This window comes from Canis lupus, chromosome 2 (genome assembly GCF_011100685.1).
Source record: "Canis lupus familiaris isolate Mischka breed German Shepherd chromosome 2, alternate assembly UU_Cfam_GSD_1.0, whole genome shotgun sequence".
Lineage (NCBI taxonomy): Eukaryota > Metazoa > Chordata > Mammalia > Carnivora > Canidae > Canis > Canis lupus.
The window spans coordinates 53,985,588-54,129,766 of record NC_049223.1 but is presented as its reverse complement, the minus strand read 5'-3'; the positions used below and the strand labels follow the sequence as shown (position 1 = coordinate 54,129,766).

The 144,179-nt window shown below is 43.6% G+C and overlaps 2 protein-coding genes and 1 pseudogene across 2 annotated transcripts; all 3 read right to left on the bottom strand.

The window, feature by feature from the left end:
* Positions 1-27,933: 27,933 nt before the first annotated feature.
* CARTPT (CART prepropeptide) lies at positions 27,934-30,092 on the bottom strand. The gene is made up of 3 exons (XM_038530802.1): positions 29,889-30,092; positions 29,377-29,460; positions 27,934-28,467 (listed from the first exon to the last, which is right to left on the bottom strand). The coding sequence occupies exons 1-3, from the start codon at positions 30,045-30,047 to the stop codon at positions 28,360-28,362; spliced, it is 351 nt and encodes a 116-aa protein (XP_038386730.1). The 5' UTR covers positions 30,048-30,092; the 3' UTR covers positions 27,934-28,359.
* Positions 30,093-70,196: 40,104 nt separating this feature from the next.
* On the bottom strand, positions 70,197-143,644 carry MCCC2 (methylcrotonoyl-CoA carboxylase 2). Its single transcript, XM_038530801.1, has 17 exons — positions 143,359-143,644; positions 133,787-133,853; positions 127,196-127,280; positions 125,216-125,317; positions 118,808-118,935; positions 116,930-117,042; positions 104,629-104,742; positions 96,205-96,269; positions 90,171-90,270; positions 89,964-90,059; positions 85,631-85,703; positions 81,994-82,070; positions 81,260-81,326; positions 78,941-79,097; positions 77,939-78,053; positions 75,220-75,305; positions 70,197-72,299 (listed from the first exon to the last, which is right to left on the bottom strand). The coding sequence occupies exons 1-17, from the start codon at positions 143,485-143,487 to the stop codon at positions 72,182-72,184; spliced, it is 1,692 nt and encodes a 563-aa protein (XP_038386729.1). The 5' UTR covers positions 143,488-143,644; the 3' UTR covers positions 70,197-72,181.
* LOC102153993 lies at positions 118,998-119,627 on the bottom strand (annotated as a pseudogene).
* Positions 143,645-144,179: the final 535 nt, after the last annotated feature.

The following is a 144,179-nucleotide window of genomic DNA, read 5'->3' as shown; positions in this document are numbered from 1 at the left end:
TTGAGAATCGTGAAGAGTGGCCGTGCAGGCCATGAAGAGTGGTCACAGCTTAGCATAGCTCAGATCTCAATTATCTTTTGTTTGAATTACTTGGTGGTTGACTGACAGGCACAGATATTACGTCCTCCAAATCTCTCTTCATGTTGCAGGTATAGCAATTGTCCAAAATGGCAAATCTGGTCATGTAATTCTCCTTGATGCAGATGCCAAAGCCAGAGGTCAAGTAGCTCTATGACCATATGGTGGGGTAGCAAGATAGAAGTCCAGGTCATACTAACTGACATATTAACTCAGAAGAGCAGGGTGCTACCTACAGCAGATGGCCACAAAGATACTGAGCCCTGGGCCAAGATTGAGGTGGGGCAATGGCGCCTGAAACTGCTGTCTATTGAGCACAGATACTTGGGGAAGTGCAAAGTTATGCCAACTGTGATGTTTAAGCCAACTGTGAGGTCAGAGGACAGTGGGACTGTCTGACATCACAGTGCCCACAGAAGACTACCCTCACTTCTGATTCCAATGGCAAGGACTCAGGGTTTCCAAAACTAACCTGGATTTCAATAATTCCCCAGAAAGACTGAGAGAACTTACTGAAAACTGTTATATTCAGTTATGTTTTATTAAAGGAAAAGGATTCCAGTTATAATAAGCCAAGGGAAAAAGCCCACAGGGCAGAGCCCAGGAAAGGTACCAGTTGTGGAGCTTCCATGGTGTGCTCCCCATCGGAGTCATGGATGCACTAGTTCCTGGCATTAATGTGCAGCATTACCTACTGAGTATTGCCATCCAGGAAAGTCCATCTAAGATTTTAGCATCTGGAGTTTTTCTTTGGTCTCAAGCACAGATAGCCCATGTGGCTACCTTTAGTCTCCATTGCGTCTCAGAGGTCAGGCTGATATTTTTAGTCTCCGTCCCTTCAAGAGGCAACAATGATACCATGTGGCCCAAAGCTCCCATTATACATCACACTGTTAGACCACCTGCTGGCCGAAGCCCGAGGCAAACACACACACTCCTATCCAGCAGGACATTACAAAGGCCCAGAGGTCGCTGCCAGTAGCTGATAGAAAAGGCCAGCTGTCTCTTTAGGTTAATTCTTCACTACACAGGAAGGTTAAAGGAGTCCCATTTCAGTGGCAGCCCTTGGCCCCCAGCATCTTCAATTTAGGGCAGCAAATTAAGGTCAAGCAATAAGCTCGCAATTAAAGTTAGCCAAGCACTCGAGAAATTAAGCAACCATGTGTGAGAGCCAATAGAAACAAGTAATAGATTTAGATCTGTAAAGCCTACAAGTACTGGCACTGTCAAAATAAGAATACACACACAGAAAATATGTAAATAAACATAAGAATGCATGAATGAACTCAAACTAGAAACAAGGAACAAGACACTATTAACACTAGCAGGCACAGTTGAAAAAGAACTAGTAAAAATAAAAAGGGAATTGGTAAACCGGAAAGCAGACGTGAAGAATTTGTCCAGACCGCAGCACAGAGAGGGGAGTGTATGAAAATATGAATGAGACGAGGAGAGCTGCGCAGGATAGATTAGGAAGATCCAGGGGTTCTAAAATACACCTGGGACCTGTTTTAATCAGGTATGGTACGAATGCAGGCTCAGAAATGCACGTCACGAAGGAGGAAGTTGTTGATCTCACAGGTCCCTAGAAACTGGAGGCTCAGCACACCGCTCAGGACCAGGGGTGGTCTGGAAGCAGAGGGAGCGAGGGGAAAACATGGGCTAGAGCCTCCCCTGTAGTTACATGGAAAGAAACCCACAAGGCAGGGTAAGCAGGTGTAGCACTGGCCACTTTGAATGATGCCATTGGGCTCTGGAGGTAGGTAGGTAGGTGCTGACTCTCATCTGGGACCTAATCCTGGGGTGATGAGGGCAGGGCGGGGTTTGTTCCTGAGTATAAGGCGCAGAAGGGTGTGGGCTCTGGATTGGCTGGTTTGCTCATGAACGGTAAACTGCAGGTGAGTCACTTACTATCTCTGGGAATCAACTGAGCCCTCTCTAGAGTCAGTGTCAGCCCCACAATGTCAAAGCATCGGGAAATTAGAAAACAAAACAAGGCAAACCATGATCAATACACTCACCTATGTCTAACAGGAGTCTGAAGAAAAAGAGTAGAGAAGATCCAGGGGCGCCTGCGTGGCTCCATCGGTTGTGTCCAAGCCTTGTCATCAGCTCAAGCTGTGACCCCAGGGTCATGAGATCAGGCCCTGCACCAGGCTCCACACTTAACACAGTCTGCTTCTCCCTCTCCCCCTCCTTGTGTATGTGTCTCTCTAATAAATAAATCTTTAAAAAAAGAAAAAAGAATAGACTGAAAAGAGGTATTTGAAGAGGTAATGACTGAAAACTTTCCCAAACTAGTAATAATCAGGAATCCACAACTCCAACATAGCATATCCCAAAAAGGACAAAGAAAAAAGAAATCCACACTGAAATACATTATGGTAATTAATAGATAGATAGATAGATAGATAGATGATAGATAGAAGCCGGAGAACTGATACATCACTTTCATGGTCTGAGAGCCAACTCCTCAATCGTGACAGTGCGTAGTTAAAGGACAGAGACAAGTGACAACCAGCTTAGAGCTGGACTCCCAGCAAAACTGTTTGCGGATGAGTGGGGTCCAGGCTCCAGACAAGAGAGAGTAACATATCTGCTCCGTTGCTCTCACCGGGGCAAGTCTGAGCCACGTGAGAGGGCGGGCACAGAGAGTCTGAGAACCTAAAAAGTAGCGGGGGGCTTACGGGGGCTCCGGGGGGAGGTCAGGATGTTAAGAACCAGATGGTAGTGAGTTTCCCATCCCTCTGCTCTCTCCCAGCACCTGGCCTGCACCCAACAGCGGCACCCTCTCCCGCTGGCTTGAGGACAGGGGAAGGGGAACTCTCAAAGTCAGAGAGGATGGGGGAGTCACAGGCTTCAGGCCTCCTTGCCATGCTTTCTCCTCCCAGCCCTCGGGGGTGCTGGGGACACGCACCCCATCGCACGCCGTGGGGCCCCAGGAGCGGGTCACCTGCTCTGTGAAGGTATCCCAGGTACGGCTTTTGTTGTGAACAGTAAGTCGGGTTTGTGTCTCACCCGGCAGACAGGGGGCGCCTGTCACCGTGTGTGTGTGTGTGTGTGTGTGTGTGTGTGTGTGTGTGTGTGTGTCTGTGTAGGCCTCCCAGCTTCTCATTTAACAATGATCTTCAATGTTTCTACTAGAAGATTAAAAGATAAAAAGGCTAACAATCTATAAGCTAAGCATTTAATGTAAAAAAATAGAAAATAGCAAAATGAACCCAAATAGAACAAAGGACATAACATATTTCCCTTGGTTTAGGATGCTACTATGTACGCATTGCTGTTTTGTACACCAGTTAGGAAGAGAAAAATTACCCTTAGACTCACTTAGTCACATGTCATTCAATTATTTTCCCATATGTCACTCAACTCCTGGTCATCAACGTCTGTGATGTTCCCACGTGGTATTGTTTTCCGTGAGATCAAGAATACGAGCAACACAGCCATTTGTTAAGAGAGGGGCCAGCATTGCCTTGGGGACACCGTGCAGGCCTCCAAGTCCTGATGCACACGAAGAGGAATGACAAGTGTGGTGTAACGGCTCCCTGTCCCACAACAACTAGAAGCCACACCCATGTGTCAGTTATGTTGAAATAAGAAAAACTATGTATCTCAGAGTCAATAAAACATGGAAGTAAAGAGAAAATCAGAAAAGGACACAGGCACTTGGGTGGCTCAGTCTAAGTGTCTGACTTTTGGTTTCAGCTCAGGTCAGGATCTCAAGGCTGTGGGAGCCCCATGTCGGGCTTTGTGCTCAGTAAGGAGTCTGCTTGGGATTTTCTCTCCTTTTCTCTCTTTCTCTTTCAAATAAATAAATAAATCTCTTTTTTAAAAAAGATTTTATTTATTTATTTATGAGAGACAGAGAGAGGTAGAGACACAGGCAGAGGGAGAAGCAGGCTCCATGTGGGGAGCCCCATGCGGGACTTGATCCCGGGACCCCAGGACTGTGCCCTGAGCCGAAGGCAGACGCTCAACCATTGAGCCACCCAGGCATCCCAAATAAATAAATCTTTAATAAAAAAATAAATATTAAAAAATGGAGAAGAAGAGACCGCATAAGCAAAGCTAAAAATGAATTCTTTGAAAGGATTAGTAACAAACCCCTGGAGAAACTGATCTAAAACAAAATTGAAGTTCAGCATTAGTAACAAGAAAGTGAACATAACTGCACATGTGGCAGAGAGAACACAGTGAAAAGCTGCATGGTAATATGTTTTGGATTTTAGAGGAAGCAAACAACACATAAAAAAGAAAATTACTACCCTCGAATCGACAAGAAATTTAAACCCTGAATATTTCCATAAATGTTAAAGCTTTTAAATCAGCAATTAAACGTCTTCCCACAGAGAAGTCCCCAAGTCAGGTCACTTATGAGAAAGTCCTATCAAATCTCCAGGAAACAGATCATTATTATATCTCAAGCTCTTCTAGATCGTAGAGAGAGCGAGCGAACACTCCTCCATTTCAATTGGCAGGCCCAGTTATAATATGAAAACCAGGTAAGACTGGTACAAGAAAGAAAAATTATAAGCCGATCATCTTCATGAACATTTGTACAAACATGCCAAACAAAATGTTAGCAAGTGAAGTCTAGAATTAAAGAAATAAAACATTAAACCTAAGCTGGACATGTGCGGGGGACGCAAGAGTGTATTCATGCTAAGAAGATCTAAAACCATGATTCATCTTTTATGAGATTTTTTTAAATTCCAGGATAATGAACAGACGATATTAGTCTGAGGCATTCAATAAAAATCATCCAACAATTATATACAATTACTCAGTGCTTGTCCTGATGAGCGTATTTGTAATTCCCCTCACCTATTTCACCCACGCCCCACTCCCCTCCCCAGTTTGTTCTCTGTAGTTAAGAAGCTGGGGGGGGGGTCTTTTTCTTTCTTACATTCCATGACTCAACTCCATGACTGATTTCACCCAGTGTGATACTCTCTAGCTCCATTCACGTTGATGTAAATGGTAAGATTTCATTCTTTTTATGGCTGAGTAATATCCCAAGCCTATTCATCTGCGGATGCACAGGTGGGCTGCTTCCGTATCTCGGCTATTATAAATAATGCTGAGACAAACTTAGGGGTGTGTGTATCTTTTTAGATTAGTGTTTTCCTTTTCTTTGGGTAAACACCCAGTAGGGGAATCACTGGTAATTCCATGCGGTACCCTGGAATTATACATGGCATTTCTGTTTTCAGTTTTTTGAGGAACGTCCACACTGTTTTCTGGAGCGGCTGAACCAGGTTGCATTCCCACCAACAACGGTGCACAAGGGTTTTTCTCCACATCCTCACCGACACTTGTTTCTTGTGGATTTTAGTCATTCTGATAGGTGTGAGGTGATATCACATTGCAGTTTTGATTTGCATTTCCCTTATGATGAATAACGTGAGACATCTCTTAATGTGTCTGTTGGCCGCCTGTACGTCTTCTTTGGGAAAATGTCTATCCAGTCTATTTTTTTTTATTGAATTATTTGGTTGTTTGGTGTTGACTTGTGCAAGTCCCTTACATATTTTCAATATCAACTCCATGTCAGATGTACGATTTGCAAATATCTTCTCTCATTAAATTGTTTTTTAGTTTGTTGATGGTTTCCTTTTCCCATGCAAAAGCTTTTTACTTTGATGTAGTCTCAGTAGTTTAATTTTGATTTTATTTCCTTTGCCAAAGGAGGTAGATCTAGAAAAATGTTTGTATGGCATATGTCTGTTTTCTTTTAGGAATTTTATGGTTCCAGATCCCACAGTTTGGTCTTTAACCCATTTTGAGTTCATTTTGTATATAGTGTAAGAAAGAGGTCCCGTTTGTCTGGTCTTCCCAAAACCATTTGTTGAAGAGACTGTCTTTTTCCCATTATATGTTCTTGCCTTCTTTGTCCTGGATTAACTGACCACCTACTCATGGGCTTATTTCTGGACTCTAATCTGTTCCATTGATCTCTGTGGCTATTTTTGTGCCAGTATCATACTGCTTTTGGTTACTATATCTTTGTAGAGCTATACCTTTGTAGGGTTCTTGAAATATGGGACTGTGATACCTTCAGTTCAGTTCTTCTTTTTCTAGAGTGCATGGCTATATGGGGCCTTTGGTGGTTCCATACAAATCTTAGGATTATTTGTTCTAGTTCTGTGAAAAATGCTATTGGTATTTTTATAGGAATCACATTAAATCTATAGATTGTTTTGGGTAGTATGGATGCTGTAACAATATTTTTTTCTTCCAATCCGTGAGCATGCGATATCTTTTCATTTGTTTGGTGACATCTTCAATTTCTTACATCAGTGTTTTTGGTGTACAGGACTTTCATCTCCTTGGTTAAGTTTATTCCTAGGTATTTTATTATTTTTTGGTAAAATTGTAAATGAGATTGTTTCCTTCATTTCTCTTTCTGCTACTTCTGATTAATCATATTAACAGATTGAATTAAAAAGAAACCATTTCAGTAGGTTCAGGAAAAGCATTTGACAAAAGTCCATATGTATTTACAACCTATGTATGTATTCATTTATTTATTGAGAGAGCGCAAACACACATGGCATATGTGCACGTGCATAAGCCGGGGTGGGGGTGGGGGAACAGAGGGAAAAGGAGAGAGGGAATCTTAAGTAGGCTCCACACTCAGCATAGAGCCCTGGTCGGAATTCAATCTCATGACCCGGAGATGATGATCTAAGCAGAAATCAAGAGTTAGATGCTCAACTGACTGAGCCACCTAAGGACCCCATCAATGCTAAAATTTACATAGAAAAAACAAAGATTTAAGAATAACCAAGACACTCCTGAAGACAATAAGGTTGGGGAGAACTGACCCAGTAGATACCAAGGGTTTACTAAAAACGTTAGCTACTAAGACCAGTTTAGGGGCCCCTGGGTGGTCAGTCAGTCATCTGCCTTCAGCTCAGGTCATGATCCCAGGGTTCTGGGATCCAGCTCCACGTCAGGCTCCCTGTTCAGCAGGGAGTCTGCTTATCTCTCTCCCTCTTCCTCTGCTTGTGCTCATTTTCTCGCTCTGTGTGTCAAATCAATCAATCTTTAAAAAAAAAAGATCAGTTTGGCATCAGCGCAGAAACATAACCAATAAAATGAAACAGAGACCCTAGAGACAGATCTGTGAATATGTGGAATCTCTAGTATATTACAAAGATGGCATTGTAGGTCATGAGAAATAGATTCCTTTTGTCTAAATTAGAGTAAAACAGTTGCTTAGTCATGGCAGAGCATGTGCAGGTGGGGGTGAAACAGGATTTCTACCTCTGTAATCCACCAATTTCACATAGATTAAGGACTTGCATCTGAAAGGTCAAACTTGGGGGCAGCCCTGTGGCTCAGCAGTTTAGCACCGCCTTCAGCCCAAGGCCTGATCCTGGAGACCCAGGATCCAGTCCCATGTCGGGCTCCCTGCATGGAGCCTACTTCTCCCTCTGCCTGTGTCTCTGCCTCTCTCTCTCTCTCTCTCTCTCTCTCTGTCTCTCATGCATAAATAAGAGTCTTTAAAAAAAAAAAAAATGAAAGGTCGAACTTTAAAACTATTGGAAAAAAGTCAGGAACATATCTTCCCAACCTTGAGATATAAAAACTTTTTCAAACAAGACATAAAAAGTAGTAACAAAGAAAAGAGACCTGGCTACATTAAAATCAAGAGTTTCTTTTCATTAAAAGAAACATTAAAAGATGAAAAGACGGGCCACAAACTCGAAGAGCATATTTTGAACACATATTTTGAGGCAAAGATTGTATTTGGAATGTGTTTTTTAATTTCTTCAATAAAAGACAAGAATCTAATTTTTAAAAATGGACAAATAGCACAAATAGGTATTTCACAAAAGAGAAAATACAAACACACATATGAATGGACATATGAAAAACATTCTAGCTAATAACTAAAGAAATGCAGATTAAAACCACAATGATCATTTTACACCTTTTGGATTAGCAAAAAGTATGAAGTTTAGCAACTCCCAGTGTGAGGAGAGGAGTATAAATCCACGAGAACTCTCATACACTAGAAGTGGAAGAGTAGATTGATGTAAAGATTTTGAAAAACATTCTGTCGTTATTTTATACATCAGTATTTAAATTTTCTAGTAGTCATGTTTAAAAGGTAAAAAGAAAAAATAAAGTAACTACTGATAGTCCATTGCCAAAAAAAAAAAAGTACTTATAGTCTATTGCCAAAAATAAAAAATAAAAACAAATGAAAGGAAATGAAAGGAAAGGAAAGGAAAGGAAAGGAAAGGAAAGGAAAGGAAAGGAAAGGAAAGGAAAGGAAAGGAAAGGAAAGGAAAGGAAAGGAAAGGAAAAAAGAAACAAGGATGCCTGGCTGGCTTAGTTGGTAGAGCATGTAACTCTTGATCTCAAGGTTATGAGTTCAAGCCCCAGGTTGGGTTTAGAGCCTACTTTAAAAGAAAAAGGTGGGGGGAGGAGGTAAAAAGAAACAAATAAAACTAATTTTAATAATATATTGTATTTTACTCACTATATCCAAAATATTATCATTTCAACATGGAATCACTATAGAAAGAATTATTAACAAGACATCTTATATTCTTTTTTCATTATGAAGGAGATCAGAATATACCACTCTAGGAGCACCTGGCTGGCTCAGCTGGTGAAGCAAGCAACTTGTGACCTTGGGGTTATGAGTTCGAGCCCATCTTGGATGTAGAGATTACTTTAAAAGAATATATATACCACTCTAAAACATGCCACTTGGGCAAAGAATTATTTTTTAGCTGAAGAGAAGTAAGAAACAGTAGACTAAAAGAAAGTTCTCTTCTCTCCCCATTTCTGCTTAAAAGTAGGGCATAAATTTCCCTGTGTAAAGGTTACATAAAGTTCTGTTTGTATAGGAGCCTACCTCCCCACGTCCTGCACCACAAAAAGGAGAGCCATTCTTATCTCAGGAGACATCTTAAGATTGCATAACAAATATGACTCAACAACCCTTCTCTAGGATGTATTTTCTAGTCATCTTTCCACAATTTACCACCCCTCGTAGCCCAAACTCCTTTTGCCTTTATCTGGTCATTTCACCATAATTTTTCACCCTTTGTTACAAAGTTATACAAGCCCCTGGGTCTAACTATCACTTTGGGGTTTTGCTTCTTTCCCATGCATGTAAAAATATTAACATCAGAAAACTTTTATGTGTTTCCTCTTGTAAATCTGTCTTGTGAATTTAATTCACAGGTCTCAAATCATACACTTTAGGAGGTAGAAGTATTTTTCCTCCTCTACTGTAAGTCTTCAAAATTCATTAGGTATTGTACACACAGCGCATTTCAATCCAGAAGCTGAACTTGGAAATATTTGATCTCTATTTATATTTCATAAAGTTAATAGTTGAAAAGGGAGATTCACAGACCAAAATTGTTCCAATCGTATTTAAAAGCCATCCAATAACTCCATTGATTTTCATGTTTACATTAAATGTTTTAGTTCCTCATTCATGCTAGCTGCATTTCAAGTGCTCAGTCGCTACATGTGGGTATAGTATTGAATAATCATAGTCTTACAAAATAGAACATTCATAGACCCCTTGACTCAGTAAGCCTACTCCTAAATAAATTCCCCTGAGTAGTGGTTCTCAAACTGCAAGCAACAGAATGCTTGGAGGGCTGGTTAAAATACAGACTTCTGGGGCCCATCCCAGAGTCTCTGATTCAGCAGGTCTGGAATGAGGTTCAAGAATTTGCATTTCAGTAAATTGAACACCAATAAAAAATAAATTAAAAAAAAAAAAAAGAATTTGCATTTCCAACCATTTCCCAGGGAATAACTGACACCACCCTGTGTGATGTACACCAGAAAGTCCCCTGCAACTCTGTCTTAGCAAAAACTAGAAACAAATGGGATGCCTGGGTGGCTCAGCGGTTGACCATCTACCTTCAGCTCAGGGCGTGATCCTGGAGTTGAGGGATCAAGTCCCACATTGGGCTCCCTGCATGGAGCCTGCTTCTCTCTCTGCCTGTGTCTCTGCCTCTGTGTGTGTGTGTGTGTGTGTGTGTGTGTGTGTGTGTGTGTCTCATGAATAAATAAATAAGATCTTAAAAAAAAAAAAAAAAGAAACAACCTAGGTATCCATCAATGGAAAAATGGATTTCTGTAAAGTATGGTATAAGCCCATAATAGAATACTATACAAAACTGAAAATGATGTGTTATTGTCAAATGAAACAATAGGGATCAAACTATATCCATCTATAGAAATAGAATGTTGATCTTTTTAATAAAGCAATTTTAAGAACCCCACAGACATGCGAAACACTATTTTTATAAAACTCAGAACAAACAATATATTATTAGGACATAATTAATAGAACCATTCTTATTTTAAAAGCAAGGAAATGGGGATCCCTGGGTGGCTCAGCGGTTTAAATCTTTTTTTTTTTTTTTAAACATTTTTATTTATTTATGATAGTCAGAGAGAGAGAGAGAGAGAGAGGCAGAGACACAGGCAGAGGGAGAAGCAGGCTCCATGCACCGGGAGCCCGACGTGGGATTCGATCCCGGGTCTCCAGGATCGCGCCCTGGGCCAAAGGCAGGCACTAAACCGCTGCGCCACCCAGGGATCCCGGCTCAGCAGTTTAGAGCCACCTTCAGCCCAGGGCGTGATCTTGGAGACACAGGATGGAGTCCCACGTTGGGCTCCCTGCATGGAGCCTGCTTCTCCCTCTGCCTGTGTCTCTGCCTCTCTCTCTCTCTCTGTGTGACTATCATAAATAAATAAAAATTTAAAAATAAATAAATAAATAAATAAAAATAAAAGCAAGGAAATGAAAAACAAAATTTGGGATAGTGGTTACTTCAGGGGCTAGAGAGGAGGCATAAGAAAATATTCACAAGTGTTCATATTATTATGTCTTATTAATTAAATACATGTCTTATTTTTTTTAAAGATTTTATTTATTCATTCATGACAGACACAGAGAAAGAGAGATGCAGAGACACAGGCAGAGGGAGAAGCAGGCTCCATGCAGGGAGCCTGACATGGGACTCGATCCCTGGTCCCCAGGATCACACCCCGGGCTGAAGGCAGCACTAAACCACTGGGCCACTGGGGCTGCCCAAATACATGTCTTATTATGCCATTTTCATGTATAATATATATATATATATATATATTTTTTTTTTTTTTTTTTAAGATTGTATTTATCTATTCATGAGAGACACAGAGAGAGGCAAAGACACAGGCAGAGGGAGAAGCAGGCTCCATGCAGGTAGCCTGATGGAGGACTCCATCCCTGGTCTCCAGGATCAGGCCCCAGGCTGAAGGCGGCGCTAAACCACTGAGCCACCTGAGCTGCCCCATATATTTTAAAACATTATAAAAAAAAAGATAATTAAAAAAAAAAGATAATTTAAATAACACTGTATAGCACATAATCCCAAAAATGTTTACAAAAATACATGTATTTATAGATGCAAGGGAAGAAAAGTCTGGAAGAAAAAAAATGTCACAATGTTAATAATGGCTATTTCTGGGTTGTAGAGTTTGGATATGTTTTTTCCTTTTGTATAATTGTATGTTCTCTACAATGAACATGCAATGATTTATAATTAAACAAGTTTCTTTGTATCTTCAACACATAAGGGATTCAACTTGCTGTACTCAGTTACTCTCCAAACCCTCCGTTCACTTCTGCACTAGCAGTACAAACCTGAAGAAGGACCCATTTCTGTTTGCTATAATAAATATCTCAGATGCCTTTACATGCTCTTATTAATAATAGTAGCAATGATAGCTGACGTGGATTAAGCACCTGCCATGTGCTCTCATGTTCTAAATATTAAATAAACTTTGGCTGAGCCTTACAAAAATTCAAGACCTAGGTGCAATTGGTTTTCTCATTTTACAAACGTACAAAAGGAGGTAAAGTGCTTACTTCAGTAGCTTGGATAAATCGCCCAAATCTGCGTAGCGCAGAAGGCGGTTTTCCATCAATATCAGCAAAGAGGAAAGCAAAAGTTGGCATTTCATAACTAAGTTCCGTTGTAGGACTCATTTTCTCAGAAGTAACTTGGTGAGATTTGTCTACGTATCAACAAAAAGTGGGGAGAGGACTCATGGAAAGTGTATTAGATTTCCTGATCTAATAAATTTGAGAAAGCAATTGTAATTACTGCTGATGACAGAACTTCCTGGCCAAAATCACTATCTGTCTCAATGAGCAGAGCTTGGCTATTCTTAGTCTAATCAAAACAAGCAGAAACCTGGATGACATCAGCAGTGGTCTGAATCAAAAGAGCCCTCAGTCTCCTCGGGCCTTGGGACTCCTGCCATTGGACTCACCTTCCAAAGAACCCAGAGAGCATCTGCCATGCATGTTATCGAGTGCTAGACAAAGTCTCAGTGACTAGTTCCCTCGCTCTCCATGTCAGACATATTTCATCTTTCACGCTGAGATTATCAATCATCATACTTGCCAAATACAATAGAAAATAGGTGCTATTAAAAAAAAAAGAAAATAGGTACTATTGATTTCTCTTGACATCATGCTGGGATTCTGAGACCATATTAGTCCAAAAATATTGCTTTTAACCAAAAGTGTCCTGAATCATCACCAATGAGCTTGTTTAATTTTATTCTAAAAAACAAAAAAAAAAAAACAAAAAAAAAAATTCTTCACTTCCTTTACCAAACCCACTGTGAAGGCCTCTTGGGAGCTTTCTATTTCTGTCTTCTTTTCTCTCTTTCCACCTTCCTCATACCTCAAGGATAACTTAGAATGTTTAAAAGCCCCAACTTCTGTCCTAAATAGGCAAAAAATTCTATTCAGTTTCATTTTAAGTTTTACCTTATTGGAAAGCCCAAGATCTTAAACCCACAATGGCAGCAAAAGTTGGGTGTATTTGTAGAGGCAGGACTAGGCAACCCAAACTGGGGTCTGACCAGGCCTAGAGTGACCATGGAAGCTGACAGCTTGAGCCAGCTGCCAGGAGGGACAGAGCCACACCACAGTCCAGAAGCTGAGGACAGAGGATAGCCTAGGCAGAGAAACAACACCCAATGGGTTCAATGTTATCACAAGGGCCCTTAAAAGTGGAAGTCAAGGGATCCCTGGGTGGCGCAGCGGTTTGGCGCCTGCCTTTGGCCCGGGGCGCGATCCTGGAGACCCGGGATCGAATCCCACGTCGGGCTCCCGGTGCATGGAGCCTGCTTCTCCCTCTGCCTGTGTCTCTGCCTCTCTCTCTCTCTGTGACTATCATGAATAAATAAATAAAATCTTAAAAAAAAAAAAAAAAAAAAAAAAAAGTGGAAGTCAAGGAGCTCCTGGGTGATGCAGTCAGTTAAATAACCAATTCTTGGTTTTGGCTCACATCGTGATCTCAGGGTTGTGAGATCAAGCCCCAGGTCAGGCCCTGCATTCAGTGTGGAGATTCTCTTGGGATTCTATTTGGGATTCTTTCTCCCTTACCCTTTGCCCCTCACCGTGCTCTCTTTCTGTCTGTCTCTCTCTCTAATAAATAAATCTTTTTTTAAAAGTGGAAGACCAAATTGGAAGAGGAAACAAAAGGATGGCAGCATAATATTGGCCTTACAGATAGAGGAAAGGAGCTATAAGCCAAAGAAAGTGAGTGGTCTCTAGAAGCTGGAAAAGGTAACAAAATTGATTTAATTGACCATTAAACTCTACCTACATACATTATCCGCACTGTCTTGTGAGTCGTGTACACGGCCCCTTATAACAAGCATTTCCCATAATCCCATTTCCTGTTCTTAGCATGTACTGATAGCCAGACCAACAAAAAGGTCTTGGTCTAGCTGTTGGTACATGCTAAGCCTGTCCCCAAGGAACAGAGAAGCACAACATATCCTTGGCCACGTGCTGGACTCCAAAATGCTACAGTTCCTCAACTACCTTATTTCTCTGACTTTGAAGAACCATTTTAAAGTATCCTCCCTTATAACAAACCAATGGCATTTCTCTTTATGCTCTGGACTTTGTGCCTATCTCTGGGCATCCAATGATGAGCAAAGTAGACGTTGTTCTTGTCCTTAGGAAGCTAATGAAAGAAATAGTAAATTATCATGTAAAAAAATAAAATAAAATACTTAGGCACTGTTTTAAGTACTTAACACACACTAACATTTTAGTTTCCCAATGATCCTGGACACTGTGATTATGTTCTATTCAAAAATGATAAAAATGAAGTTCACAGAAGTTAACCAGCTTGGCCAAGACTATCCATCTAAATAGAAATGCAGCTAGGATTCAATCCTAGGCCATCAGTGTCCAGATTTTGTGTTCTCGGCCTTTCTAATATATCACCTCTTCTTAATTCTAAGAATACAAATATTGCCTGTACTACCCATTTTTCTTTTACAGCAAGAACCATTTTATCTAGAGTGATAGACCAGAAATAAGATCACTAAGAGCAGAACAAGGGGAAAAAAATAAAAATCAGCATCAAATGCTTAACACCAAACCTAGAAGCCCAGTCTTGTTTCAGAAGAATCTGTTGTACCAGAAATGAACACCAGTGTTGTATCATCAAAACTCTGTACCATTTGCCTTACCCCAGAGAAGTATGAATCCTTTGCAGGTAACAGTGCTGGATATGCCTGCTGTAACCCAAAAGGGATCCCTGACCAGATTCCATATATCACATTTTCTCCTAGTGCAAAAGCTTGGATCTATACTATAGACTTAACTCACAAGAAAATGCATCTGCATTTACAGTATGAGATCATTAAGAAACCTGCTTTCAGCCAAAGACTATTTCCTCTCCTCTCAAAACCCAAATATGACCAGCACTGTGGTGGACATTGCCCAAGAGCATCAGCTGCACGTGAGGTTTTAAGTATCACTGTGAGGGGGCTCTTCCAGTGTAGAAGCCCTACTCTGTGGAGGACTTCTCCCCTGAGAACATACTCAGCTCTGTCTCCAGAATACACCAGAGTGTGACTCAGGAGGAAAGCAATAGAAAAAAAGTGTATAAGACCCTTAAATTCTCCAGCATCTGCCTGCCAAGGCCCGAGAAACCTCCACCTAGTCTCCTGTAAAACAAAGAAACATACAGGATAAAGCTAAGGCAGGATTACCAGATAGAGCTTTGACCCCAACCTCCTCTGAGAAACCCTGGTTGGACAGACTGGGCATATTTCAGAGGGTCTTGCTTCGACTGGTCTACATTGGCCTAAGCAGCCAGAATCAAAACCCTTTTGAGTGGCTTCCTTGTTCCATTGCTGTTAGATATGCTCTTTTAGTCTTAAAGAGCTCATCAGGGGTAAGAAGAGACAAGGAAAGAAAGACCTGCAGAAAACACATGCTAAAGGGGAGTCTTTCCCCTCAAGTCCCCAGGATTGGCCTCAAGCTACCTACACTGAGATCTTCCTAGAGCAGAGAGGAAGAGGAGAGACCTCCTAAGAGACAGAAGGCTCTACCTTCCATATTTAGAAAGGGAGCATTCCAAAGCATTCCAAAGCAGACATTCCAGCTGGAATAGGGAAAGTTCAGGAAGGAAAAAAAAAAAAAAAATCAAAGACTTGAACAATAATCAGAAGTGGTAACTTTCTTCCCATTTTCTCCTTTACTCCATTTTTGTGAAAAATACTAATAAAGTTAGAAACAAAAATCTTTTTAAAAAGGAAAGAAAATTTCAGCACCCAGGACACAGCTCACAGAACAATTTGTTGATTGAATGCAGGCTCACTTCTCCCCCACACAAGATAAGTGGCCAGGCTTCCAGAACAGATTCAGGATCCTATGCCTACACTGGATCAAACAAAAAGCTAGTAAAACTTTGGGTGCATTTAGCGTTAAACGCCTTCTTTGTTTTAATAGGGGGCACCGTATGTGAGACTCTACTTCCAGACACTTGATCCTTTTTGCTAAGGGGACAGGAGCAATCTGACAGTCGCTCAGCTGTAATAATGATGCTCCTTTGTTATTTCCCACAATGTCTGGAAACAAATCCTATAGAGACAAGTCACAAACACACAGAGCCTAGGAAATAATGCAGACTTTTCTTTATTCTCTGTCTTGTCTAACCTTTATTGAATACTTATTGGGTTCAGGTACTGTTCATACAATTTGTCTCATTTAGTCCTCGGGTCAACAAGACAGATCAAATCGGAAAAAAACTGCCCTCGTAGTTACCAAGAGTCATGATCTGAACAGGTAATCCATGGCTATAGGAGACAATTTCATTTGAGAGGATGTCCAGTTCTTGGTGTCACATTTTAAGAAAGTCTCCACCTGTACTAAGAACACATCTCAGTAAAAGTGACCCCATCTCCTGGCTGAAAGAATAGACCGGCTAAATCAGAGCCACATTAGCAGCACATTGATTCTAATATTCAAACAGAATTTTTACCTGCCTTATTTTATCTGATTATGCCTACTTCTACCTCCACTATCTCTGCAAAAGAAGAGTTCAAAAACATTCAAGACAAAACGCCCACCCCCGGTTTATTTATGAAATATGGTCTGTCTCCACTGAGCCTGTATTGGAGGAGGAATTACTTTTCCCTTTTCCTGAGGGACGTCATTAGCATAGTGATAATTAATGAAAGGCAGCAGCCAGAGTTTGGTAAATTATTAATGGTTTCAATCATCCGAAGAGCAGACAGCCTCTGTGTGCAGTTGTCCTTGGTGATAGCACGAGAGTACTCTGGGGAAACAGGGACAATGGACAGAAAACCAGAGCCGCGTGTTGTGTAGCTCTGCATGTATAGGTTCAGACTTTTTCATCCAAATGGAATGGGTTTTCATGCAAAAGTATTCATAGATTAAAACTGGGGGCAGATCCCTTTGGCACATGAATATTATTAGATTCTCCTTATAGAAGAGCTAAACAGAAATTAGGTCTGGACCCAAGGAGCTGTTGAAAACTTCAGAGGAAGAAAGTAGTGGGTTTTTACAGCAACCACAGAGCTTGCAGATTAGAGGGTAAAATTGAGAATTCATTAAGAGATCAATGACAAAGCGTAGTTGGAGAACGTATGCCAAAATAGGTTATTAGAGCCAAAGTGTTGGAAACAAATGTTAGAAGCTAAGATACACAAACAAAAGGAATCATAGGCAACCTGGAAAAATGAGTGATGATGCTCTTCACAGATTTCCAGGGAAGGGAGATTCAAAGCCAGTGTAGGAATCTTTCCCTTTCTGTAAGTTTACTTAAGATCCCACTTAAACAAAGCCTTCTTGTCACCTAAGATCATAAGCTCCTTGAGGGTGGCAGTTTTGACTGTTTTCTTCTCTGATGTATCACTAGAGCCTAGGACAATGCTAGACATAGAGTTAGTACTCAGAAATATTTGTTGAGTAATGAATAAGGGGATGAATAAGTGGATACAGCTATTTTACCATGCTAGATATTGGATAAAAAAGAAGTATTGAGGCCATTTCTTTCATCTTCAGTCTCTGCACCTTTTGCAGAACTTCCAACAGCACTATGTGGGGACTGAACACAATCCCCACAGGAGGTTCACAATCTTGGTGGGCCATAGGAGCTACTGCAAGAAGGCCTGGGGAAGAATGTGCCATTTTCAGTGGAAAACAAGTGGCAGTTACTAGTTATGATGACTATGTACTTGGATCTAGATTTGCTATACCTTTATTTTTTTTATAGTAAAACACCAACTCCTTGAGAAATAAGGATGTTTTCATTAATCCATTAAACAGATGTGAAAAGCAGCATTGCAAGAGAGGTGCAATCTCTTTGAAAAGTGGATCAAACTCTTGAATTCAACATACTCGATATGTCTGTAAATAAACTTATGGCATGAAAAAAAAATACTGATAAGCATTTTTCCAAAAAACCACATCAATCGTTACTTTGAGTAACAAAGAATGTACTGCCCAATTCAATGGAGATCAGAAAGAGAGTAGGAAAACATACAGTGGATTTATAAATGTGAATTCGGTCGGTGGTCATGATAAAAAGTAGTTTTAACAGAGGGTTAAGAATATAAGTCAAACTGTGGTAAGTTTAAGAATGAATGGGGGTGTGTACTTTCAGGACAACTGGTGCCTTAAGTTCATACTAGTAAGTAATCCCACAAGAAGGACAGAGAAAATGGAAAAAGAAAAAAAATTAAACGATAAAGCCAGCCTCAAAAAGGAAGCTAAATGTCCCAATGGAGCAAAATGCAATGTCATAAAAAGACCAACGCTGAGAAGTTGCTTGACTCAGGGTTCAGAAGCTGGCAGGGGCAGCTAAGAGTTTGGTTCCTATCGGGTTAAAGGACTAAAACTGTTCCAAAGCAGGGTTTGAAGCAGAGCTCTTCCAATCATGAAAACAAGCTAAATTTGTTTTAATTGCTGCTGATGACTGCTGGGTCTATAGCTGATAGAAAGTCATAAATTCAGGGAAGGAGAACAGGTCTATGGCCTTGGAAACAGGAATTAGACACACCACTGGCTGAACCCGAATCATTGCTTGGAAAAGAAGTACCAAGAAAGTTGCCCAACCGTCTGACTCTCTCTGATCCCCACGGGTCAGGAGACCCAAACCAACACTGTAAAACCTGGTTCTGGACTACAAGCCCAAGGCACTCAGGGGAGACAACACAAAAGATTACCCAAGTGCTACTTTGATTTTTAAATTTAGCCTTTAATTAATTAAAATTACAAATTCAAAAACTTAGCTGGGGACGCCTGGGTGGGTCAGTGGTTGAGCGTCTGCCTTTGGCTCAGGGGGTGACCCCGAGGTCCTGGCATCAAGTCCGTGGGGAGCCCACTTCACCCTCTGCCTATGTCTCTGCCTCTCTCTCTGTGTCTCTCATAAACAAATAAATTTTTAAAATCTATTTTTAAAAAGCAACTTAGCTCTTCCTTGTCCTATTCTTAGATCTTTTTTTTATCCTTCCTACCTAGATTTACAGTAAGCCCAACCAGGGGTGCCAGAGTGGTTCAGTCGTTTAAGCATCTGACTCTTGGTTTGGGCTCAGGTGATGATCTCAGGGTTGTGAGACTGAGATGGGGCTCAAAGGAACCCCATGTCAGGCTCCACACTCTGCGGAGTCTGCATGAGATTCTTTCACCCTCTGCCCCTCCGACTCATGCACTCTCTCTCAAATAAATAAATAATCTTTAATTAATTAAGCCCAACTGGAATCTTTCATGTCTCATCTTTCTCCAGTCACAGTTCTGAGGTCATTTAAAAATCATTAAAGAAATTGAGTTAATAATAAAAATTTCCCACTGATGAAAGAGTTGACCAGACGTCCACAGATAATCCTTCCTTACGAACTGTTTCAAAGGACCAGGAAAGTAGAGGGGAAGCAAATTCTTTAATGTACTTTTTGAGGGGACTTAGCCAAAATCAGACCAACAAGACAAGAAAACAAAATTACAAACCAATCTCTCTTAGAAATACATAAAAGACATAAAAGTTTTAGTTTTCTATGTTAACAAATCAAAGCCAAAATGTGTTACAAAATATGTCATAACTAAGTAGAGTTTATTCCATAATAGGGAAAACACCATTAGAAAATCTATCAATAAATTTGTTATGTCAAGCAGACAGGGCAAATGACCAAGTAGCACGAACAGTGTTTGGGGAGTAACTTGTAGTGGGAAGAGGAGCTGGAGCAGGTGTGTTCTCCACTGCATGCCCAGGGTAGAGAAGGATCAGATGTTAGGTCCTTGAGCTATGGGAAGGGTCAGCCAGCCACACACTTGGTGGTGCAGAGGCTACAGATGTAGGACATGGTGAAAGCTTGGACTCCAGCCCTGACCTTCCACTTCAGCACTCCACCAAGACTGATTTCTCAACCACTAGCATGTATCCATAGTGCTCTGTAGGAGGGTGACTACTTCTCCAGGATGTGCATTAAGTCAGATTATTAATAGATGAAGGAAGAAAAATAGAATTATTACCTATGAACGCAAAAAAAAGTTCTACAAAATTCAACACTCATGTTTGCAAAAAAATAAAAAGCTTATCAAGCCAACAATAAAAGGAAAATTCTTCAACCTAAGAAAGAGCATGTATTTTTAAAATTTACCAAACAAAAATAAATTTCTATGAAACTTCAGAAGCATTGTCACTGAAGTCAGGAATATGAATGTCTGCCTTCACCCCTATACCACTGACATACTGACAGACCTATTCAAAGTAATAAAATATGTTAAAGTATAAGAATTTGAAAGGAAGAGAAAACTATCCTTATTTTCAGATAACACAATTGTCTACGTGGAAAATCCCAAAGAATATGTCAGAATATTTAGAACAAATAAGAAAACTACTTGGAACACTACAGAATATCAATATATAAACACGGTATATAGCATTCCTATCTATCAAAAAACCAATTATAAAATATAATAGAATTAAAAAGCATACATACCATCAGCAACAAAAAATTGGAATCCAAATAACAAATCTAAAACTTAAAAAAAGTCTAAAAATGATACTAAGGTAAAAAGTCACACATTAGGAGATATTTGCAACACTATCCAGCCAATAAGGAAGTAGTATTCGAGATACATATGAAGAACTTCTACAAGTTGATTAGGAAAAGGCAACCCAACTGAAAAATAGGCAGAGTACATGAAAAGACAATTCACAAAAGATATAAATATATGCTCATCCTTAGTAGTCAAAGGAATACAAATTAAAATAACCATGAGATACCATTGGTAAAAATGGTATCAGATTGGCCAAAAAAAATTTAAGATTTTTTTTTTCATAAATAATCTCTACACACAATGGGAGGCCCAAACTCACAACCCCAAGATCAAGAGTCACATGCTCTTCTGACTGAGCCAGCCAGGTGTACCAGGCTGGCCAACATTTTAAAGATAACCACTCTAAGCATAGATGAGGCTCTGGAATACACCACTAGTAGGAACATAAATGGGTAAAATCATTCTAGAGAGCAAACTGGCATTATCTGGTAAAGTTGAAAATAAGCATATTGTATAACTTACCCCACAATTCCACTACTAGACCCTAGATAAACCTATACAATGCAATAAAGAGAGAGAAACCTGTGCAGGTAAGGAAGTAAGGAGAGAGAACGGGAAAAAAAGAACAAGACAGAGGAAATGATTCCTACGAGCTCTGGGCATCTGCTTCCTTACTGCACATCTATATTTCCTGCCCTCTGATCACCTTATAATAAATTCCCCCTTTAGACATAAATTCATTAGGATTGGCTTATCTATTTTTTATCACTAAATGACATCTCAGATAACTTGAGTCAAAAAGGAAATCAGATTTTAAAATTGAGTAAAAGGAGATCGGAAGATAAATAAAATGTAATCAAGGAGGGTTCAACTTCCACCCGGAACACGTGTCAAGGCAGTCTCCCCAGTGAAGGCAGCTTGTGTTAAGAGGGATTCTATTGGATAAATGTCCTCTGACTTACCAAATCTATATTGATTGCTTCGCTGAATTTTCACTTGGCCAGAGGAATGGACAAGTCACTTTACCATTAAGGCTTCTATTTCTTCATTTATAAAATGAGATTTAGGGATCCCTGGGTGGCGCAGCGGTTTAGCGCCTGCCTTTGGCCCAGGGCGCGATCCTGGAGACCCGGGATCGAATCCCACATCGGGCTCCTGGTGCATGGAGCCTGCTTCTCCCTCTGCCTATGTCTCTGCCTCTCTCTCTCTCTGTGTGTGACTATCATAAATAAATAAAAAATAATAATAATAATAATAAAATAAAATGAGATTTAATTAAGTGACCTCAAAGTTTCCTTTCAATTCTGAAATTCTGTGACCAACTCCCAAATTTTTATTTATTTGTTTGTTTGTTTGTTTATTTATTTATTTATTTATTTTATTTATTTATTTATTTATTTATTTATGACAGACGTAGAGAAAGAGAGAGAGGCAGAGACACAGGAGGAGGGAGAAGCAGGCTCCATGCCAGGAGCCCGACATGGGACTCGATCCCGGGACTCCAGGATCACGCCCGGGCCAAAGGCAAGCGCTAAACCACTGAGCCACCCAAGGATCCCCAACCCCAAAATTATGACAATGGATAAAGTAGGACACTGTGAGAATCTCAGCAAACTCCTAATAAACCCACAAAACCCAACTGCTCTAGAACCTTAAGGTTGATGTTATAAATCATGAAAGGCGATGGAATGCATAAAGTAGCAGCTCAGCTGAGGCATGGGAGCTCAATCCATTGGAAGTGTGGCTTCAAAACTTTACAGCCTTCAAAGTATTTGCCGTCATAAAGCTCTTAAGGGATGCTGAGTGGCTCAGTTGTTAAGCATCTGACTTCCACTCAGGATATGATCCTGGGGTCCTGGGATCGAGCCCTGCATTGGGCTCCCTGCTCAGCTAGAAGTCTGCTTGTCGCTCTGCCCCTCCTTGCCATTCATGCTCACTCGCTCTCTCTCTCAATAAATAAATAGATAAATAAATAAAAACTTAAAAAAAAAAGAAAACAATTAGAAACTGAATATATTTAGCTCTGGTCTCTATCCTCCCATGCCATTTTAACCATAGTTGAGGGAAAACACCATCACACATCAGGAGAGTTTGGGAAAACTACTGCTTCAGACTCTTCCTGGACAATGTCTCTAGCATCCTTCTTGTCCATCCACACCGCCCTTATCCATCCAGGCTTTCCTCACTTCTTTTCTGGCTCACGCAGTATATTCCTGCCTATGCTTTCTGTGTCCCCCTCTCTGATGCCTCCTTTGATGTGGTGTCAGAATGACCTTCCTATAACACAGCCCCGGTCATGCCCTATGAAGCCTTGGCCCTTTCACCCACAGTCATATCTGCACTTAACTTCTTGTTCACCATTTTGCACCCCACAGACTCAGTCCTCAGGCTCTTTCTAACTGCATTTTTTACACACTTTTTAAAAATATTTTATTTTTAAGTAATCTCTACACCTAACATGGGGCTCTAACACACAACCCTGAGAACAAGAGTTGCCTGCTCTACCAACTAGCCAAGCAGGTGTCCCTCCTTGCACACTTTCATTCACACTATTTCCCACATCTTAAACAAAATTTCCCCAATCTTCACATTTTGAAATATTACACATTCTTCAAAGAATACTCAAATACCACTTCCGTCTATAAGCCTTGATAATTCACCTCTGTGCCCTCTAAATTTATCCTACTCTGTCTAGTACCTAACATATCATGTCTTAAAATAAATCTGCCACATTATAGTAGAGATTAGGCTATCATCAGTTTCTATACTGCATATATATACAATTATTAAATAGATAATTTGCTTCACTTTCTTCTCAGCAGATAAGTTCATATCCTACTTCCCTTAGAAAACAGAAATAAAATAACTACCCACAACCTCTGCCAACACACATATTAAAGTCCCTTATATCTTTACATACCATACGCTCTCCTTTCTTCCCAAAGCTGTCTTTTTCCTAGCTCTGAATCCCATTCCCCCATTCCTGACAAGAGCTTCACTTCATCAATTACCTCCTCTTCCTTCTAAATGTTTGATCTCTTTCTTTTTTGCTGATTCCTCTTCTCAGTAGTTCAGGGAACATCAGTTAGAAATATCTGCATAAACTATTCTCAAGCCAAAACAGTTGTGCCGATAGACCCTCTAGACTAGAGATCCTGAACAGAGCACCTACATCTACAAAGGCAAAGGAAACAAATTAGAAACACGCATTAGCCAGGCAAGAGAGAATTATATTTAGCCAACCATCCATCAGTGAAATAAAGGACACTGAAAGCTGATGCCAGAATCACCACCCTCCCTACTCTCAGCCTTGCTTTCCCTTGAGATATTCCCGATCTATAAACATCTGCAGATTCCACTTGGTCAAGGCAAAAATGTACCTGATGGGGCCCAAAGGCGTATTTACAGAGAAAGCCACTTGACCATTCTTTATCTGGTATTCATTTTTTTCTTTTTTCTTTTTTTTAAGATTTTATTTATTTATTTGAGAAAGAGCACAAACAGGGGAAGCAGCAGAGGTAAAAGGAGAAGCAGACTCCCCACTGAGTAGGGACCCCCTGATGTGGGGCTCCTTTCCAGGACCCCGGGATCATGATCTGAGCCAAAGGCGGACACTTAACTGACTGAGCCACCCAGGCACCTCTGGTATTCATTTTCTAAGAGCCCATGGCCTCATCATGTCAACATAAATTCATAGAATTCATAAGTAGATAAAGTCATAGAATTTATTATGGCTTATATTTTTTGTTTCTTATTTATTCTCACCAAAAGACTATAAATCATTTGATTGTAAACTCAAGAACGAGGATTATGTCTGTCTTATCATTATGTTCTCAATACCCAGCACATGGAAGGCACTCAAAAAAGTGTAGAATGAATAAGACTAGCCAAAAACAAGTTCAGTAGTTCCTGTTCAGTAGTTCCTAGTAGTTCTAGGGTAGGAAGCTTCACAAAACAGTCTGAGGATATTATTTAAACTACACAATCCCAGGCAGCCTGGGTGGCTCAGCGGTTTAGGGCTCCCTTCAGCCCAGGGCCTGATCCCAGAGACCTGGGATCGAGTCCCACATCAGGCTCCCTGCAAGGAGCCTGCTTCTCCCTCTGCCTGTGTCTCTGCCTCTCTCTCTGTGTCTCTATGAATAAATAAATAAAAAATCTTTACTAAAAAATAAAAAAATAAATAAACTACACAATCCCAAATAGTCTTACCTAGTTGTCAAAGAAAAACCAGAGCTGGACCGTCATTATAACCATAGAAATAGATTTTGTTCAAGTCTACTGCAATATGGGAAAAGAGACTTCAGTACAGAACAAGGCTCAGTTCCTAATTTAGCATGGGCAAGTAAGAATTTATAGCCAAGAATTAGATGGGAAATTACTAATGGGATACATCAGGGGTCAAGGAAATTCCAGAGAAACCAACCTGACAGGATCTTTGCTAAAGACAGGCTAAAGTGCTCAGATGTCACCTGGGTGATGGTGGGAGACGAGAAGGATGGGGGGACTGTTAATAAATTGATTCAGCAGGGTGCTTGCTTCGATAGCACATATAATAAATTGATTTAGCAGTGTTCTTGCTAAAACTGGATTTTGTAAGGGAGTGCACAGAAGGAGGTCCAAGAGCCTGACTCAAGTCTGGTCAAGAAAGAATATTTTTCAATAACCAGAGTCAGATGAACCATCATCAAGCTTGTGAAGGGCATCTGGGTACCTCACTACAGCATGTGTCCCTCACAGGCCTCTGGATTCTAGCAGAGAGTGAGGGGTGAAACACCAGCAATTACCGCAGGGAAGGCAGTGGGTGCGTGTCGTTGAGAAAAGTCCTCTGGTAACTTCCACCCATCACCTCTAGACCCTGTGAGAAGCATTGCTCTAGAAACATCATTCCTATGCCTGTAATGTTCTTCAGATCTTTAGATGTAGACACTTGGTCAACTCTCAGAGCCCTGATCCTTCAGCCAATCTCAGAAGATCTCTGGGGCTCTTACACAACTGACCGCTCATGGATAACTACTCTTTTTTTTTTTTTTTTTTTAACATTTAACATTCCTATCCTCTACCACAGAGACCTTCAGTCATTAAACATAGTAAGGCATTCTATTTGAAGAGGAAGTCTAACTGATAAAATGAGAAGGCAAAGTTACGTCCCCCAAACCACTTCAGATGAAATGTTGCTATCATTAGTACAGACTGTCATTACCACCGTGAACTTGAAATTTGGATCTCCAGACAAAACTTTTGGAAAAAGCCCGCACACTGATTCCTCATTACCAGTGCCCCATAAGTCCATATCCTTCAGTCAAATGAAACAGAGAATGGGGTGACATAGAAGTAGGGGTGAAAGAGTTAAAGGGGTTCAGAACAGAATTATTTTTTGTATTAACCATTTTTTTTAAATTTTAATTAAATTCACCAACATATAGTATAATACCCAGTGCTCATCTCATCATGTGCCCTCCTCAGTGCCCGTCACCCAAAACAGATTCTTATTCCTGTCTTTTGAACCTCAAAGTCCTCCAGGAAGAGGGTCTTTTCCTCTTTGGGGAAATATTCCAGGCTGCAATAGGAAGCACCTCTCAGTGTTATCCCTCAGGGTCCTGCCTGTACACTAATCAATGATTAAAGCAATTTCCTGATCTTATTTATTTAGGACTGTCGTGAACGAGAACAGTTAAAGGACTCAAGATGAAGATTAGGATTTTAAATATTTTCTGGAAAAGTAGCAGACAATGAAACCATTAAAGAACTATTGGCAGTTTCTCAGGATTAAAATGTAAACCCATTTCAATCATAACTAAGCCTGTCAAAGAGGAATTCAAATAGCAACATGACCCCCCAAAATACATCGGCACCCGAGTGAGCTAATTTCTATTAAAGAAAGAAATGCTGGGATCCCTGGGTGGCGCAGCGGTTTAGCGCCTGCCTTTGGCCCAGGGCGCGATCCTGGAGACCCGGGATCGAATCCCACGTCGGGCTCCCGGTGCATGGAGCCTGCTTCTCCCTCTGCCTGTGTCTCTGCCTCTCTCTGTCTGTGACTATCATAAATAAATAAAAATTTAAAAAAAATACTAAAAAAAAAAAAGAAAGAAAGAAGTGCTTTCTGGGGAATTTGGGAGTCCAAACAACCTGTTCAACTGCCCAGAGTGATAGGGAAGCAAAAGGCAAATAAATCTTGGGAGGCAGAGGGATTAGAGCTGAAATCATGATTTAGGATTATGTGACCTGACCAAGATGATTTCCATCATCTCTCTTGGCCTCTGCTTCCTTCTCTGAAAAATAGTAAGAATATGTATCTTGGAAGACTATTAAGGGAATGAGCCATGCTAATAACAACAATAAGAATATTGCAGATAGCAATTATGTGTGAGAATATTTTCTCTTAGCATACTCTATTTCCCCAGGAAGCAGGGGAGGGATTTTTCTTTTTTAATGCTAATATTATGCAAGTGCCTCTTGAGTTTGCATTGTGAAGCCAGAAGCACCTGTTTGTCTCACGGTGCTGCTTCTTACATGTTATTTACTCTGACTTAAACTTAGAAATGTGACCTCAGGCAAACATTCAAAAACATTTAAAGGCTACTAACCTTTACATTTAAGATTTCTATATTTCTTGAGTTGCATCTACCACCTATCATTTGTTTCCCACCCCCCCCCCCTCGAAACTATTCACTAAAATGACTATTTTTCCTTTGAAGGGATAAATTTTCCAAGATTATCTATCAAGTAGTGGGAATGATTGGGACTCATACCCTTAAAGCACCTAATACAGCCATTTCTCTTCCTTTGGACATACAATAAGCCCCAAAGAATCCATTTTCTATCAATGAATATTTTCTAATAAAAGAGTAGCCAAAACAAAAATCCCCTTTTTTTTTCAAACTGCTTTCTTTTTTTTTTCTTTTTTTTTTTTTAAGTTTTTATTTATTTATGATAGTCACAGAGAGAGAGAGAGAGAGGCAGAGACACAGGCAGAGGGAGAAGCAGGCTCCATGCACCGGGAGCCCGACGTGGGATTCGATCCCCGATCTCCAGGATTGCGCCCTGGGCCAAAGGCAGGCACCAAACCGCTGCGCCACCCAGGGATCCCTCAAACTGCTTTCAAAGGGGCTATAGTTTGAAACAATTCATCTTTTATTATTCTCACTGTGAAAATTAAGGATTCTACTAGAGATTTTAATAAACGATATCACATCAGCTCAACTCCAACCATCTCCAATTAACACACACACACACACACACACACCTCCCCACTACCATCACCACCCCACACACCACTGCAATAAAAAAAAAAAAAAATAGAGTACACCAAAGCCTGTGTGGCAAACTCCCAATTAATGATGAAAACTCCTTGGAGCCAAGGTGCTGTTCTCCCAATAGACTGTTATTTTTAAAATATTTCTCTTTGAAAACAAAAGCATGATTAATTCTACCGTTCTTACTGAAATTACTTATGACATAGAAACAACAACACAGAATGAGCAATTATTAAAAACACTTTATTATGTATAATTTGTACATGCTGCAATTTGTGTCATTGAGGGTCATCTTCCAGGTTGTGACATCACCTACCAAGATTAACTAAGTCTAATTTTTATCCTGCCACACCACATACAAAAATACAATTTTCAAAGTGAAGTTCCCCTTCTTTACACAAAGATACGTAAGAGTTTGTCAGGTGGACGAGGAAAGAATACTTTGCACATGTATCAACACCATAAAAGGCATTATCTTTCACACAGTAACATCTAATGTGTTCTTTTATTTGTGAACAGCAGGAAAAGGGCCTCTTAACCCTCAGAGGGAAATGCAAACTTTGTTGCTACAGCTGAACCCCAGGGATGAAGGTGTGGTCCTCTCGGGGAAGTAGGGGTAGTGGGGATTTATGTAGGCGGGTGGACACCTCACAAACACTTCAAAAGGAAAGAATTGCAGGTGGTTCCTCTGGGACAGTCGCACAGCTTCCCAATCCTCGCTCCTTTTCTCACCGCACACCGTTCCCCAGCGTGGCACTGCAAATGATACAGTGTGTGGTCTCCCCAAATAAGCAAACCCAGGCTCCCAACAGGCCCACCTCCCCATCAACACAACGTCTGCCTCTTGGGTGAGATAGATGGAACCTATCACCATCACCAGAGGTGTAAGTACAGTCAGACCTGAAACACAGAGAGCTTTAACATTTCAGTGAGAGAACATAAAAAGGAAAAAAAAAAAAAGTGATTATTGAGCCCCTCCTATTTTATTCCACTCTTTATTTTTTCAGGGATATGGTACATTATTCTGGCTCTCTGAGCTGTTTATCAAAAAGACAAATAATCAACCGGACATTTTTCTAAGAAATAAACAATAGACCTGTATTTTCTCACAACCTCTGCTCCCTGCTTTCAAGTCTCCTCATACCAATGAAGGTGTGTGTGTGTGTGTGTGTCTGTGTGTGACAGAGAGAGAGAGAGAGAGAGAGAGAAAAAACACAAGTGTGCATGTGTGTAGTTCCCCAAGGAAAGTGACAAGCCAGAAACCAATAATTTTGACCTTAAAACATAGATCAGAAAAACTGGCAGTGCTCTAGCTGGCAAGAAGAAAACTGGAGGAACAAGCACCGAGTAGATTTAAGGGCTCCTCCAATTCAGAGAATTTTTCATGAGATGAGGAAAAGCTCATCCACAAGAAATGCTCCTTTTCACACAGACCCAAGAGCTGGTTCCTGGCACCAGCTCTTGGATCTCCCGAATGGCCCTTCCGCTCTCTGTCCTTAGAGACCAAGGGGCATGGTCTGGCGGCAGAAAACACAAGGCAGCCCGCAGAACTCTGTCAACCCATTACCTGATTTACCCACATCCTAGGGCGAAGGTCATATATCAGACTCAAGCTGGCATATCTCCTCTTGGGAAAACAGGAAGAGGGTGACCCCAAACCCTTACCATGGGGACTTGGCCGTACTTCTTCTCATAGATCGGAATACTTTTAGTCTTGAGCTTCTTCAGGACTTCCTGGAGCGCTTCGATCTGCAACACATTGCCCCCCCCGCCCCGGAGCCCGAAGCTGCCGCACTGGCCGCAAGCCCAGCCCAGGTGCTCACCCCCAGCCCTAGCTACGAAGCTCCCCGCACCACACTCGGCCCGGGACTCCAAGGACGGCTTGGGTGGGTGTTCACCCAACCAGCACTGCTTCCCACACTGACCGCAACTCCCTCAGCTGCTGCGGCTCCTGTTGCTCCGAGGGCCCGGGACAAGGGATTCACTATACAAACTGCCTGAAGCAGTGGGCTCCAGACGATTTCCAGATGCAAACCAGGGCTTTACTGGTTTTTTATCTGCCTGCACCCCGGCTCTGGCAACAGGGGTGGGGAGGGAAGGAGGGAGAGAGGGAGGACGGCCACAAAGGAAAGGACCAGGCGCAGACAGTCCGGGAGGGGGGTCCGGGGGATACCCACCAGCTCCTTCTCATGGGAGGCGTCGTCCACGGCGGAGTAGATGTCCAGGGCTCGGGGCTGGAGCTCAGCATCGTCCTGGGCGCGGGCACCCAGCAGAGGCAGCAGCAAGAGCAGGGCGGCACCCAGGAGGGTCAGCGGCCGGAGGCGGGGGCTCTCCATGGTGCTGAAGTCGGTGCCGCCGAGGCACCCTGCGCTCTCGCCTTTTATAGAGAGCCCGAGCCGAGGGGGGGCGGGCGCCGAAGGAAGTGGGTGTGGAGGAGGGTCCAGGTCAGCCGTCGGTAGGCAGTGCCCCGCCACCGCTTGACATCAGTGCCCGCTGGACACCGGGCGCCCGCGAACCAAGCTCTGCGCACAGAGCCAGAGCGCGGAGAACAGAGACCCGCTCCCAGGGCTGTCAGCCCCGCAGCAAGGGATGCTCCCCCAAAGGGGCCAGAGCTGAAACGGGGGGGGGGGGGGGGGCGACAGCTGAGGGATGGAGGAGGAGGAAGAGGGGGGCGGCTAGGAAATGGAAAATGCCTTCGAGCCAAGGCACAGCAGAGCCAAGGCACAGCAGCCGAGTCGCTCCTCATTCCCGAGCAGCAGGAGCAGCAGCAGCAGCAGCAGCAAAGCAATCCACCCCGCCAGTCCTGTCACCCCAGCCCCTTAGGCGGCAGCAAGTACCGAGTGTCGCCTCTGGGCAGGCACGTTTGGTGAACGTTTTACCAGGGCACTATGTGGGGTGGGGGTGGGGAAACATAGTAAATATAACAAAGAGGAAATCATGGCCTTCCCCAGGATGAGCTCTTGATGGAACCTATGTGGTGATGAGAAAAGCAGGAAAACAGACCAACTCCAATTCGGGGGCAATGTGGCCAGCACAGAGAGCCCCATTCTGATTCCAGTCCTGGCTTCACCACTTACAAGCTGTGTGACTTTGAGCAAAATAAAGAACCTACGTGAGTGTGTGTGTCTCCTGTAAAATTGGTATTTAAATATGTGCCTCACAAGGAGGGAATGAGTTTTAAGGTGTAAAACTTCCAGCCTGTAGCACAATAAGCGCTAAGCCTCCCTGCCTCTCCTTTTTGGACTATGAGGCTGCCCAGGTAAGGGGCTGTATGCAGTATCTCAGCTTTTCCTTAGGGCAAATTCACCAGCCTTAGAAGCCCTGTTACCCACCACCCACTCCTGATATCCAAGAAGCCTGTATAGAAAGAAAGCAAAGGGAGCAAAAAATCCAAGCCCCTGATTATAGAAATATCTCTAGAGTTCAGAAGTCACTGATGGACCAGATGCTCAGTGACTTGGGAAGACTGGTTTTTAAAAGGTGGGCGTCTTTTATATTCCCCAAATGACTGGGTGACGGGCACTGAGGGGGGCACTTGATGGGAGGAGCACTGGGTATTATTCTATATGTTGGCAAATTGAACATCAATAAAAAATAAATTTATTAAAAAGAAAGAAAAAATCTAATAGTAAAAATAAAAAAATAAAAAAATAAAAGGTGGGCATCCTTATGGCCTGAATGCAAACCAAAGTTCCTGTAGGAGAGGTGTTGTTTTCTCCACTTAGACCTTCTTAATTGCCTGCCCATGGTTTCCTTCACCACATTTTTTTTCAACTCCTCCTAACCCCATTCACTTTTCTCTGTCCCAATTACTACTACCTGTTCTGGACAGTTGCCCCAACCTATATCTTGCCTACCTCCAGCTCCATCCCATCTTCTCTTGCCTTCTTCTAATCCATAATTTAGGACCAACCAGAGTATTTTTACTCTTAAAATACACGGATGGGGCAGCCCGGGTGGCTCCCCGGTTTAGCATCGCCTTCAGCCCAGGGCCGGATCCTGGAGATCCAGGATCAAGTCCCACTTCAGGCTCCCTGCATGGAGTCTGCTTCTCCCTCTGCCTGTGTGTGTGTGTGTGTGTGTGTGTGTGTGTGTGTGTGTGTCTCATGAATAAATAAATAAAATCCTAAAAAATAAATTAAAAAAATACACAGATGGCTTCCCATCTTACTAAGTACAGAACCTAAATTCCTTATCCTGACTCACAAAGTACTACATGATCTGTACCTCTCTCCAGCTTCATGTCCTACCATTCTGTCCCAGATCCCTCCATTCCAGCTTTAGTGGCCTTCTTTTTGGTCCCCTGACAGGCCAAGCTCATTCTCACTTTGAAGCTTTTGCCCTTACCATACCTGGAAAGGTCACCTGCATTTCTAAATAGTTGACTGCTCCTTATCATTTAGATCTCAATTTAAATGTTATTGACCACCCAATCTAAAATATCCACCTATTTATTGTCCCACAGGTTTATTGCTTGGTAGGTAATATGGGTCACATAATATGTGTCTGTTTACTTTGTTTTGTTTATCAAGCGTTTAATTGTTACTCAAATGCACACTGGGAAGTAATTCAAGAAGTAATATCTCTCCTGATGAGTAGCACACATATTAACAGCATCAAAATATTTTTCATTGAGTTCAATCTAACTTGAAAATTAAACTAATACCTCCCTCAGGTCTGCCATTTACACATACCTTTAGATTCTATACAACAAAACTTTAGTGATAGCACATTTTGCTGTTTAAACCTTACAGAGACATATTGGCACTTATTGTAAAAATGATCTCCAGTGATATAAGTATTCTGAACTTCAGAAGGAAAATTGCCCTAAATAGGCATTAGCCCATCCTCCTGCAAAGATGGGGATATGCCCAATGCAATAATTTTTCTCATAGAGTGTTCTGCCCAGAACACCCAAATAATAAGCTTCCTTTTGTGCTACTTCTATTGAAAAATATTCAAAAGTTCAGATCTTAATGATGTTAGGTTGGTGCTCATCTTCGTGTAAGGAGGATACCATGTTTAGTAGATGGGTTTGGAAAGGGATCCTTAGACAATCCTGTGAAGCAAGTCAGGTGTATCTTGATCATTCACATATCACAATGCTTTTTTCATCTTGGAACAGAATTATTTGATAAACTGGTTTTAGGAAGCACGTGACATAGTAACACAAAGTCCATTGTCTTCCTGAGACAACTTACCTAAGTTCAAACAGGGAGGACACAAAAGTGTGAGCTATTCTACAGTTCTAACACATGCACTATCAGGAAAATTTGTATATTCTTGCTAATTAATAATGACTCCAGAAAAAAAAAAAAAGCCTACCTTTGATGCCCCCAAGCAAGTTAAGAAAAGTTATAATTGAATCTAGTCACTATTTCTAATCTCAGATATAGAAAAGGGAAGCAGATCACCTCACAAAAGATAAGCAATGACCAGTTTGTATCCACGGAGATTTACTGCTGACAAACATCTCTGAACTACTCCTCTTAAGATAAAGTAGTCTTCCAGTACTTTTCTCTCCCTCCCTTCTTCAAATTTTGAGTCATTTCTTTTCCTGTATGACCCAAAATAACCCTTGATTTTTGGATTGTCATACTACTCAAACACCAAATTACTCTGTTATCCATTAAACCCATTTCCATCATTCTGCCAACCAAGTCTTGTTCAACAGTAACAGTTCCTCAGTTTTGGTCAGGAAAACAAGAGCAAAAATAAACAAGTGGGACTGCATCAAAATAAAAAACTTCTGCACAACAAAGGAAACAATCTACAAAACTAAAAGACAGTCTATGGAATGAGAGAAGATAGTTGTTGCAAATGACATATCTGATGACGGGGTTACTATCCAAAATATACATGGAAGTGATACAACTCAACATCTAAAAAACAAATAATCCAACTTAAAAATGAGAAGACATAAACAGGTATTTCTCCAAAGAAGACATCCAGATGGCCAACAGATACACAAAAAGTTGTTTGACATCACTTATCTTCAGGGAAATGCAAATCAAAACCACAATGAAGTATTACTTCATCCCTGTCAGAATGGCTAAAATAAAAAAACACAGGAAACAACAAAAGTAGGCAAGAATGTGGAGAAAGAGGAATCCTCTTGCACTGTTGGTAGGAATGCAAACTGACACAGCCACCATGGAAAACTGTAAGGAGGCTCCTCAAAAAGCTAACACTTTCCGTTATCAATGTGGCTGTAGCCATAAGTATGCTTAGACTTCAGAAAAGGCCTGCCTCCAGAGTCCTACCCTGTGGCAAGAAGGAGGTCTGGGTGGACCCCAATGCTATCAGCAATACCAACTCTCATCAGCAGGTTGAAAAACCGATCAGGGATGGGGTGATCATCCAGAAGCCTGTGACTGTCCATTCTCAGGCTCAGTGTCGGAAAAACACCTTGGCCACCAGAAAGGCAGGCATATGAGCATCAGTAAGAGAAAAGGTACTGCCAAGGTTCGAATGCCTGAGAAGGGGACTGGGCAAGGAGGATGAGAATCTCATGCTGGCTGTTTAGATGGTACCTTGTATCTAAGATTTACCGCCACATATATCACAGCCTGTACCTGGAAGTGAAGGGTGTAGCCTGTTAAAAAACAGGTGTATTTTCACCAAAAATCCCATCCACCAGCTGAGGCAGACAAAGCGCACAAGAAGCTTCTGGCTGACCAGGCTGAGGCCCACAGATCTAAGACCAAGGAAGCATACCAGTGCCGTGAAGAGCTGCTCCAGGCCAAAAAGGAGGAAATCACCACGCCTCTGTCCAAGGAGGAAGAGACCACTCTTTTGTCTGTACATAGTGGCCTCAGCAATTACACAGATCAGTTATTCAATAAAATAAGCCTTTATATGCCTCAAAAAAAATTAAATACCACATGACCCAGTAATTTCACTACTAGGAATTTACACAGAGAATACAAAAACACCATTCAAAAAGATATATGAGCCCCTATGTTTATTGCAGCATTATTTATAATTGCCAACATATGGGAGCAGTCCAAGTGTCCATCCGTAGATAATGTATAAAGAAGATGTGATACAAACACACAGAATATCACTCAGCCATAAAACAGAATGACATTTTGTCATTTGTAACCATACGGCTTTGTACTCTAGATCCATCTAAGTACAATAGATGAGTCAAAGTCAAATACCCTACGATTGGGGATCCCTGGGTGGCACAGTGGTTTAGCGCCTGTCTTTGGCCCAGGGCGTGATCCTGGAGACCCGGGATCGAGTCCCACGTTGGGCTCCCGGTGCATGGAGCCTGCTTCTCCCTCTGCCTGTGTCTCTGCCTCTTTCTCTCTCTCTGTATGACTATCATAAATTTTTAAAAAAAATTTAAAAAAAAGAAAGATATAAATAAAAAAAAATACCCTACGATTCCACTTACATGTGGAATTTAAGAAACAAAACAAACAAAAGAAAAAAGAGACAAACCAAAAAATAGACTCTTAACTATAGAGAACAAACTGATTGTTACCAGAGGGGAGTGGGGGGGGGGTGCCTACAATAGGTGAAGGGGATTGAAAGTACACTTACCATGATAAGCACTGAGCGATGTATGGAACTGTGCATTTATTGCATTGTACACCTAAAACTAATATCATGCTCTATATCAACTATACTGGAATTAAAAAATTTTTAAACTTGCTCAGTTCTATTGACTTCTTAAATATTTTTATTTTAAAGTATTTCTCTTGGGGTGCCTGGGTGCCTCGGTCAGTTAAGCATCTGCCTTTGGCTAAGGTCATGATCCTGGAGTCCTGGGATTGAGCCCCATGTCCAGACTCCCTGATCAGCAGGGAGTCTTCTTCTCCCTCTCCCCTCTGCTCCTCCCCACCCCACTCCCTCCTCCTCTTGCTCTCTGTGTCTTATCTCTTTCAAATAAATGAAATCTTTTTTTTAATGTATTTCTCTTTACTTGTATTCACTGCACTTTCCTCCAGGTTTAAACATTTTATTCTCTTTGATACACATTAATCTCTTAGGTGGCACACTTTTCATTTCTACATTGTCTGCTCCCCATCCTCCCTGTCTCCAAAAGAGTAATGACTGACATTCATCTTCTATTTACTGACTTTCAATCCATGTCCTTCCAAAGGAATGGATGCTCCCTCTTCTCTAACCAAACAACTTTATCACTATTTGGAAGAAAATAATCTGCAAATCAAGACACTTGAAGTTGATGCTATACTGGGAGGTGCTAGAGGCATAGGAAAGACTACGTGCTTCACAGACAGCCCCTGAAGGAACAAAGCAGAGAAATGAGACAAAGCTTTCCATTAATTTTTTTAAGATTTCAATTTAAAAACTTTCAATTTCAGGGTGCCGGGGTGGGTCAGTTGGTTATGCATCTGCCTCTTGATCTCAGCTCAAGTCTTGATCTTGGGGTCATGAATTCAAGCCCCATGTTGGGCTCCACTTTGGAGTGGAGCCTTCTTAAGACACAAAAACAAAAAACACACAACTTTCGATTTCAAGGCTTTTCATTAAAAAAAAAAAAAAAGTCTCAATGCTCAGTAGGTTCACAGCACTGCTAAGTACTATGAGGGCTGCAAAGATAAAGACAGAGTTCTTGCCCTTGATCTTTGAGTCTGGTCATCCTTATAAATACCCAGAATATAACACCTCAGTGATGTGAGGGTCCTAATAGAGATAGGGAAGCCCCAAGAAGTCAGAGACTAATTCCCACTAGAAAGAGGAAACTTCATGAAAAAATAGAATATGAGCTGCTGGGTCTTAGAGGGTGAGTAGAATTTCAACAATAACAAACATCCCACTCTGGAGTCTTGGGGGCAAATAGGCAATGTATGCAGAGTCATGGAGGCAAGGACATCTGAGGAAACTGAGTGGCCTGGGATGCTGGAGGGTAGGGGTACACAGGGAATGTAAAAGGTGGGGAAACAAGACTGCAAAGGAACAGAACAGAAAAGGAAAATTCAGAGCAGCAACAGATCATTCCAATTTGGATCCAATGAACAAGACAGAAGCATAGTTGAATCCAAAGGATCCCATTTTTAAAATATTAACACTAAAAGCAAAATTTTTTACTTAAAAGGTCTAGCCTAATAGAAGTAGCCCATGTCAGATATGGGGAGGTGTCAGTAATGAAGAGATACTTGCCCCAGGACAAAGAAATGTTTCTCTGATTTCTTTTGCACAGCATCCCTGCAAAGCAGCAGAAGGAATGGCACACCTAACCCAGACTTCCTGTGCCACAGGTATCCCATCTTCTCCTCTAACTTTTCTGGATCCAGAGTTCCTAAGGTTGTAGGAAGTGTGGCATCAGCACTAAAGCAGCAGACTAGGATGCCTGAAGAAATGAACTACATGACTTAACAGACGGCAATTTGAATCCTTCAACGGCTGCCCATTGCCTACAATGTCAAGTTAACTTCTCAGCATGGCGTCAAAGTTTCTCATAGTTTGATCTTGGCCCACATTTCCAATCTCCTCTTCTTCCACTCCCAACCAGTCCTAGCACACATCTTCTATTTTAGTTGGCAGATATACCATGCTTATTTCTTACCTTTGCACTGATGAGAGGACTAAATTAGGTTATGCTACTATAACAAACAACCCCCAAATCTTAGTGACCTAAGGAAAAACCTCTGTTTCTCACTCATCTCACACATATATCAGGGTTAATGCAGTACTGTGTTCATCATGGTCATTCAGGGACCAAAAATGACAGGATAATCACCAGGTCTGACATTGCTGGTTGTGTTCTGGGGGTGGGTAGAGGGGGGGCACAGAAAGAACTCTGGAAAGTCTTGAACAGGCTATTAAAAGCTTTGGCCCAGAAGGATATTTCAGTTGTTTCCAACTCATCAGCCTGAAGAACTAGTCAAATGGCTCCACCAAAGTAAAGGGAGTGCAGCGTTACCGGGCCTAGACTGCAGTGACTACCACGTGCACTCTCCGTGTTCCTACTTCTGACTTTGTCCATGACCTTCTCTATGCCTGGATCCCTCCCACACCTTGAACATCTAAAAAGCTCACGTTTTAAGACCTATCTTATCTGACCCCTTCCTCATCCACTGGCCATCATACCACCAGGTTTACCTTGTCCTTTCCATAAACCTTAATACATGCACTTATTAAAACATCCAACATGCATAATATTATCATATGTCTATCTCACTTGCTAGACAAAGAAACCCTCAATGGCAAAGAATACATCTAATCACCTTGGTATTCCCAGTATTTAGCACTGTGTCCGATGAGGAGGAGAAAGTTGGGTGCTAGGAGATGAAAGATAACACTCACTTAACTGGGTGACCACGTAATCAATTAAACAATTTATTACAGAATAGATTCTTCGGGCCATGTAAAAGCACTGCCAATTTACTATCTAGAAGCCCCACTACCATCCTCTTATCAGGGAAAAAAGTGCGCCAGAGAGGGATACTTTTGTTTTACAGGTGGTCAACCTCAGAAGTAGGATTTCTGGGGTACAGACTCTGGCCTCTCTCAACATTTCCTCCAACAATTAGAGGCATATCAGTTGCAAAACGGAAAATTTTTTGCCAGGTACACAATGCGCTCTGTCACTAGGAAGAAGGGTAGAGTCTCCACACCCTTTTTATGGACTCCTTCAGTGCTCTTCCCATACACTCCATGTGGTGCGACATGGAAAGAGAACTAGGATAGGATCAAATCCTAAAGAATCTTGAGAAGTTTACAACCTGTTTCTGTTCAGTAGCATCCAGACCATAGACATGAGAAAGTGACTCCTGTGCTGGGCAGGGTTTGGCTTTTATGGCATTTAAGGTCACTTTTACAATCATGATTCTGGGACTCTTCTATGCCTCCTTGAGGACTCATTGAAGCAAAATCTATTTCTTTTGACATAAACTATAACCTCAGGAGAAAAAGAATACCATCTGGCATGATCCAAAGAGGCAGGGCCCGAGGGCAAAAGTATACTTTATAGGAAAAAGGATCCTGAACAAGTTCCTCCTTTATTCTTTAGGTAATCTGTGGCCCTGACATTTCTCTGCTGTGCATCAAAAGAAGTTTAATCTGGTTCTGGTTTTAACAAAAGATCCATCATGTTGGCCTGGCTTACCAGCTAAGTCAGGCCTAACTTTTCCCACACTGCAAGCTAGATATATTGACACTCAGATCTGTGCACTTCCCGTCAAACTGCCTCTATAAAGCCCGCCTGGCAAGACCTCTGAGACGCATGGGCTAGCAAGCATTCCTTAAGCTCCCCTGATATCTTTAGAAAGCCCATAGTGACTCTGGTTATTACTCAGAAAGGTGAGATTAGAGTAGAACTTTGAGAAGAGTGAAGCCCAGAGAACAGCAGGCTTGCCCAAGGTCATGTGTCAAGCTTTCCTCTCCTATGAATTGACTACAGGAAGACTGGTATTTGGAAATCCAGTTTAACTTTATGAATGGGATTAGAGACAAGTGAAGCTCTTATATTTCTATACGGAAGAAGCTTAGAGATCTTAAGGAAAGCAATCTCACCAGAAGACAGGTACAGAGTGGGGGATGTCCTAAAGCTGCAACTGCCACAGAGAGTTCACTGATTTATGGGGATCTTAGGGAGATGACAATGGCGATTATGGGGATATTTTTTAAAAAATCCTCCAATTTTCCTCAGTGCCTAACACTCCCTTAATTTTCTACCCTTCTCTAGGAAACACAGCTCTTCAATCATCCTCTCCTCTCAGGGTCCAGGGCCTCTATGCCCACTTGTCTGAGGGTGTCTGCACCCCCTTAACCACTGTTCAGTGGTAAATGTTATAATGTGTAACTACTCACAAGTATTTAGTGGCCCTCCCTGCAGGAGTATTATACTTTGTTTGTTTGTTTGTTTGTTTGTTTGTTTGTTTGTTTTTGTGAGAATTATACTTTGGACTCCTACAAAAGTAGATCCTTTTCAACATCTGTATGGCCATGTGACTCACTTCGGCCAATGAAATACAAGCAGAAGTATGAGGCACTGTTCTCATAGGGAAGCTTTAAAAACCAGTGCACACTTTGCCCTGACTTCCCCCCTCTTCCATGCAGATTGGCAATGTTCCAGATAGAGGCAGCTCTGTCAGCCAGTGTTATGGAGGGTTTTGGAGGGAAGAAAATGTCAAGCAGAGCTACAATCAGCCTTCATGGACATATAGGGTGAGTAAATTCAAAAATTTTGTGAATTTAAGCCACAGAGCTTTTTGGGTCGTGTGTTTCTGCAGCATAATTTAGTTTAATCAGGCCAACTCAGGTAGACAGATTACCATACCCATTAACCCATCTCATAGATAGTACTAGTTTTCTATGCTGCATTACACATTATCCCAGCATTTGGTGGCTGAAGACAATACATCTTTATTATCTCACCATTTCTGTGGGTCAAGAATCAGGCATGGCTTAGCTAAATCACCTCTTTCAGCATCAGCACAAGGCCGTAACCATAAGGTTTAACCGTCACGTGTAAGATGACTGGGGCTGCAGTCATCTCAAGGTTCAACTGGGGCAAAATCTACATCCAAGACAACTCAGTGGTTGTTGGCAAGATATCAGTGGAGGGACCTCTCATCACTTTTGCCATATTCGATTCACTGAGTCCTGCCCACACTAAAGGGCAGGAAATGACATAAGGCATGAATATCAAGAGGCAGAGATTAATGGGAACCGTATTAGAAACCATCTATCACAATGATTGTCAAAAAGAAAGTAAAAGTAAATGAACAAGAATTGTGCAAGAATCTAGGTTTGAGCGGTGAGACAAGAAAGAGAGCTGTGGAATTTTATAACTGAGGCTCTGAAGCCCAGAAAGGTTAAATATCTCGCCTAGGATATGCTGTTAGAAGTAAAGCCTGAACAAAAATTCAGATCAGCACTCTTTCCACTAGACAGTGATAAGTGAAAAATTAAATAGCAATATAAGACAAATTGCATTCAACCGAAACAGAAGCTAGGCCATCAGTTGCTAATTGAATTGTCACATAAATCATCCAGACAATGAGTGAATTAAAAGTGCAGAAAGATAGACTCTTTAGGCTAGGGGCAATCAAAGGTAGGTCATCAAATGAGCTAGACTGGGAGGGTAAAATTATTTGAGCGGAAAAGAAGGGAAAAGTGTTCTGGGCAAAGAGGCCAACCTGGGACTTCCTCAGGGGGACCCTCAGGCATCACACAGAAATGCTGATGTTTCTACTCTTCTGTCCTCAATCTTAATTCATCAAGTGGCAGACATTTTTCCAAACAGACTATCTCTGGAACATTGCACGTCAGAGGTAAGGCCACATAGAGAGACCCTTTGATTTACCCTTAGGTGAGTGGCAATTGACCTGAGGAGAAAGGATCAGAATCAACTAGAGGGGTGCCTGGGTGGCTCAGTTGGCTGGGAGTCTGCTTTCAGCTCAGGTCATGATCTCAGGGTCCTGGGACCAGGCCCCACATTGGGCTCTCTGCTCAGGGGCAAGTCAGCCTCGCCCCCTCCCTCTGCGATTTCTCTCACGAATGAACACATATTTTTAAAATTCAACTAGAAATTTTTGTTTGCAAAACTACCTATGCTCACATCCCACCTCCAAAACCTGAGGTATCAGAATGTCTGTAGAGGAGAGCAGTGGAGCTCAGGTAGCTTGAAAAGGTCACCCCAAGTGATTCTGATAGAACTCCCTGGCTAAGGAGCACTGCCATGGGGCTCTTTGCACCATCTGGCGAGGTCTCAGGGTACACACTTCGCCCTACAAAGAATCCAAGGCCAGGTTTTTTTAGGATGCCAATACCCTCCTTTATAAAACACAAACACCTTGATAGCTGATAGCCAGGCTGGATCGATGTCCTCTCCATCCAGGGGTCATGAACATACCCCAAGGGGCTTTCCAAGAGAGCTTGATGTGCAGAGATGAGCTCCCAAAATAGTAACAAGAGTAATTAAACTTTGGTGAAAGACTCATTTTTACCCACCATAGACAGATATTGTGTTCCTCATTCTATAGGTGATAAAATTGACCATTTAAGGAACTGGATCCAGGTCTGCAGGCCAGTGGGAAGGAAGTTGGACTAGATCATTTACTTTTTCAATTTTATCATCGTTTCAAAAAAGGTGGTGAGAAGGGACGCCTGGTTGGCTCAGCGGTTAAGTGCCTGCCTTTGGCTCAGGTCATGACCCTGGGTTTCTGGGATCAACTGCTGCATTGGGAACCCCGCAGGGAGCCTGCTTCTCCCTCTGCCTGTGTCTCTGCCTCTCTCTGGGTCTCTCATGAATAAGTAAAATCTTAAAAAAAAAAAAAAGAGGTGAGAAACGAGGGAACAAAAGAGAGAGAGAAAATAAAACAAGATCTAAAATATTTTCAAATATCATAAAAAGATATTTTGTGATATCAAGATCCCCATGGTCCCCTGACAAACCACATCGTTTTTGATGGGAAACTGCAAAAACGTCAGGCTGAGTCTCCAAGTGCAAGCTCTGACTCTCCTGGTGGGAACGGGACTCTGCTTCGCGACGCTGGCCACCAGCTGTGGACCGAGGCCTTGTGTATGCACCACTGAAGATCTCCCAGGAAACCCACGAGGCCTATGGGGGAGCTTTAGCTACTGGAAGAGCAAAGATCTCACCCTGAGCAGACGCAAACCTCCCACGCCTCACTGACAGGGAGAGAGACCCTGACAAGGCACAGCCATTAGCATTTATAAGGCTTTTCGCCCAGATGCAAATGTCATTTTGTGCCATTTGCACTGCTGACTGGGGTAGCCCACCCCCCAGAAGGCTTTGCTGCTGGACCAGCCTCCACCCAGGGCCCGCAGGAGGGTCCGAATGGACTATAAACCATAGCTTTGCCCACGGCAGCCGTCAGATACCCACGGAGACCGATCCCTCCCGGTGCTTGCTAATGAAATTTCTCCTTGGGGGATGAAAAAGTCTTCAAAGGGACCTGTCAAGTTTGTTTTATTTTTATTATTATTTTTTTAATCATTACATTTCCTTTCCAAAGCAAGGGTGCACGAAAAAGAGCAAGCAGCCTCCAGATGCCAGGACCTGTTTCCTAGGAACCTGAAGATAGTCTGGGCGCCCAAGCATTTCAAAGGGAGGCTGAAACCATGCCTGGCTCCTTTCTGCTCTGTGCTCTTGCCCCGGGATCCTGCAGAAACACGCCAGCAAAAGCCCGGTTGCACACACGGAAACCGGGGTAAGTGAAGGGGCTGCCCAGGAGCTGGGAAACCGGTGAAAACCAATTCTGCACGCAGGACTTCAAAAGCCCATTTCTCCCACGGAGGCCCCCCGCGGGAGTGTCGTCTATGCGGAAACCCTAAACCGAGTTTGACACTAGGCCGCAAATTAGAACCACCTTGGGAGATTTTCAAAGGACACCCGCCCTCAGAGATTCTGATTCAGTTGGCGGTGGGTGGCCCGCCAGGCGGCCTTTAAATCTCGCCCAGTGGAAGCCGGACTATGGCCCTCCCTGAGCACTCGGGCCCTCCTGGTGTCTGGTGCTCATTCGGGTCGGCGCCTCCACTCCGGCCTAGGGCTGCAGATCCTGGTGTCTGGGAGGCAAGATACCAGATGACAGGGAAAGTAGATCTTCTAGCTTGTCAAAAGGAGATAGAAATTTGGACGTTTACATGAAACATCCTGATTATAGAATGCTGACAACTCTTTTAAAATCAAACTCTTTGGGGCACCCAGGTGGCTCAGTGGTTGAGCATCTGCCTTTGGCTCAGGGCGTGATCCCTGGGTTCTAGGATCAAGTCCCGCATCAGGCTCCCCAAGGTGGGCCTGCCTCTCTCTCTCTCTCTCTCTCTCTCTCTCTCTCTGTCTCTCTTAAAATCTTTAAAAAGATTTTTAAAACCTTTAAAAAAATAAATAAAAATAATATTGAACTCTCTGAAGGTATGTGAGGCAGCCTTGGTTTCCACCCATGGCATCTCCAACTCTGGGTCCTCAGATTACCTACATATCTCTTTCTCTCTGAGATAAACTTGCAAAACTGAAAAAAGCAAGCACATCTGCAGAGCCTGACTGCACGTCCTGGTAAGCGCTGGCCTCCTGGCAGTCAGCCCTCATCGTCGTTTACACAGATGTGTCTTTAGCTGACAGACTCGGGTTGCGGGGAGGGCACAGTAATGTCCCTATAACGAAAGATGGGCAACCCTGAGCCGGGGTCGGTTCACTAGGCCGTCACTAGACAAGAGTGTGTCACTGGGTGTTGAGCCTTTGTGTGACGATCACCGATCAGAAAGTGGTGTACTGGAAAACAGCAAAGGCGCAAAAGCCAGACGCTTACCTGCTCTGCGGGTGGACCCCCCTGTACCGGGAAGCCAAGCCATCCTCCAAGCCTCAGGCTCTACACCCGTCAAGTGCACGTGAAAATACCTTCCCCATAAAACACACTATGGAGTTTCCTCAAAAAATTAAAAATAAGACCATTGTGATCCAGTAATTGCCCTACTGGGTTTTTACCCAAAGAACACAAAAACACTAATTCAAAAAGATACATGCAGCCCTCTGCTTATTGCAGCCTTACCTACAATAGCCCAGGTGTGGAAGCAGCCCGAGGGCCACCTGTAAATAAATAAAGATGTGGGGTGTGTGCGTGTGTGTGTATGATGGAATCTTACTCAGCCATAAAAAAAGAATGAAATCTTGCCATTTGCCAGAAAACACGGATACTAGGTAAGTCAGTCAGAGAAGGACAAGTACAGTATGATTTCGCTCGTTATGTGGAATTTAAGAAACAAAGGGAAAAGAGAAACCAAGAAACAGCCTCCTAATGCTAGAGGACAAACTGACGGTCACCCAAAGAGCTGAAGGGGGTCAAGAGTATACACTTAGCTCGATGAGCCCTGGGTAAGCACTGAATTGTTAAATGACTAAATTGTACCCCTGCAACTAGTACCATACTGTATGTTAAGTATACAGGAATTAAAATTTAAAACTTAGTTAAAATTTTAACAGTGAGACAGACAGGAGGCTTCCGGCCCGCGTGACACCTGGAACACGCTGGATAAATCCCCAACGGCGAAGGCATCCGGACTTCATGGCTCGACAAGCTCATCAGAGCATCCCCGAGGCCCCACTGTTGAAAAGTTCTTCCCGACATACGACCTAATTCTAAGGTCCTGTCATTTACGTGCCACCACAGCAGGCACGCACTCCTCTATCTGTGCAAACACGGGGCCGGTCGCCTCCTTGCCCGCCCCCCAAAACACGTCAGGTGTTCCAGGGTCTGAGCGGAGCAGCTGCGCCGGGACGCGGGGACGCCAGGAGGGCGCGGCCGGGGGACACCGAGACACCGCGTGCCGTGCACCTCCCCGGCTCCCTCAGGTACGGCCAGGTCACCCAGGAGACCAAAGGTCACCCGCGGCACTTTCCCGGCCTCTCCCCGCCCAGCCACCTTGCCTCCGGCACCTGCCACCAGCTCTGGAGTCCCCTCCCCGCTCCGTGGGCTCCGCACTCGAAACAGCAGCCGCACTTGGGGCACCGTCCTCCCCGCCCCAGCGCCATCTCCATTCGACTTAATTCCACAAACATGGGGCCCGGAGCGTCTGCCTTGGGCCCAGGGCGTGACCCCGGGGTCCCGGGATCGAGTCCCGCGTCGGGCTCTCCAGGCACGGAGCCTGCTTCTCCCTCAGCCTGGGTCTCTGCCTCTCTCTGAGTCTCTCGTGAATAAATAAAGTCTTAAAAACTTGGGATCCCTGGGTGGCGCAGCGGTTTGGCGCCTGCCTTTGGCCCAGGGCGCGATCCTGGAGACCCGGGATCGAGTCCCACGTCGGGCTCCCGGTGCATGGAGCCTGCTTCTCCCTCTGCTTGTGTCTCTGCCTCTGTCTCTCTCTCTGTGTGACTATCATAAATAAATTAAAAAAAAAATTAAAAACTAATAACAACATAGCCCTCATCTCCCATTAGCTTCCCCCATGTACCTCCCAGTCCCTTCTTCACCATTTATCATGCCTTGGAGCCCACACCCTCTATCTTTTGGTAAGGGGGGTAGACAAGCCCCCGAGGCCAACTGATCGAGGTTCACTTGCTTTGTGAACCCCCACGCAGGTAAATACTCAAAACAGTTGCGTGACATTTGTCCTGTGGACGTGCCTGTTGTCAGCTACATTTGCAGGCCCCCGGTCACTGAACCTAAGAGTCACAGAGAAGCTCTCCCCACCTTACATTCCTCCTCAGAGCAGGTTCTCGGGGACGCTGTACCAATATCCGAAACCTGAGGACCCGGAACCCTCCCTTGGAAGGTGAGAAAAGGGGGGGCGCCGGGGGGACTGTGTCTGCCTTCAGCTCGGGTCAGGATCCCAGAGGCCTGGGGTGGAGCCTGGCTGGGGGGTCCCTGCTGGGAGAGAGTCTGCTGCTCCCTCTGCCCCCGCCCCCCGCATGTGCACTCGCTCGCTCCCTAATAAATAAGTAAAATTATTTGAAAGATTTAGAATAAAGAAAAGCAAAGCTCACTGCGGTTTCGGCGACCGGGACTGACGAGGGGCCCCTCCTGTGCAGGGCGGTGGGCGGTCGCTGCACCTGCCCCTGAGCCAGGACGCCGCGGGGAGCGCGCTGTGGAGCGTCAGGCACCCATGGGACAGGTGAGCTGAGCCGGGGGAGGGGGGGCGGGGGGGACCCAGTTCCCCCGCTTAGACCCTAGAAGCGCTGCCGTTGCGCTGGGCCTGATTCCGGACCCCATCGTGGCCCACAAGATGCAGTGTGGCCTGGCCTTGCCCGCCCCTTGTGCGATGAGCGTCTCCTAGGCTGCAGGGCCCCCCACCCCGGCCGCACTGCGTGGTTCTCCTCACTCCCCAGACCCCGGCTCTAAGGCCCCTCAGCCTGTCCCTCACCGGCTGCTATTCCTTATCACAGCATCTGCTTCTACGAATTCCCAGGACCCATGGCTCCCCGCTCCTGCCGCCGCCACCCCCACCCCCCGACTCCGTGCACGACATGGGCCGAGGAGAGCAGCCGTGGGCAGGGGGCACCGGGGCCTGGACCGTGCTGCGGCGGAGGGCGGGCGCCCCTCGGCAGGTGCACACAGCAGGTGCGCAGGGCAGGTGTGCAGGGCAGGTGCACACGGCAGGTGCGCACGGCAGGTGCACACGGCCCGCACCCTGGGCCGCCCTCGCAGCTGCGCCCCCTGGTCCCTGCCTCCCAGGCGAGCCCGCACCAAGCCTGCCGGACGCAAGTGCAAATGCCAGCCTCCCCCACCCCGTTCACCCCCGCAGCGACACCCCCACCCCCACCCGCACCCGCACCCACCGAGGCTCCACACACTCCGACTGCCCGAGGCATCTCCTGCGAGGCATAGTTTACCCCCCGGTGCCCAAGGAGCCCGTGCCAGGCCTCGGCCCCCAGGAGGTGGGGTGCAGGAGGACTCACCCCCAGAGCCGCTGCAGCGCCCGTGGCGGGGGGGGCCCTAGGGACCTGGCACTGGACTCGCCACGCAGCGCGCGCTCCATCGGATCCGGGAAACACGCCGTGGGGATCTCCCTCCCCAGGGATCCGACGGGCGGGGCCGCGTGGGGGTCCCCCCCAGTCAAGGCCGGGCGGAGCCCACCCCAGGGCCGCACCCACCGCGCATGGTCCACAGCCCTGGGCGAGGACAGTCCCCGGGACCCGAGGGTCGCAGAAGCCGCTTGGACAGTGGCGCCCGGATGAATGGCCCTCTGCTGCGGGGAAAGGGGGCAAGTGGCTGATGGCGCTTCCTGCGCAGAGCGGGGGTCGTGGGGTCGCCGGGGGGCTCAGCTGGAGCAGAGCCAGCCTTTGGCTCAGGCCAGGATCTCAGGGTCCCGGGATCCAGTCCCACAGTGGGGCGCCCTGCGTGGAGCCTGCTTCCCCCTCTGCCTGGGTCTCTGCCTCTCTCTGTGTGTGTGTTCTCATGAATAAATGGACAAAATCTTTTAAAAAAATTATTCTCCTATTTTTTACATAAGGGAACTAAGGTGCAGGGAGGTCAGGCAGTCACACAGCCTGTCACTGTGTGACATTTCCTGATCATTTCCCAGATGGCATTTCCCAGATGGGGCTCTTTGCCACGTGGCCCCATGGGTCCCTGCTGCCATCACTAGGAACTAAGGGATCAGCGAGAAACGAGAAACGCAGGGAAGGCCGTAGGCTTAAAAGCCACCATCCAGCAACCGCGGCCCATGCAGGTCGCCTTCACTCCAGCAGCCGCAGCAAGCAGCTCCCGGGTCTGCTGCCTCAAAACAAGATTTGCAGGAGCAGCGAGGGAAGTAAAGGGCAGGAAGGCACAAGCCTCAGGACCCTCACCTCCTATCTGCTTTTCGACCATCACACCGGCCGCCCAGACCTTGACCTCGAAACACTGACAGCACCAGCACTCGTCACATTTTTTCTTACTGAACCAGAAAACAACATACTTTTTAAAAGCTGCTCTCTTTCGAAGTTCTAGGCAGAGAAAGGAATGTAAAGGTGCCCTTGGGTATAACCTAGCCCCGGTTCATTTTGTGATAGAATAAAGACGAATGGGGGATCCCTGGGTGGCGCAGCGGTTTGGCGCCTGCCTTTGGCCCAGGGCACGATCCTGGAGACCCGGGATCGAATCCCACATCGGGCTCCCGGTGCATGGAGCCTGCTTCTCTCTCTGCCTGTGTCTCTGCCTCTCTCTCTCTCTGTCTGTGACTTAAATAAATAATAAATAAAATATTAAAAAAAAAAAAAGAATAAAGACGAATGGCTACTGCTCACTGAGGATCTACTCTGCGCCAGATGTTTTTTTTTTTTTTTTAAGATTTTATTTATTCATGAGAGACACAGAGAGGGAGGCAGAGACACAAGCAGAGGGAGAAACAGGTTCCACACAGGGAGCCCGATGTGGGACTCGATCCCCGGCCTCCAGGATCAAGCCCCAGACTGAAGGCGGCGCTAAACCGCTGAGCCACCAGGGCTGCCCTGCGCCAGATGTTCTACACGCATATTCCTCTTACAAGTTCTATCACAATCATGCACACTATACCCATATTTTAATCACCATCAATTTAATAGTTAATAATCTTACTAGTTTTGAATACACCATTAAAGTGTCTTATTCATCCCTTTTAAATTATTAGCAAAATCAACAATTCAATTCTTCAACCTTTATAACAATTATAGCTTAGAACGGGGCCGGGTCCTACCAGGATGAACTCATTGAGTTCTAACAATGTTATGCTATTATCTCGTGGGGTTTGGTGGAGGGGTTGTTTGTTTGTTTTGCAGATGAGGAAACTAAGGCCCAGAGAGCTTATGTAATTTGTTTAAGGTCACGCAGCACATAAGAAGCAGAGCTGAGATTTGAACCCGAGCAATCGGATTTCAGAGGCCAAGCTTATGGCGTTCACGGTCTGTTGCTTCAAGTCCTTCACAATCCTAAAGGCTCTTAAGAGAGTAAATGATAACTGCACAAAACCAGTAATTGCAAAAAAAAAAGAATAGCATATTCAGGGAAGAGTCCACTCTGGTGACAGAATCAAAATCATATGCAATTCAGAGAAACATACACTGCATTAAGATCAGAATTGACGATATGTGCTCAATGTCACATATTACAGAGATCCTAATTTTTTAAGATAAAGCAAAGACTTGGAAATGTTCACAACACAAGCATATCTCTCTGTAATTCGATAGCACTGACATTTATAAATCAACATCTATGATGCTCGTGACGCGTATGTGGGCAGTAGCCAGTCACCTGAAACCCACACGTAGGTGAGTCTTGGGGGGAACAGGCCACAGCAAAATAATCGTGGGTGTGAGACAGACACAGGCAAAATGGGCACCAGAACACGTGGTGCAGCCTGCAGGGTTTGCAGGGTCCCCACAGGTGGTGGGACACTGAGGTAGAGCACAGGGCGCCTGCGGTCCCACGGTTAGACGGGCGCCAGAGCTAGCATGTGAGTCAGAGCTGATCCAAAGCCCACCTGCTCTCTGCCCCCTGACCCACCTCTCTAGAAGAATGGGTGAGGGAGACTTCATTCAGTTAGGTTTTCCTATAAAATCTTGAATTTATGTTGACATCTATCTAATCGGGAAGGGTGACACAGCCCTCACACTCAGGAAGTAGAATTTACCCGCCATTCTTGGATTAATTCTCCATCCTTTCTCAGACTGGCTATTCCCAGGGGCTCTCATTTATCACACGGGCTACTATTAAAAGGATTCTTTAACTGGTTGTTTTTAGTGTAAAATTCTGTGAAGTGTGCTCTGAGTTATTTGGAATCTACATCCTACATTATCTCTGTTTATCATAAACAAACTGCTCCATGCTCCCCTTTTTCTGGTCTTAAACCAAATGTAGAGTAAAAGAAGCCAATGGGTTTTGTGGGAAACACACCCGTAGATCTCACTAGGAACGCATTGCCCATCCTTGCCACGGTGGTGATGAACCGGACAATTCTGGGTAAGCGTGCTCTACAGAGGAGGCAAGATTAGAGAGGGAGGAGGGAGGAGGAAATGGTTAGACTTCCTTGCACCCGGGTCATACAAGCAGAAAAAATGCCCGTAAGCTGTGTGTCACATTCTGCTTTTCTTTGCCTTTAGCCACATCCTCAAGGCAGGTGTCTGCCCTCTGCTCTGTGTCAGGGGGCTGGCCAGCCCTGAGGTCCATCGAAATCATTTCCCAGATGGCAGGCGCATGTGGGACACGATACTGGCGGTCAGGGCAGCGACTGGGCTGTGCCCGCCCCGACCGGTCCCGCCTGCGGTGGGGCCGCCCCCCACCCCCACGAAGGAGCAAGGGCCCCACTTAGTGGGCATGTCTGCTCTACTCTCTGTTGTCTGTGACTGTATCGATTTCAAGCTCCTTCAGAGACTGAGGTCAAGGCTGGGGTCAAGGCTGGGGTCGGGGTCAGGAATAGGGATGAGCCCAAACAATGCCCTGACTTTTCCTAACCCAGAGCGACTCGCCTCTTGCTCTGCATACTCAAGTGTTCCTCAGGCGGATGTCCCAGGAAGCCACGAGGGGCGGCCTATGCCAGACACCCTCTGAGACTCCCACACAGTACCGGGCGATTGGACGCAGGGAACCGTGTCGTTCGCACCTTTGCCCACATGAGAGCATGAGGAGCAGGCTGGGCCTGCACAAGCAGGCAGGCAGGCTGCACAGCCCACTACCAAGGACACAAGTCGGTCAGGTGAGCCCCCAGCACCCCTGCAGGCGTCTCGGTACAGTTGGTAGAAGCACGAAGACTAAGGGGCCAGGGATCTGGGGAGAGAAGCCCAAGCAGGGGACTGAGTGCCAAGGACAAGGTCATCACTGTCTGGACCATCCTCTCCACCCTGCGGGCCCTCAGATGTAAACAGAAGCTTCCAGAACTACCTCCGGGGACGCCAGCTGGGTCCTCAGAAACCTGAAGAGGGTGAAGAGGGGCTAGAGCTGAATTTCCCAATGTCTTCTTGAGTCCACAGAAAGCTAAGAAGGGTCTGCTTGGGAGAGATGACTGAGTGGGCCCTGGAAGCGGACCCTGAAGACGGAACAGGCGGTCCTGTCTCCAGGCCACTGGACTTTCCACCAAAGCAGGATGACGGCCCCTGCCCTGACCACCCACACCAGAGAGGTCCTCTCCTTCCCCTCCTGCCCCTGCCTTTCCCCCCTTTCTCGACAATTCTTCACTAACGCGACATTGTGCAATGCTCCACCACTCGTCTAACCCTCAGGCCCGCCGGCCCGAAAGTCCTCGAGCTCTCTGACATACGGACGATTAACTGCCCCCTGGCTGGGGGAGAAGACTTACTGTGTCAGAATGAAAAAGAAATAATGTTTCAAAGCTTCTTGTCCCCACAAATCACCACACTTTCAAGTCTGCAGCAAACGTCTACAACCAAATGTCCATTAAACACATACAATCTTGAAAGCTTTTTTCTAATGGACCCTAATTCTTGCAGCAATAAAACCTGTCTGTGTGGCCAATATCCTTGTAAAAGTCCTTTCTTTGCCCTGTTGGTCTTCACATGCATCACATCCGACTCCATGCTCCATGTGGATGCATTTGTGGAGCTAGAAGACTTTTCACGTCTCCTCTGCCCGAAGTCCCTCTGGATGGCTACTAGCCACGTCCAGGGATTTTTTCCTTTTTTTTTTTTAAAAGATTTTATTTATTTATGATAGACATAGAGAGAGAGAGAGAGAGAGAGGCAGAGACACAGGCAGAGGGAGAAGCAGGCTCCACGCAGGGAGCCCGACGTGGGACTCAATCCCGGGTCTCCAGGATCGCGCCCTGGGCCAAAGGCCGGCACCAAACCGCTGAGCCACCCAGGGATCCCCTTTTTTTCCATTAGCCACAGGTTATGGCCACTCTCAAAATTCATCAAGTTTATTACGTCCGTACGTCCGTACATAATGCAGTGCTTTGCATGGAACAGACTTGAGTTCAATCCCAACCCAGCAATTCTTTTTTTTTTTTTTAAGATTTTATTTATTTATTCATGAGAGACACAGAGAGAGAGGGAGAGGCAGAGACACAGGCAGAAGAAGAGGCAGGCTCCATGCAGGAAGCCCAATGTGGGACCCCATCCTGGGTCTCCAGGATCATGCCCTGGGCTGAAGGCGGCGCTAAACCGCTGAGCCACCGGGGCTGCCCCCAACCCAGCAATTCTATTCTTCCTCACATGCATGAAGAGCCACATACACAGATGAATATTGCAGTCGTATTTTTAATGGAAAAACATACGAAATAACCTAAATATCCACCCCAAAAGGCATGCATTGATATGGTAAAATATTACACAATATCTCTGTTCTATGGTTAATGATTTCTTTCTTTTTTTTTTTTTTAAGATTTCATTTACTTGAGAAAGAGAGAGAGCACTAGCAGTGGGGAGGGGGGAGACGCAGAGCAGGGAGCCCAACACGGAGCTCGATCCCAGGACCCCAGGATCACAACTGGAGCTGAAGGCAGATGCTTCGTTGACTGAGTGACCCAAGTGCCCCTAGTTAATGATCTCAGGTGGACATCCCCACACCCCCCCACCCCCCGCAATGTTGGTAAGATCTGCTGGACAACACAAGAGGGATTCAGGGGAAGTTCTGTGTTACCCATCAAGAGCTCCACCCCTTTGTCCTAGCCATGGATGGTCAGGGGCCTCTTCAGTACAGCAGCACCAAAACTGGCTGCTATCCAGCACTTTCCAACGACTTTCTATGGACTGTATGTGTTTCAGCCCAATGTAGCCTACCAACAACCCAATAACTTGGGTTGAGACTTTTAGGACCCACATTTCACAGATAAAGAAATTAAGGCATCACAGCCCCGGTGGCGCAGCGGTTTAGCGCCGCCTGCAGCCCAGGGTGTGATCCTGGAGACCTGGGATCGAGTCCCACATCAGGCTCCCTGCATGGAGCCTGCTTCTCCCTTTGCCTGTGTCTCTGCCTCTCTCTCTCTCTCTCTCTCTCTCTCTCTCTCTCTCATAAATAAATAAATAAATCTTTAAAAAAAAAAAAAAAAGAAATTAAGGCATCAAGGAGACAGGAAATTTGCCCCAGGTCACACAACTAGTAATGGGGGCACTGGAATTTAACCCAGCCAGTCCAATTCTAGATGCTGCGATCCTCCTACCCTTGTGCTGTTTCTCTATTGGAATAAAAACGAACAAGTGCCAAAATAAAATGTGAGCAGGAAAGGAGGAGGATGCAATACTTTATGTAAGACCTCATTTATGGAAACTTCAAAAACACATATATATCATAATACCTACTGTTGACTACTGATACACAAATGTATTATGTGAAACTATTTTTAAGTGGACTGTAACTCCCCAAGGTGGTTCATTAGGGAAAGAGGGGGCAACCAAGACATGGGGAGGCATCAATGAGAACAGAGGTTGAAGTCAGTCTCTAGCATTTTTTTTTTTAAAGATTTTATTTATTTATTCATGAGAGACAAGAAAGGCAGAGACAGAGGCAGAGGGAGAAGCAGGCTCCCTGCGGGGAGCCTGATGTGGGACTTGATCCCAGGACCCCGGGGTCACAACCTGGGCCGAAGGCAGACACCCAACTGCTGAGCCACCCAGGCGTCCCTCTAAGTATTTTTTTTTCTTTAAAAAGATCTTAACTTTGATGAGTATATGAAGTTAATTCACTGCCCTTTCAGTTTTCCCAGGAGTCCAACCAAAGGTACTTATTTCCTCCCATCATTCATATTTGCAAAGTCCAGAAACCACAAACATGCTTTAATCTTATCTATTAGCATTTGCATTATTAAGATACAGCTTAAATGACATTTACTTAAATTTTATTAAGCTGCGCATTTTAATGGTGTGAGACTATTAGAAGGAAGAAGCCAAATAAGGTTAAAACAAATATATTTTATTCTCTTCTGGTAAAAGTAATGCAGGTTATTTTTGCAACTTCAGAAAATTCCAATATCCTCAAGAAGACGACACTCTGCTGCTACATCACTGTTTGTGTTCCTAGGTCTGTTGTTCCAGGGTCTCTTATGATTAAATATACATAGAATTTGGATGCAAAATGACATTATAAGGTATCTCTCTCCATAAACTGCTATTTTCCACTAATACAGACCCAATGTCTTTACATTTTTTTCTGCATTTTAAACAGTTGTGTCCATTTTATTCTCTCGATGCACATCTTTACCCAATGGTTATTGCCTCCCCCTCCCCCACAAAAGTTAAAAGACTTTTTCAGAAAAATGAAAGCTGGGGACGATCTGTTGCCAGCAGACCCGCATGACCAAAAAAATGTTAAAGGAAGTTCTGTGGCTGAAGGAAAATCATTCCAGATGGAAACCTCAGACCTACACAAAGGAGGGAAGAGCATCAGATGGTAAATATGTGGGTAAAACAACTTTTCTGTTGTTGGGTTGTTTTTTGGTTGTTTTTTTTTTTTTACAGGTCTATAAAAAATAACTTACAATTTAAAGCCCAAAGGAGTAACAACATAGTGTGGGTTGTTTTTTTATTTTATTTTATTTTATTTATGATAGTCATACAGAGAGAGAGAGAGAGAGGCAGAGACACAGGCAGAGGGAGAAGCAAGCTCCATGCACCGGGAGCCCCACGTGGGACTCGATCCCAGGTCTCCAGGATCGCGCCCTGGGCCAAAGACAGGCGCCAAACCGCTGCGCCACCCAGGGATCCCCATATTGTGGGTTTTATAACAGATGTAAAATTAAAACACATGGCAACAATAGCACAGAAGATGGCAGGAGAGGATGGGAGCAAACTGGGGAAAGGTGCTTAATTCTGTCATGAAGTGCTTTAACGTTACTGGCAGGAAAATGTGACAAGATGTGCACAGCAAACCAACAACTGGTGTGTCAGGCATGGAAGGGCCCGTCACCAAGAGGTCCAGGCGGACTGCTGCACTACTTTCAACTGTTGCTCTTCCAGAAATGAAAATACCCTCAAACAATTCAACTCTGGCTTCATTCCTTCATCTCACCTTTCAACTCAAAAGAAAGAGGCGTCCACATCCACCTGAGCAAACTGCTGAAGAAACTGGACAGAGACCAACAGGCCACAGAGAACTGAACTAGACCAAATCCAAGTAGCCTCCTCACAAACACAAGAGCTAACCAGCGAAGCTTGGATCCTGAAGCTTTGACATTTATCCTCCTAATTTCCATTTTAGCATCATCACTATCAAAGAGACATTTTCAGTTTCACTTTGTAACACAGTTTGATGCATAATAACCCAAGTGGAACCACACTGGTATTTCGATACCGAGGGATCAATTTTTCTGAGGCTCAGTTCCTTTTTGCCTCCCTGCGTCCACAGACACAAAACCACAGTGACTTGGGCTTGAACGAGCCCTTTAGGGAACATCCAGCTGTTGATGCCAAACACTTATCAGAGCTCCAGCGACGGAAATCAAGCAGACCTTCTGAATCATCCCATCCTGCTGCTGCCTGGATACGGGCATAGCTCTGAGTGTCTCTGGCAAGTCCTCTTGCTCAGGGAGATGCAGACAGTTGCTGCAGGCCTCTGGCAATGGGGATTTTTTTTTTAAAAAACTGTCCTTGAATCTCATAATATACAGTTATTACTCTTAGACCCACCCCAGACTTTCTTTGTGGCTTTAGACAAGCTGCCCGACCTAAAATCTGACATTAGTCACCTGGTCATTATTATATTAATATCTAACACTTGAGGCTAACTGTGCCCTCCATGGGCTCTAAGTGACTGTGTATAGTACGTATACATAATTGTTATAAATATATATAAGATAATAATGTATAATGTTCACTTAATAATGAAACTGAGACAGAGAATTTGAAAAACTTGCCCCCAAATTGTAAAGCTAACCAGTGGGGGCAAGGTCCCTGTCCAGGCGCTGGCGAGTCCAGCCAAGCCAACCTCCTTACCCTTAGGGAATGTTTTCGTGTGCTCCTTCAGCAGATGTGTCGAGCACCGATTTGGGGCCCTGCCGGAGCCGGAGCCAGAGCCGGAGCCAGGCGCTTGGAAGACCGGGCCGCAGCAAGCAGTAGAGGCCCCGGCCTCGCAGAGCCTCCACCCATGACCAGACTCCGACCGGAAGGGAGAGGGAAGCCCGGGAAGTGTAACCGGAGGGCACCTGACCTGAGGTTCCAGGGCCCGAGGTGGGCAGTGAAGGGCCCAGAGAGGGGGGTGGGGGGGTGGGGGGGTGGGGGGGCCCGCTTCCCCCCAGGGGGCCGGGGGAAGGCGCACAGGAGGGAGACCCAGGGCTGCCTGGGATGCTGCACCCCGCCCCTGGCAGCCACCTGGCCGAGAAGTGCCCCAAGCCACGCCCTGGGCCAAAGGTGGGTGTGCAGGGAGCTTGTCTGGGAGGTGCTCCTGGAAAAGCAGGGTGGGTGCAGGGGATGGAGAGAGGGAGAAGAGGCCGCAGAGTGCGGTTAACCTGAAGGCTCCCACTGTGGCCAACTGGGGATCCCGGGGGGGGGGGGGGGGATCAAGGGTCCACTTTAGAGCTGAAAGATTTGTTAAAAACCACCCTCCTGGGGATCCGTGGAGACTCAGGGGTTGAGCACTTGCCTTTGGCCCAGGGTGCGACCCCAGGGTCCCGGGTTCGAGTCCCACGTCGGGCTCCCTGCGTGGAGCCTGCTGCTCCCTCTGCCTTTCTCTCTCTGTGTCTCTCATGAATAAATAAATAACATCTTTTTTAAAAAGCCTCCCTCCCTCCAACAGGGTTGCCCGGGGCATCAGGCCACCAGCACCTCAGGGCCGCCCTGCACCCGGCAAAGCCCCGGGGATGAACGCAAATTCAGGCCCCCCAGCGAACCGTCTCCCGTGTGCAGCGGCCTGTGCAGCGGAATGATGGCCCTGCTCTTGCCCTATTATCCAACCCAAACTGAAATCCAAATAGGTTTTCTCCAAAATTCTAAAAGGCCTGCCAGGGATTGTGCCCTTTATCGGTAGACCATGCAAGGTACAGCAATGTACTGTGCACCTTGCAGGGGCTGCCCCAGCCGGACACCCTTCCCCCTCCCCTTGGTGCCCCCCCCAAACTTCACTAAGAAGACAGGCCCTTCGATCATCATATGCTCCCCCACCTTGTGGGCCACCTACAAGTGATGTCTCATCACTAAGGCATCTTAAGTCCTTGCTTCTTTCTGCTCATCAGATCTAATTAACATAGTCATGAAAATAGTGACCCACTGGGGGCACCTGGATGGCTCAGTCAGTCAAGCATCTTGACTCCTGATTTCAGTTCAGGTCTTGATCTCAGGGTCTTGAGTTCAAACCCTGCGCTGGGCTCCATGTTGGGCGTGCAGCCTACTTAAAAATAAATAAAGCAAATTGCTTCCAGATGCTGTTGGTTGCACTAGATAGAAGCAAACTGCTTCTGGTGCTATTTGCAAATTGATAAAGAAAAAAAAAATTTCTGAGCCACTGTCTGCATACCAGGTACCAGGGACTACGTTCCTCTGCAGTACTGGCTCTTTCTTCCCTCACTTTTTACTGCTGCATTTTGTGTTTCTTTCCCTAATTATGTGTCCAATGACAACAAGAAGAGACTAAAGTGACTCTTGAGGACAATGGGCACCCACTTATAAGGCAATTTCCCCAACTAAAAGGATTAGTCTTCAAGCCAGAGGCTAATCAACCCAGATGCAGAAAAAATAGCCTCCTTCCACCACCAAGTCAAGTTCTGAGTAACTGGGGATTCAGCACGGTCAGCTCTATCTGAGCCCATCAGAGGTCCTCGTTCTAAGACTGAAGGTCCCGTTCCTTCTCAATGTTCTAGCTGTCCCAAGAGAGTCATGGCAGGGCTATGAATTCAGTAGAAGTTTGAGTTTTGGGAACACTTGGGTGGCTCAGTCAGTTGAATAAGTCTACGTTCAGCTTGGGCCGTGATCTCAGGGTCCTGGAATCAAACCCTGTATCAGGCTCCCTGCTCAACGGGGAGTCTGCTTCTCCCTCTGCCTCTGCCTCCTACCCCCGGTTCATGCTCTGTCTCTAATAAACAAAATATTAAAAAAAAAAAGTTTGTGTTTCATTTTCAGCAAGACTGGCTACCGGAGAAGCTTCTGGTTCTCTATGACTAGAGCTTAGAAATGAAACCTCCAATCTTGTCATTTTCTTTCTCTTACTTTGGATCACAAAGTACCAAGAAGGATCCATCCCAGGCTACTGACCTCAGCCATCCATGCTGCCACAGTGGTCAAGAGTACAGCAGCCATTGGTTCCCCAAAGTTACTGGCTTCCGTGGATGCTTCATCACAATTAACCAGGTGTGAGATAGTTTAGAGACTGAATTTGTCACCAAGTGGGTTTTGACACCAACTTAAAAAAAAAAGAAGTCTTCAAATTTCATAGCTTTCTGATTTTTTTTGAACTATAAAAGATTCTGAAAATGTGGGGAGAAGGGAAGAGAAACCACACTGAGGAGAGAAGAGGCTATGGGAGTGAGCTAAATTTTTTATTCCTTATAGCAAGAATAGACAAAGCTGAAAAGAAAATTATAAAGCAGGCCCCTATAGAGGGATATCCCCAAAAGAAGAAAACAAAACTGAAAAAAAAAAAAAAGAAAACAAAACAAAACTGTTTCAACATGGCTGTCCCTGTGGATAGTGGATGGATGACAAACATGAACCAGCAGACTATGATGATTTTGTTGGTTCTATTTCTTCTTTAACCATTTGGCAATATTATTCGACTTTTTTTTTTTATTCTAAAGAGCGTACGCCAGGCCCAGAGTACCCAGGTATGCCAAGGAAAGATATTTAAATTTCAACCCTAAGTGATAGGAAGCCAACAAAAGTACTTAGGAGAGTGGTATGATGGAAATGTGCTTTTTAAAAAGGTCAGCAGGGTTGGCTGTATCACTCTTTAGGTTCTATGTGGAATCTAAATAAGTTAAACTTGTAGAAACAGTAGAATAGTGGTTCCCAGGGGCCAAGGGGTGGGCATGGGGGTGGGAAATGGGGAGATGCTGGTCAAAGGGCACAGACTTTCAGTGAGAAATAAATGCACCACGGAGACCTAATGTAGAACATTGCAACCATAGTTAATAATGATGTACTTTATTCCTGACATTTGCTAACAGAGTAAATCTTAAGTGCTCTTAACACCTGCAAAAGAAAGGAAAAAATAACTATGTGAGGGAGTGGATATTAGCTTGGTCGTGGTAATCAACCGTGTACACATTTATCAAAACATGTTGTACACTTTCAGAATATACAATTTTTTTAGGGTCAATCATACCAATAAAACTGGAAAAAAGTAAAGATTTTTTTTAAGTGTATATCTAAGGCCTATAGGAGGAGTGGGGCATAGGGTGTATGGAGACTGGTCAGAGGGAAACTTGCCACATGCATGGTTTCCATAGCAGCACAGTTCAGAATCTATTTCACCTGCAATTTCGAGTTCCAGCAGGGAGGCTACATAAACTCACCCAAGCAGACAGCACACGATTACAGGCCTTTTCTTTTATTCATTAGTCCATCAGGTATCTTTATCACCTTGGGATATGAAGACCTGCCTATGGCCCTATACTACACGCGGACCCAGTATGGATGAATCGAGGAGAGAAACTTCCATTAGGAACCTAAAGAGGACAGACACCTGAGGTTTAACAACCACATGATAGTGGTATGGACAGAATGAGGGTCTGGATGGCAACCACGTGTCTCCTCTGGGGCCCTGCAAACACCTCCATGCCCAGTCCTCTGCTGGCACACACACGTGAGACTTGCAAGGGAGGTAATCCAGGTTGAACATACTCCGTCTTTGAAAGCATCTGTAATTGGCAAATCATATTTTAAAAGATTTCCTATTAAATTTTACCCCACATGTTTATGGCAGAATGAATGGATGAAGAGAGGTAGAAACAGCTTCAAATAGTGGTTCTGTGTGTGGCTCGATGACATGACCAAAGATTCTTTCATGGTGCTCTGGCACCTTCAATAGCAATTTCATCCCCTGATGGACAGCAACAAGGCTCCACGGATCCCAAGTCACATCCTCACATGACAAGATCCAGAGGAACTCAAAAAAATAAAATGCTCTCACTTTTCCCCAGGACAAAGATATATCTCCTAGAACCATCCTTCAACCGACTTCCTCCCATTCCAACCCCTGGGCTCATTCCTGGGAAAGGGAACAAGAAACACTTTAAACCAGTCAGGCCCACCCAGAGGTGCGGGCTGACTGGCTTCCCTGAAGCACATGGATGTTTGTAAGCAGAAAAAACTGAAGTACCAAACAACAACAAAAAACAAAAACAAACAACAAAAAAACTATAGTTCTGTAGGAGAGACAACAGGGGAACGATGCGGGATAGATACCCAGCAGCATCCACTATAATATCTAACACAAGTACTTCCAGACTTAGGAGATCAGGAAATCAAATTATATTAAATTAAAATTTTGGAAAAAAAAATTAAAATTTTGGTCAAAAGGAATAGAGAAAATATTAAGTTCCTGATTTGAGGAGGTGAGGGTAAGGGAAAAAATGGCACGTCAACTAATCTTCAACAAAGCAGAAAAGAATATCCAATAGAAAAGACAGTCTCTTCAACAAATGGTGCTGGGAAAATTGGACAGTAACATGCAAAACAATGAAACTGGACCAGTCTTAAACTACACAAAAATAAACTCAAAATAGATTAAAGACTTAAATATGAGACAGGAATCCATCAAAGTCCTAGAGGAGAACACAGGCAGCAACCTCTTTGACCTCAGCTGCAGCAACTTCTTGCTAGACACATCTCCAAAGACAAGGGAAAGCAAAAATGAACTACTAGGACTTCATCAGGATAAAAAGTTTTTGCACAGCAAAGGAAACAGTCGACAAAACTAAAGGTAACCTACAGAATAGGCTATTCGCAGATGACATATTGAACGAAGGGCAAGTGTCTAAAACCTATCAAGAACTTACCAAACTTAACACCCTTCCTCAAAAAAACCTAGTTAAGAAATGGACAGAAGACACGTGCATTTTCCCAAAGAACACATACACGTGGCCAACAGACACATGAAAAAATGCTCAGTATCACTCAACATCAGGGAAATACAACTCAAAACCACAGATACCACCTCACACCAGTCAGAATGGCTAATGCTAACAACTCAGGAAACACAAGTGCCGACGAGAATGTGGAGAAAGGGGAACCCTCTTTCACTGTTGGTGGGAATGCAAACTGGTGCAGCCACTCTGGAAAATAGTGTGGAGGGTCCTCAAAAAGGTAAACATACAACCACCCTATGACCCAGCAGTTGTATCCAAAAGATATAAATGTAGTCATTTGAAGGGGCACCTGTACCCCAATGTTTATAGCAGCAATGTCCACAATAGCCAAACCATGAAAAGAGCCCAAATGTCCATCAACTGATGAATGGATAAAGATGTGGTGATTATACACACACACACACACACACACACACGTATATATTTATGTTTACATATAGATAAGACTATTACTCAGCCAAAAAAAGAATGAAATCTTGCCATTTGCAATGCCACGGATGGAACTAGATTCTGTTATGTTAAGTGAAATAAGTCAGAGAAAGACAAATACCGTATGATGTCACTCATATGAGGAATTTAACCAAACAGATGAATATAAGGGAAGGGAAGGAAAAATAATAAAAACGGAGGGAGGCAAACCATAAGAGACTTGTAACTCTAGGAAACAAACAGGGTTGCTGGAGGGGAGGAGGGATGGAGGGATGGGGTAACTGGGTGATGGGCATTAAGGAGGGCACGTGATGAAATGAGCAGAAGGTGTTTTATACAACTGATAAGTCACTACATTCTACCCCTGAAACTAATACTGTACTATCTGTTAACTGACTTGAATTTAAAGAACATCTTGAAAGAAAAGGAAAAAATGCCAACAGGGAAGACATGAGACCCTCGAAAGAAGTATTTCCAGTCATCTCACCAAAATCTGGGGAGAACGCCTGCACTTTAAGAGCTCACTGGCATGTTGTATGACACTTTCAGAGATCTCAGGAATCCTCCAAAGATTTAGGAGTTGTCAGAAGGGTAGCAGGGCATGGTTAAATGAGTAAGTTAATAACAAAATAATCAGGGACAGCATGTATCAAGTACGTGCTCTGCATTAAGCACTTCACATACATTAACCCATGAAATGTTCATGAAAACCCAGTGAGAGGTTATTAGAAATGAGGAAAATGAGGCGCAGGTAGGTTACTCGCCCGATTTATAATCCTACTAATGGGCAAAGCAAGACATGAACAGGTTTATGTGATTCTGAAGCTCATGCTCTTGATCACTCATCTATAATACCTAGTTTGTAGAGAAATCTAAGCGTTGACTAAGTAAATGAAAGTATGTCCCACATCATGAGTTCTGAAGGATTCCAGCGCAGTTCTGGTCACTTGTTTTCCTCGATCATCAACTGATCAACCTTTGCCGAATACCCACCTGGACCTGAGAGCTCATCTAGGCCATCTGGCCAATCTGGGCCAGAATCCCCTACGCCTTCTGCCAAAATGTGGTCCACAGACCAGAGGCATTGGCATCGGTGGAAGCCTCCTGGAAATGCAAAATCTAAGGCCCCCCCCAAATCTATTAGATTAGCATCTGCATTTTAATAAGACTCTCAGGTGATTCAGATGCACCCTGAAGTTTGAAGTATTGCTGCACAGCATCGCTGACACCTGGGCTCCTCTTTAATCTTTTCTCAGACAGCAGGTCTATAACCACACTGCTCTCATTCTCAGTAAATTATTACTAGAGCTCCCCTGATCATTCTACACCTTCCCCTCAGTCTGCCGTTTCAATTATAAACAACCCTTCAAATTTTGCAAACACGTATTTCATCTCCCCATAGTCCTCTCAAAGCTAAATACCCACATCCTCCAATATTTCCTAGATCATGCTGTTCGTGTGTCCCATCTCAGTGGTACCCAACCTAAGATGTGCATCAGAATGACTTGAAAATATCCAAGGGTGGATCCCAGGAATCTATATTTTACATACTCCAGATGCATGGATCTCAGGACTCAGGACCAACGCCCCACATGCCCTCATAGAGCTAAAGACGATGGTCAAGCCAAAGTATGTGCATTATTATGGCCGATGATCAGAACATACTATTTTAATTAGTGCAGCCTAAAATGTGGCCAGCTCTTTTGAGAGAGCCTCATCACAGTGAACCTCTACAAGCTGGCTGATAACCAAAAATCCAGCATCTATTCCCCGCCTCCCTCCATGAGTTGTTTCAAAGTCAGGTTTCCCTAGTTCTATGCATAAGCTTCCTATTTTCCTGAATTTAGATTTAAAACTCTGTGCTTTGTCCTCTTAAAATTCCACTTGTTTTGAATCCTTGATTTGTCACTGCCACTAGTTCTGGATCTTTATTCCATCCTTTATTGGAAAGCAATGAATGGACTCAGAAAAGTTAGACTCTAGAATCAGACGTGCTTGGATAAAATCAGATTTTGGAGACAAATGGCCCAAATGGCTATGTCCTTGTAACTTAAGAGGCCCGCTCAATGCCCAACAAGCAACATTCAGGTAACATAATACTTGCTGGATGGATTAAGGAAATAGTGACTGATGGCAGCGATACCGATATAAGACTCGTTGGATACTTATCCAAGGGAGAACAGATGAAGGTCTGAGACGAGACTAGGTCAGGGATAAAGGAGGAGGATTTAGAGAGCTCTTTGAGAGGCAGAGACAACAAGGTGTATTGGGCAATTGCATGTCAGTGTAAGGAGGAGTGAAAAGTCATGATGACGCCCCTGTTTCTGGGCTGGGCACAGAGGAGGACGTGGCTGCTGAGAGCAGGGTCGAGTGCAAACAAACCACCTCAGCCCACCCACAGGACTGCCTGAAGGCTCCAGGGGGACAGGAGCACCCTCCCACACCCATGTGTTTGATTGAAACAGGACTGATAACCTTTATGCACCTAACTCAGTGGTGACACAGATAATCATCAATTATAATCTCTGGATGAACCTTGAAGACATGATGCTAAAGGAAGTAAGCCAGACACAAAAGGATAAATATTTTATGATCCCACTTATATAAGAGACTTAGGACGGACAAATTCATAAGGACAGAAAGCAGAATAGTGTTGCCAGGGGCTGGGGAAAGGGAAGAATGGGGTGTTTGTGTCTAATGGGTACAGAGTTTCAGTTTGGGGTAATGAGTAAGTTCTGGAGTCAGGTGGTAGGATGGTGGCCCAGCAATGGGAACGTACTTAATGCCACCAAACTGTACCCTTAAGAATGGTTACAGGGCAGCCCGGTGGCTCAGCGGTTTAGCGCCGTCTTCAGCCCAGGGCCTGATCCTGGGGTCCCAGGATCGAGTCCCACGTCGGGCTCCCTGCATGGAGACTGCTTCTCCCTCTGCCTATGTCTCTGCCTCTCTCTCTGTGTCTCTCATGAATAAATAAAATCTTTAAAAAAAATAATGGTTACAATGGAAATTCTTGTTATATTTTACAATAACAAAGTGTTTTAAATGTAATCTCAAGTTATCAACCATCCATGTTGATCATTATTTTCCCTTTTTATCTGGTTAAGCTTAGTTGGGGAGTGAGGAACTGGCAAGTCCTCAGAGACTTAAATGTTCTGTTTAATTCACTGAGAAGTTACATCAAAGGCATCAGGGCATAAAAAGATGATTCAGAAAACAATTCTGTGGAAGCAAAATGTCAGCTGTTATTATACCCCATTACGTAAAAATACTTTTTCCTCCTTCTGCTTGTATGTTTTTACTCTCATCTCACGCCTTTCCATCACCTTGAATCAATCTCATTAGAATCTTCTGTTTAAGTACTTTCAGCAGCTAGCCTAACATGAGGTGCGCACCAAAGTCAAAATAAGGCAAATCTTTATTGGGGCCGTAAATCGTACCTTGAAAAAAATGTTTCTACAAACTAAAATTTAAGATTTTAAATCCATGCAAGTGTTTTGAAATGAACAGCTGCTCCATTTAGAAATCCCCTGATGTAGCTTCACCCTGTGACGTGACCCCAAGCTTTGACCTATAATCACTGATGACTGCATCCCACCCTGAGAGCCTGATTTAGTAACCTGGAGTCCCGTGCGGGCATCAGGATTTTTTTTTTTTTTTTTGTAAGCCAAGTTCCTCAGGTGATTCTAATGCTTTGCCTTGGCTTCGAACCAGTAACCAAGCTCTTAAGACAAATTCATTCTACCCTGAAAATGAGCACGAGAGAGATAATGACCTAACCCAAAATATACAAGAGTGAGAAGACTACCAAAGCAGAAATTGATCTTAGAATCCTAATGTTTTACAACCTAGGAAGGAACATCAAGACTACTTGGCGCGGTCAGGGGTTTTTTTTTTTTCTTTTCTTTTCCTTTTATTTTTTGGTCAGGGGTTTTCAAAGCATGATCAGCATCAGCGGGAAATGTGTTAGGAATGCAGAATCTGAGGTGGAGCCCAGCAATCGGTCATTTAGTTCTTTATCCAGCAATCTGTGTTTTAGGAAACCCTCCAGGAGATTCTGGTATCCGCTGAATTTTGAGGACCATTGTTCTAGAGCAGTGATGGGGGAGCTTTACAAAAATATCCCATCACTCCACAAAGATTCCGATTCAAGTATTTTTTTTAATCTCCTCAGCTAATTCTAATGTGAAATCAGGGTAGAGAACTAATTAAGTCCCACCCTGTACTGAGACAAGCAAAGAAGACCAGTTCAAGATTAGTTTGTCACCATCTGAACAAGAACCCAGATCCCGTAAATCCAAATTGAGCTCAGCGTCCAGTAAGTAATACTAAGTCCATTCTGGTATGGATGTAACTTATGACTCCTTCAAACACTCCATTGCTCCTTTACTTATGATAGTGCTCTGGCCCAGGAACTTGATCCTCTGCTTCTCTTGCCTATGTCCCTCATGGTGGATGGAGAGGCTTAGAAGACAAACCACATCAAAATCAAGACAGGGTAAAAATTAAAATGCCAATCGCTCCAAAATAAAAACAGGAGCCTCATAAGCATTTACATAATATCCACATAATACATGAAATTTGTTAACATTTCAAAAAAGAGATTATGGACAGTGTTTTGCATTCCTAGGAGAAGGCAGCTCCCCAACAGATCATACAGGTCTTTAAGATATCCCCAGTTCAGCCTTCTGGGTTTTGGGATGGCTATTCTTAAATTATCGCCGATGGAAGCCTGTCAGATATTTTAGCCAGATTTCAGTTAAAAGTAACCTAAAATCTTGCTCAGCAACACATTTCAGTGATCAAAACGTTGAAGTGGAGCTTCCCTTATAGCAGTTTTAACACTGGACCCACTGGCAGTGAGATGGATTGACTATGCTCTTACTTGAAAGCCAATACCCTCTACTTCTCAGGGGACGTGATATGCTTCAATATCCCACTGGTTTCACTCCTGAAAAGTCTTTAAAACACAGGCAGTAAAGCTTTCGTCACAGTTGAAAAGAGAGTAACTTTAGATTTCAGCCTTTGTCTTGCGGGACAGGCTACCAGCTCCTATTTGTGGCTGCAAGCCCTGGAGCCTGACTCCAGCAAGCTCACTTAGAGACCGGAGGATACAAGGCGCCAGGGCCCCGCACGCCCAGAGCCTTAGGAACCAGAGAGGCGCCGGGGACGCAGGCCTCTAACCCCCTAACCGGCCACCGACCAACTCGGCCGCTGCCTCCCCCTCTCCTTCCGCTCAAGTCGGCAGGGCCAGGCCCCAGCAAGGGCCCAGCTCTTTGTTCCCGTCTGACGAAGGGCACTGGAGAGGGTTAACACCCCGGGGTGGGGTGGGGACACAGAGCAGGCGACAACAGCCCCGTTACGAACGACCCAAGGCTCCACAGCAAGGGGCCAGGCCGCACCTACCTTGCGTGTGAACCGCCCTCACCCGGAGCCGGACACAGCAGGCCTTCAGTGTGTTCATTTGAAAAAACTAAACCCTGACAAAGCCCATCCTCCCGCGCAGGGTCCGCAGCTCACTGTCACCAGGCCAGCTGCTGCGTAGGAACAGGGCACCTGTGCGGCTCAGTGGGCTAAGTGTCTGCCTCTGGTCGTGATCCCGGGGTCCTGGACAGAGTGCGCGCTCTCTCTCTAAAACAAAAGCTTTAATAATAATAATTGTTCTTAGCACACCCTGTTTTTTCCCCAGCTTACTTCTAACAGGTCTGGTCATGTTTTCTCTTCAAGTTCTGTTAAATCCCCACCTTCCAGGGCCTTGCCCTGCCTCCAGTGCTCACCCCTCAGCCCACTCGCCTCTGTAAGTAGCAGCAATAAAGGGGGGTCTGGGGAGGTGGAGAGAAAACTTGAGTAACTGGAGGGATGTAAGGAAACAAATGCTAGGTCAGAGGGGCTGAATTTGGTCCCCGCCCATCGTCCTCAAGGTCACAGAACTTTCTGGTAGCAGAACTAGCACTCAGCTGGCCTCCTCCCTGTCTTTGCCCAGTCCTTCCACAACTGTGACGCCATCCACACGTTTATGCGGAGTCTTCGCGGCTTGTTGCTAAAGTGACCTTGTTACCTAGGCACAACTTTTAAAACTTAACGATAATGCTAGTTTCCTAAAAAGTTAAATTCTACTGGAAGTTACTGCAGCATCTGAAAGCACCAGCGTCATCATGACATTCAGCAGTACGTGTACCACAAATATATTTTTGTAGAACAGAATCCAGCAATAGGTCTTAAAAGTCTACACACACTTTGATCCAACAATCTCAGGCCTAAGAATTTATATGAATTATCAGTTATGTAAAGACCCCACAGGGTACTTAGTGCAGCATTACCCATCACAGTGAGAACCCAGAAACAACGTAAGCACCCAACAACGCGGAAGAGGTTAAATCAAACAGGACGTCCTTACACCGTAGTATCATGCAACATCACAACTGTAGATGAAGTGGCACATGACATGGAAACATGTCAATATATTTACATTACATTCTGTGAAAACGAAGATAACATTTTTTTTGTGGAAAAAAAATCCCCAAGGATTGAAAAAAATAATAGTACAGTCTATCCATGAAATTAGTAATAGTAGCGGCTATCTCTGGGTGGTTAAATTATGGAGAATTTTCACTTTCTTAACTGTCTCTAAGTTTTCTAAAAAAAAAAAAAATGCTGGATTTTAAATCATAACGAATTCCAAAACAAACGTTATTTTTAATTACCTTAAAACATAGCAGTACGATGAAGCTATTGGAAAATGTAGGATACATTTCCTATAGAAACCTCTTGAAATTAGCCCAAACGGCCAGTTCACGTCTTACAATTAACACTTGATTACAAACCTCACCTGGATTACAAACCTCACCTTTGCCTAGAAAGGTCAAAGGTGGATAGAAATTCCATTTAGCTCCAAGAGCAACTTTATCCTCAGCATTCCAATTCTATATACAAGCAAATTTGAGGCACTTTGAATTTAAAAAATGTTTTTTCAAGTAGTTGGCGGTACTTTTTGTCAAAACAACAAAAACCTGTCATTATTAGATGCTGTTGACAATAAAAACCTGTCACTATTGGATGCTGATCATTAATTTCTAACATTTGTGAAGAAATGTTGTAAATAACCAGAGACCATTCTCTAGCTGTTTTTCCAAATACTGAATTTCAGAACCAGTAATTAAGATTTGCAAGAACTGGTTTTGGTCAGAAAAATCAGCAATCATCATTCCAGGATACCGAGCACATTTCAGAGCTAACAAGGTCTACGTGACCTCTCCCCCCAGAAAAGTCTTACGAAATCATTAAAAAACCTAACTACCCCTCTAAAGCTAATATCTAGCCTTTCTAGTTGTGCCTTACACATAAACATGCACATTTGGCAAATGGTAATTTTTTTACTTGCACATTCAGCACCATGCAACAACGCATTCTGATAGTGTAAAAAAAAACACATTTCAACACATTCTAAATTGAAATTTTTTCTTGAAAACTGAAAAATACAAGCAGTTTTGTCTCTGATTCTGTACGTAGCTACAGTGGCTCATTTAAATTAACTAGTTGCATACTACTTAAAATTCTAAGTTACTCCTATTATCCCGACTGCAATTCTCATTTATAAAAACTGAAATGTAGGAAAACAAAAATACTCTCCCTATACACACACACACAAAGTTCCGGGACGTGAACGTGTTAAGTAACCACACTGTAGTAACCATTTCACAAAATATGAATCATCACAACTGCACACCTTCTCCTTACCTGTGATGTCAGTTGTGTCTCGATAAAGTTTCAAGGGAGGAGACAAGAAATGCTGCCTATTTCAGTGAACAGTTTTTTTTCTTGGATATGGATAAGCTATTTAACATAATTTAACTATTTTAGCTGTGGTATTGGTGAGGACTGTAATCTTTTTAGAGGAAACTATTTTTAGACAGGTAAAAACATTCCAAAAAAATCCATCAATCTCTGACTTGTTGATGATTCATAACCAATAAATATTGCCTACTCCGGATTTTTGAAAATTTTCGTTTTCTGACAAGGACATAAATTTTAACTGCAACTCTAGTATAATTTCCTATTTTAAAATACGTCACGTTTTTTTTTTTTAAAGATTTTATTTATTTATTCACGAAAGGCAGGGACACAGGCAGAGGGAGAAGCATGCTCCATGCAGGGAGCCTGATGTGGGACTCGATCCGGGGACCCCAGGATCACGCCCTGGGCTGAAGGCGGCGCTAAACCGCTGAGCCACCCAGGCATCCCACGACATCACTCTGTTGATTCAAAAACTGGCCCCAGAACAGGGAGGCCAGGGGAGAGCGAAGCAGGCCATGCCACAGTGGTGAGCGAGGAGAGCGCTCTTGAGCAACAGGAGATCACCTCTGCGCACACGCACAGGCCAATCTTCTTTATAAAGAGGCCTCAACTGTGTTCAGATGGTCTCCACGTCGCCTTACTCTCTCCCAAGGCTACGCTCTTGAAATGGCTTCCTCTACAGAACGAGCTTTCCAAGGAAAGGGGAGGGGCGTGGAGCCGCCCACTGCACTGTTCCCTTTAGCGAGTGAAGAAGCAGTCAGGTCCTCTAGTCAGGTCTTCTCGGGGACCTCCTCCGATATCCTTCTGAAAATGTGGCCTGCCCCTGAACTGTGAACACTTATCTGGGCACATCTCAAAAAACCTAAACTGACTTCTGATACACAAATGCTGCCTAAATGGAACATCACACACAATGTTTGAAATATTTTATTAGGAAAGCACCTGATAGTTGCATCATATCATATAATCACACAATTTTAATGTGGTCTGATGACATCCATTAAAGTATGGATTTCTCATTCATTCACCATATCATGTAAGCACCTACAAGTGCTAGGGACTGGAGGGGCAGGCGAAGCAGGAGATCCTTGCTCTCAGAGAGCTTACATCCTAACAGGAGGGCAATATTAAAGAAATGTTTGTGTTTCTCATAAATACGAAAGACAGAGAGAGTGGCTGGTGTTTTACAAGAGCACATACTGTCTGACCCAGCCCGGGGAAGTCATGGACAAAATGGTAAATGTTTAAGGGGAAGCAGAATGGTGCAAGCAGACGGATCCTTGGGGGGGGGGGGGGGGGGGGGGGGGGGGGGAGGGCTCTGTAGGTTCAGGGAATGAGAAGTCCAGAGCAGCTGGAGCACCAAGGGTGAGGAAGAGTCAAAGAGATGAGACAGACGAAGGGACATGATGGCCACAATCCTGGAGACCATGGAGGGTCTCTCATTTCCACCGGGAGCCAATGAGACATTGAAGCAAGGGGACAGCCTGACCAGACATGCACTTGGAATGAGACTAGCATGGCCAGCTACTCTCCCCACGACGGAGAGGCAGTGCAAGCTACGACTGGACACAGACCGCTTCTAAAGCCCACCACGGCAGAGAACAAAAGTGATGGGGAATTCAAGAGACAGGAGGCAAAATCAACAGACCCTGATGATTGAATCTGAGGCTCCTGTAAGACCATCATTGTGCAGAAAACCAGGAGGGGACATACAGGTCTGGAGCTCAGGGAGATGTGTTGAGGCAGGAATCAGGTGCATTCAGGCGGCAACCAAAGCCAGAAAGGGCTAGACCAACCCAGCGAGAATAAACCAAACCATGAGAAACACATATATTTAAGAATGAGCAAAGTGCCGGGGGTTGGGGGAGAGGGAACGGGGAGTTACCAAAAACAGACGTTCAGCTCGGAATGTTGAAAAGTTGTGGAGATGGATGCGGACGATGGTAGCATAACCGTGTGAATGTTTTCAGGCCACAGAACACCTAAGAGGGTGAAAACGCTGTATTTTATGATACATACATTTTATCACAATTAAAAAAAAAGGATGAGGAGATACTTCCCTGTTATTTTTGTACCTTTTAAAGAATTTGTTCATCTTTTACTAGTGAAAAATCAGGATAAACGGTAAAGGGAGTGTAAGAGAAATCGGTAGAGGAACAGGGCCTGGCAAAGGAGATGGAACAATAAAGGCCTAAGAGGTTGGTAGAAAACCTAGAGTTACGGTCCGGACGCTAAGGAGAGCGCTGCTAGGGGGAAGCATTCCACCGCTCTTAATGGCGCAGAGAGTTCAGTCCAATAAAACCATGAAAGAACCCACTGGTTTCAGCAACGTGGAGGTCAGCCTTGGGAGGCAGCTGTTGGCAGTAGAAACCGAGGAGGAGGAGGAGGATGAAGAGAGAAGGGAGCAAACAGGACCCCGAGCGCAGACAGCAACAAATCTGACTGTTACGGGAAGGAGTGGGATGATGGCTGAAAGGCAAAGTAACAGATGCTTTTAAAAACTGTGTTAAAATCGCATCGTGCACAATCAGCAAAACATTCATTTCAGTGGAAAAGCAACTTTCGGTGAATAATCTCCATCATATCTGCAATTTATAGGTTACAGAACTTTCCCCACTATGCGTGGGTGAGGAAGGGTAACTGTAAATCATTCTCTTCATTTTATGGGGGGCAAAGGTGAACCATAGAAAAATTTCTCTGGGAAAATTGACAAGGAATTGAAGTTCATCAAATAAATATCTTCACTGATTTTTTTTTAAGGTAGAAAAATACAATGTACTGTGTTAAGAAAGCAATTTTACTCTTATAGCCACATGTTGGAGAAGTCTAAAATTTTAAGGCTACTAAGTCTATTAATTTTTGGTACATGTCCAGCGGAAGACGCCGTATGTTCCAGTTACATCCTGAAGATGCCAAAGTCAGTCTTCTGGATCGGTGCGTTGAGGGCTGCACTAAGACTGAGACCTAGGACCAGTCTGGTGTCCACTGGATCAATAATCCCATCATCCCATAGCCTGATAAAAAGAACAAAACACAAGTCATTAGGAATTTATCACCAAATTACCATTTGCACAATTTATGCCCAGAGCTGCGGAGGTTATTCCTCAGGTACCATAGGGACCTACTTTGGTGTGCTACATTCTCACGACTGAGGCCACACTCAGACGAGGAGGAGAGAGAAAGGAAAATGACAGGACTTTCATCCCAGGCCCTCCCAGCACATCAGGGTGAGCTTCTGACTTTGGGAACTGCTTCAAGGAACCTCAAAATAATCCTTGATTTTAAAACATTTTTACAAAAAAAAAAAATTTTTTTTTACTTATTCCAGGAAAATGCCTGCTGTGCCTCTTCTGTCCATACCCGGGTACAAGTTGCTGTGTTCCTGGTAGTAACACGGAGAGGCACATGAACCCAGGTAATAACTTTAAACCAAAGTCTCTATTGGGAAAGGTGTATCTTCCCCAAACTCCCAAACTTTTAAGAAACTATGAAAATTACTGAATAGACTCCACTACATTTTCTTAATAAATGACCTTCTGTATATGTTCTTTATTTTTTGCTACAAGAGGAAAACAAGTTGTCGCTTGAAGTTGCTTACAAAAGAAACTCTGAGGTAGGAATGTGTTTGCTTTTCACTGACAACCTCAATTTTATAAAGAAACACGAATGAGAAATACTGTTTTTTAAAGGTCATTAAGTAGGTGGCAGTTTGGCTTTCTTTAAACAAACTGTCTTCGGTATCTGGACAATAGCATCAATTATTAAACCATACTTACATCGACAGGCCATGAATCAAATCTTTGCTCATAAAACATTCATAATAGGGACCCTGAAGTATCAACAGCCCATAAGGAAAGGCCATGGTTGCCATGCATGACCAGGTCGATTGATGACACTCCCTTCTGAAGCCTACAGCAGAATAATACAGCAGGCACAGTGATGCCGGGGCTGCTTCGGGGTGGTCGTTAAAAAGACCACTCCAGGGATCCCTGGGTGGCGCAGCGGTTTGGCGCCTGCCTTTGGCCCAGGGCGCGATCCTGGAGACCCGGGATCGAATCCCACATCAGGCTCCCGGTGCATGGAGCCTGCTTCTCCCTCTGCCTATGTCTCTGTGCCCCTCTCTCTCTCTCTCTGTGACTATCATAAATAAATAAAAATTTAAAAAAAAAAAAAAAAAGACCACTCCAGGTAAGAGGGGTAAAAGGACCTGATCAAATGCCTGAAAAAGTTCTGATCATAAAAAGAAGTTAGCAGAAGAAACCAGGCATGTACATGAAGGATGGAGAGAAACCCAGGTCACAGTAGCTCATCACAGACGAGCTCTCTGAAAAGATGGTTCCAACCCTCTGGTCAGCAGAGCCCAAGCAGACCAGAATTTTATTGAGAAGCTAAGATTTATTCAACCCAACAAAGGTGTCATAAACTGGCTTGAAAATCCTTTCATTTTGAAAGAAAATTGTTGTCCCCGTGCCGCCAAGGGTTTCCACAGAAGGGTTCATCATCTTTGGGTTATAGAGGAAAACCTTAGTGTCTGATATTTGTCTCCAAAGATAAATCTACCCAGGCCATTTGCTCTTCTGCCTTGAATACAGTCCATTAAAATAATACTAACGCAAGTATGAAAATAATAAGGGATTCAGTCTTTCTCAAAAGATGACGTAGCCTGGGTTGAAAAAAAAGATGCACTATTTTTCAAAGTTTAATATTTCAACTGTCCTTGTGAATTTTACTCAAAATCTTCTGCAGAAACAAAAAACTATAGGCGAGCTTACAATTTATTATTTTCTCTTATACCTTTTTGGGGGTTTTTCTATATCTTCTTTGCTTTTACTGGCTACTACAGAAGTCTATTTAAGTGATGGTAAAAAGAATGTGTTTAATGTCCCAAAGACTATAAAATACTTTGATCTTAATTAAATGAATCAATGACCTACAACAACAAAATATACCCATAAATTTGCTGGCAAAATTCATATTAATAGGAAGAGAAATGGGCTTTCTGAAGATGTCAAATGGTGTTATTTTGAATCTGAAACTGATTATACTTTTTTTTTTTTTTTTTGATTATACTCTTGAGAATAAGTATGTTCAGCCCTTGTGCCCCCAGCGCGAGGAGCAGCGCCTGCCACAGACGTTGTGTTCAGATGACTCAAATAAATTTTAATTTCTTTTTTCTCTTTCCAGTTTGGTTTACCAGTAAATGACATAAATCACCGCATAACCCAATTTTAAAAGACACAAATAGTTATATGCTTTATTCCACCTGCCCAGGGGATAAAAGGAAGATAGGAAGCTGAGATTATGCCTCAGAATGAAGAACATGAACGTTGCTGAAAACAAAGTCTGAGTGCACACACGCCAGCGAGTCTCCAGCCCGGGCCGGCCACGATCACTGATTACCTCGGTGAGCCGTGCAAGAAACAAACAGAACCAAGAGCCACAACAGCATGTGAAGGGATTACTTGGTGTTGACACACAGACCCTGGCCGTGAGTAATCACCTTCTGAATACACACACACCCTTTACACACACACCCTTGTCAGCAAGCGCCAACAAGTGTCCAACCATTCTCACATTCAAAATGGGGTAAACACGAAGTAATCAAAGGGGGTGGTATGATGGGAATCCACGTGTTTAAGCAAAAATTATAGAAGAATGAATTAAAGGTTTCAGCCTCTGTGGGTCCAGGGACCTCACCTACAAGTGGGATGAGGAAGATGGGTGGGGAGACTGCAGAATCAGACCAATGATGGTGGATCCCCAGCCCAGCCCAGGAGAAGGGGTGGTATCTCAGCAGACAGTCCCATGATAGTGGTCACAGTACAAAATTAAATGTGTCCCAACGTTCCTGTCTGGTTCCCATGAAGGCTGGACCAGCCCAACTGCCCAGATCTGTGTAAGGCTGCTGCCCTGAACCCCAGCCCTGGGCCCCACCTTGCACTGGAATAGTAAGGGTTTCCTTCTTCTTCAAACTTCTTAATGATGGGCTCTTTTAAAGCTGCTTCATCAGCACTGGACAACTGAAGAAAAAAAAAAAAAAAGGACCATAAGCCATAAGTAAATCCACTGTAATAAAACAACAGACCCACTCAGGAGAACCTCAAGAAAAAAGCGCCAAGCATTTCATGAGTAATCATGTCACAACCAACATCTGCACAGTGACAGATGTGGAGTATAAGAGATGCCCGAACACTCAGGCCCTTACCTGAGACTTGAGAGTCTGGGGCGACATCCCCCTTACCAGACACAACAGCCTGAGGCGTTTTAGGGTAAGACTCAAAACCACGGGTATTGTGTTCTAGCAGGCTCCAGCAATGGATGTGAATTATACAGCATAGTGAAAGGGGGACCTTACATGTAGCACTTCCTTTTGAAGGTGGCCAAGTAGGGAATTTTCATTCAAAATAGCCAAATTCAAAGAATTTTAAGGCCTAAAGGGTAAAACATCAACCACAACTTGAATAAACCCAAATAGATGAGAGGTATTTCTCCCTAACTAAAAATTTAGTGGCTTGCTCACCAGTATTGCCAGAAACAAGTGATAATTAATTCAGATGTAAAAATCTTTATGCAAACTAATTTTGAAACCCTGAAATATATTCTATTTCTCTCTCTTTTTTTTTTTTTAGATTTTATTTATCTATTCATGAGAGATACACAAAGAGAGAGAGGCAGAGACACAGGCAGAGGGATGCAGGACTCGATCGCGGGTCTCCAGGATCACACCCTGGGCCGAAGGCAGATGCTCAACTGCTGAGCCACCCAGGCATCCCCCTAAAAAGTATTTTCAACATAAAAAAGTATTTCACACCAAAAACAAATGAGTTATTTCAATAAATCCAACCTTCTTTCATGTACCTTCATAGTTTAATATCATTAATATGTCAAGAATTTGGAGAGAGAACCACTAAAGTCCTGTACTTTCCTTTCATACATAAAAATAGAACGATTTATATATTGGTCTGTCAAAGCAATCAAAGAACTTGTTAGTGAGAGACTAGTGCACTGGGCTATATGGTTTAAAATAACAGGTAGAGAGGCGCCTGGGTGGCTCAGTCCCTTAAGTGCCCAACTCTTGATTTGGGCTCAGGTCAGGATCTCAGGGTCATGAGATGGAGCCCACATCAGGCTCTGCGCTCAGCACAGGTCTGCTTGAGACTCTTTGTCCCTCTGCCCTCCCACCACTCACGCTAACATGCTCTCTCTCTAAATGAAATCCTTAGAGATACATGTATCCGGGAGCATTTCGTACCCCCCACGAGCCCTAACACACGCACACACGGAAACCTTTCGTTTTGCTTGGATACTAGTCGGTACTGAAGTGAGTATGAAACCTCGGGTGAAGCCTGCAGAGTTCCTGCCGCTTGGAGAAGACAACTGAGGAAGTGGGGCACGGGTGGGATGCGTTGAGAGAGGCAGAGCCCTGCCCTGTCCTTCTTTTATCCCCACTCTGCAAACTGGACAGTTGACTGGAGGATCCCTCAAGGGAGGAATGACAGCCTTAGAAGGAAAAGCCCTGTCCACGCTATGCCCTGTTACGGTAAAACAGCACACCTAAACCATTCCAGAAACACGCACCAACCACCGGAACGTGCGATACTTGCAGAAGATAGTTTTTAAGTTATAACTCATAAAAATTAATGAAGAGGCACCTGGGTGATTCCGTAGGTTAAGCCTCCAACTCTTGATTTCAGCTCAGGCCACAATCTCAGGACCATGGGACTGAGCCCCGCACTGGGATTCTCTTCGGCTCTGCCCGGCCACCACTCCTCCCCATCCCCCACTGCACTCACGCACACACGCGCTCTCTCAGAAACAAAACTAATGAACTCGGAACTGCAGAAGGATCTCTGAGACACAAACAAAAGAATCCCCTTTGAAAACTTGCAGTGAAGAATTTGCCTTAATAAATTTTCTTGTTGTTCACTCAACCCCTAGACTGTAATGTGTCAGCCCCCAGGATGTCAGCTCCTCACGGGGGCAGGAACCACATTTTCTCTGAGTCATGTCAATTTTCTAGGGTGATTGGGAGCACGCCGGGCCCTGTGGAGTGCTCAGTACCTTTTGTTTGATGTTGCTGACGAGACCTAAAAAATAATCCCTTAAAGAGCCTACCATTAACACACAGTGAAACTAAAAGCCGCTTGCTGACCTGCCTGTCATCAAGCTGCCAGTGACCTCTCCGCGATCCTTCATTCATCATATGCACAGGATAACATCACTCATTTCTCACTTGGAGGACTGAGCCCTCCCACACAAACACACTGTGAGGGAGACACTGAAACAACAAAGTCCCACTCCTCTCAGTCATAAAATCAAAGGTGTAAGTCACATTTATTTAAGTCTCACTAACTGCAAACGACTCAGAGTCAAACGTCTCTATGCCTCGGGTGCTCACAGGCAGGGTTTCTCAAGTGTTTTCTTGGAAATTCTGAAAAAATTACATGAAGGGACCTCAAAGACGGTGGCTCTGCGAAGAGAGACAGAGCATATGTAAGTCACACTGCTCAAGGTCAGCATCTTCTAAAGGAAGCCAGGCCCCGGCGTGAGACCCTCACCCCTGAACACGGGGGGTTCCGGGCATGTGCCCCCGGCCGCGAGAGCGCTCGGTGCTAAGGGCCAAACCCAGACAAGAAGGAGAAATGGCATTTACCTGTTTCCCTTTGAGTGCTCTTTGGTTCTCTGCTACTGTGGCCAACACACTGGCCGCCTGCTCTCCTCCCATCACTGAGATGCGAGCGTTTGGCCACAGGTAGAGGAATCTTGGGCTGTGGGGGGACAGAAGAAAAAACTATCAGATTAATTCATGGAGGTTCGCACAGGTTCTGTGTTTAGAAGTAAACACAGTAAACTTGTGTTTACTTCTAAATGAGTGGTTCTTTTATCTAGCTGGACATTACAAGGGGATCAAAAAACAAAAAAACACACCCAAGCCTGGAACCCACCCCAGGCTCATCTCCAGAGGTGCGGCCTCAATGTAGTGGGATTTCTACATTCTCTAGGTGATTGCGCTGTCTGCTTTGATAAATTTCATTTTCTCATTTTATCTCAATTTACTGAGCATAAAGACATTCAAATTATCCCCTTGTTATCTGCAGTCATGTCCTGTTTTCCATTTCTGATAAAAAGAATAAATAAATAAAGCCTTTCTGTTTTATTTTTTTAGTTTTACTGAGAGATTGCCAAATTTGTTCATCTTTATAAACACGACAACTCTGGGCCTGATTGTTCTATCTTAATAACATCTTGTTTTCTATTTTTCTTGCATTTAACATGCTGTTCTTTGAACTTCCTGAGCTGGCTGCCTGGCTCATTGATTTCCAGCCTTCCTTCTTTTCCAATATATATACTTATGTCTACTACACACCCGCCACAAAGCAAGACTTCAGCTGCATCACACGAGTTATGATATGTAGTATTGTCATTAGCAGCCATTTCAAAATATTTCCTGATTCCTGTTGTGGATTTCTTCCAAGTAGCACATTTAGCCTGAAAATTTCATCTCACCCCTCCAGATGATACCAATTATTGTATAACCGATCAAGATCTGGGAATGTCATTCTGTGTTTCAAATAAACTGGTAACAAACTGACCATTTATACTTATGCTTGAGGTGTGATTCATTCTTTCAGAGAAGACCATGACAACCACCAACCTATATGCTCTGCCACACATCCCGTAGTTTCCAGCCCCATAAGACCCTCCAATGATGACAGTTATCTTGGGCACGTTGGCACAGGCCACAGCGGCCACCATCTTGGCACCATCCTTGGCAATTCCTTCAGCTTCATAGTCTCTACCAACCATAAATCCTAAGAGAGACAAAAGGAAAAGAGACTTATCCTCAACAAATTGTCTCAGCACAGGGGCTTGGTGATCAAAGAATGTGACACGGCAAGCCGAAGACCAAGGCCCGCGGCAAGCCCTGCTCTGAGGCCTGGTGCTCACGGGCCTGCTTCAGTACAGACACTGCTCCTTCTGGAGTGCTGCCTTAAAACTTCAATGTTTCAGAGACACTAAGAGCCTCTGCCAGGGGCTCCACCACCAGGTACAAGAATTTTTCACAATGACAAGGTTCCTCTACTTCCTCAAGCTCCCGACTCCGCTGAAGCTGCTCTTTGGCCGCATTGGGCCTTCTGGGTCTTGGGCACGTTCCTCCTCCCCTCGCAATACCCCCGTCAGACTCACTCGTTATGGGACACCTGTACAAGCTGCGGAAACCACCATACTGACGGGACAGCCCTCGCCCTCGCCGGGCCCGACGTGCTTCCCTGCGGCCCCTCTGAGCAGGGCTCTCACTAGAGCTCACAGCTTCTCTTTCCGCCTTGTCTTGACTCCCTGAAACATTCCACTGAGGAGGGCACTTGATGGGATGAGCACTGGATGTTATACTACATGTCGGCAAATTGAATTTAAAAAAAAAAAAAAAAACAACAGAAAGCCACCTTAAACACCAGCTATCTTCAAGCTCTCATCCCTCACCCGGCAGCCCACAGCCTCTCTGTTCCCTGCGGAGGATTTTGCCTCCAAGAAGACGGTGCCACCTCCCTTGTCTTTCTCCAACCCTTCCCAGTGTTAAAAACACCACAATTGAGCTCCCTTCCTCTACTCCCATCTCTGGAAGGAAGCAGAGTTACTCAAACACTGTCGCTGAGCCCTCTTCTCTCCTCTCGGGGTGTTCTTATCTCTTCCCACAGCTTTAAGTAACATCTACACATTCTGAGGTCGCCTACATTTTCACCTTGCAGCTGACACACATTTTCTGCGCTCAAGATTTATTCAACTGCCCTCTGCATACATAGTTCCGTGAACGTCACACAAGTCTCTCAAATGCAAGGTTGCAGAATCAAACTCAACCTCTGTTCTCTGCCCCCATCGAACTGAAAAACCGAAAAACCACAATGTAGGTGTATCTTCCAAGAAGATAATTAATTTACTGTTGGTTAATAAACCATGAACCATTATTAGAAACGAGGCTCCTGGACTAGTGAAGCCTCAGAATCCTTTTTATCTGCCCTTTAATAAGGTTTGGCACCTAAGGCCCCCTCAGGCTGCTGTCTGGATATGACGCCTCTCAAAACTCATCTAACCAAGTAGCATAAACTTAAGAGCAGCACCAGACGGTTTAAAGCCCTGCTAATTGCTATGAGCCACTCTTTTTTGTTGTTGTTTTTTTTTTTTTTTGGTGAAGGCTTCCCTGATTCTAACAAGTAATTAAGAGCCCTCCTTCCTTTGAGCCTGAGATAACTATGAATCACTTAGAAGATGGGGGGGGGGGTCAGCTAACCAATTATCTAACTGCAACATACAATACAAATAGTAGAACAAGAGAATTCTGGGGAAAAAGAAATCTACAACCATAAGAAACCTTCAAGATCGTTTCATGCACCCCATTAAGATCATGTGTGAAACATGAAATCCAGAGAGGTGATACTGATCATACCATTCTCTGGAGGCCAAACTCAAATCCCCAGACTGTTGTTCAGGATGGGCGTAGACCTTTTATAATATGTCACCTCGGGCAGAATTAACTACACAAAACAATGAGGGAAAGGGGGAGCCACAGCATGTGCTTGAAATCCTTTTGGGAAAAAAAATGCTAGGAAAGAGCTGGGTCAGAAAACACTTTCTGGCAGTGAGATCAGAGAACGTTCCTGGCGGAGAACAGAGCCCTGCTGCTGCTGCTGCTACTGCTGCTGCTGGAGGGACAGGTATGCGTGTGGAGGGGTGAAGGGAGGCCACCAGACTGTATGACGCGGAACTCGGAAACTGCTTTATCCAAATACGGATAAACTTCTCATATATTTGATTCATGAAGTGTTAACCCTTAAAGAGACTCTATGAAAAGTATCCAATAGACCTTTTTGTTATGACAGAACCATCCTGGGTCTACACGGTCCAATACCGGAGTCATACCGCATGCACAGTGCAGCTCTGGGATAACGCAACAAAACTGATTAAGCTATTGTCTTACCAGTGATGTTTTGAAGGAACAGCAGAGGAATATTCCTTTGGCAGCATACCTGGATGAAGTGAGCCCCCTGTAAGCACATGAGATCATCTTTTTAAAGGAGTTAACAAACCTGCATCCAAGCATGCACCCTGCAAACACCATACTTGGGTCAACAATAACAGAGTCCCCTGTGCTTGGCTAGTAGCAATACGACCACGCAGACCCACCGTCAGTGGCACATGTGACCCTGGTGTACTGCGCTTGTTTTGCAGTCACCTGTATGATCACTGGCACACAGCTGTAGGAACAAGGTCAATCGCTAGTGTTCTGAACAGGTTGCAACTAAAACCCAAAGACCTAAGAGAAGAACTGCTCATCTGTGGGAGCTACAAGGCAATTCTTTAGTTTTCCACTTCAAATCTCCACAGTATTCTCAGAGCCTAAGGATGTGTGCGTGTCATCCGCAGCGCTTGTAATTCAAGGATCTCATAAGAACTTTCCTAAGACATTTGATTTTTTAAATAGTGCTTTAGATAAGACAGGTTAATATAAATGTCTGTAAGAACTATTTCAAACACTAACACACACACGTCCACATGCACGTTCACACAGTGTTCAGCCTACTAAGGCATTTGGTTAAAAGTTTTAAAGCTTTTAGGCCATAAACTTTCATTCATTACTTGACCTTCAAAAGTTAATTATGTTTCAATTAAAACAGAAAATCTTGCAACACGTTTAACATTAACAGTACTTGCCTTTTTTGCCGATTCAGAAAAGAGAACTCCATTATTTCCGATGATACCTATGGGGTATCCAAATATTCTAGCAAATCCTCAAAAGAAAATTGAAAAAATATTTATTTTTTCTGAGAGCTTTTAATACACAGCTGACAGACATGGTTATGCTTCCGTAATTTCAAATCAAAGTTTAAAATGTAGAGATCATATCTAGGGTACAGAACAGCTCCTGTCACAGTTTCTTATTTCTAAGGCCCTGGAGTCTAGGTTTTTTGCTTCCTTGGATGTGTCACAGGTAAGGCTGTCACTTGTCTGACTGGCTGGTTTGGTTAGATGATGGGATTAGGGTGTCGCCCATTCATGGAACGTATGTCCACTCAGTCCCAGACGGAGGCTATTCTGGAATGCAATGGATCCCAGACGGAGGGCCCTTCAAGGCCCACATTCAGAGCTCTCCACCAGTTTCAGGTAAGTGGCTTGCTTGAAAATGCCTGAGGCGATGACACACACTTGTGGTAAAGGGGATAAAGCCAGCAAAGGCAGACTTGCTTTTAAAAACAGGAACACAGGGCAGCCCCAGTGGTGCAGCGGTTTGGCGCCGCCTGCAGCCTAGGGTGTGATCCTGGAGACCGGGGATCGAGTCCCACATCAGGTTCCCTGCATGGAGAGCCTGCTTCTCCCTCTGCCTGTGTCTCTGCCTCTCTCTCTCTGTGTCTACGAATAAATAAATAAAATCTTTAAAAAAAAAAAAAAAAGGGCAGGAACACAGTCAAGCCCAGAGGGTCATGAGTTTCAAGTAAAAAAATGGCTAAGCTTAGAAGAATGAATGTCACTCCCAGTCCCATCGCTGCTGCAAACACCCGCTGCCCATTCGCACAGACACACGGAGTAAGGGAGAAGGAAAGGAAGGGAACTGGGGACGCCTGGGGGCTCAGTGGTTGAGTGTCTGCCTTTAGCTTAGGGTGCGATCCTGGGATCTGGGTTCGAGTCCCACATCGGGCTCCCTGCAAGGAGTCTCCTTTTCCCTCTCTCTGTCTCTCATGAATAAATAAACAAAAATCTAAAAAAAAAAGGGGGGGGGGAAGGGAACCAGTAGTCAGTATGTGAGGGAGACACTCGAGGCGATTTCAGGAGGTTTTGTGAACCTGAACACTGTGGCTAGAGAGATCCTGAATTTCAACAAGCCTCTTTAGGACTCTAGGTAGGTGTCAAATACTTGGAAGCCAAGGTCCAAGAAGGCACGCAACCAAAGGGCCCAGAACCGGGCTCTGTCTTCAAGCTCAGGAGGTCCAGGCCGCCACTGACACATGTGTGATACGTGACACAAAGCAGGTGCTCAAAAAATTGTTGAAGAAAAATTAATGGACAAGAGAGAATGTCAATCTACTGATGCACCAGAAACACTGAGTCATTAAAAATGTGTTTTCTTTCTTTATTCTGGCCTTGTCTTGGTTTTCTTGGTCTTTCTGTCCTAAAATCCCAGCCAAAAGCCAACGCTGTCCATCTTAAACAGCAATGCCACTCACGGAGGCAACACAGAGGGGTGACGATCCCCCAAGGTCTAGCCATCCACTCTGACTTCCCTCATCCCACAAAAACAGTGAGGAGGGATTACTGGGTGGCGCAGCGGTTTAGCGCCTGCCTTTGGCCCAGGGCGCAATCCTGGAGATCCGGGATCGAATCCCACGTCAGGCTCCCGGTGCATGGAGCCTGCTTCTCCCTCTGCCTGTGTCTCTGCCTCTCTCTCTCTCACTGTGGGCCTATCATAAATTAAAAAAAAAAAAAAATCCATTAAAAAAAAAAAAAGTGAGGAATCTTGCACCTGTCCTGGCAGTGTGGTAACTGCCCCTAAAGTGTTACTGCCCTGTGAGCTGTCTAGACTTTTAACCTCAGCCTGGACTAGGATCTCCAGGCACAGGGCCTGCTAAGGAGGAAACATGCCCCACTATATCAGGGACACGGAGGAAGTACCTTCACCAAACTCCTTCGGGCCAAAATGGAAAGCAGAATGTCCAAGAAACTACTAGGGCCTATGTGAGGTAAGTGCAGAGGCAGGAGGAAACTTTACAGCTGCCAGACATACCTGATCCTCAGAAAATCCATTCTTCTCCCTCCCTGCCAATACTTGCTCCTCTCACCACCCCCTGCGCCCCTCTTCTCCACCTCACGCCTCTTCCCTTTCTCTGATCTTATCTGAACTCCAGCACAGTCAAGGAGGGGCACAGGCGCTACGTATATCCTTAAGTACTCTAGGGGACAAAGGTACCACAAGTCTGTCAGCAAGTCTGGGGCAAATTCATAAAAACAGACAGCAGAGACAGCCCCACCCATCTTTGGGAAAGAAGCAGAAACAGCTCTGACTTGTTTCCCACTGCTGCAGGATGAGGGTTACATCCTGAACTGTTTGGTCACAAATCCTGACTATGTATCAAACAAAAAGCTTTTAATCACTTAAACACCTCAAATACAAAAACATAAATTCCACTCCCAGTGTGAAGCCTTTTGTTGTTCATAAATCAGACCAGGAGAAAGTGCTGTGATTTATCCTTAAGCCTCAATGTATATTTGCAATTTGGATTTTTTGTAGGTTTTTTTTCCTCTGATATGTTGTCTCCAGGTTACTTACTACATTTTCTAGCTTTCATAAGACCTAATAAGATTCACAAAATTCATTTTGCCATTTGGCCAAGATAGATTATTATGGGCCTAGCATCAGTTTCAAATACCTTTCTTCAAAAGCCTACAAACTCAACACTTTAGATGAATGAACTTTTTATAAACTTTTAAAAACGTTTTGTTTTTTTCAGATTTGGTTTTCTGTCCTATAGTCTCAATCTAGTGTTTACACGATTCACTGTTAGACCTACATAGAGGTTATGGGAAGGTGTAGCTCACTTTACATCCTTCTAGGAAGCTTACATCACATAAAATCTGCTAGAATTAAAGACTAAAGAACCAAGGAAACAGTGCTGAAATTTTCAAAAATACTACAAATTATCCAGAGAAACAAAAAGAACTACAATTATTTCTGCTAATTTTACTGTGATAAGAATCTTGTTTTTTCTTTTTAAGAGGAGAGAGAAGTGGGGCGAGGGGCAGATAGAGAGGGAGGAAAAGAATCTTATGCAAGCTCTATGCCCAGTAGAGCCTGACGTGGGGCTGCATCTCACAACCGTGAGATCATGACCTCAGCCAAAATCAAGAGTTGGATGCTAAAAAAAAAAAAAAAAAGAGTTGGATGCTTAACCGACTAAGCCACCCAGGGCCCCCCAATAAGCTTTCTATACAGTGAATGCCAAGCCCCAGACAAGGTCCAATCCCACAGCATCTAGCTGTCATCATCATAAACCCTCTCGATCTATGAAACCATTGAGCTACACATAACCTTCACAAAACAACTCCTTCTGAATAAGGACCCACACACTTGTGCTGCTCTAAATAACAAAGCTCACGCCAAGTACATCAATACCTTGAGACAAGAGATCACCTATTCTCAAAGCCATAGAAAATGTTCAGGGTACTTCGCTGGCTCAGTCGGTGGAGCATATGACTCTTAATCGCAGGGTTGTGAGGTCAAGCCCAACATTGGGGATAGAGATTATTTACAAATAAAATCTTTTAAAAAAATGTTATTTTCAACTCTTTTCCTTTATACCTGTAACTAAAGTGTCTCCATATAAGGCTTTGAACTCGCTGAATCTGCTTCCATCCACGATTCTAGCAATGACCTGAGAAGAAAAATAACAATGTCCCTGAAAGGTCATATTACAAAAAGATTTTTACATTAAGACATTCATAAGGAAAACAAGTTCCCTGTTAAGTTGTCACTCTCACAGAATTTTACCCTACACAGCAAGTCTTCTCTCTAGAATTTCACTTTATACATGAGGTTAATCCTCTCAAGTCACTCCGGGCCCTGGTTTTACACTGCCCTGTAAGAGCCACAGAACCATGTAACATACCAGAAAATCAGAGAGACTATAAGGGCTGGAAGGTGGACTCACAGCTTCAGGAACTACTAAAAAATATTAGCTAAGGGTCAGGGATTCAATCATAAAGCAAGGTATAGGCTTAGAGTGAGGAGACTTAGCCTCCAAATGAAGGGATCACACAGGATTTGTGGTCCTAGAGAGAGTCTCAGTTCTCACTTCTGCAAAGGTGGGACAAAGTTATAAGGATGTGATGAACCTAAAAAGATAATGAAGACCCAGCTCTGACACCCAGGTCTACTGCTGAGAAACTAGAGTCATAGGCTGATTCCCTAAAGTCCTCTAAGCCTCAGTTTTTTCATCTAGTTAAAAAAAAAAAAAAAAAGGTAAGGGGAACCCTCTTACAATGTTGGTAGGATTGCAAACTGATGCAGCCACTCTAAAAAACAATATGGAGGTTCCTCAAAAAGTTAGAAATGAACTATCCTATGACCCAGCAATTGCATTACTAGGTATTTACCCAAAGGATACAAAAATACTGATTCAAAGGAATACGTGCACTCTGGTGTTTATAGCAACATTATCTACAATAGCCAAACTATGGAGAGAGCCCAAATGGCCACTGACTGATGAATGGATAAAGAAGATGTGGTATGCACATAAAAACAAAGTTAAAAAAAAAAAAAAAGGGATCCCTGGGTGGCGCAGCGGTTTGGCGCCTGCCTTTGGCCCAGGGCGTGATCCTGGAGACCTGGGATCGAATCCCATGTCGGGCTCCCGGTGCATGGAGCCTGCTTCTCCCTCTGCCTGTGTCTCTGCCTCTCTCTCTCTATCTGTGTGTGACTATCATAAATAAATAAAAATTAAAAAAAAAAAAAAAAGGATCATACTTTAAAAAGTGCTAACTAAAGCACACCACCTGGCCCTCACTGAAAAGTAGCTATTATTATTAAGGCTTCAATGAGGGTTCCTTGATTCTGTATCTGATATACTTGAAGGATCATCCCACATATATACATATTTAATCTAAAAGGAGTAATTACTAACCAGTTTATCCTTGGGACTCATCATATACATCAGGACTATTTCAAAGAGTTCCAAACATATTCCAGATTTGTTCAGAAACTATTTTTGATGATACACACCATTTTTCTATTTAGTTCAAACTTCCTTTTTCCTGTTAACCCCATCAAAGCTTTGTTTCTAACATTCAAAGGCTGAATGATGAATGAATTCTTCCCAACATCATTCTTTCCAAAAAGCAAGAGCTTACCTGGAATTATTTTTTATTTTCTAAAAGATTCGATAATGTAACAGGAATGTAAGTTATCTGTTCTAAACACTATGTATCTCCAAAATGGTACCTTCTAAAACACAATCAACAAATAACAACTACCATTCTTTCACACAAAAATAAATAATAAAGCCACTCAAAGAGCACAGCAAACTAGGGCCACTTAGTATGAAACTATCTTCTATTTGCTATAGGATGACCACCACCCAGCCACATATGATACATTAACTCGTCTTCACAAAGACTCAAACTTCAGGGAACAGACATAGCATTTGGTACTATACCTATTTCTAGAAGTGGAAAGCAATGCTCAGAGAGGTCCCATCCAGAACCACTGACTAGGGAAACAAGGACTACAAGTCAGCTTTCTGAATGAACATCACAGTTCTAGCTCCATAGTAAGACCTCCATACAAGGCTTATTTGCAATTATAGAAAAACATAGGGGATCCCTGGATGGCTCAGCAGTTTAGCGCCTGCCTTTGGCCCGGGGAGCGATCCTGGAGTCCCGGGATCGAGTCCCACGTCAGGCTCCCTGCATGGAGCCTGCTTCTCCCTCCCCCTGTGTCTCTGCCTCTCTCTCTCTCTCTCTCTCTCTCTCTATGTCTATCATAAATAAACAAATCTTTAAAAAAAAAAAAAAGGAAAACATAGCATATTATCATCACAATGATGAATATGAATCAGCAAAAGGTAGAAAGTCTAGGATACTATTTAAGAAGGTAAAAGTCTAGGGGCGCCTGGTGACTCAGTCAGTCCTGGGATAGAGCCCCAGGTTGTCAGACTCCCTGCTCAGCTGGGGGTCTGCTTCTCCCTTTTCCTCTGTCCCTCCCCTTTGCTTGTGCTCTCTCCTCCTCTCTCTCTCTCTAATAAATAAATAAAAGAAAAAGAAAAGAGAAAGAAAGAAAAGGAAAAGAAAAGAGAAGAAAAGAAAAGATGGGCACCTAGGTGGCTCAGTGGTTGAGCATCTGCCTTTGGCTCAGGTCCTAATCTCAGCATCTAGGGATGAAGTCCCACATTGGGCTCCCCACAGGGAGCCTGCTTCTCCCTCTGCCTATGTCTCTGTCTCTCTCTGTATTTCTCAGGAATAAATAAATAAAATCTTAAAAAAAAAAAAAAAGAACAAAGAAAAGGTAAAAAGTCTATCTTTATAAAAAGACCTCCATGTAAATGAAATGGAACTACCATAAAGGCATGGATTTGCATCTGCTTTACTGATTTCTGTACCCCTGGTGTCTCAGACAATACCTTCACAGAACAAGCATTCAATAAATACTGTCAAATAAATGGAAAAAAGTGGTTATGCTTGATTCGTAGCCATTTAGCTAAGAACTCTTAGCCATTTAGAAAACCTGGCTATCTGCAACAACTCATTTTTCAAGCACGTTGGATTGTAAGTACCAAACTCTCTATGCCTGTAATTAACTGAAGAGGCAAGCTAAAATCCTAATTCTATAGCTTGCAATTAACTAAGTCACCTTCCTAAAGTGAAATACCAGCTGGAGTTCCATAAAAATCCAGGATGTTAAGAACCCACAATATAGGGGTATTGCCTAAAATAAATGTGCACATTCACAGGTGGGATATTACATTCATCAATTTGTTCAAAAAAAATATTTACTGAGTGCCTACCGTGTCACCAGGTAATATTATAGCAAATAAGACCTAGTCATGGTAAAAGGCTTCATGAAGAACTTTTAAATATTAGAGAAATGTTTATAAATTAAACTGGAAAAAGAATTTTTAAAATACACATGTGGGGGAACCTGAGTGGCTCAGTCAACTGAAAGTCTGCCTTTGGCTCAGGTCATGATCTCGGGGTCCTGGGATCAAGTACCACATTGCACTCCCTGTTCAGTGGGGAGCCTGCTTCTCCCTCTCCCTCTGTCCTCCCCACCAACCCTCTTGTGCTCTCTCTCAAATAAATAAAACCTTAATTAAAAAATTAAAAAACAAATAAAAATACACATGCATATGTTTGTATGTATACACTATCACAGCTATGTAAAAATGTATACATACACAATAAGCCAAAACACCAAAATATTCGCTGCTTTCTTTGGAGGGTGGGATCATAAGCAATCTTATGTTTTTCTGCATTTTCTATAATTTTTCACACAATAACACACAATAGTTTTATAGTCAAAGGGAAAACTAACAAATATTAAGGCACAGAACCTGATACTAAGATTATTTCCCCATTTAAAAAGTACTGTCAGATATGGATAGTGAACAAAATAAGACTACATGCTATATGCATGCACTGAAAATTATTAATCGAGACCAAAGAAGACCATGTCAGCAATCTGTAACCATAGCAACATCTTCAGGTGTCATCAAAAGTCTAATCTCTGTTAAGGTCATATTGATCTGAAAGGGTGCGTTTTTTCCCTTTCAACAACTTAATGACATTTCGTCCACTTCCCAAAATAAGAACACTAAAAAGAAATAGATGAAAATTAATAAAGTTGCCTACATCATTCCTAACGTCCACAGGAATAGGGAGTCCTATTGATGAACAAAGCAAGCGTCACCACTGTGCAACGAAAACTTTCCAACCATTAAGAGATTTTTATCCCCCTCTTCCTTCTAGTAAGAGATCTTGCCCATTACATGTCACTCCCTACTGAGAGCCACAAGGGGCTCTAGGCAGGAAAGTATGGAAACCGATTTCAACCTTAAAAATGGATACACGTTAAAAAAAGATGGATACAAATATAAAGAGACAGACAGCAGGGTTTATAGCTCACAGTTCACACGACACACCTCTCGGACATCAAACTGCCTCTTAAGGTTTGTACCAACTATTCCATACAATTCATCAGCAGGGAATAAAGGATCTTCAGAAGGTTCTATAGTAACCTGCAGAAATATAAAACAATCATATTAATCCATTTAAAGACATAATTCAAGGTAACATAAGCCAAAATGCTTTTCAAGAAAATAAAAGATACAAGAACATAACCAACTCACATCTAATTTCTTCTGATAATTTAGATTCTTCACAATCTTCCTAGTTAAGTGAAGGGCATGATAATCATCCAAAGCATAGTAATCAGTTACTCCAGACTTTCTGCAGAGTAAAGCACACTAAAATAATCAGAACAGGAAAAAGGAAAATAAATATCTTTTTTTTTTTTAATTTTTATTTATTTATGATAGTCACACAGAGAGAGAGAGAGAGAGGCAGAGACACAGGCAGAGGGAGAAGCAGGCTCCATGCACCGAGAGCCCGATGTGGGATTCGATCCCGGGTCTCCAGGATCGCGCCCTGGGCCAAAGGCAGGCGCCAAACCACTGCGCCACCCAGGGATCCCCGAAAATAAATATCTTAAACCCCAAAGACCCTCTCTCATCTAAAGATGACATCATTTTTACTTCCAAAATACTTTAATAAATGTCATCTAATTTGGGATGCCTGGGTGGCTCAGTGGTTGAGCGTCTGCTTTTGGCTCAAGGTGTGATGCCGGGGTCCTGGGATCGAGTCCCACATCGGGCTCCCCAGAGGGAGTCTGCTTCTCCCTCTGCCTGTGTCTCTGCCTCTCTCTTTGAGGTCTCTTATGAATAAATAAATAAAATCTTAAAAAATAAACAAATAAAATAAACATACATCACCTGATTTGATTCTCATCGTGTCCCTGGCAAGACAGTATTATCCTTTTATTACAAAGAGGAAAACTTGAGGTCTACATAAATTAAGTACCTTGCCCTAGGACTACCAGTAGCTAGCTGTGTAAGAATCCACACCTTCTATTTCTCAATATTGACCTTCTTCTACTAGACCAGAGAGCCTTGCTGACGAGGACTTCTATTCAATGTGCATCCCATGCACCTCAAACAAAACTGTATATGATGGCAGTTCAACACCACAGATGGCACACTTCCATGATGTAGTCCATAACTACAAAGGGTCTGTAACTAACTGAGCTCCTAACAAAGATCCAACTATGGTCTCTCATTTCAGAGAGACTGCTGAGGTCCCTACCTTACAAGGTTACACCTTAAGGGTAAGCTTTCACAGGTAACTAAAGGCTTGAAGACTGTGTCTCTCAGATCAATGGCAAAAATGAGTATCACTAAAACAGAACTGTGATAAGGGCCACAGACGTTCCTGTTCAATTTCAAATTCACTGTGAATGAAGCATGGGCTTGCTCTGGTTATTAGTTTTGTTCTGATTACATGGCTTTTTATCTCATATGGAGATTTACCGATTCTATAATATGGTATTAAAAGAAACTGCACCTGGGTGGCACACCTGAATGAGCATCAGACTCTTGGTTTTGGCCCAGGCCATGATCTCAGGGTCATGGGATTGAGTCTGTTTGGGATTCTGTCTCCCTCTGCCCCTCCTCCCTTTGTATGTGCATGTGCACGCACTCTCTCTCTCTAAAATCAACTAATCAATCAGTAACTGTAGGGGCACCTGGCTGGCTCAGTCAGTGGAGCATGCAACTAACTCTTCATCTCAGGGTTGTAAGTTCAAATCGCACTTTATCCCCCCTATGGGGATAAAGATTACTTAAAAATAAACTTTTAAAAAAATAAATCAATAAAATGACTGTAAAGGCAAAAATATCTATCTGAAAAAAATAGAATTTTGGCTCATTTTATGAGTAAGGACAAATCTGTTGCAATCTAAATTGTGATGTCTCGTCTAGGGAAAATGCCTTGACAGCGGTTTCGTAGGACTGGGTTCTCATGCTGGTTTGAGGGCACTCTCCACCTCTGGATTGGGTGCTTCTAAATGAAGAGTAAAGACCATGTTTACTCCTTGCTATAGCCCTGCAACATTTTGCAAATGGTAGGCCCTTCAGTTTTTCGAACTTAACATGACATTTTATGACTAACCATACCTTTAAATGCTTCATACACCATACCAGCTATAACTGCAGACCTCTAGCTACACTGTAGTAATTCAGAAAGCAAACAGAAGCAGAAGGAACTACTTTGCAAATCAGTCAATATTTAAAAGAAAACGCTTTCTTTTAAAAACTGCCTAGTATTTACCAAAACAGCAGGAAAGGGAAGCCTCTGATGAAACACTGTATTATGGAAGTCTTTGTGTCAAATTAATTCCTCAGGACGGCTAATGAGAGAGGCTTAAATATGTATTTACAAAGAGAAGAAACCCAAAGCAATTTGTGACTACTAAATCTTATTACACTGTTCAAAAAAAAGCTGTAACCACATAATCACTGTCCTGTGATTTTAAACAGGTTATTATGAGTAATCATAGCTAGTGGTAATAGGGCACTTACCAGGCACCAGACACTGTGCTGAGGTGGGGACTGTTCTTATTTTCACTTTGCATGTGAAGTCATGAGGCTCAATGAAGTTAACTAGTTTGTCCAGCCACAAGGTAGTAAGTAAAGCAAACAGAAGACGAATTCCAGAAGCTACCCCCCTAACTCGGTATACCGCCGACAGCTTTTATGGGCACCAGATGACTTTTGTTAGAATAGTCAAGATAAAATTTTTTAAATTAATGCTCCTCAAATACTTTCATCTCGTCCTCGTTAAGCAACCACAAGCAGTGGCAGCCCACTTTGTCCCATACCCCACTCACCCTACTCTCCCTGCATTCTCGTCCCTCTAAGCTGAAACACCCAAGCCACTGTATCCCTGCCATGGTCAGTGTGATCAGAGCAATGCAGTGTGGCCACCTGTACACTTCTGCTCACTGTAAATAAACAAGTGTTCTGTTCCACACTCAGGCTCACCTTGAGCTTTTCCTGGCCAACCTAAACGCCAGTCCCTTAACCACTTCTCCTAACTGGAAAATGAGAGCATGCTAGCAGATTCACTTTTGTAATTGTTTTTTAGTTCTGTTTATTTCTCTTATTTGTATAATGAAATTATTAATCCTTGAGGGCAGACACCAGGTGTAAAATTGTTCCATGTTACTCACAATACTTAGTGCCATCAATTTACCCACGGTGAACACTCAGAAAGGAACGAAGAGAAAATTGAGGCTTGTGTAGATCCCTCAAATAACGTTTCTAAAGGCGTAGCAGTGTTCTTTGATGCTAAAGTAGAATGTTTTACCTGTCTCTCTTACCTACCTACCTACCAGGCTGCTCCCACAGTCACCTGCCTCCCTGGGTTTGAGGTCTGGCAGCACAAAAAGAGGTTTATGCACCTGCAGGCCACAGAGCTCAATGATTAGATCTCCTTGCCAGGTATGCCTGGCTTCTTCAGGGACGGTCCAAGGCTCTCTTCTTTATCTACACTTAGCTTGAGGTAAGCTAGATCATCTATTCCCATAGGTTCAAATTCTACTTCTATGCTGACGATTCCCAAAAAAAGATATCCAGCACTGACTTTGGCTGCAGACTCGTCAATTAACTGCCCACTCAGCCAGCATGCCTACTTGGATGTCTCAAGCACCTCAAATATATCAGGTCCAAAAGAAACACCTGATCCCCCCACCCCATCCCCAGATCTCCTCCTCCTCCCATCCTCCCAATCTCAGGAAGTGAAATCTTTGTCACCTCACTTTCCTACAGCCTTTGTATGAAATCCACCAACAAGTCCTTCAAACCTATCTCTAAAACAGAGCTCAAAACTGATCACTTTCCATACGTGCACTACCACCAGAACCATCTAAGCCACCAGCATCTCTCACCTATTGCCACTGATAAAACTCCCTGACTGGTCCCTCAGGCAGACTCATGCCAACTCCCTAAATGTTCTGTTTAACAGCCAGAGTGACTTTCTAATGAAATATTTGATAATGGCACATCTCTCCTTAAAACTCTTCAATGGTTTCCTAATTGCTCTTAAAAAAATAAGTCCATTCTTGGGAAATATCAGAAAGGGAGACAGAACATGAGAGACTCCTAACTCTGGGAAACGAACTAGGGGTGGTAGAAAGGGAGGTGGGCGGGGGGTGGGAGTGGCTGGGTGACAGGCACTGAGGGGGGCACTTGATGGGATGAGCACTGGGTGCTATTCTATATGTTGGCAAATTGAACACCAATAAAAAATAAATTTATATAAAAAAAATAAGTCCACTCTTTAATGACAAGTTATGATAAACAACAACAATAAAAATAATGGCAGTTAAGATTTATAGGTACTTATTTAAAGCAGGTATTGTTTCAAGCAGTTTACACCTATCATCTCATTTAATCCTCACAGAACTCTAGGTCTTTGTACCCCCTGAAATAGTAACCTCTAACGAATGGGCCAGGGACACGATGGAGCCAGCTCAGGACTGACTCATGAGAGCCAACTGTGTGCACCTCCTGCTGATTCCACACTCAGTGGTGTCCTGCTGGGGCCTTGCAATCAGCCTTGGTGGGATCATTTACACCATAGGCATTGGCAGATGCCACAAAGCAGGACTTTTTCCTTCCCCAGAGAACCAGCTTTTCTGCATTTACCTGATGTTGAGCATTTAGCTAAGCCGCTCCATGGTGCAGCTGCCTCAGCATCTGTTGTTTGGCTGAGCGGACTGCAGGCACATTCAACTGCCTCCAGCCCACTTGTGTAAGCATATGTGCTAGAGAGCAGCCACAGATTCCCAGCACATCCAAGTCCTCATGTGACTTCCCGAACAACCCTTGTGAGCAAGTCTCCTCTGCCTCCCAGCTCCTCCCTGTATGCCTTATGTGCATAAGACCCATGGGGAACCAAACAAAATATCAATCTTTTAACTTGAATTGACTAAACTAGCCTTGGCCTGGGAACCCCCAGGCACTCCGCTCCAATAACAGACCCGAAGAAGAAAAATGTGCGCAGGTTCTGCCTGTCTGTACTCTGCCTTGAGCTCCCAGCGTAGCCCCTCGAGGCATGCTATGGACTTCCTCCAGGTTCTGTGAGTAATAAACTTGTCCATTTCAATTTCTCCTGTGGTCTGTTGTTGCTCACCATCCAGCACTCTGTGCTCCACTTAACAAATATTAATTTAACAATGCCATGGGGTTCCTGGGTGGCTCAGTCAATTGAGCATCCAACTCCTGACTTCGGCTCAGGTCATGATCTCAGGGTCATGAGACTGAGCCTCACAACAAGCTTCATGCTAAGCATGAAGCCTGGTTGGGATTTACTCTCTCTCCCTCTCCTGCTGTCCCTCCTTACTTGTGCTCTCTAAAAATAAAATAAAATCTTTTAAAAAACCCCAAAAACCAAAGTCATAAGACCTGCACACCAGTGGGCTGGATCAGCCTTTTTTTTTTTTTTTTTTTTTTAAGATTTTATTTATTTATCAGAGACATACAGAGGGAGAGAGAGAGAGGCAGAAACACAGGCAGAGGGAGAAGCAGGCTCCATGCAGGGAGCCCAAGTGGGACTCGATCCCAGGTCTCCAGGAGCACGCCCTGGGCCAAAGGCAGCGGCTAAACCACTGAACCACCCAGGGATCTCCTGGATCGACCTTCTATATGCTCTCCCTATACTTCTTTACAGGCCTTAACACATGTACACATATCATTTATCATTTTTTGGTAATTATTTATCAGCCACCTCCCTGACTAGCATGTTAAGCTCCCTGAGGTCAAAGACAATGTCTATCATATAACCTTGAACATCTAGAACAGTGTCTGCCACATAACAGGTGCTTGATGGATATTTGTTAAAGAAATGAGAAATGTGGGACGCTTAGGCAGCTTAGTGGTTGAGCGTCTGCCTTTGGCTCAGGGCGTGATCCTGGTCTGGGATCGAGTCCCACATCGGGTTCCCCTCAGGGAGTCTGCTTCTCCCTCTGCCTATGTAACTCCCTCTCTCTTTGGGTGTCTCATAAATAAATAAATAAAATCTTAAAAAAAAAAAAAAAGAAAGGAGATACCTGTCTCCCCAGTCTTTTTAGGCTATAATGTAAAAGCTGATGTTCTAGCTTAGAAATACAACTCTACAATTCAAAGAACTGAACCCTAACAATAGCTCAAGAACAGATAAACTGCGGTTGGATCTGGCAAGTTTAATTCTTAGAAAAAATAATCAAACTCTCTCTTCAACAAAGAGATGGCAAGGAATCCTTGAAAGAAACAAGTGCTTCAGTCTCACCTGCAATGCAGATCGGCACCTCCAAGATCCTCAGCTGACACTTCTTCCTTGGTTGCGGCTTTCACCTACAGCAAGGATAAAAGTCCATGGTGAGTTGTGCCCAACTGAGACGTAAAAATGCTTACCTACCGTGCACGACTTCTAACCTGCCTATGCTTATTACCACTCCCTCTTCCACAGAGCTAGAGGTTTTATTTTCTTTCTCTTTTTTTACATTAAAAAAAAAAAAAGTTTTTAAGTAGGCTCCACATCCAGCATGGAGCCCAGTGCAGGGATCAGACTCAAGACCCTGAGATCAAGACCTGAGCTGAGATCAAGAGGTGGACAGGACACTTAACCAGCTGAGCCACCTAGGCACCCCCAGATTTTGTTTTCTTATTCCACCTACTACTCAGCAAACCTAGAAAAAACTGTCTCTACTCTACAGATGAAAAATCTGAAGCCAGCCTAAGGAACTTCCCCACAGCTCCAGAGCAACAATGGAACCTGAAGTGAATCGGGGTATTTCCAGGCTAAACGCCTGCTCTCCTTCTCCTACCTTATGCATGTTAAAGCTTTTGTGCTATGCATATGCTCTTCCCACTGCCTGCGCTCCCTGCTCCCTGTCACTCACCTGGGGAACCCATGTGACCTTTCCTGACCTGTGCAGGACTTTTCATCATTAATGACACTCCAAAGCAATAAGAGAACAATGCTTGCTCATCTGTGGTCCAAGAATACTCCTTATGCGCCTCCAACAGGGCATCTGCAGACTGTGCATGTCAGTAATCTGCATGTGCCTCTGTTGGCTCCTTTCTACTGTGAATTCCTTGATGGCAGGAACTGTATTGTATTCGTCCCTAAAAGTTCAGTACCCTTAATGAATTAATGCCTTTTTTGGACCATCCGGAAAAACTGCAGTAACTATCACAAACTCTTAAAAGTGCAATACCTTTATGATGCCAAAAAATCTCTAAGATTACCCACATCTAAGATTCAGCAGAAAAAGTAACAAGTCAGGAAATGACAGATGTTGGTGAGGATGTGGAGAAAGGGAAACCCTATTATACTGTTGGTGGGAATGTAAGCTGCTGCAGCCACTTTGAAAAACAGAGCTACCCTATGATCCAGCAATTGCACTACTGGTTATTTACCCCAAAGATACAAATGTAGTGATCTGAAGGGCACTTGCACCCCAATGTTTATAGCAGCAATGTCCCAACAGCCAAACTAGGGGAAGAGCCCAGATGTCCATCGACAGATGAACAGACAAAGATGTGGTATTGTGTGGTGTGTCTGTGTGTATATGCAATGTACTACTCAGCCATCAAAAAAATGAAATCTTGCCATTTGCAAAGACATGGATGGAACTAAAAGGTATTATGCAAAGCAAAATAAGTCAATCAGAGAAAGATAATCATCATATGATCTAACTCATATGTGGAGTTTAAGAAACAGAGGATCATAAGGGAAGAGAAGAAAAAATAAAACACGATGAAATCAGAGAGGGAGACAAACCAGAAGAGACTCTTTTTTTTTTTTTTTTTTTAAGATTTTATTTATCCATTCACAAGAGAAACAGAGAGAGAGAGAGAGAGAGGCAGAAACACAGGCAGAGGGACAAGCAGGCTCCACGCAGGGAGCCCGATGCGGGACTCGATCCTGGGTCTCTAGGATCACGCCCTGGGCTGAAGGCAGAGCCAAACCACTGAGCCACCCAGGCTGCCCCAGAAGAGACTCTTGATCATAGGAAACAAACTGAGGGTTGCTGGAGGGGAGGTGCATGTGGGGATGGGGTGTCTGGGTGATAGGCATTAAGGAGGGCACATGCTATAATGAGCACTGGTGTGATACAAGACTGATGAATCACTGATCTCTACCTCTGAAACTAATAATATACTATATGTTAATTAATCGAATTTAAATAAAATTTAAAAAATAAAAAATGATTCAGCAGAAAATGATCAAAATGAAAGACCTCAAGTACTATATTAAGAATGACTTCATCAGAGCCTGAGAAATTCTAACAGAAAAGAAAGAAAAACCATTTAGTAACAAATGCCAACCTGACCCCTTAGAGGAGTTGCTTACTGATTCCTACTTCTTTGGGTTGATTGATTTCTTATTCTTCAAATAGGAAAAGCTTTTGGAACAATGAACATTTATCTAAATTGCAGCACAGAAAGGACTTATTATTCACTACATCAAAAGCTCTGTCTTGGGCAACCCGGGTGGCTCAGCAGTTTAGCGCTGCCTTCGGCCCAGGGCCTGATCCTAGAGACCCGGGATCGAGTCCCACGTCGGGCTCCCTGCATGGAGCCTGCTTCTCCCTCTGCCTGTGTCTCTGCCTCTCTCTGTGTGTCTCTCATGAATAAATAAATAAAATCTTAAAAAAAAAAAACTCTGTCTTAAACAAAATATTATCACACAGAGAAACAATTAAAATTTTCACCTCCAATTATTCCACCCACAGAACTGAATTCTTGGTTCTCTTCCTCCCAAAATATTCAGTGTAAAATAGCCTTCAGCCCAGACAATAATTGTAAGAGGTGTTTGGATATTTAAAGTTGTATAAAGGAATAAGCCACCAATAGACTGTTTATTTCTAAGGATCTGACTAATATCAACTGATAAAATAAGGATTTGTCATTGGTTAATATTTACTGACCACCCACAACATGCTTGATACTGTGACAGGTGCAAAGATGATAAATATCAAAACAAGTTCAGAAGACACAGGAACAAAAAGCTTCTTCAAAAGCTTGTCTTAAAAAAAAAAAAAAAAAAAAAAAAGCTTGTTTTATTGGTATGCATTTTTCCAACCACTTTAAGCAACGGAAAGCTATAACAACTCAACCAGACGTTATGCATGGAATCTTTTGCAATTTTCAGTAAAACAAGTGTCAAAATTTAGAAGCCTCAAGCAGATAGATGAGATTTCTGCTGCTGCTTCCTTTTTTTTTTCTTTTTTAACCTGTAAACATGGTCTTTCAGTGTAGGCTACACAACAGAGTTCAGTTGTCTAGGAAGACTGCCGACTTTGGCTGCTAAACTGCTCCTTGCTAAGGTAAATTTGCATCCACTGACCAAACTGCATGGAGCCTGCTTAGGCTGCAAGTGCACCCTTTCCACAAACTCTTCTCTTGAAAACCGCTAGTGTTATTTCAGTATTATGATGCTACGCACAGTCCCAAAATGACGTGTTCAAATTTTAGTCCTATCTTTACTCATTCCTTAAGAAAAAACACCTAAAAACTACTGAAGGTCTGTACCCTTCACTAGACAAAGGTAAATTCCAAATGAATTCTCCTACCATTAACCAATGATAAGTATCACTCATAGCTAGAAAAATATCAAAGAATAACTGATACCACAGGTCTTTTGAATAATGCCTTGAAACTCTTATCACATTTAAAATAGCAGCTCTTGGGGACACCTGGGTGGCTCAGTGGTTGAGCATCTGCCTTTGGCTCAGGGCGGGATCCTGGAGTCCTGGGATCGAGTCCCACTCGGGCTCCCTGCATGGAGCCTGCTTCTCCCTCTGCCTGTATCTCTGGCTCTGTCTGTGTGTCTCTGGTGGATAAATAAATAAAATCTTTAAAAATAAATAAATAGAAACGACAAATACCCACCATTTGCTTCGACGTGGATGGAACTGGAGGGTATTATGCTGAGTGAAATAAGTCAATCAGAGAAGGACAAACATATGGTCTCATTCATTTGGGGAATATAAAAAATAGTGATAGGGAATAAAGGGGAAAGGAGAAAAAATGAGTGGGAAATATCAGAAAGGGAGACAGAACATGAGAGACTCCTAACCGGGAAACGAACTAGGGGTGGTAGAAGGGGAGGTGGGCGGAGGGTGGGGGTGACTGGTGACGGGCACTGAGGGGGGCACTTGATGGGATGAGTACTGGGTGTTATTCTATATGTTGGCAAATTGAACACCAATAAAAAATAAATTTATAAAATATATATATATAAATAAATATAAATAAATAAAATAAAATGGCAGCTCTTCAAACTTACCTGATCCTCAGTAAAATTTAAAATGAACATAATCATTTGGAAAATACACATACTTCACATCAAAGCAGGCACAAACTCTTTTTAACATACTTTTTAATACATTTGTGTTACTATTCCAAAACCAAAGGTGACTTTTTTGTTAGACTTTTGAAGCAATAAGCTTACTTCCTGAGACAATTCATGTACCATAAAATTCACATTTGAAGAATACAATTCAGTGGGGTTTTTTTTGTATATTCACACGGTTGTGGAACTACCAACTCCACCTAATTCCAGAAGTTTCCTCACTCCCAAAAGAAAGCCCATACTCACTACAGTCACTCTCCATTCTACCCTCCTCTTGGTCCCTGGCAACCACTTACCTACTTGCAGTCTGTATGAGTTTGCTTATTCTATATATATCATGGAAGTGGAATTTTACAATATTTTTTCCTTTTGTGTCTCACATAATGTTTTCAAGGTTCATCTATGTTGTAGCTGTGTTCTGTAGTTGTGTCAGAACTTCATTCTTTTCCATATTCCATTGTGTGGATATTACGGTTTTATAATACCCTTGACATTCTTCTTACCTATATAATATTCTTAGATTTCACTTAAATAATGGGACATTTTGTTGTATGATGTAGTAATTACGTGTGGCTTCATCTACCCTCTCTTTATCCAACTGAAGTGACACAAGCATAGCAAAGACGGCATTACTGAACATCACCAGCATGGAGCTGACCAAAGAGAAGATGGGGAAGAGCCCAAGATTACATAATCTACTCCTCAGTCCTGCAACACAGGCAGCTCACCAGTAAGGCTGCAGGATCTCACTCTCAGAAGGGCTCTGTGCTTGGCGTTTAATGGTCAATGGTTACCCTACTGAAATCCTAATCTTATCTTTAAATATGTGTTCTGTAAATGAAGTCTGATGGCACAATGGGGAGTCTGTGTTGGGGTTCAGAGCCTTGGCTCTTACTCATCTGCCTCCCATCATCTTTCTGTAAAAGGTTCTTGGCCCCCTGCTTCCCTGCCATCTGGTGCCTAGGTCCAGGGCTCTGTCCTATTTGCTCCTCCCCATCCCTGTCTTGCGACTATTACACCTATCCCCCATGGGGGCCTGGTATGGGCAAAGGGAAGATCAGAATCAGGTATGCACTCCCTGGTGTCTCACGGTGGAGCACAGCAGCAGCATCCCTTTCCTGGGCTGGTGGTGCTGAGGTGTATTCTCCAGCATGTGACTCAGTGGAGGTACGGGTGGGAGCTAAGGGACAGCGTTTCGTCCCTTGCCCATCTGGATATCAAGCACAACCCAACATGGAGGCTGCATATCCTTGGGGGGGTCACATGTCCACCAGGAGTTGAATGGTGGGCCCACTGAAAGCACAGATGCCTGAGAAGGGGAGTAGTCTATGCTTGAAGGAGCATGTACTTAAATAGCAAATAAAAAACAGGTAAAGGTACCAAAGAAGGAAAATGTTTTATATTTTAGTACCTTTAACAGGTACTTTTTCCTCCTTTTTGAACAAGGGGTCCTGGACCTTCATTTTGCACTGCGGTCTGCAAATTATGTAGCTTGCCCTACCAGTGATTCATAAAGATTACTAGGATCAGAAATTTAGAGCACTTCTCATAGCTATTCTAACTTGTTCCTTCTTTTTTTTAACTTAACCTTTTTGAAAAGGTAATGTTTTCACAAGACTCAGAAAGTCAAAGGTCTCAAAATGTTTATGTTCAGCACACACACAAAAAGGCAAAGGTCTCTCTCCTGCCCTGTTTCAACTCCTCTGCATTAAAACTATGTTTATTGTATCTTTTCCAGAGTTTCTTTATGCATACACAAGCTTACAAATGTATAATCTGCCCCGTTTTATACAAAAGTTGACATAGTATGTGCAAGCACCTTGTTTACCAACTTCTAGTGACCCTGAGTCAAACAAAAGCACAATTGAGGTAGAAGAAAAAGTAAGTAAAAGTTTATTTCATTAGCCATTCAACAAATGATACTGGGCCAACTACATATCAACATACAGAACAATGGTGGATTCCTTCCTTAAACCTACCCAAACTAACTAAAAATGAATTATGAACCTAAAAGTAAGAGCTAAAACTTAGAAGAAACCAAAGTATTAAATCTTCATGATCTTGCAACAGGCAAAACTTTCACAGATATTACACCAAAAGCACAGCAAAGAAAAAAATGCATAAACTGAACTTTATCAAAATTAAACATTTTCATGCTTCAAAGGAAGATACCGCTAAAGAAAGTGAAGATAATTCTCAGAAAGAAAATATTTGTATCCAGAACATATAAAGAATTCTCACAATTCAACAAATAGCCCAATTTAAAATGTGGGCAAAGGGGATGCCTGGGTGGCTCAGTGATTGCGTGTCTGCCTTTGGCTCAGGGCATGATCCCAGGGTCCTGGGATCAAGTCCCACATTAGGCTCCCTACAGGAGCCTGCTTCTCTCTCTGCCTGTGTCTCTGCCTCTCTGTGTCTCTCATGAATAAATAAATAAAAATCTTTAAAAAAAAAAGTGGGCAAAGGAGCTGAATAGATATCTCTCCAAAGAAGATCTACAAACAACCAACAAGCACGTGAAAGATGCTCAACATCATTAGACATTAGGGAAATGCAAATCAAAACCTAAATGAGGGACACCTGGGTAGCTCAGCAGTTGAGCGTCTGCCTTTGGCTCAGGGCATGATCCCAGGGTCCTGGGATTGAGTCCCCATCAGGGCTCCCCGCAGGGAGCCTGCTTCTCCTTCTGCCTGTGTCTATGTCTCTGTCTTTCATGAATAAATAAATAAAATATTAAAAAACCATGTGACCTAGCAATCGTACACACTAGTATATAAACATTATAAAGGAAAACATACCCACTTAAACTTGGATATGAATGTGCATAGCAGCGTTATTCATAATATCCAAACACTGGAAACAACCCCAATGATTTATCAATGATAAATGGATAAACAAAATGCTGCCTATCCATACAATGAAATATTACTCAGCAATAAAATGAAATGAGTGGCTTCTCAAAAAATTAAAACACATAATTAATTAAACACAATCCAGCAATTCCACTTCTGAGCATATACCCAAAAAAATGAAAGCAGGGACTTAAACAGATATATTTGAACACTCATACAGCATTATTCATAATAGCCCCAAATTGGAAGCAACTCAAAAGTCCACTCATGGATGAGTTAATAAACAAAATGTTGTATATACATGCAATGGAATATTATTCAGCCTTAAAAGGAAGTTCTCATGTATGCAGCAACATGGTAAATCTTGGAAGACATTATCCTGAGTAAAATATGCCAATCACAAAGGATAGATATTGTATGATTCCACTTATACAATGTACCTAACAGTAATCAAATTCATAGAAAAAAGAGAATTATAGTAGCCAGGAGCAGTGGAGATTGGAGAGAATAGGGAGTTAATGTTTTTTGGTTTTTTATAAGATTTTATTTAAAAATCTTTAAAAGCCAGAGGCAGGCACTTAACCGCTGAGCCACCCAGGCATCCCGGGAGTTAATGTTTAATGGGCACAGATTTTCAGCTGGAGCATATAAGAAAGTTCTGGAGATGGATGGTGGTGATGGTTGCACAATAATGTGAATATACTAGTGCCACAGAACTGTGCACTTAAAAATGGTTAGAATGGGGATGTGTGGGGGCAGCCCAGGTGGCTCAGCAGGTTTAGTGCCACCTTCAGCCCAGGGCCTGATCCTGAAGACCCAGGATCGAGTCCCGTGTCAGGCTCCCTGCAGGCAGCCTGCTTCTCCCTCTCCCTCTGCCTGTGCCTGTCTCTCTCTCTCTCTCTCTCTCTGTGTGTGTGTGTGTGTCTCATGAGTAAATAAGTAAGTAAATAAATAAAATCTTTAAAAATAAAAAATAAAAAGAATAGGGATGTGTGGGTGGCTCAGTCGGTTAAGCATCCAACTCTTGGTTTCCACTCAGGTCATGATCTCAGGGTTGTGAGATCGAGCCTCATGTCAGGCTCTGCACTCAGTGAGGAGTCTGTTTGAGGATTCTCTCCCTCTGCCTTGCCACACCCTGGTTGTGTTCTCTCTCTCTCTCTCTCTAAAAAAATAAATAGGGCAGCCCGGTTGGTTCAGCGGTTTAGCGCCACCTTCAGCCCAGGGCGTGATCCTGGAGACCCGGAATCGAGTCCCACATCGGGCTCCCTGCATGGAGCCTGCTTCTCCCTCTGCCTGTGTCTCTGCCTCTCTCTCTCTCTCCTCTCTGTGTTTCTCATGAATAAATAAATAAAATCTTTAAAAATAAAAAATAAATAAATCTTTGAAAACAATGTTTTGTTTTTTAAAACTGGTTTAAAAAATGGTTAGAAGGGTAAATTTTATATTATGTATATTTAACTTCACTCATTCACTCACTCAATCAAGACCATGTTCTTACCAACGGGGGTCCTGCCAAGAAAATGGTACCCTGCTTGCGTACAATGACGTTTTCATCAGCCATTGCAGGGACATAAGCACCACCGGCTGTACAGGAGCCCATGACCACCGCTATCTGAAATCCAAGCATACAAGAAACCCATGAAGTGCAGCTTAAACAGTTATAGTCTCTGGGTCTATCGAGCCATAAATGTTGCAGTACCAGAGGATATTATTAGCTGGTCCCTAGACTTCATTTTTAAAATGGTCCTCTAAATGTTTGGAGTATGTTCTTAACTACTTTTACCAAAGCATTCTGAAGGATTTAGGTCACATTTTTACAAAATCTATGGACAGTCTCCCTGTTGGAGAGAAGACTGGCTCTTTAGGACATTAGCCTGATCAACTAATGGAGAGAAGAAACTCTGCAATCCACCCACAGGTCAGCAAAACTCTGTTGAAACTAATAATAACCCTTCTCGATAATTACCACTTACCTCATAAGAATACAGAAATAATTCTCCAAATGAGTGTTAATACCTTGTGTTACCCAGAATATGGTATGTTCTAAATATAAAACTAACGTCTGCATACAGTTGAAAATCGCATTCAAAAGCAAATCAGCTGTGTGGAACCTAAGTGATGCATATGCTGAGAGTCCACAGTGCTGTTTTCTCTACTTTTACATATATTTAAAATGTTACATAAAAAGCTTTAAAAAAAAAAACAAAACAAAACTCCTGCTTAGAGATTAGTAAGACACAAAGAATAATGAATATAGGTTTGGCTGATTACCCTTGGGCAGAAATAAATAATATCAGGGCAGCCCCGGTGGCGCAGCGGTTTAGCGCCACCTTCAGCCCAGGGTGTAATCCTGGAGACCCAGGATCAAGTCCCATGTCAGGCTCCCTGCATGGAGCCTGCTTCTCCCTCTGCCTGTGTCTCGGCCTCTCTCCCTCTCTCTGTCTCATGAATAAATAAATAAAATCTTAAAAAATAATAATAATAATAATATCAGAGAAAAATAAGAAAAACATGTAATGGTTATTTTCTTTTTTTTTAAATTTATTTTTATTTATTTATTTACGATAGTCACACACAGAGAGAGAGAGAGAGAGAGAGAGAAAGGCAGAGACATAGGCAGAGGGAGAAGCAGGCTCCATGCACTGGAAGCCCAACGTGGGATTCGATCCCGGGTCTCCAGGATCGCGGCCTGGGCCAAAGGCAGGGGCTAAACCGCTGCACCACCCAGGGGTCCCCTGTAATGGTTATTTTAAGTTACCACGTGAAAGCACTTATTGCTACTAATTCCAATATTCCAACAGTTTTCTTACGGTCATACAAAGATCCATTTTGAAATAAAAATGCTACATAGTATGAATCCAAAGACGCAGGACAGCAGGAGTTAACATTTTTCTATCAAAATGGCTGTCACAAAAAGCATTCTTCTCTACTTCACGTATGTTATTAAAAATGGCTGCAACATTTCACTGTCAACATTATCACAAACATGCTTATCACATATAGTTTCTGCTTATCAATCATCCAGAAATTTATTTTCAAAATATCTATGGCAAGAAAAACTCTCACACAAGGAAAGGAGCACAGGAAATATCCACGGTAACAGTGTTCACAATAGCGAAGATATGCAAATAATCAACACATCCATCAACACATCATTTTGAATGAATCAATGAACTGTGAATAAATAAGTTCTTTAAAAATCTGAGGGAAAAAACAAATGAAACGCAAACACTTTATGTAAATCCCAGTGGAGGGTACGCGAGTGTTCCATTGTTACTGCACTATTCTCTACATTTTCTGCATGTTTGAAATATTTCATGGGCTTTTTCTTTAAGGCTTGAGGAGTAAAGAACAGCAGATACAGCTCAAACTATTTCAGTACCAAAAAAAGCAAGGAAATAGAGAAGAGTTATAGTGAGGCAAAAATCTAAAAAGGGACAAATTTCAAAAGTAAGACCTAAATAACCAAACAGGCATAGCAAGGTTCCATGAAAGCAAATTGAAAGCAAAAGGAAAAAAGAGCAACTGTCAGCAAATATTCAGAGGATGGATGGGAGGTGGGGTGGGTGAGGTACCAAGAAAAAAGAAGGCAGGTTTTGAAAGGTACTAAGACAATAATGAGGGAAATGAAGCTGAGTGCCATGCTATCACAGGGGGAGAAAACATTTACCAATTTAGTAGAAAAGTTTCACAAGTGAAGAGCTTACACATTAGTGCATCTACGCCAGGGAAATTTTACCATATTCCTAAAGGCACTTCGCATAGGTTTTTTTTTTCCCCCCCACAAGTACTCCCAAAACCAAGGAACTCAACGATCCACTTCTCACACACACACCGACAGTGGCCCCAATGATCCCTGGCTCTCAGTAGTCATGTCCATCCAGTCCCACCCTCTTAGGGTGTGGTGGATCGGGTAACAGACTTCTAGCCCACAGATTATAGCCAGTGTCACTGTGGTGTTCCAGCTATGAGACCACGTCTTGCACCTTGCCATCCCTCTCTCTTGCCCACTTGCTTGTTCGCTCTGAGGCAGCCAGCTACCACGTGCTGACTTGCTCTCTACATACAGGTGCCCACTTGGGAAGGAAGCTAGGGATGCTTTTGGCCAACAGCTCGTAAGGAACCCAGTGAGGCCTGCAGAGAGCTGGGGCAGGTCCTTCCCAGTCCAGCCTGGAGAGGACTGCAGCCACACCAGCTCAGCTGTGCCACAGACACTGCGGAGTAATAAACTGCACTTTAAAGTACCAATTGTGGGGGTGCCTGGGTGGCTCAGTTGGTTAACCGTCTGCCTTTGGCTCGGGTCATGATCTCAGGGTCCTGGGATCAAGCCCCACATGGGGCTCCCCACTCAGTGAAGAGTCCACTTCTCCCTTTCCCCAGTCTGTTTGTGCTTGCTTGCTCTCTCAAATCAATCAATCAATCCACCAAATTTGGGGTTAATTTGTTTTGCAGCGATAGATAACTAACACAGAGATCAAAAACCATCTACCTTAAGTAACTGCAACAGAGGCAAATCTGAAGCCTTGGGACAATCTTTGTTTAGAAGTACTCTGTTGTTGCTGTTCTGCAGCACATCTGTTATAAATTATTCCTCTGTTCCAGAGGGGAGACAGACCATAATCCCAGAGAGTAATGAAAAACGAAGAGACATGGGTAAACCTTGAAACCATCATAGTAAATGAAAGGAACCACTTATTATATGATCCCTTTCAAATGAAATATGTCATGGGCAAATCCGTAGAGACAGAATGTAGATGAGTGGCTTCCTGGGGCTGGAAAGATTAGATAGAAATGGGGAGTAACTGTTAATGGATACGGCATTTCCTTTTGGAGTGATGATAATGTTCTAAGATTGACTGAACTCTGTGAATATCCTAAAAACCATTGAACTGTACATATTAAGTGGGCAAGTTGTATGGTGTGTGAATTAGATCTTAATAAAGCTGTTATAAAATTTAAAAAACAAGAGCTGGAATTACTAAGTATATAACATTCAAAATTCTCAAACTTTTCATCAAGAAGAAACAGGCTACTCTGGACATGAGTGTCCCATAAACACTAAAATCTCTAAAGCAAATTCTGACAATAGAAGTAAAGAGGAAATAAAAGAACAGAGATTAGAGAAGTCACCACTGTTACAGAATCTCTTCTCATCATTTAATTCTAAGCAGATGCTCACTCATGAAACTGGGTGAATATGTCCCAAGAAGAGCCCGACCACTGTTTCTGCTCCTTCTTCTCACAAAGCACAGGAACCCCAGGGCCAAACAGCTCCAATAACTTTGTGTCCCAAAGCATTCATCTAGGGTACAACAAAGATCTCACAGGCTGAGCCACACTGGACAAATGATGTGGGACCCCAGAAGGGAAATCCTGCTGCTCTGTCTACTAAGAGGACATGAAAAGGACATAAGTAAGGTGCAAGGGCATCACCTGTTCTGCACACACTCAGGGGAGAGATTTGGCTTGCAATGGAGGCTCAGCACAGGCACCCAATCAGGAGACCCAGGACAGTGACTTTCTTATCCGCTTCAGAACAAAGGGGAAGCCCCAAGAACTCTGTTGAGAGATGACAGCTCCCCCAGGCACCTGTGAGCAGGGCTTCCTGGGACATGGACAAACCAAGAGATCCCTCTAACAGGGTGGATGAGGGAAACAAAGGCAAGAGAGATGTAGCTTAAATTAAATCTCCTCACAGCGTGCAGCCCACTGATAGATCCTGAGACACACAGGCCGTGACCTTCCTTGGAGAACTCGGGGCAGCCTTAGTGTCCTCATGTTTAAAGGGAACCTTATCTTGGCAGCAGCTAGCCCCTTGGGGTCCTGAGAGCCTCCCTTCCAGAGTCCTTGGAGACTTATGCTCTCCCTCACTCCTACTAATGGAAAAGTACATAATCAGTCACTCCTCGCACTCCCAGGGCAGCTCTTCCTGCCCACAGGTCCTGTCCTTGGGCTTCAATAAAACCACCTTTCTGCACCAAAGACATCTCAAGAATTCCTTCTTGGCTGATGAACCCAAAAACTTCCAAATTTCACCAGGGTGAGGTGATTCGAGACTTGCACCGAGAGCAAGACAGCAGCAAGAAGGTTAAGAGTGCAGTGTTTCTGACCATTACACTACTTGCTGTCACTGCCACAGAGAGAACACACAGAAATTCTGAGTAAAAGGAAACAAGGTACTATACCACAGAGGTAAGAGTCTGCAAAAACATTCGACAAAATCTCATTACCCTCCAGGTCGTGCCTGAACAAATAGAGACTGATTCTCATTGCACCAAAACCAAATTACATATTGTAGGTCAGCAGCCTGCCCTATAGAAAGGGTCTCTGAGAGAGTCAAGAGGTTTTATACCTAATTCTGAAAAGCTATGTGAACTCTAGACCTCCATCCTTCCACTGAAAAATTGCATAAGACCCTCTAGTTCAAAGGTACGTTATGATAAATGTAATAGAACTTAGAGGGAGGAAGGTCTCAGTTGCTTGATGGAAAAGCCATTAAAAATACAGTATGTAAAAAAAAAAAAAATAGAGTATGTTTTTAGGGGCGCCTGGGTGGCTCAGTAGGTTAAGTGTCCGACTCTTGATTTCACTTCAGATCATGACCTCAGGGTTGTGAGATTGAGCCCAGCATCGGGCTCGGGGCTCTGCAAGGAGACTACTTGAGTCTCTCTCTCTCCCTCTTCCTCTGTTCCTCCTCTTGCTTGCTCTCTCTCCTTACCCACTCTTTAAAATAAATAAATAAATATTTGTAAAAAAAATGTAGGGGTGCCTGGGTGGCTCAGTCAGTTAAGCGTCTGACTTCAGCTCAGGTCATGACCTCAGGATCCTGGGATCAGGCCCTGTATCAGGCTCTGCACCCAGCAGGGAGCCTGCTTCTCCCTCTCCCTCTGCCCCTACACCTACTCCTGCCCTGTCTTTCTTTCTCTCAAATAATTAAATAAGGTCTTTTTTTTTTAAAAGCAAATGCAGAAAGCAATTATGCCTGTATCACACTGTTTCCTTCGCCTACCTACAGAGTCTCCATTAAAAAATAAAAGCCACAAAATACACACATTAATTCAACAGCTGTCCAAAATTTAAGAACATTATCAATTATACTGACTGATCACACCACTGATTCTGGAGTACTCGTACTTATCTGTGCTAAATAGGCTGAAATGTGCACAGAAAACAAAGTCCACCTTACCCAGAACGTCCTGTTTCTTCCCCAATCTGTTTGTCAGCCTCAAAGCCATCAGAGTGATTTCATCCCCCGCAGGCCTTATCTGACTTCATGGGCAGGAATGCATTTTAAAAATAATGAGCAGCTCTTTCTGCCCACAGGTCCTGTCCTTGTGCTTTAATAAAACCAACTTTTTTTGCACCCAGGAAAAATAAAACAGGGGTACCTAGGTGGCACAGTCAGTTGAGCGCCCAACTCTTGATCTCAGCTCAGGTCCTGATCTCAGGTCATGAGATCAAGCCCCACTTAGGGCTCTGTGCTCAGCAAAGTCTGCTTGAGATTCTCACTCTCTCTTGCCCTTTCCCTGCTCGCTCTCTCACACACACACACACACACACACACACACAAATCATTAAAAAAAGATAGCGATATACAATGCCTATCCTAACTAAGCCCCTCAAAACAATTACTATCATCTGAAGCAAAGAAAATAAATTTTAAAAATAATGATCGAAGCCAAGAGGGGGGAAGCGAGGGGAAGGAAGGAAAGAAGAAATCAAGAATATTCTGTTCCTGGTGCACTAAAAGATTACAGTCAAACAGGACAAGAGGTGATGTGGCAAAGATGCATCTAGACCAGACCACTACTAATTTTAAAAGTTAATGGTGATGTGAGACCTAAAGAAAACAAAGATTCCACCTCTGAAGAGAATTAGAAGTCTCACACTTCAAAAGCCAGCAACATGGACCCATAGTCTGGAAAATAAAAGAAGTGTGTTCCCAAGATCATCAAGACATCACTATGGATTTGCAGAAAGCCCACAGAAGGTCTCCTCAGGACAGGAGACTCTAAGCAAGACCACCAGACACCAGTATGCCAAATCTTTAAACTTCAAAAACAAAAAAAACAGGTCCTAAAGCATACCAGAAAGGAAGGAAAGATGAAACAGAAGAGAAATAGAGGCAGGTACCTTATATAACCATTTTTTCTCCTGGAGAGCAAAATCAAAAATGTTAAGCCTTTTAGGTCTGTAGGAATCTGTCTACATTTTTACCACTGCAAAGATATAGGGAACAACAGAGATAGGGCTGTCAAGATACATACATCTTAGAAGTAAGTGGATAAGTGAATTTACAATAGGCAAAGGTTAATAACATTTAACAAAAACCAACCTTGGGTAGGAAAGCAGGAACTGAATGAATAAGGAAGCTAGTGCTCCCTATCAATATGCACACATGACGGCCTCCCTCTTTTATCTGGACTGCTGACACGACATCTAGACTGAGGAAGACCCAGATACTTCAGGGCCCTGTGAGCTGTGGCCAGAGCCACATCGGCAAGCACTCAGGAGGCTGGGCTAATGCTGGTGGCACGTATCACCACAGGGTCACCTTAGACAAATCTCACCCCCAGGTTACCACGAAGAAGCTGGTACGAGACATTACCACTTAAAGAGGAATGAGAGCGTCTGTGCAACTGTCAACCTTCATAAACTGAGGACCTTCATCAGTGAGGAGACATGGGTAAAAGCTGCTAAAAACCAGAGTGGAACTGCTCCTATCGCTGATGTGGTGTGATCGGGCTACTACAGAGTTTTAAGAAATGGAAAGGTCCCAAAAGCATCTCTTCCATCACGAAGGCCAAATTCTTCAGTAGAAGAGCTGAGGAGAAGACTAAGGGTGTGCCTCTTAGTAGCTTGAAGTCACAAGGCGGGCGGGTCACTAAATGCTAACAAGTGTTTTTCAAAAACAAAAACAAAAACAAAACAAAACCCAAAATGCACATATAACATAACTGGAGTTACAACAAGTGATTGCTGGGATCCCTGGGTGGCGCAGGGGTTTGGCGCCTGCCTTTGGCCCAGGGCGTGATCCTGGAGACCCGGGATCGAATCCCACGTCAGGCTCCCGGTGCATGGAGCCTGCTTCTCCCTCTGCCTGTGTCTCTGCCTCTCTCTCTGTATGACTATCATAAATAAATTAAAAAAAAAAAAAAATAGCAACAAGTGATTGCGTTATGTAATAAAGTATATAAACAAAAACTTTAAAAGGAATAATCAAGTATAAAAACTTGTTTTTATCAAGCCATCTAAGTCAAAGTTTTAAGTAAATAATAAAGCATACATTAAAATTTAAGAACTAGGGCAGTCCGGGTGGCTCAGCAGTTTGGCGCCACCTTCAGCCCAGGGCCTGATCCTGGAGTCCCGGGATCGAGTCCCATGTCAGGCTCCCTGCATGGAGCCTGCTTCTCCCTCTGTCTGTGTGTCTGCCTCTCTCTCTCTATCCCAAAAATAAAAAAATAAAAATCTTTAAAAAAAATAAAATAAAATAAAATTTAAGAACTAGTACTCAGTATGTATGTCAGGTATCACTTGAATAGTTACAAAGAATTTCACTCTTTTAATAAATATGGAGGAAGTATCTTCTGATATGGTCTCTTATCTCAAGTGGCTTAGTCAAGTCAGCAAAACTGGTCAGGACAGGGATCCCTGGGTGGTGCAGCGGTTTGGCGCCTGCCTTTGGCCCAGGGCGCAATCCTGGAGACCCGGGATCGAATCCCACATCAGGCTCCCAGTGCATGGAGCCTGCTTCTCCCTCTGCCTGTGTCTCTGCCTCTCTCTCTCTCTGTGACTATCATAAATAAATTAAAAAAAAAAAATTAGTCAGGACACATCTATATAAAATGAATAAATGCCATTAATAAGGTATAACTCAGAAATTATGGGAGTTGGGAGGAAAAGATTACTTCCAGGAAGGGATTCTAGGAAGTCTTCCTGGAAAAGACAGCATCTGAGATGCACTTGGAAAATGAAGAGTAACTCAGACTGTAAGGAATGCAGGAGGGAGGGCCCAGCATGGACCTGAGTGGTAGTCACAAAAGGCCATGGGGCATGTGAATTACAGTGACTGGTTCTGATCAACAGCCCTTGACAGTGAGCAATAAGGCTAGAACATATGACTGGAACCAGATCACAAAGGGTCTTAAGTATCAGGCTAATAAATATGAAGTTTGCTTTGTAGAAATTGTGGTTTAGAGCCAGGGAACCAGATGAAGAATAACTTTCCAGTTAACACGTACAATGGACAGAAAAGGAGACATGAGGTAGTCGGGGACATAGGGCAGGCGAAGCTAGTGCCACAGCATAACTGGCAGCGCAGCTCTGAACTACCTGTGGTGATGGCAGTAGGAATGTAGTAGAGAGGACAAGGTGTATTATATATTGATTATCTCTCAGCACCAAAGGAGCTCCTGGGAATACAAAAATTAGGAAGACAGATTTTTTTTATTTTTAACCTGAGAGGATAAGGTAGGGGCAGAAACAGAAGTCAGGAAGCCATTGAAGCTTCAATCCTAGGGATAAGACCAAGAAGGAAGAACCATCAAGACAAAACAGGGACATGGCTGAAGGAACCAGTCAGTGAAAAAGCAAACGTGCTCAAAGTCTAGTTTGAGCCTGTAAGTATTAATGGGAAATCCACGCAGACAGAACACCCAAGGGGAAGCAGAGGTGAAATGGGAGGTCAGCAAAGATCATGGAGATGAAAGGTAGGTCCTGAGCGTTTATAAAACTGTTCAGGACAAGTTCCTGGGTGGGGTGGGGTGGGGAGGATGACATGGAGACAGCGGGAAACAAGGAAAGGCCAGAGGCCTGAAGCCTAAGGAGGATCTCTAGGAAGGGAGCAAATGACAAGACCAAGGGGGCACATGGAGTGAGAATCTGGTCTCTAGGAGGCTAGCGGGAGAGTGAGCAGTCAGAAACAAAGGTCCTGGGCCAGTTGTTAAGGTTCTGTTCTATTGGCAGTATTTTTTATGCTTTTTCTTTACCCTTTAAAAACAGAAGAAGTCAATGTAGTTTATTGGCTGTGAGGGAATAAAAGGTGGATGAAAAAAAAATTAAAGTGAGAGAGAAGGTAAAAATTAAAAAAAAAAAAAAAAAAAAAGAAGGGATCCCTGGGTAGCGCAGTGGTTTGGCGCCTGCCTTTGGCCCAGGGCGCGATCCTGGAGACCCGGGATCGAATCCCACGTTGGGCTCTCGGTGCGTGGAGCCTGCTTCTCCCTCTGCCTATGTCTCTGCCTCTCTCTCTCTGTGACTATCATAAATAAATAAAAATTAAAAAAAAAAAAAAAGTGAGAGAGAAGGGATAAATGATGAGGCACAAAGGAGAGGTTGGCATTAGGGTCATAAAGGACGAGTTCAGGCTCGGAGAGGAAGAGGGACAGTTGTTTCTGGGATAAAAGAAGGCAAAGCCACAGTGTTGTAGTTCAACAGTGCTCACACACAGCCTGACTTCTTCAATGAAGTAGAAGCAAGAGCTTCAGTGCAGACATGAGGGTTAGAGGTCACCTACTCAGGAAAAGATCAGAACAGGCACTATGGAGACTAGTTCACAATAGCAACTGGAAATTTTCCTCAAATTCCAAGAGGTTCATCAGAATAAGGAAGGTAAACTTTTACCCTAAACTTCCTACTAGAGTGAAATAGAAAAAAGATATGATAAGAGAAGTGGCTAAACTAAAGAAATACTGATATTACAATGTTTAAGGGGATCCCTGGGTGGCTCAGCGGTTTAGCGCCTGCCTTTGGCCCAGAGCGTGATCCTGGAGTCCCAGGATCAAGTCCCATGTCGGGCTCCCTGCATGGAGCCTGCCTCTCCCTCTGCCTGTGTCTCTGCCTCTCTCTCTCTCTCTCTGTCTCTCATGAATGAATAAGTAAAAATCTTTAAAAAAAAAAAAAAAAAAAAAAAAACCTAAGAGGCGCTAGGTATCTCAGTGGTTGAGCGACTGCCTTCAGCTCAGGTCATGATCCTGAGGTCCTAGGAGTATCTCCACCTGCCTCTTCCCCCACTCATGCTCTCACTCTCACTCTCTATCAAGTAAATAAATCTTAAAAAGAAAAGAAAAGAAAAAAAAACAAAAATAAAACAGGAAAAGGGAAAGCATTCAAATGCCCTTTAGACATTTTTAAATTTTTTTTTTTATCATAGGCAGGTCAGGTACTGCTTATTCAAAAATATATGAACATTTTCATTTTAAAAAGCCTTTTTTTTTTTTAAAGCACTTTAAGCTGTAGCTTCCACGGGAGCAGAAATCCTACCTGGTTTTATTTACCAAAAAAGTGCTTGGTTTACAGTAGGCCGTTTACAAGCTACACAAGTGGAAAGACAGGGCAAAGAATAAGCATGCAGGGTGGCTGGTCTATAGTGGATTGAATGATGGCCTCTCAAAAATATGTCCACACCTGAATCCCTAGAACCTTTGATTATGACCTTATTTGGAAGAAGAGTCTTTGAGGATGTAATAAAGGTAAGGATCTTGAGATAAGATCATTCTGGATTCTATGGGTGGGCCTGAAATCCAATGACAAGTGTCCTTATAAGAGAGATCAGAGCCACAGAGTCACAAGCCAAAGAAACACCTGGAACACCAGAAAAGAAACTGGCAGAGGCAAGGAACACAATCTGCCCTAAAGCCTTCTTTTTTTTTTTTTTTTTTTTTTTTTTAAAGATTTATTTATTTATGATAGACATGGAGAGAGAGGCAGAGACACAGGCAGAGGGAGAAGCAGGCTCCATGCACCGGGAGCCCGACGTGCGATTCGATCCCGGGTCTCCAGGATCGCGCCCTGGGCCAAAGGCAGGCGCCAAACCGCTGTGCCACCCAGGGATCCCCTGCCCTAAAGTCTTCTGAAAGAGCCCAGCACAGATGCCTCCTTGATTTCAGACTTCCAACCTCCTAAACTTGAGAATAAATTGTTATTTTCAGCCCCTCAGTTTGTGGCAATTTGTTATGGCAGCCCTAGGAAACTAACACAAGGACCATACAACTATACAAGTTATAATACCAGATTAAATAGGCTGGTTTCCTCTCTAAAGATCACGGTAAGAATCTCATATCAGGTAATGGAAGGACCCTCTGTGCAAAAGTGAGCACAGGTGAAGTTTCTATTTATTTATTAAAAAAGAAATTTTTTTAAGATTTTATTTATTTATTCATGAAAGACATACATAGAGAATGAGAGAGAGGGCAGCCCTGGTGGCTCAGCGGTTTAGTGCCACCTTCGGCCCAGGGCGGGATCCTGGAGACCTGGGATCGAGTCCCAGGTCGGGCTCCCTGAATGGAGCCTGCTTCTCCCTCTGCCTGTGTCTCTGCCTTTCTCTCTCTCTAGGTCTCTCATGAATAAATAAATAAAATAAAATAAAATAAAAGAGAATCAGAGAGAGACAGGCAGTGACTGTCTACATACAAAGCAAGTGACTATGTATTCTATTTTTATTTATTTTCTGAGACTTATGTTGATGCATGCAATTCTACATCATTCATTTTAACGGCTAAAAATTGTATTACTCACCTCCCAATACTGGCCACTTAGATTGTTTGTTAACTTTTGCTGTGTCAATGCTACAGCAATCTTCCTTGCACCTATCTCCTCATATAGGCACTAGAGTGTCTCAGAGCATAATCCTAAAAAAGCAATTACTCAGTGCCCTTTCTTTTGAAAACTTCTTTTCCTATGGTGAACAGCCTTTATGACAGTATAAAAGTGTGCCCATAATTAAGTTCTGTTTTAAGTCATCTCAGCAAACATAGTTAGCAAAAGCATTTAGAACAAAAAGCAGTACATTAATGATAAGTTACCTGTGCAATATTTTGAGAAGACATAATCGCCTGGTTATAGAATATACGGCCAAAGTGATCTCGATCTGGAAATATATCTGCTTGGAAAGGTAAGTTTGCTCCTCCAGAATCAACTGAAGACAAGGGAAATGACAGAAGTAAGTACATCTCTGAGTGAACAAAATACCCTATACATAGAGAGACATGTGTCAATGACAACAACAGTTCTTAATCACATTCACCAAAAATATGCCCCACCATTCTAAGCTATTACAGCAACTTTCTTCAGTTCTCCAACACAGCCAAAAACTTCTCTGTTTTCCCCAAATCTGTTAGGCTCTCCTCCCTGTGCAAAATTCCACTTGAAAGGTTTAGGACACTCTCTCCTTTGAGGGTGCAAGCCTCAGAAACACCATATATTCTTAACCAGTTCAGCTAAAAAAGTGACTTTCCCTCTCTTAAACCACTACAAAAATACCTACGGAATTCATGGGAAAATTTATCATATAACTGGCCATGGGACTGTTTTTACTGCAGAGCGGAGAGGGGGATAAGAGCGTCTGCTAAATTTGGAACAGAGCATGATGACTTCATAGCTGTATGATTACTGGCATGTTTCCTAGCCATCCTATGCCTCGCTTTCCTCACCTGTGAAATGACAGTGACAAAACTAGCTCTCCCAGGGAGCTGTTCCTGGGATGACATGAAATAATGTATGTAAAACACCTAGTTCAGCCCAGAGTGAGTGCACATAGCAATGCTACGAAAACTTAGCTAGTTCCAATGCCTACTACTCTTGCCTACGTACACTAAGACCTTCATTGTTATTTAATACATGACATGCTGTCTCCAATTCATTCAAGCTTTTACCCAAGACAGAGACAACATCCCCTATGGAGTTTGGCCCAGCACCTGTAAGCAGTAGGGCCTCATTTGCTGTTTTCTACACGTACAAAAAGAATTCACATTGTGAGTCAACCAGGTAAATACACTTTTGCAGGAAAAAAAAATCTCTACGTCAGGACTGTTTAAATACCCACACAAATGAATAATATACACATGCTGGCATTTCATCAACCTAAACCAATATCCAATATCCAGGCGGTATCAGTTTTAAACTGCCTTGCTTTTATGTTGCTTTTGAAATACTCTTAGACTTAAATGTATTTTTAATTTCAAATATAAATTTATTTTCATTAAAAATTTAATTTCTTTAAACTGCATTTGCTGAAATTATTCAAGTATTTAACAAAGTACCTAGCACTCAAGAGATACATAAATATTAGCTATTATTTTTTTCATAGTTTGAACTCCTTAAGGTTAAGACAAAAACAAAATACATAGAAGGAAAAAATCCACACACATGTAAAGAAAAAACTGGCATACATGAAAATACTGTCAGAGGTTATTCCTGTGATGTTATTATGGGTTCTATTTGGCAACATGGTGGTGAGATCTTTTCCTCACCCTGTGTGCTGAGCAGCAGGTAGACGGAGGCCAGGGCCTGAGGCCAGAGTAGCACCCATCTGTGAGCCCCAGGGTGGCAGTGGCAGCTCAGGGTCAGGTGAGAGAGCCCCACAGAGAAGATGCCCTTTGGCTCCAGGTAGGAGCTGCCCCCTGATTCTGTCCCAGAGCTCTTCTCTGCCCCTTGGTTTTGTTTATATAAGGCGCCCCTTCATTTTAAACGTTTTCTGCTGGGTCTCACAGATGACAGAGGAGTTCAGGACGCAGCCCCCGCTTACTAGGACTAGTTCTCAAAGAACAATTATTTCTTTTGTAATTATGGAATAAATCAACAGTTTTTAAAAAATACCCATTGCTGATATCATATATAACCTTCTAAACAGTATTGTATTTTACCAGCTAAAAATAGTTCATTTTATAACTATTGTGACTTGCCCAAGTAGATGCAGGGGAGCCTGTTTTGCATTGCAATTTCTTGCGCCCGTAAATGTTTCTTCACAGTCACTGGGTAATAGGTACCTCCTTTGATGGTGGCATCATTGGCAATAATCATGCATTCCACTCTGAAAGGTAGAATTTGATTAGGAAGAGAATAGGAGAGACTTCTTCAAAGTTTACTTATTTTTTTAATACATTATCTTATTTTATTCAAATATCAGTCTGATCACACATGGTCCAAAACACTCAAATAATAAGCCATATAGAGATGTTAAAGATTGGTCTTCAAACATTACAGACAATGATGCCACACTTGCCTATGATCTCGCCGACATAAAACCACATCCACACCTCGGTGGCCACCAAATCATTCAGCAGAGCTTCCCTGTGAACTGTTTGAAGCTACCAGTTTGAGCACTCTTGACTATTTTTTTCAAGCTGTAGCTTGAAATAGCTGTAGGGATCTCAGCAGGGGTTGGAAGAACCAGCTCAACCCTGGCATAGTGCCCAAATGTGGCCGATCGAGGCTTCAAGTAAGTGACAGCAGCATTCACCAGTGTCAGAGCCTTCTCAGCGAGGTTACGGACGAACTGGGCCATGGTTCCAGGATGGAAGTTCTGTCACCCCAGACCTTTTTCAAAGTCTAAAGGCCAATTACATCTCATTACAAGACACCCCAATACAACATTCAACTTCTAGTACATTCCACCAATGACAATCATTAGCAGACAATCTCATGATACAAAAACAAGCTTTAATCACAGTTCACACACTCACTTATGTAATAAAAAATGATCACTATGAACAACTTTACAAACTCACACTTGATTTTTAAAAAGTCATCAGTCCTGGGGGTGCCTGAGTGGCTCTCTCCATTAAGCATCTGCCTTTGACTCAAGTCAGGATCTTGGGGTCCTGGGATTGAGCCCTGGGTCAGGTTTCCTGCTCAGCAGGGAGTTTGTTTCTCCCTCTTTGCCCCTCCCCTTGCTTGTGTGCTTGCTCTCTCTCAAATAATCTCTAAAAAGTAAACAGTCATCAGTGCTGTATTAGCTGTGAAAAACTAACAACCTCAGCCACAGTTCATAAAGGTTCTTTTACAGTAAGATAATGATACAAAAAAAAAAAAAAAAAAAAATCCAAGTCTCAAGAGTGAGAAAATCCATCATAGTAAACCACTAAATTTCCTTGTAGGAAGGTTATTTTGCAAAAATGAAAGTTGACACACCAAAGGAATTTATTTTTTTTACATTTTCAAAAGTTTTTCAATGCTACTACCACATGCTTTTCTATAAAACTAAAAGATGTTTAAAATACAGTATCTTGCTTAAAGTAGCAATAAAAGAAAACTATAAGAAGAGTGTATTGAAAACATATACTATAATGCATCATCAATGGTACTTTCTCACCAAGACCAGTTGGTTGAGTGTTACACCCACAAACACCACATAAAGAGCAGAATGGTGAACGCAGACCACCTGTAAGGGAAACTGCTTACCATTGCCAGGAGACGGGAAGGTCAGGGGGCTGCCTGGAAACTTGGGTGAACAGTGTGTTCTTTATAAAACTTAATCTTCTTTATGTTTACAATATTATTATTATTTTTTAAGATTTTATTTTTAAGCAATCTCTACACCCAACATGGGGCTCAAACTTACAACCCCGAGATCAAGAGTCGTATGCTCGACCAACTGAGCCAGTCAGGTACCCCTATTTATGGTTATTTTTAAAACTCTCACTTTATATTATTTTTAATTGTAAAAATCAAGTCATTGAATCCCTGTTTGCAAAGAAAGTAGGGAAGAGTGGCTGAATAGTGGCCTGAGGTAGCACTGTGCTCCCCTCACAGGGTGTGTGGCCAATTAGAGCACCAATGTTAACCACTATAAAGCATTTATCCACATTATAGTTAATATTTTAAAGTGGAATGCCAATTCTTCATGACTTTAGTAAACAAACTAGACTTCAAAGGGAATTTAAGCTTACAGTGGTTGCTAAGGCTATCATCTCATACCCCCAGAGCATATTCACGCTCTCCCGCCCTGGGGGTGGGGCCCTGCAAAAGCTCACCAAGCTCTGATACCAGAAAGGACCTATGGAGTCAGAAAAGCTGTGGTGAAATTCTGGCTCTGCCACTTGCTAGACATGTGACCTTCCGTAAGAGACGGAGCCACTTGTTTATGAAAAGGTCACAGACATGTTACAGAGTGAAAAATAAAATGAGTCCACAAAAAGACCTGCACTGTACACCTATTGGTTCTACCTACCCAGGATCTACTACTTTGGTGACAGAACTAAACTTTCTTTTTTTTTTTTTTAAGATTTTATTTATTTATTCATGATAGAGAGAGAGAGAGAGAGGCAGAGACACAGGCAGAGGCAGAAGCAGGCTCCATGCAGGGAGTGTGACGTGGAACTCACACCCGGGCTGCCCCAGGACTAAACTTTTTTTTTTTTTTTTATAATTTTTTTTATTTATTTATGATAGTCACACACAGAGAGAGAGAGAGAGGCAGAGACACAGGCAGAGGGAGAAGCAGGCTCCATGCACCGAGAGCCCGACGTGGGATTCGATCCCAGGTCTCCAGGATCGCGCCCTGGGCCAAAGGCAGGCACCAAACCGCTGCGCCACCCAGGGATCCCCTAAACTTTCTTTCAGAAACTGCCTCTTACCAAATTCATGTGGACTGACCCCCAAAGCCTATCTTCAAAGGTATATCCAAGAACCAGGCCTTTCTACCCAGAGTCCACCCTGTGGTTCAGTAATGGGCTTGGACCCCAAATCTAACCCCATACGAGCTCTCCTACTTCAGCTACTGATCCTCCGGAATAGAAACCAGGAATGCCTATGGCTAGCTCTGTCTCTGGGTTTAAAAAGCTTATCTAGGAATAAAACCAAAAACCAGTCTGTGACAACACTGTTTGAACTCCTAAGTTCCAGCGATACCCACACCTGTCAGTTAAGGGTCAATAAATCCCTCGTTTTCCTCAAACTAGTTTGAGCATCTACCATTTGCCAGAGAAAGAGTGGTGACGATACATACAAACACACTATTTACGTAAAAAAGATCCATTTAAACTATTATGAACTGCGACTTTACACCTAGTAAATAAGTGAACCTTTTTCAGTCATAATATCCAACACTACTAGCACAGCCCCTTTTCTAGGGAAAAGGGAAGTCTTTCCTTGGCCTGGGCCAAAATGGAGAGGAGTCTCGTGGGAAAAATGCATACGCTCAATATGAAACTAAGATGGTTTATAAATAAATTCTATACAAGTTTTCTCATTAAATTTCTTGAGGTCGGGCAGCCCGGGTGGCTCAAGGGTTTAGCGCAGCCTTCGGACCAGGGCCTGATCCTGGAGACCCGGGATCGAGTCCCATGTCAGGCTCCCTGCATGGAGCCTGCTTCTCCCTCTGCCTGTGTCTCTGCCTCTCTCTCTCTCTCTCTATGTCTCTCATAAATAAATAAATAAAATCTTTAAAAAAAATAAATAAAAAGACAAAAACATGTTAAAAAAAATAAAAAATAAAAATAAATTTCTTGGGGTCTATTAAGAAATGATCATGGAGGGGATCCGTGGGTGGCTCAGCAGTTTAGTGCCTGCCTTTGGCCCAGGGTGTGATCCTGGGGTCCCGGGATCAAGTTCCACATCGGGCTCCCTGCATGGGGCCTGTTTCTCCCTCTGCCTGTGTCTCTGCCTCTCTCTCCTCTGTGTGTCTCTCATGAATAAATAAATAAAATCTTAGGAAGGAAGGAAGGAAGGAAGGAAGGAAGGAAGGAAGGAAGGAAGGAAGGAAGGAAGGAAGGAAGGAAGGAAGGAAGGATGGATCATGGAGCCTGTATCAATATACCTAACACTACTGGAAAATATATAAAAAGAGCAATAAAGGTATAAAAGTTTTTAATGACTTTCCAAATAGCTTTGGCTCTATGAAGTTTCCAGGCTGCAAGGAAGAAAGCTTCTATCTACTCTGTTATCCACAACTGCCTGTCTACCCTCAGTGGCAAGAGTATCAACTGTATTGTAAATCTCTTAAAGGACAGAGGTGTTTCTCTTCGTTTCCTCGTTTCTTCCTCTTGTTTCAGGACAACCCTCTAATGGTAGCTACTATGACTGTTTCATTTTATAACGAATCATATTTTCCTGATGGGAAAACCAAGGTAGTGAGTGGTCAAGGAATTTGCTAAAGGTGAATGAAACAGCTACAAAATGCTGAAGCCAGGATTCTAACTGAGGCTGATAACTCCTGAACTCATACGATTCCTAAGTGCAATTCAATTTCCTTCCAAACTGAGAACCTTATAAACTGAGAACAAGGCACCAAGAAAAAAAAAATGAACATGAAAAACACAAAAAGCATCAATAATAATGAAATAGTAGTACATGCACAGGAAAAGTAGAAGGGCATGTTCCAACATGTTGACCATCATCATCACTGGAGAATAGAATTCACAGTACCTACCCTACTTACTTAGTTATTTCATGATTATGAATTTAGTTTAGCGCTGCATTGTTTATTTTTTTTAAGATTTATTTATTTATTTATGATAGAGAAAGAGAGGCAGAGACACAGGAGGAGGGAGAAGCAGGCTCCATGCCAGGAGCCCAATGTGGGACTCGATCCCAGGACTCCAGGATCGCGCCCTGGGCCAAAGGCAGGCGCCAAACGGCTGAGCCACCCAGGGATTCCCAAGTTTATTCTTTTTTTAAAGGTTTATTTGTAAGCATCCCCTAAGACTCTAAGAAAAAAAAAAGTCTTCACGCTGGGTGAATATTAAGCAAATCATAGCTTGCAAAGAGTTGTGGAGGAGTGTTGGGGATACAGGAAGGAAGAAGCTACAATGGCCAGTGGCTGTAGCTGTACCTCCCCCGAAGGCACCAATCATAGGAAGAAGGTGGAGGAACACACACCATAAACCACCATCTGTGTCAAATATAACTTTAGCAGGCTCAGGATCCAACCACCTGAGGTCCAAGCTGAGCTCCACCAGTGGCTTGATCTCAGGTAAGTTATTTACCTTGCTAAGTCATTTACCAGGCTTCCTTACCTGCCTAATGGTGATGATGACAATAATACCCATTCTCACAGAGCTGCGGTGATGGTTACAACTAACCAGTGGGAAGTGTTTATTACAATGCCTGCCGTGCTATCCTGAGATGGTAAATGTCAGGCCGTACATAAATATACACGAGTAAATTTAACTTCTAGCAATCAAGATTTCCTAAGTCTACAGTGGTTCTCAAATGTTAGCATTCGAGAAGCTTGGAGGGCTTATTAAAAGCACTGATTGCTTGGTTCCACCCTCAAAATTTGGTTTAGTTACTTTTTTTTTTTTTTTTTTTTAAGATTTTATTTATTCATGAGAGACAGAGAGAGAGAGAGAGAGAGGCAGAGACAGGCAGAGGGAGAAGCAGGCTCGATGTAGGGAGCCAGATGTGGGACTCAATCCCAGGACTCTAGGATCACAACCTGGGCCAAAGGCGGCACTAAATCGCTGAGCCCCCCGGGCTGCCCTAGTTACTTCTTTTTAACTAGGCTCCATTCCCAGCATGGAGCCCAATGAAGGGCTTGAACTCACAACCCTGAGATCGAGACCAGACCTAAGATCAAGACTTGGGCACTTAACCAACTGTGCCACTTACATGCCCCTAATTTGGTAACTTCATGAGAAGACCTAGTAATCTATGTTTCTTTTTTTTTTTTTTCCAAAGATTTTATGTATTTATTCATGAGAGACAACACAGAGAGAGGGGCAGAGAAACAGGCAGAGGGAAAAGCAGGCTCCATGCAGGGAGCCCGACTTGGGACTCGATCCCGGGTCTCCACAGGATCACGCCCTGGGTTGAAGGCGGCGCTAAACCACTGAGCCACCCAGGCTGCGATTTTGCGTTTCTGGGCGCATGTACCGTGGGCGAACTCCTTTATCCCCCTCGGTATCCTGTGCTCGGTAAATAGGACAAAATTTTCTTTGGAGGGGGGTCTCTCTTTAATGAGATAGAGCAAACATCAGCAAAGTTATTTCCAGAAACTTCTAGTTCACCATAATCTATGTTTCTAACAAGTTCTAAGGTGATGCCAATGCTACCTGGGGAGCCACACTTGAAGAACAACTTCTCTATGACACTGGTTTTTCACCCTAGATATGCAAGAGATCCTTGAAAAATGATAGAAGCCAAGCCCACACCTGAAGATTCTGATTAAGGAAGAAGGCTGGGATTCAAGACCCAGGACCTGTGCTGGGTTTTCTTTCCCTCCTTCAATCTTTGTCTCTAAAGCTCCACAGGTCAATCTAATACACGTCAGGGTAGAAAGCCTTAGTCCTACAAAATACAAACAGCAGAAAACTTGCACATTCATACGCAAAGCCGTGACGTGCATTATCGAGTTGAAGTAGAATACTCACCCTGATACTCTCCCAATGCCTGTAATAATGCTACCAGCAGGGACCTCCTCATTAACATATAACTTGTAACCTGCAAACTGAGATAATTCCAGAAACGGAGACCTGAAGGGAAGAAAGGATATCGCTTGAATTAAAGTCATTAAAAAAAAAAAAAGCATATTTAAACAGTTATACATGGAAAAGAGTGATGAGCCAATGTTTCAAGCATGCATGCTGTACACATACAAAATCTACAAAAAAAAGAATATTGACCCAAAATCTAGTGTGAATATGTTGAGGATTTACATGTTATAGCCATACAACAGAACACGAGGTACCTATTTTTAAAAGATGTTGTACAAATGTGTTTATTAGTAGGGAAAGAGACCAGCACCTAACACTCACGGAAGCTCCTACCCCACGCCAGGCTCTCTTTTAGGAGCTCCAGAAACCTGACGCATCTGTTCCTCAGAACCACCGCCTGTGGTGGAGCCTATCATGATCCCCAATGATGCATGAGGAAACTAGAGCACAGAAATTAAGTCACTTGTCTAAAGTCACACAACTAGTAAGTGGCAAAGCTGGGTTTTAATAAGCAATTTAACCCCAAAGACCAGGCTCTTTGCCAATTTATTACTCTGCCTTTCACTTACTTAAATGTCCAAGATCCAGCAAGTAGGAGGAAAAAGGTGTTATAAAATATCACATTTAGTATGATTCTGTTTCTCTAGTTAAAAAAAAAGTGTCTAAAAAAAAGGGGTACCTGGGTGGCTCAGTCAGTTAAGCAACCGACTCCTGGCTTCAACTCAGTTCTGGCTCAGGTCATGATCTCAGGGTCATGAGACTGGCCCCACAGCAGGCTCCCTGCTCAGTAGGGAGTCCACCTCCACCCGCCCAGCTCGTGCTGTCTCGCAAATAAATAAGTCTTTTTAGAAAATGTGTCTAACACCTATACACACAAGAATATTCTAGAAGGATATAAACCTCGTGTTAACAGTGCCCGTCTCCAGGTTGGGAGTACGGGTACATGTCGTAAGAAATTCTTTTGGGGTCCTCATTCCCTTTTCTCCACCTGCACTCTCCACCTCCCATTCCAATCCTTCAGGTAATCCGTTGGGTTAGCTCTGTCTTGACAACATGTCTAGTCCCTAACATTCTCATCACCTCCACTACTATGACCCTCATCCAAGTCATCACTGTATCTTCTTTAAATCACTGCCACAGTGCTCTCTAATCTCATCTTGGTGCTTCCACCCCTGCTGCCCACAGTATTCTCCCAAAACAGCAGCTACAATAACTCTTTTCAAATTCATGTCAGATAGATCATAATAGTCTCCTGTTTAAAACCCCACAGAGTCTCCTCACTTCTCCCAGATAAAAGCTGAAATTCTTACACTGACCTACAAGATCTTACAGAATTGAACCCTATCTCCTACTACTTTCCCCTTTGTGCCTTCAACCCCTAACCCACTGGCACCCAGGGTTCTCGAGTCTATCAACATACCCCACACAGTCCCACCTCCGGGCCTTGCACTGGCCATTCCTTCTGTCTGTAACACCCTTACACCAGTATTTTCAGGGCTCTCTCTCTCATTACTCCTTCAAATTGTTACTCAGATGTCATCTGCTCAATGAGGCCTATACCCTCACCAACTTACTTAAAACTACCACTTGACCCTCATCTTTCCCTTACTCTGTTCTTGCTTTTTCCCCATGACATTTATCACCTACTATACTATGTAACTTACCACAATAATCATTTATTTTCCATCCCCTCCTGCTACAATGTAAACTGCATCTAGGCAAGAACCTTTGTCCGTTTTGTTCACTGACCTATCACTAGCACCTAGCACAGTGCCTGACACTTAGTAGCCTCTCAATAAACATTTACTGTCAAATCTTACGGAAAGAACCAGAATTTAAAATCATTTATTTATAAAACTGTCTAAGCAAGTACCACAGACGAGAGAACACGGAGTTAAGCACTCGGGCTTTACCAACCCTGGGTCTATGAGATTGTCCACTCTTTCTCTGGCTAAAAGTTTTCCTCTTGATATGTGGCGTTCTCGGGCTTTCTGGCTGCCTCCTATGATAAAAAGCATGATTCGATTAGATTGACATCATGTAAGGTCTCCAATTAATTTAAGGCCAGAAAAACATAAAACAGTACCAAATAGAGCACGATTTTAAAACTTCAAAGTGTCTTTTGAGAAATGGCTAATTTTCAGATCCACTCAACTTACAAGCTTTATTTTCTGATATACACAAATGGGAATTTAAAAAAATAAAACAAAACAAAAAACAAAAATAAATAAATAAAACTGATCTCTGATTTCATACATTTTCTGAATTCATTGGAAATTACTTAAACAACATAATACTTAAGTAGTAACATAAATAAGTAAATAAATAACAGTAAGTCATAGCATAGATTACCTAAATACCATACTATCTTCTCTGCAACTCCTAAGTTGTAAACACATTGTAAATACCTCCTCACCTCGTGGTTATTTATTAAGTACCTATCACAAATACCTAGCCTCTGCTACATACTACAAAATTTAAAAAATTCCAACCTTCATGTATACCAGGCAAAAAGCACTATTTTAGAAATGACCTCCACGACAAGCACCGCAGGACTTGCCTAAAGGCACGAGGCCCACGTTTCACACGGTCTCCAAATGGGAGACAGTTGCACACCTAATACATCAACTAAAATTTAGTCCACTTGTGTTAGCATCTTCACTCAGATGGTCTTTGGGGTTTCCTGCTGTTCTAGACCAAGGACATGAGGGCAGGTGAGGAGCCCGCCGGGGTAACCAGGGAGGCTCTGCCTAGGTGCACAGCACACCAAAGCCCACCCGGCCACAAGGACGGCCGCTGGCTCACTGGCTCAGGAATATGGACAGCTCACTCTCAGCAAGCCAAGGGATCAGACCAGAAGCAGAAGGATCATACAGTCCCTCAGTATGTGCAGTTTCACTGCTGCCTACGAATTTTATCTTAATGTGCTCTCATGCTAATGAAGTGTTTGGCTATTTAAGAAAGCTACTTCTTTGGGGTTCTATTTTTTAGGAAAGAAAACGAGTTCTTGTCTTTTTCAAAACAAGCTCCCAAGTATTACCTTGCTTTTCAAACCAGGCTTCTTTACTCTATCCAGGGGATCTTTTTTTTTTTTTTTTTTTTTTTTCCTGAAGAGAAAGATGGCATAGTTCTAAGACTATATCTGCCTTAAGCTTACCAAGAAAATTCTATCACACATCTCACCTTCTTTTAAAATGAAAATAACTCTGGGAGGCAAAACTTTACTTCCAAAAGAGTGTAATGAGGTCAAATCACAATATTGTTTAAGGGGCACCTGGGTGGCTCAGTGGTTGAGCATCTGCCTTTGGCTCAGGGAGTGATCCCGGAGTCCCAGGATCAAGTCTCCCATCTGGCTCCCCATGAGCAGGGAGCCTGCTTCTCCCTCTGCCTGCGTCTCTCTCTGTCTCTCTCATGAATAAATAAATAAATAAAATCTTTAAAAAAATAATAATATTTAAAGAAAAAATGAACCTAAGGCACTGAAAGGAAAGCCAGGCCTTGGTGCGGGTTTTTGGGGAGTTGGGTGACATAAATGCCTACAAAGAGGACAGGAGGGGAGGGGTGGCAGGAGAGGGTGGCATATCACTGAGGTGATAAGATACACACACATTCTTTTGCAACAACTTAAGACAATATCACTTTTCCTTAATTCTGCCTAGAGTTCCAATTTGCAATTTGGAATAGCTAGTGAATTCCAGTTTTATTAGGAAAAATCAGAAAGAGGGTCATCCTTGATACAGATTCTCATATCATAGAATTAAGCTCCTTCCTCTGGCTTTTAAACTAGCCTAGGGTATGTGGGCAGCCACGATAATAGTGTGACACAGCACATTCGTTTTCCAAAGATTCTTCTTAAAGACCCTACACCGTCCCTATTCCCACAGACTTGGAGACAGGAGGAAAACCAGTTTCCTTCAATCTCCTACAGCATATTATACTGATTCCAATACATACATTTTGTTCACATTTTAACATCCCTGAAATCAGGAAGCATTTTGGAGTTTATGGGATCTTTTCATTGCTGTTACCAGGGGACAGTCACAACACATCTGCCTGCCTCTGGCAACACAGCACAAATGTCACTTCAACTGTGCTACACGCATTGCTAGAACTACATGCACAGAGTGAGTTAACTTCCATTTTAAAATGTCTTCGGGGGTGCCTGAGTGGCTCAGGGTGCTGGGGTCGAGCCCTGAGTTAGGCTCCTTGCTCAGCGGGGTGTCTACTTGCCCCTCTCCCTCTGTCCTTCCCTCCACTCATGCTCCCGCCCTAATAAATAAATAAAATCTTTGAAAAAATTAAATTAAATATCTTCAAAAACTACACAAGCAGGCAGCCCAGGTGGCTCAGCGTTTTAGCGCTGCCTTCAGCCCAGGGCGTGATCCTGGAGAACCGGGATCGGGTCCCGCGTCGGGCTCCCTGCATGGAGCCTGCTTCTCCCTCTGCCTGTGCCTCTGCCTCTCTCTTTCATGATTAAATAAATAAAATCTTAAAAAAAAAAAAAAAAACTGTGTCTCTGCCTCTCTCTCTCTCTGTGACTATCATAAATAAATTAAAAAAATAAAAAAAAAGGGGGATCCCTGGGTGGCGCAGCGGTTTGGCGCCTGCCTTTGGCCCAGGGCACGATCCTGGAGATCCAGGATTGAATCCCACATCGGGCTCCCGGTGCATGGAGCCTGCTTCTCCCTCTGCCTGTGTCTCTGCCTCTCTCTCTCTCTCTGTGACTATCATAAAAAACAAAAAAAACAAACAAAAAAAAAACTGGGATCCCTGGGTGGCGCAGCGGTTTGGCGCCTGCCTTTGGCCCAGGGCGCGATCCTGGAGACTCGGGATCGAATCCCACGTCAGGGTCCCGGTGCATGGAGCCTGCTTCTCCCTCTGCCTATGTCTCTGACTCTCTCTCTCTCTCTCTCTCTCTCTCTCTGTGACCATCATAAATAAATAAAAATTAAAAAACAAAACAAAACAAAACAAAAAACTACACAAGCCTTATCTTTAGGGCATTAAAAGACCCGGTTTCAGTCACCAAAACTATTTGTGTTTTTCTATATTGATAAAGTAATTATCACCCAGCTTTATAAGAACTAGGCACTTCTGAATCTTTCATAATAGCCCTTTGATTAACTTCTGTTAATCAATGTATTCAGTCTGGATATCATTGAAATACACAGTAAAAGGCGTAATCCTTTGTCCACCCACACAAATGTCCACCCACACTCCTCCTGCAACTCTACTTGCTCATACAGGAACAAAAAGGGAGATGAAAGTTTCCTGAGAAGAAATGTGAAAATCTAAACTGCTATAGTAAAAATGACAGAGATCAAGATATTCCAAATGTGTTTCCTCTCGGATCTTTTTTCTTTTTTTTTTTTTTAAGATTTTATTTATTTATTCATGAGGGACACCGAGAGAGGCAGAGACACAGGCAGAGGGAGAAGCAGGCTCCCTGTGGAGAGCCCCATGTGGGACTCCATCCCACAACTGTAGGTTCACGACCTGCCTAAGGCAGATGCTCAACCACTGAGCCACCCGGGTGTCCACTCTTGGATATTTTCAATTAATTCTGATTAATATACTACATCAAAAGAAGACAAAATTGTGTGTTTGGAGTAATGTCTATAATTCATACATTCACTCCTAAATCTCAAGTTACAAATGAACTACTTAAAATATACAGGAAAGATTAAATAAGTGGATCAAAGTTGCTTTATTATTAGAGCAACAAATGCGTCTAGCTCACTCTCAAATTCTAAAGGACCAAAATACTGATCTTATTTCTTCCCCAATAAACTACACAAATGAAAAAAAACAAAAAATAATAATAATAAACTACACAAATGGATAGACAACTTTATGTAGATGGGCTCTCTGTCCATCTGCCATTAAATAATTACCTTGCCTCCACTCTCAAAATCCTCACAGAAAGGGGGATCCCTGGATGGCTTTAGCACCTGCCTTTGGCCCAGGGCATGATCCTGGAGTCCTGGGATCGAGTCCTGTGTCGGGCTCTCTGCGTGGAGCCTGCTTCTCCCTCTGCCTGTGTCTCTGCCTCTCTCTCCCTCTCTCTGTGTATCTCATGAATAAATAAAAAATCATTAAAAAAAATCCTCACAGAAAAAAATGATATAAATAACATTTTTATTTAAGCTAAAGAGAAACTCAAGATTTCTCTAAATTAATTCCCTAATGACTGGTCCTGGAAGTGTATCCTCTAAATGTGATAAAATCATACCTAAGAAGGCAACAGTACTATTAAATCACAGGTTTACATATAAAACAGATGTCATCTCTGAGAGCATTGGGAAGAACTCTTTTACTCTTTTTTCTCACTTACTCATTTATTTATTTTACACTCATTGAGAACTAAAAGGACAATCCAGGAGAAATCAAGGCAAAATTATTTTCCTTGTGGGCATGTTATCACTAAGGGGAGGCTGGCAAAAAAGAAATAGGCAGGTCAATATACAATATAGTATTAGGTGGTGATAAATGTGTTGAAGAAAAAAGCATAAGAGAATGAGGCATTAGGAGGTAAGCATCATCAAGAAGGGTCTGTGGGTAGGTGACTTAGTTTTCCTTTTTTTCATGTTTCATTTTTTAAATTTAAATGCAACTAATTAACATATAATGTATTACTGGTTTCAGAGATAGAGGTCAGAGATTCATCAGTCTCATGTAAGACCCAGTACTCATTAAAATACATGCTCTCCTTAATGTCCATAACCCAGTTACCCCATCCTCCCACTCTAGAGCTCTTTTTAAATGAAGGCTATAAAATTCATACAGCTCTCCCTAAGTTAGCTACTTATAATATATTAAGAAACTTATTTTGGAAATGGCTTTCAGTTTCAAGTCACCTAGGCTTCTTTTTTTTTTTTTTTTTTAATTTATTTATTCATGAGAAACACAGAGAGAGAGAGAGAGGCAGAGACACAGGCAGAGGGAGAAGCAGGCTCCATGCAGGGAGCTTGATGCGGGACTCGATCCTGGGTCTCCAGGATCACACCCCGGGCTGAAGGCGGCACTAAACCGCTGAGCCACCGGGGCTGCCCAAAGTCACCTACGCTTCTAAAGTAAACTGTCACATTGACCAATATGGCACTGTAGAGTTCAATGTGGTATTTGTTTATAAATTAATATTTTACATTCCCCACATGATGCAATTTCTTCCAAGCAAAAGGAGGTCTATTATGTTCACAACTTAAAAACAGAAAATATGGAAAAGAGGGAACCCTCTTGCACTGTTGGTGGGAATGCAAACTGGTGCAGCCACTCTGGAAAACTGTGTGGAGGTTCCTCAAGAAGTTAAAAACAGAGCTACCCTACGGCCCAGCAATGGCACTGCTGGGTATTTACCCCAAAGATACAGATGCAGTGAAACAGCAGGACACCTGCACCCCAATGTTTATAGCAGCAATGTCCACAATAGCCAAACTGTGGAAGGAGCCACGACATCCTTCGACAGATGATGGATAAAGAAGATGCGGTCTATGTATACAATGGAATATTACTCAGCCATTAGAAACGATGAATATCCACCATTTGCTTCAACGTGGATGGAACTGGAGGGTATTATGCTGATTGAAGTCAGTCGGAGAAGGACAGTCATCATATGGTTTCATTCATATGTGAAATATAAGACATACTGAAAGGGACTATAAAGGAAGGAGGGGAACTGAGTGGGGAAGAATGAGAGAGGAAGACAAACCATGAGAGACTCCTAACTCTGGGAGACAAAGGGTTGCAGAAGGAGGTGGGGGGTGGGGTGGAGGATGGGTTAACTGGGTAATAGGCACTGAGGAGGGCACGAGATGAGCACTGAGTATTATACTGTATGTTGGCAAATCGAACTTAAATAAAAACAAATGCTGGGAAGCCCAGGTGGCTCGGTGGTTTAGCGCTGCCTTCGGCTCAGGGCGTGATCCCGGAGTCCCCAGGATTGAGTCTCACATCGGGCTCCCTGCACGGAGCCTGCTTCTCCCTCTGCCTGTGTCTCTGCCTCTGTCTCTCTGTGTCTCTCATGAATAAACAAATAAAATCTTTTTTAAAAAATGTAAAATACATAAAATAAAATGATAACTAAAAAAACAGAAAATAATGACACCGCAAAGTTCTTATCTCATTAGCAATAAACCCATATAAGAATTATTTCCAAGTTATATAACAAAGCAAAAAATGCATAATCAGACAAAATTAGTATATAGGATGAATAAAAACAACGAACAGAAAATATTTCCAGTGCTTCAGGAGAAACAAAAATTTCAATGGATGCTATCACTGAAATAAAACTGCAAGAAGCAATACTTTAAAAAGTGATGGACCTGATATTTTACTGTTCCCCAGATAGTGGCAATGCTATAGGGGCAGAAAAATTGGCCAAGTAAGAGGAAAAAATAAAATGGCAACATCCAGAGTCAAAGCCTGCTGCTACTAGTTTTTCCTAAAACCAGTAACTATCAAGGAGCATCTTCATTAACAGCATAAAATGAAGAATAACTGAGTGCTTACCTAATCTTATTTTCTCTGCTCGTTCATGGAGTTGATCTACTAGTGCTTTCATCTGTTCATAGTTCTCCTAAAACAGAAACAAAGACAGAAAGGGAGAGTAATATTAGAAAACGATTATCTTTTCTTTTCCAGTCATAGTAAGAGTTGATGAGAACATCATGTGCCAACTCCATGTGGCTTCACGTGGGGCCACCTGCCACCCATGTGGCCTCCATCGTGTGTCACTCCATCGGATGGGAAAGAGGCATTCTCGCCTCTCCATTTCTGCCCAAGCTCCTCTTCACCACTACCTTCCCTCTCTGGTCCATGAATCCAAATCTTACCCTCTTTGAATCAGACACCATGTTCCCTCTCATCTCTAACCCCATTTCTGGTCACTCCTATTCATTTTAGCATCTTTTTTCCGTAAGCATCAAGTGAAGTTAATTGATTTCTGTTTCCCTGTTTTAAGGAACATAAGCCCTTTGAGAGTTAGAATGCCATCTTACCTTTTGTGTCCCATCAATCACTGCCCTGAGGGAGTTTCTAACCAATGCACAAACACTGACAAATTATACTTAAAAAACAGAGCCCAAAGAAAACAACAGATCCTATTTTGTTTTAAAAGGAACAAGATTCTATGTTTGCATGTCTTGAAAAATTTTCTAGGGGATCCCTGGGTGGCTCAGTGGTTTAGCGCCTGCCTTTGGCCCAGGGCGTGATCCTGGAGACCTGGGATCAAGTCCCCCATCAGGCTCCCTACATGAAGCCTGCTTCTCCCTCTGCCTCTCTCTCTCTCTCTCATGAATAAATAAAATCTTTTAAAAAATAATAAAAATAAAAATTTTCTAGAGTAATATACAGGAAAATATAAACTGTGAGAGGTGGAAAAAGGGTAGAGGGCCTAACACATCACCGTTCTGTAAATTTTGTTTGATCAGCTCATTCTTTTAAAACAAGTAGCTAGTTATTTTTGAATATTCAGAGTTTAATCCACTAACACATTTTGCTTCCCACCATGTCTTTCACATCTCTGGTGGTTTAGTTCCTTTTACATGATGTGATACTAAGCAGCCTTCCAGCTGTTCAAAATAAAATTTTTAAAAAAGATTTTATTTACTTATTTATGAGAGACACAGAAAGGCAGAGGCACAGGCAGGCTCCCTGCGGGGAACCAGATGTGGGACTCAATCCCAGGACCCCAGGATCATGACCTGAGCCAAAGGCAGACGCTCAACCGCTGACCCAATCAGGTGTCCCCCAGCTGTTCAAAATTACATGAATTTACAGTCTGCATAGTAGAGCTCTATTATTTATTTCCTACAGCTCTAAGAGCTCCCAAGGTCAAAGTTTATGCTACATTCTCTTGCTCTGCAAAATCCAGAAAACAAAAGAGAGAAGCAGCATATTGTAAGGGAAAGAATCTTTGCCCTTAAGTAGGGAAGTCCCAACCCCTGAACAGTTCCAGTCTACTGGGAATCCCTGGGTGGCTCAGCGGTTTAGCGCCTCCCTTTAGCCCAGGCCATGATCCTGGAGTCCCGGGATAGAGTCCCACATTGGGCTCCCGGCATGGAGCCTGCTTCTCCCTCCTGCTGTTTCTCTGCCTCTCTCTCTCTCATAAATAAATAAATCTTAAAAAAAAAAAAAAAAAAAAAAGCCCTGTCTACTCACCCTGTGATCACTTCTCTTCCAGGCCCAAGCCCTGTCTGAGGGCAGATAGCCTGCCAGGAGTAAACTCCAGAATCTGCCTAGAACATTGTTTCCCAACCTTGTCTGGACACTGGAATCACTGGGAAGCTTCGAAAAATAAAAATAAACCCTCAGAGATTCTGATGTCATCATTCACACATATGGCCTGGGCATTAGGCACTTTAAAATTTCCCTGAGAGGGACGCCTGGGTGGCTCAGTGGTTGACCGTCTGCCTTCAGCTCAGGTCATGATCCTGGGGTCCCAGGATCAAGTCCCACATCAGGCTCCCTGCAGGGAGCCTGCTTCTCCCTCTGCCTGTGTCTCTGCCTCTCTCTGTGTCTTTCATGAATAAATACACAAAATCTTTTTAAAAATAAAAATAAAATAAAAGTTCCCCAAGGATTCAAATGGCCAACCAAAAATAGAGAAACACTGGCCCATAGTCTCCATTTCTAAGTTCGACTCAAGGCAAACTGGAAACCCACCCCAAAAGGGGGTTTGGTAATAGGCCAAGAGTTCTTTCATCACCAGAACCTCTTCAGATTACCATAGTGTTTGCTGATATGAATAGCATGAAGCAGTGGAAGCCAAGAACTTTGCTCACCTATTGAGCCCACGATACAGATCCTTTTCATTCACATTTGGAAAATTCAGAAACCCCTAGCTTTATGAATCGCCTTAGAAAGAAACAAAGCTCTTGCACCAAAGCATGTCTGTTCAGCCTGTCACCAAGAGGTGGCATTAGAGCAACACGTACAGTGCCACTTGACGTGAACGAAGAGACTTAAACAGCCTAACATCTCACGCCTAAAGGGAGCCACCTTTGTATGGAGAGCCTCCTGGGTTAAGAACTAGTCCTAGTAAGCGGGGGCTGCATCCTGAACTCCTCTGTCATCTGCGAGACCCAGCAGAAAACGTTTAAAATGAAGGGGCGCCTTATATAAACAAAACCAAGGGGCAGAGAAGAGCTCTGGGACAGAATCAGGGGGCAGCTCCTACCTGGAGCCAAAGGGCATCTTCTCTGTGGGGCTCTCTCACCTGACCCTGAGCTGCCACTGCCACCCTGGGGCTCACAGATGGGTGCTACTCTGGCCTCAGTCTACCTGCTGCTCAGCACACAGGGTGAGGAAAAGATCTCACCACCATGTTGCCAAATAGAAAGGGAAGCAGATCACTCCACTGCCCAGGGAAAGTCATTTTTTGCTTATTTTCTGCTTAAAGTCCATCTTGTCAACTTCTACCTTTATTCTAAGGTTAAAAATCCACCTCGTAGGTAGCTGTTTCAGAAACCTTCTTTTTTTAAAGTATGCTCTCAGCCTAAAATGGGGCTTGAACTCATAACCCCTGGGGTCGAGTTGCATGCTGTACTGACTAGGCCAGCCAGGCACCCGCCCCTCAGGAACCCTAATCTTAAGAATCCCCACAGATGGTGAAGCACCTTCATCAGGGAGGCAGCCTTCCCAAATGCTCCATTGTTTGGAATTCTACTTTCTCTGCCACTCTCAGCTCAGTAATTTCTTCAATTCACAGACTGACTGATTCTGTGATTTTTTTTTTTAAGATTTTATTTATTTATTCATGAAAGACAGAGAGAGAGAAAGAGAGAGGCAGAGACACAGGAGGAGGGAAAAGCAGGCTCCATGCCGGGAGCCCGACGTGGGACTTGATCCCGGGCCTCCAGGATCGTGCCCTGGGCCAAAGGCAGGCGCTAAACCGCTGAGCCACCCAGGGATCCCCTATTTTGTTTTGTTTTTTAAAGATTTTATTTATTTATTCATGAGAGAGACACAGAGAGGCAGAGACACAGGCAGAGGAAGAAGCAGGCTCCATGCAGGGAGCCCAATGTGGGACTCGATCCTGGGACCGTGGAATCATGCCCTGAGCCGAAGGCAGACGCTCAACCGCTGAGCCAGCCAGGCGTCCCTGTTTTGTTTCTTAAATGGAGAGAGAATCTTTCTTTTTTTAGAGAGAGCTTTAAAAAAAAAAAAAAGATTTTATTTATTCATGAGAAACATAGAGCGAGAGAGGCAGAGACACAGGCAGAGGGAAAAGCAGGCTCCTCGCAGGGAGCCCAACGGTGAACTTGAACCCAGGACTCCAGGATCACAACCTGGGCTGAGGTGGCACTAAACCGCTGGGCCCCCTGGGCTGCCCCAGAGAGAGAGAGAATCTTAATTAAGCAGGCTCTGTGCCCAGTGTGGAGCCTGATGTGGGGCTTGATCTTACAACCTCGTGATCATGACCTGGACAGAAATCAAGAGTTGGATGCTTAACTGAGTGAGCCACCCAGGTGCCCCATTAAGTTCCTCCATTGAACTTGGAGTCACATATTGAACAATATACATGGCCTGCCTTTTCATACAATGTATTTATCAGATTATTTTTTAATCCAACCACTAGCAAGTAAAGAGATTCAAGGTTAACAGTTTGGATGAGATTCATTTCCACAAATGCCTTAAGCTCACAATGAGCAAGTCTTTTGTCAAAAATCACAGAATCAGGGATCCCTGGGTGGCTCAGTGGTTTGGTGCCTGCCTTTGGCCCAGGGCACGATCCTGGAGGCTCGGGATCAAGTCCCACGTTGGGCTCCCGGCATGGAGCCTGCTTCTCCCTCCTCCTGTGTCTCTACCTCTCTCTCTCTCTCTCTCTATGTCTATCATAAATAAATAAATAAAATCTTAAAAACAAAACAAAACAAAATAAAACAGATGAACATAGGGGAAGGGAGGGAAAAATAAAACAAGACGAGATAGAGATAAACCGTAAGAGACTCTTAAGTCTAGGAGACAAACAGGGTTGCTGGAGGGGAGGTTGGGTGGGAGGGATGGGTTAAGTGGGTGATGGGCATTAAGGGGGGGGCATGTGATGTGATGAGCATTGGGTGTTCTATTCAACTGATGAATCACTGACCTCTACCTCTAAAATGAATAATACATTATATGTTAATTTATTTTAAACTTAAAAAATAAAAACAAATTTTTAAAATAAAGATTGTCTCCCTCTGCCCCCCCCAATAAATAAATAAATAAATAAATGGAATGTAATGCAAATGGAAAAAAAATCTGAATACCTGTTATCTCAACAAGGTATGTGAAAGGGTAACACATTTACCTAGGAATAATCCTACTGTTAGTTTAAAATTGATAAAATGAAGAAAAAAAGGTTTTTTCCAGTGACATATGGGGCTAATTCTGGAGCTAGTCCATCCAGTCATTATGACATTCTATCGTCTGCTCAGCCCTGCTTAGCCCAACACACTAGGAAACAAAGACAGGTTACAGCATGGCAAAGCAAAGACGCAGGGGTTTCGCTAACATATTCCGCTCCTCTTAAATGGAGTTCTTAACTGTTAATGGAAAAACGCTGGGATGCCTGGGTTTACAAATAAATAAATAGGGACGCCTGGGTGGCTCAGTGGTGGAGCGTCTGCCTTCGGCTCAGGGCATGATCCCAGGGTCCAGGGATTGAGTCCCCACAGGGACCCTGCTTCCCCCTCTGCCTGTGTCTCTACCTCTCTCTCATGAATAAATAAAATCTTTGAAAATAAGTAAATGAAATATATTTTTTTTAAAGTTAACTTTCTTCCATGGAAATTTTCAAACATATACAAAAACAAAAAGACTAGCATGGAATGCAGCCAATGTCATTCAACAATTACCCATATAAGGCCGAAGTTGTTTTTCTTGCCCCCCACCCTGAATCATTCATTCATTCATTCATTCATTCATTTAGAGTGAGTGAGGCAGAGAGAGAGCACAAGTGGGGTGGGGGGAGCAGAGTGAGAGGGGCAAGCAGACTGCCCACTGAGCAGAGAGCCTGATCCAGCTGGCGAGACTCCATCCCAGGATCCCCCGACCCGGGCTGAAGCCAGATGCCCAACCCACTGAGCCCCTAGGCACCCCACCCTGAATTATTCTGAAGAAAATCCTAGACATAGCACTCCATCCGTAGTCAGTGTTTCCAAATCTCCAAAAGATGAGGGCCATTCTTGATTATCAATAATCTGCTAATAACATCAAATATCCATTAGTGAAGACATTTCCTCAACTGGCAGATGGATGTTTTTTTAGTTTGCTTATTTGAATAGGATTCTATGGAAGGTCCATATACCCACAGGTGGATGATGTTTCTTAAGTCTTTTCTGAAATGTAAGTTCTCCCACCTTTTTTGGTCTTGATAGGTTCTGTGTGTCCCATAGGTTTCTCCCACTATGCTAAGTGTGTCCTCTCAGTGTCCTTTAACCAGTCCTCCTTCCCTTGCTGATGGAGAGGCTGATAGGATTCTGCTGTGCCTTTAGCTTCTTTTGTCGTCATCATCATCCACCTCCCCCCATCAAGAAGTAGCTGAGCTCCTCCACCCGCACTGTTACCTCCCAGTTTCCCATCAACTTTGTAAAACACAGGCACCAGAGTTCTAGAAGTGATGAAAAGTGGTTCCCACAGGCACAAAGGAAACAAGTAACGCTCTACTAAAGTGTACTCACACCCAAGACACCACCACTACAGCCTAGAACATTGCCCAATCTAGAACAAAGTCAATCGAAATTACAGCTAGTTACACAAGGGATCTTTACCCTAGCTAAGCCAGCCTCCCAGTCAAGAAATAAAGGAAACTGTCACTAATTGCCAAGGCTTTCTAAGGCCCACGGCCATGAGAAGTGACAGTGGGCAGGACAGATTCCTAGCCACTGAGAAAACTGGGACACCCAGGTACCCCCATCTCTTAACCCGTCATCTCCAAATCCCTAAGCCCTCTCCTCCCTAGCCCTGAACATGCCCAGCTGGAAAAGTAACATATCCTGCCCTCCTTCCATAGACATGTGTGGCCATGTGATTTAATTCTAACCAGTGAAAGGGGATCCCTGGGTGGCGCAGCGGTTTGGCGCCTGCCTTTGGCCCAGGGCGCGGTCCTGGAGACCCGGGATCGAATCCCACATCAGGCTCCCGGTGCATGGAGCCTGCTTCTCCCTCTGCCTATGTCCCTGCCTCTCTCTCTGTGACTGTCATAAATAAATATGTTTAAAAAAAAAAAAAATTCTAACCAGTGAAGGGACGCCTGGGTGGCTCAGTGGTTGAGCATCTGCCTTGGGCTCAGGGCATGATCCGGGGGTTCCGGGATCAAGTCTTGCATCGGGGTCCCTGCTTCTCCCTCTCCCTGTGTCTCTGCCTCTGTCTCTCTCCATGAATAAATAAATAAAATCTTAAAAAAAAATTTCTAACTGGTGAAATGGAGGCAGAAGTTGTTAGGCGTGACTTCTAGAAAGGCTTCTTAAAAAAGAGAACAAGCAGGTGAAGGTGTCCTTTTGCCTACTCACCTTCTTCCTCCTTTACCTGAACTCTTACCTAATAAGTGGAGCTTAAGCAGCCACCTCGAGGGCATGAGGCTGAAAGTACTTCTTGTTCAAATTTCTTCTATCCCTCCCCTCCCTGCTAAGGTTTAATGTGAGATTATACTCCCCCCCCTCCAGTCTATAAATCTGTCCACTGTACTCGCTTTGACCAGTGGAATGTGGGCAAAAGTGACAGTGTACTAACTGCAAGCAGAGGCTCTGAGAAGGACAGTGTTTCCATACTGTCCTCAGACTTCCATAACGAGAGGAACATCCCTCAGTAGCCACTGTCCCTTCAGTCTGGGATCTGGAATAAAAAACAAATAGAGCAGACCTGAATCTGATGCACTGCCTAGAGAGAACTGCCACAGCCAACCTACAGATGGCATGGCAAAAAGGAAATATTTGTTGTTTCGGACACAGAGATCTTGGGGCCGTCTCTTGCTGAAGCAAAGGCCGGCTAAACAGATCCTTAGATGACAATGTGGAGAGAAGGAAAAGTTATTTCCCTCCAAGTTTTTTCTTTCCTCTGTGGAAATACGTTGGTAGTTTTTAACAAGCATGAAATACTACACCAATGCCTTTTCTTTTTTTTCTTTAAAGATTTTATTTACTTATTCATGAGAGACACAGGGAGAGAGAGAGGCAGAGACAGACAGAGGGAGAAGCAGGCTCCATGCAGGGAGCCCGACGTAGGACTCAATCCTGGGTCCTCAGGATCAGGCTCTGGGCCAAGGGCAGCGCTAAACCCCTGAGCCACGCGGGCTGCCCACCAATGCCTTTTCCATCTGACCACAACTACTTCCCTCCTCCAACTGCGAGGGCACAGAATGGATCAGAACATTATTTGACACAGAGAAAGACACTCTCTGTCTTTCCTGACACTCAGGCCCACACTCCCTAATCCCTAGTTAACAGCCATCATCAAAAACATAGGCCCTAACCTGAAGCCAAAAGAAATGGCAGACTGTGAAGCTCCAGAGCCTCAAGCTCCAGGCCCTCATTCTCCCACAGAGACATCCCCACAGGATCAAAAACTAGCAAAAACAACCTTACAGGAGCTCCAAAAAAAATAGCCAAAGGCCTACGGCAACCAGGAAAACACCCAGCCAAGAAGCCATGCTCAAAATGGGAGATCTATCCTTTGAACAGCCTCCACGCTGGTGATCCTAACACATCTACAGGATCTTGCTACTTCCCTACTTATGTACCTTCGCAAGCAGTCTGCAAGGTGAAATTTGAATGTGGCTTCAGCAGAGCAAGGCCCTCCACCATTTCATCTCATCTGTTCCATCAATTCCACACCCTGGTGATGACTTCCAAGTCCTCATACCTACTAGACACTTTCATGACTCCGGTCAGTCTTGCCTCTCCTCCCCTGCCCGGAGGCTGGCCAGCCCAACCACCAAGATCCAACTCACTCATCGCCCCCAACCTGCAGCTCTCTGTAACTTCCCTTTTCAAGCTTTAGACGCTGTGCTTCGCAATGCACCTGCTTTCCTATCCATCCTCCCTACATGTAGGCACCTAATTCCATGCTTACACACCTACACCAAATACCTAACATATAGAGCAGCCCGGGTGGCTCAGCAGTTGAGCACCTGCCTTCAGCCCAGGTCGTGACCCCAGGGTCCTGGGATCGAGTCCTGCATCGGGCTCCCTGCATGGAGCCTGCTTCTCCCTCTGCCTGTGTCTCTCATGAATTAATAAAATCTTAAAAAGAAAAAAAAAAAAAAAAAACTAACATACTGCCTGACCGCAGACACTACTTAGTATTTCCGAATTAAACATTCTCTCCTGACCCCTCCCCCCCAAAAAATAAATAAATAAAATCTAGACTCCTGGAAGCCTCTTCTCCCGTACTGTTTCTGTCTCGCCCTGCCTATCTTCTTTCAATTTAAGGAAACTGCGTAAAACATCTTTTCTGAAAATGACCCTTACGATTTTTTTTTTAAAGATGTTATTTATTTACTCATGAGAGACACAGAGAGAGAGAGAGAGAGGTAGAGGCACAGGCAGAGGGAACAGCAGGCTGCACGCAGGGAGCCCGACGCGGGACTGGATCCCGGGACCTAGGGTCACGCCCTGGGCTGCAGGCGGCGCTGAATCGCTGAGCCCCCCGGGCTGCCCGGCCCGTTACGACTTCAAGGCTCCCTGGACACGGACTGAAACTTTCCAGCTCGGATACTTCACGAGCTGCGTCTCTGACCTTGCCACACCAGTTCCAAGAAAGGCCGCTCAAAGATAAGCATGTTGTTCTACGAACAGCTTTTCAACTGACGTCAATTAAGCGCACCCCGGGGCGACCCGGGCTAAGCCAGGCCGTCCCGGGGTTTCGGGGCAACGCCAACACCGAGCCCCCGGAGGTCCGGGGTCCGAGGCTTCAGGCAGCCGGCACGTGTAACAAGAGGCAAACACCGTCCCGGGCTAACGTCCCGGGGTTTGCGATTGTTCTGCAGACTGCAAGGGCCGCCCCTGCGCCCCAGGACCACGACGCGGGATCCGCAACAACGCACAGGGCCGGGCAAGCCGACAAGTGCAGGCGGGGACCCCGGGGTCGCTGACCCAGCCTACCTGGTAGACGGCAGAGCCCAAGTCTAGCTGGGTGCCCAGCCTGCCCGGAGAGTCGCCGTGATAAGCGCGTGGCCGGGGGATGAGGGCGCGGGCGCACGGCCGTGGGGCCAACCTCAGGGCAGCCCACATGACGGCCGGCACGGAGCGACGGCTAGCGCTAGCCGCAGAGCCGCCCGGGCAGCCTCACGCTTGCTCCTCCCCCGCTCCGGCTGCCCCGCTCCGGGAGGCGGCCCCTCACCGAGCCTCCCCGCGGCCCCCGCCGACCCACACCGCTCCCGGACTCCCGCCAGCCATGGCGCGCGCCTGCGCACGCCGGGCGTCAAAGGTCGTCGCTGCGCGCCACGCCCCCTGAGCTCGGCCAATCAGGGGCAGAGGCGCAGTCCCGCGAGATCCGGTCGCCACGCGAGTTCCGGAGCTGCGCGGCCCGGGGGCGGGGCCACGGGCGGGGCTGCGCCTCCGGAAGGGCAGGGCTGGAGGGGCGGGCTTCCGTTTCTTAGGTGTGCCCTTTGGGTTCATTTTCTACCTGTTGTTTTCTTTTTGTCCTTTTTTTGTTTTGTTTTGTTTTTAGATTTTATTTATTCATGAGACACAGAGGCAGAGACACAGGCAGAGGGATAAGCAGGCTCCCTGCAGGGAACCCGATGCGGGACTTGACCCCGGGGTCACGACCTGGGCCCAAGGCAGATGCTCAACCTCTGGGCCCCCCAGGCGCTTTTTGCCCTCTTAATAGAAGGGGACTGGGAACTTGAAAAAATCTTACCCTTATAGGAGAGCTGGCAACCGAACAGGAATCAGGCTGTCCTAAGAAACAAAAGTCCTTA

Bases quoted from the DNA above. Each gene is read 5' to 3' on its own strand.
- CARTPT (XM_038530802.1), bottom strand. From the start codon at position 30,047: ATGGAGAGCCCCCGCCTCCGGCCGCTGACCCTCCTGGGTGCCGCCCTG. The intron at 29,461-29,888 runs GTGGGTATCCCC...AATGTGTTGCAG, and splicing joins CCTCCCATGAGAAGGAGCTG to ATCGAAGCGCTCCAGGAAGT. The intron at 28,468-29,376 runs GTAAGGGTTTGG...TATCATTTGCAG, and splicing joins AGTACGGCCAAGTCCCCATG to TGCCACGCTGGGGAACGGTG.
- MCCC2 (XM_038530801.1), bottom strand. From the start codon at position 143,487: ATGTGGGCTGCCCTGAGGTTGGCCCCACGGCCGTGCGCCCGCGCCCTC. The intron at 127,281-133,786 runs GTAAGCACTCAG...TTTTTATCATAG, and splicing joins AGCAGAGAAAATAAGATTAG to GAGGCAGCCAGAAAGCCCGA. The intron at 104,743-116,929 runs GTAACTTATCAT...CTTGGATTTCAG, and splicing joins CTTCTCAAAATATTGCACAG to ATAGCGGTGGTCATGGGCTC.